This window comes from Microtus pennsylvanicus, chromosome 6 (genome assembly GCF_037038515.1).
Source record: "Microtus pennsylvanicus isolate mMicPen1 chromosome 6, mMicPen1.hap1, whole genome shotgun sequence".
In the NCBI taxonomy this organism is placed as follows: Eukaryota; Metazoa; Chordata; class Mammalia; order Rodentia; family Cricetidae; genus Microtus; species Microtus pennsylvanicus.
Genome location: NC_134584.1, coordinates 88,967,423 through 89,111,601, shown reverse-complemented (window position 1 = coordinate 89,111,601; position 144,179 = coordinate 88,967,423). Strand labels below are relative to the sequence as shown.

At 46.5% G+C, this 144,179-nt stretch overlaps 1 protein-coding gene across 2 annotated transcripts; it reads left to right on the top strand.

Annotated features, from left to right (window-relative positions):
- Positions 1–76,623: 76,623 nt before the first annotated feature.
- Positions 76,624–123,056, top strand: N4bp1 (NEDD4 binding protein 1). 2 transcript variants are annotated; one of them, XM_075976798.1, is made up of 7 exons: positions 76,624–77,080; positions 99,651–101,326; positions 110,817–110,947; positions 112,525–112,621; positions 115,480–115,587; positions 117,075–117,182; positions 118,997–123,056. In XM_075976798.1, exons 1-7 carry the CDS (start codon positions 76,883–76,885, stop codon positions 119,352–119,354), a joined length of 2,676 nt encoding a protein of 891 aa, XP_075832913.1. In that variant the 5' UTR covers positions 76,624–76,882; the 3' UTR covers positions 119,355–123,056. The 2 variants fall into 2 exon arrangements, with proteins under 2 accessions (XP_075832913.1, XP_075832914.1); XM_075976799.1 differs by lacking the exon at positions 76,624–77,080 and adding an exon at positions 77,285–77,407.
- Positions 123,057–144,179: the final 21,123 nt, after the last annotated feature.

The following is a 144,179-nucleotide window of genomic DNA, read 5'->3' as shown; positions in this document are numbered from 1 at the left end:
TGCCATTTGCACAACTGATTGTTTAGCCTGGGGTTCTCAGGTAATTTTTCTCATTCTATAAAGTGTGTGTGCGCACGTGTGTGTGTCTGTCTGTCTGTCTGTCTGAGTGAACTATGTGTGTGTGCATATACATATGTGTGCATATGTTTTTTTAATCTGTGTGTGTGTGTGTGTTCGTGTGTGTGTGTGATGGTTTGAATGAGAATGGCCCCCATAGGCTAATCTAGTTGAATGTTTGGCTCCCAGTTGGTGGACTACTTAGGAAGGATTAGGAGGTGTGGCTCTGTTGGAGGAGTTGTGCCACTGGGGAGTGGGCTTTGAAGCTTTAAAAGCTCTTGGCCGGCCCAGTCTCTCCCTGTCTGCTGCCTGTGGGTCAGGATGTGAGCTCTTAGCTCCTGTTCCAGTGCCACACTTGCCTGCTGCCTTGCTCCCTGCCATGATGATTGTGGATGTATTTGGTGTGTGTGTGTGTGTGTGTGTGTGTGTGTGTGTGTGTGTGTTAACTTGTGCTCGCGTGTGCCTATTTGTGTCAGGGAAAGGATAGAGAACTGGAGGGTAGGATGGGAAGGAGGAAAAGACCAAGAAACCCGCAAGAAATGCATGTGGGTACCCAGGACTATGGCCCTTTATGAAGCCTAACTTGCACTTGAACTTCTAATTCCAGCAGGGAGCAGAAGGAATAGATAAAAACATTTCTATTATAAAGACACACTCATACTCCATATTGCCAAGCGGAATCTGCACATACATGATCTTAATAGCTTAGCTGTATCTACTGTTTATGCTTTAATTGTTCTGAACTCTGGAGGAGCGGGTTATACAGGCCAATATTTTCAATTGTATGGCAGTCAGTTTTGAGCAACCTGGCAAGGCACAATTTGCACCTTCCACACACAAGGTGGTTGCTTAGCCTTTCATAGTGGTAGTGAGACAACCTGACGCCATCTAGAGCAAGTGGTTAGGATATGCTAATGTCACTCTGTCCATTTATTGTAATTTAGGAGGTTGCCTAGGGAAGAGGTGTTAATTTAGTCTCCGTGACAGAGCAGCCATAGCTGTGGATGTGACCTAAGTCATCCCCCGCCCCCGCTGGAAACATAATGCTAATAAACTTTCCCCTCAGTTTACCCTTTGATATAAAAGCTGTTTGGATAATAAACATGATCTTTAGGATTTGAATAAACCCTAAGCCTCCCTGTTGATATTGCCGTGTGAATTGTGTCTCAATCATTTTTACACCTCTACTCTGGTACGAGAAATAATTCAGGTCCGGGCTGGTCCTGTCCTCCCAGCCCAGATGCTCATGGAGAAGTACTGAGTTGTTACCAGCAGATAAGGACTTGACTTGGTTTTTCAACAAGTGCCTGAGCCCAGACATCCCAAGAACAGGAAAGAACATGTGGGATGACAATGAGAGAGCCACAGTCATCGCAAGTCTCAGACACGTGACTGACCACCTGCCCAGAGTGGTGGTACCGAGCTCTTGAGTGATTGGCTGATTTGCTCCCTAGTTCTTCATGCTTAGTCTGCTAGCTGGAGATGAGACAGGAGACAGATGTTGTAGATGATGAGCTGCTGCCTTCTCAGATCCCCAACTCTCTGAATTAAGCTCAATCTAGAGATGTAGTTCCAGTCTCTGTTCCATGGCCTTCACAGTGACAGGCAGCCTGAGCTCCAAGTCCTGGTCTTGCAGTTTGTGGATTGATACACACCTTACTGTTAACTCAAAGAACACTGAGTTTCTATTCCTGCTGATGCACCAGCATCCCTATATGACAGCATCTTCTCCCTCCCTTGGCCTGTTGTGGCTCCACAGGCAAGCTTTACTCTTCAGAAAATGATCTCACTGACTTTCGGAGGTTTCCATGGAGTCCTCAGTCTGTGGCGTCTGCAGACTGTCAGAATGATCGCCTGTTCCTCGGCTCTTGTCCATACATTCACTGTCACTTAATGCATCATTTTACTGGGCCTTGCAATGTGCTGCATGGACACGACCAATCCAGCCCTCAAGGGATTAGTGTGCAGAGAAAAGATCCGGTGGTTCCAAGATACTCAAGTAAGTGCTGGTTTCCTTTGTTGCTACTATGGCTTTGATGGTCTCGTTTCTCTGAAACTCATATTGAAATGTAACCCACAGCACAGTGGTGCTAAGAAGTGGGGGGTTGCCATGCACCCAGGACTGGAACATGTGTGTAACATGCATAAAGCTGTGACTCTGATCCCAAGCACCATCAAGCACAAGTCAGAACCTTTGGGTGGTTGGAACAGTGCCAATTTAATTGATCTGAGTGACTTTTCTTTTTATTTTTGCCCCACAGGGGATGACAAAGGCATCATCTTGGAAACAAAGAGTGACCCTTGGTGAGATACTGGAGTCAATGGTGTGTTGATCTTGGTGAGATACCAAATTCAATGGCATGTTGGTCTTGGTGAGATACTGCATTCAATAGTGTGTTGGTCTTGGTGAGATACTAGATTTAATGGCATGTTGATCTTGTTGAGAATCCAAATTCAATGGCATATTTATCTTGGTGAGATATCAAATTCAGTGGCATGTTGATCTTGGTAAGATACTGCATTCAATAGTGTATTGGTCTTGGTGAGATACGGGATTCAATGGTGTGTTAATCTTGGTAAAATATTGGATTCATTGGCGCATTGATCTTGGGCTCCCTAATCTCCTGAACTGTGCATAATAAAGGTGTATGCTTTTCTTAGGTTGTTTTTTTAACTATGTATATGCAAATGAGTGCAGGTACCCATGAGGTCAGAGATGCCAGAGGCCCAATGTGGGTGCTGGGACCTGAAGTCAGGACCCCTTAAAATAAGCAAGTACTCTTAACTGCTGCGTCATTTCTTCGGCCACTGAACTGCTATTCTCTATAGATAACCTATTCTAAAGTACAAAGCTGTAGCAGCCAGAGCAGACTACAGCATCTTCCAATGTCTAGAGTTTGGTTTTAGTTACAATGAACCAGACCATAAAGAACTCTCCATATTTTTTTTCAAAGACAGCAAAATGGCACATAACTAAGTTGATTTGACAATGAATATCCAAAACACATCATTCCAAATAAGTATGAAAAATGTTTCATGAAGTCACTATTATAACAAAAACAGTGGTCTTGGCCCCAGTGTCAGCTGCCAATTTCCAGTCCCACCACACTGCATGTCCTTTTGACTCAAGGTGCTACAATGCTATATTAGAGTCCACCTAATCTAGTTCTAGACTGAGAGTACCCGGCTGATGCTATCCTTCTTCTTCATCCACGGTTGTTGTGCATAAACTTGCTGACTTTTCCTGAATTCTTAAATTCTTTCCTACTTCCAATGAGAGTGCATTTGAGGAACCCTCTCTCTGGAAGCTATGACCTCTTGGCCGCCTTGGCTTGTGTTCTTTACTCTTCTTCCTCGGTTTGCCAAGCACTGTCTTTAGGTCCTGGATTCATACTCATCTCCCTTGAAATCCACCCTCCTCCTGCATCTTACACACTATGACTAAGCCCCGGGCCTGTGTTTCCATGGTTGCTTTTGATTTGTACACCGAGTCATTTCATCTCTTCTCCCCCTTCCATTTCTCTCACTCCAGCTATGACTCACCCCTGCTAGGTTTTCAAAGCGAGATAACGTAATGCCAGCAGTGGTTACTCACGTGAAGGAACTCAGGCCCACAAAGATCAACCAGCGTGCACAGCAGGAGGAGGTGGCATCACCAGGTCCTGTAAGCTGGGACTCAGGCCCACAAAAATCAATCACAGTCCACAGCAGGAGGAGGTGACATCACCAGGTCCTGTAGGCTGGAACTCAGGCCCACGAAGATCAACCACAGTACACAGCAGGAGGAGGTGACATCACCAGGTCCTGTAAGCTGAAGCTGTCCAGAAGCCCCTACAGACGAATGGGGCAGAAACTGAGTCTATGAAAAAAGAGACTGTCTGGCTAGGTGGACCTGGGGCTAATCACTGCAGACATGCTACTAGCAGCAGAGAGAGCTGGAAGGGGGACTTACTGATTTCTCCTCTGTGCTGCTGTAAGCTGTGAACATATGGTGCATTCATTGGTTGATAATAAAAGCTGCTTTGGCCTAGAGCAAGGCAGAACACAGCTAGGCAGGAAAGCCAAACTGAAGACAGGGAGAAAGAAGGGTGGAGTGGAGAGAGATGCGAGCAATCGCTCAAGAAACAAGATACCAGCAGACCGGTAAAAGCCATGGCTGCATGGCAATACTTAGATTAATAGAAAGGGGTTAATTTAGAAGTAAGAGCTAATTAGTAATAAGCCTGAACTATAGGCCAAACATTCTGTAATTAATATTCAGTCTCTGAGTGATTATTTAGAAGCGATTGTGGGACTGGGCGGGACAGAGAAACCTCTATCTATACTCTGCATTCTCCAATCTTCTGATTTTTGTCTCCTTGAATTCAAGATGAAGGGAATTTAAGGGCTATAGATTACTCTGACACATAGAACAGAAATGTATGCAAATAGCCAGCTGTTTTACTCACCCAGGCAACTCCACCTCCCAGTGGGTGTGCTCATCCTGTGATTTCCTTCCTCCCCACACCAGGCCCTGAGTCATGCCCGGGTCTTCATCCTATCTCCTGCCTTTCCAGCAGGATGCCAGCAAGCCCTACCCTTTCTTCTCTGAAACAAATGACTCATTCACAGTTCTGCAGCCAGTATTGCAGGACAAACCCCATTTTCCACCCCACCTGGTCATACTCCTGGCCATCATCAACCCCCTTCCCCTCAGCCCACCTACCACATCACGCAGCAAGAGGGGGCCTCTGTTACAGAAATCCAGGTTTGATTGTGTTTGGTCAGAACTTAGTCATATGATCCTCCCTAAACCAATCATGGTGGCTAGAAGTTTCAGAACCCCAGATTAGCCAGATGTCTTAGTCATATTGAATTCTAAGAAGTGAGATTTTGGTCACATAACCTATTGGCCATAAAGTGGGCCTGCGGCAATTCTCCAGTGAGGAGTGGGTTTTGCCATAAAAGTGAGAGAGTGGATACTAGGGATTTGCTGCTCTGCTTGGTACATCTCTTATAGATGAGATCAATGGACTCCCCGATCTGATTAAAGACTGTTTTCCTGATTAGAAACAAAAAATCAGGGGCTAGAGAGATCACTCAGTGGTTAAGAGCACTGGCTGCTCTTCCAGAGGTCCTGAGTTCAATTCCTGGCACCCACATGGCAGCTCACAACTGTCTGTAACTGCAGATCCAAGAAATCTAACACCCTCACACAGACAGACATACAGGCAAAACATTAATACGCATACAATAAGAACAAACAAATCATTAAAAACTGTTTTTTACAAAATGAGAAACCCCAAAAGTTTGTTCCAAAATCCAATGACATGGGACTTTCCCAAGACTCCTTTAGTGGAAACTGTGGTACCATCTTTTGAAAGAAAAAAGGAAGAGAGGGAGCCTGGCCCTGTGTCTTGAGTTTTAATTCTCTGAGGGACCGACTCCAGGGGGCAGCAAGGGGACTAGAGATCAAAGTAGGAATCAGTGGGCTTTTCACTGTCTATCCTTTCACGGACTAAATTCAGTGAATGTGACCCGAGACGGGAGCTCCTATGTTGTGTAGCCCCCATGGCTTCAGCCCCCTGAATGCTCAGATACAGGTGTGCATACCATGCTCAGCTTAATGAAATTAAAGAAAAAAAAACTAAGACAGACACAAAGGAAAACAACAGTAACCCCACAGACCCTGAATGCATTTGTTCACTGTGACCCTGCTACCCAAGACAAGGGGTAGGCCTCTTCTGCCACCACCACCACCCCTGCAACCTTTTCAAGAGTTTATCATGTGCTAAGTGCAGTAAGTGTCCCACACCCCACATGTCACATGCATCACCTCTTTGGATCTTTCCAGAAGCTCAAGGCTCTATCTAACATTATAAATAGTGTTCCTAAAGCCACACACTTGGTGGGAAAATAGTGAAGCTAAGATTAGGACTCCATCAATCCAATTACAGAACCAGCGTTCTCACCCGTGGTGTCCCACTATCTCTAAATAGAGAAGGAGCTCGTGGCTGAGTAGCCCAAGTCACACAGAGCTGGGTGTCCATGCTCCCAGAACAAGCCATCCATCTTAGTCCCCTTTTGAAATCCAACAGTAATTCCCGAATACCTGGACTCACTACACATGACCTCGAGCCTGTCGATGCCTGCGGGGGGCGAGAGACCCACAGTGGCAGCTAGGCAGGGGAAGATGGAAGGCTTATCTGTTTGTTTTGATGAATGTAAATGAATTCTATTGCTTGTCAAAACGTTATCAAGACCCTGGTGAAATGAGCACCCCCCCCTCAGGGTGAACAGAGAGTGAAGGCAGGGGGAGAGAAATGCTCAAGACAGATTGCTTTGATTTGAAATGAAAACAAACAACTTTCGGGGGGGAGGCAGTTTTCATTATTTTAGAGACCTTGGCATCCTTACATATACATTCATGAATTAATCATTAAAATCCTGAAATCTGGAATAAATCATGTGGGTTTTTCAATGCCAGCCCACAATAAAAGGGACCTCAAAACCATTATAAAAAATAGGACGTTTAAGCTGACACGGCCAGGAATGACTTTTCCCTAGGAATAAAGTGAATGAGGTGTGTGTGTGTGTGTGTGTGTGTGTGTGTGTGTGTGTGTGTGGCAGCGCCAGGTCCCAGGCCAGGGCTGTGTGTAAGCCAGCCCCAACCATGTCACCGCAGATTAGTGCTATTTAATATTTGCTAATGGGATGGCTCTGTCTGCCTTCGACAGCAGGATCAAAAGAGGACCGCGCAGCTTTTAAATTATTAGCGCTAATTAGGCAAATCAAAGAGGAGGAAGGCAGGGAGACTAGAGAACACATTAGCCGCAATGCAAGGGGATCACTGCCTACCTCACACTGTCAAGACCAAGCCGCCAAACAGCCAATTAGTGTTGAAGACCCTTCCAGCGCGAAGGAAGAATCATCGGACCTGCTCTGGGCGGAAGCTGAATGGCTTCATTACAGTGGCTCGCTAATTAAAATGTAAAGGTTGCTGATCATTGCATAATTAAATAAGGTAGCAGGCTACAGCCCAAGTACCCTAGTGCTTGTGGATGGGCTCCACCTCTAGAGCCTCCTCTGTGACATTCCCAGGCTGCCTGGTGCTGTCCGTTGTCCTGAAAATCATGCTGCTTTCTGAATTTCCTACGAACAAAAGTGTTCTGAAGGGCCATTTCTCCCAGCACTGCCACTACCCACCACCAATCCCAAGAACCTTCTCGTTTCCTTTAGAACCCCTTTTCAAGCTAATTAGTCAAGGCAAAGGAGGTGAGTGGTGTTCAATGGGAAGACAGACAATCAGGCCTAATTAGCTCCCAGCCACCGCAATCTAAATATAAAATCGCGGAAGCGGAGGTTGCCCCTGTTGATGTAACCTTTATCTCTCTTCTTTTTTACCTGCCAAGCAGACATTCTATTTCCCTAAGAGTTAACTGGGGATGATTCCCGTGTTTTACATGGGATTCTAACGCTCTCCTGAGCCACAGTCATTCCAGGTCCTTATGAAAGACGGTGACATGGTGGGTGTGCCAGGTTCCTCAATCCCTGACCAAGAAACAGGTATCTTTTAATATGAGGTTGGAGGAGAGGAAGCTGTGCTAGGAGAACTGAATGTTCTCCAAACTGTAGGAATGATGATTCTGTTTGTGTTTTCCCCCTTTGCGCAAGAATGCATTCTGTGTCCTTTCTTTTATGTTCTCTCTCCCTCAGCATCTTCTCGCTCACATTTCTAACTCCGCTTCTCTCCTTCCTCTCATATGCCTTCCTATTCCTCTTCTTCCCTGCCCCCCTTTTGAGACAGGATTTCATGCACTCCAGGCTGGCAACAAGCTAGTGATATGGCCGAGGATGTTCTTTAGAGACTATTGATTCCCATGCCTCCATTTCCCACGTGCTGGGACTATGTGTGTCACAACATACAGCTTACTTTTTTCATCTCCTCTTTTTCTATGTGTGGTGTTTCTCCTTAAAAAAAAAAACTGCTTTCCAAGTTACTGTAGTTATAGTAAAATGAGACCAAAAATGAAGTTTTATTTACTCTTTGCCTTTTCTCTTGAAGTCTGTGTGAGACTTTCCTAAGGAGATATGGACAAACGTCTACCACCCCAGATAGGCATGAACAACACACCAAAGTCAGGATTGCACCCAAGTCCATCTTGGTGAGCCACAGAGTTTATCAGACTTGCTTACAGGAGTATATGTGAGAGGTTCTTAATAGGAACCCGGACAGCTCAAAGTCAGCAGCCTGGCTGGAAGGCCCACCCCGCTGTGGGTGATAGCTCATACAGTGCAGTCAGGAGCTCTCTGTACTGTATTCAGGAAGCTCGGCAGGTCTGGGAGTTTCCTCTTCTCAGCTACCCATACTTTTACAGCCTTGGGGAAGGAGAGGCTTGCAAATCTGGTAAGTTTTAGGTACTTATTGAGACTTGTGTATTGTTTTCTTCCTGGGGGGTTGTTTTGTTTTGCTCTGCTCTTTATTTTCTTTTTTATTTATTCTTTGTGTTTTTCACGTCATGCATCGTGATCCCATTCATTTCCCTGTCCTTCATATTCATCCTCTGCCCTTGCAACCTCCCCCCTCAAAAAAAAAGATAAAATAAAAATTAAGAAGGGAAATTTTTGTCATGGAAGCTGTAGTGTGACAGAGTGAGTCATGCAGTAAACCCCTTTATTCATATATTTTTATGTTCGAATACTCATCGTGAAGAGTCCTTGGTCGGTTTGAGGCCCATGGTTTCTGCTACACTATAGACACTGGGTCTTCAATGGGACCCCTCTCAGATACCCTGCTGTGCCCTATGTTGTGGAGATCCTGCAGCTCTGAGTCTGCAGGACTGGCTCTTCCCAAGCTCCAGCAGTTCATAGATGTGGATGTTGGGGTAGCCCAACTCATAATCCCGGTCTGGGGACCACGTACCAGTTCTCCCCTGTCCTCACCACCAGGGTGAGCTCTCCAGCATGGCCCTGGATAGTCCACCCCTTGCAGAGATAAAGGGAGGAGACAATGCTTTCACATCCTCGGAGTCAGCTCTCCCGTACCCACCCCTTCAGGGCCAGCTCCACTCTGTTGCCCATCTGAGGTGTAGGAGGCACTCTCCCAAGTGCTGCAGCTGATGAGAGGCCGGGACAGCTCTCCCGCTCTTATGACCTCAGGACCAGTTCTCTCGCCTGCTACAGGCAGTGAAGGGGGGCATCTCTCCCCTGCCCACACCACCATATGGCCGATGAGGGGTGGGGCCAGATCTCCCATGCTTACATTCTTGGTATGGTTCACCTGCACCCCAGCCAATAGCGTCGGCTCTTCTGTGGTGCCCAGGTGAGGTGCAGGCTCCACGTTCCTGAGTGCCGCAGCTGGTAATGGAGAAGGTCAGCTTCCTCGTCTGTCAGCTCTCACAGCAGTGAGGGGTAAGGCATAACAGGGAGCATCTCTCCTCCATCACAGCCGTGGGGCCGGCTCCTCCACACCTCCACCAACCAGATGGGCTCCATTGCGCTGCCCAGGCAAGGTACAGGGCCTGCTCTCCTGAGTGCTGCAATTGGGGGGCAGAAGGGCAGGAGCCATTTTCCCACTCTTATGACCTCAGGGCCAGCTCCCCCCGCCCCCCGCGCCTCATGCATTAACAGGCAGGAAGGGCATCTCTCTCCTCCACCCATGTCACCTTTTGGCAGATAAGGGGCGGGGCCAGTACGCCTGTGCTTGTGTTCTCGGGGCCAGCTCACCTATGTCCCCATCAGCAGGGTCAGCTCTGCTATGCTGCCCAGCTGAGGTGCAGAGCCTGCTTTTCTGAGTGTTGGAGCTGGCAAAGGGGAGGGGCAGCTCCCTCGCCAGCAGAAGGCTGTAGAGGTGAGGTGGGGAAGTATTTTCCCCTCACCCCACACCACAACACTGCATATGAGGAAGGTGTATCAGCGATGCCCCTCTCCTGCCCTCAGGGCTGGCTCACCCATGCATCTGTCTACAGGGTCAGCTCTTCTGTGCTGCCCAGGCAAGGTGCACAGCCCATGCTCCCAAGCGCTGCAGCTGGCGAGGGGTCGGGTCAGGTCCCCCACCTGCTGCAAGAGTCAAGGGGTGAGGAGAGGAGGGCATTTTTCCCTCACCCATGCCACCACATGGAAGACGAGAGGGGTGCCATTTGATCTCCCATTCTCATACCCTCAGGGCCAGCTCACCCAAGCACTTGCAAACAGGGTCATCTCTACTGAGCTGCTGCAGTGAGGTGTGATGGAAACTCTCTTGCTCTGCCACAGCCTGACAGAAGGCAACACTTGGAGGCAGAGGGAGAAGAGACACCAAACTTTCTTTGCTAGCAAAACTACTCCTGAAACAAACCACTGATCTCAGAGCCCTCGGACCTCTCTCCTGAGTGCTTCAGCCATGTGGGGACAGAACCAGTTCTCCCTAGTGCTGCAGCCAATGAGGGGTGGGGTCAACTCTGTACAGTTTAATATTCTCTACCTTTGGAGGTATTGGGAGTCTCCGGCATCAACACAGACCGAGGCTGCATCAGGGCCATGAACCCAAACATGGGCCCCGGCAGCAGCACAGGTCCAGACATCACCATTGTCTGGGTCGCAATTAAGCCATCAGGCAATTAAGCAGTGATCCTCACTGCTTTTACCTTATCCAGCAGCACTGTGTGAGGTCACTTCCTTCTCAGCCACTCACTGGCTGCCTTAGTTTGTTTTCTGTTGCTGTGATACAAGCCATCACCAAAAGCAACTTGAAGAGGAAAGGGCTTGTTTGGCTTACATATCCCTGAGTCACAATCCACTGAGGGAAGTCCAGGCAGGAATCTGGAGGCCGGAACACAAGCAGAGGCCATGGAGGAGTGCTGCTTACTGGCTTGCTCCTCGTGGCTTGCTTAGCCTGCTTTCTCATATAACCTGGGGCCACAGGCCGAGGGGCAGTCCAGTGGCACTGCCCACAATGGGCTGGGCCCTCCCACATCAGTCATTAATCAAGAAAATGTCTCACAAACATACCCACAAGGTGAGGGAGAAAGGCAATTCCTCAACTGAAGTTTCCTCTCCTTAAGTGGCTCCAGACTTATGTCAAGACAACAAGACCTAATTGTAGTAAGAGGCAGCTTATTCGTTTCCAGCTGCTCAGCCCTGAAATAACCACACAGAAACTGTATTAATTAAATCACTGCTTGGTTCATTAGCTCTAGCTTCTTGTTGGCTAACTCTTACAATTTAATTTAACCCATTTCTATCCATCTGTGTATTGCCACATGGCTGTGGCTTACTGGCAAGGTTCCCGTATGTCTGTTCCCGGCCAGGGCTACATGGCATCTCCTGACTCCACCTTCTTTCTCCCAGCATTCAGTTTTCTCTCCCTTCCCTCCTCCATGTCCTAGCTCTCCTCTAGCCTATCACAGGCCAAGGCATCCGCAGCATCCAGAGGGGACTCCCACGTCACCTAACCATCACATCCGCTCTGATCATACTCATTGTCCCTTTTGTGACATTTTCCCTCTACATAAGGGCTTTATAGTGGACAGAAATGTGTTTGCATTACAGCTCCGAAGCCTGGAGACCAAGATGGAGGCCTCGTGTGATGGAAACCCTCTTGCTCTGCCACAGCCTGACAGAAGGCAACACTTGGAGGCAGTGGGAGAAGAGACACCAAACTTTGTTTGCTAGCAAAACTACTCCTGAAACAAGCCACTGGTCTCAGAGACCCTACACTCCAACACTGTAGCTTGGCAATGAAATTCTCTCTTTGTTAAACAATTCTGTCTTTATTTCTAAAGTTTATTGTTATATTTTACTCTCATGGGCATTTTGCCGGGTATATATATTTCACTTTCATGTATGTCTGTGTCCTATATGCGTGCCTTGTTGCCCACAGAGGCTAGACTAGAGCATTGGGTTTCCTGGCAGTGGGGTTACAAATGATTCTAGGCCATCGTGTGGCTTCTGGGAATTGAACCTGAGTCCTCTGGAAGAGCAACCAGTGTTAACTGCTGAGTCATCTCTCCTTCCCCAGAGATATTCAACTCGTGGCTTTGGGGAACACAATTCGACCATAGCAGCTGAGCCCCAGGACCAGCTCTGAGAGATGCCATCTGCAAGGAGCATTCAGTGCCTGCCTTGAGATTGACATTCATGAACAACAAAGGGAGGTCAGGGCAGAGGAAGGATTCAGCTGAGATTGTACCTTACAGGTGCCTAACTGCCCCACTGGGGACTCACAGCTGAGGTGACGCTGTGAAGGTCTTGGGGGGGCTACAAAAGTGTCAGGACCTAAGTTTGAATTCCAAGAACCCACATAAAAGCCAGATATAATCGTGCATAATAGTGTGTACTCTGTAATGCTGGCGCTCCTGCAGGAAGATGGCGCTCCTGCAGGAAGATGGGAGGTGGAGGCAAGAGAAGCTTTGGGGCCAACTAACGACATACGCAGCAGAAAAAAAAATCAAGAGATCCTGTCTCAAACAAGGCAGAAGACAAGGACTGACACCTGAGATTGTCCTCTGGCATTTACATGTAGACACCTGAAATCACATGCACACATATCCCACACACATGCAGAGAGAAAAAAACAATACACCCTGCTCTCCCACGTGGTACGCTTCTCAGCTTTCACGTTAGCTTGGCGTCTTTTCTCCTGTGCTGGCACTGGCTCCCCTGCCTTGCCTTCCTTTCACGGGAGCAGGAACTCATTTGGCTTGTTCACTTCCGCATCCTGGTGCCCAACATAATGCCTGCCTCGTCGTAGCTGTTCAATCAGTATTTGCTGAATGAATGCATGAGTGACATGAATAACACAGTGGTGAAGTCCTCAATGGCAGGCTCCATGGCCTGCTGTTCTTGCAGCCGGAGCAGTAACTCTGTGAATACTTTATAACCGCTGCCCTCCCCGCCACTGCCCTCCCCATTGCCCCATCCTCTCTAACCAGCCGCTAGGACTCTGAATTCAAGAGGCCTCCCCATCACAATCCTGGGCTATTTTTGGTCTGTTTTTTCCCCCACTCTGCCCTGTTATGGTGGTGAGAAGAAGCTGGCTACCTGGGGCTTGCTGTAGCTCTAAAGAAAACCAATCTTCCTCTCTCCGCAAGCCACTAGGAGGTGTTCTCTGTACCGAGCTACGGGGCGACGGTCACACAGGCTGTGTTTGCAGAGAACCGTGTGATTACATTTTTAGCTTTCTGACTGAAGGTAGCCGTGAAATTGATTATGGAGACATACACAAGACGTAGGGCGACAGGCCCCAGCCTCCTCCTCACAGATCCCTTCCTTCCTCCCGGACACACAAGCACGAGCTTCTTCCTCTCCTTTGATGGTCTGTCTCATTTCAGATGACTCCCCAGGCCTCAGATGCTCTCCTACGCAGACTCTGAGGGGCTTCTCCGAGCTAATGAGATTATGAAGCAGAAGTCTGGCAGTGGCCTGTTCTAATCATCCTCTGCTCCAGGCTTAACATGTTCATCTAATTTGAATGCTGAAGAGAAAAAATCTTTTCTTTGTAGAAGACAGGAAGCAAGAGCATGTGAGGAAGGGATTCGCTCTCTGAGACACTATAAACACAGAAGACCTGGTAATGGCGTCTTTCCATGGCTGGCCGTGTGGAAGAGAGGAGCCTTGGCTGCCGCAGCTCTCCTTCACACACAGAAGTTTCCAGAAGCTGATGCAGCCTAGTACTGACACACAGGAACTAGGAAAGCAAGTGTGTGCGTCCTATGGGAGGTACAAGGGTACATGGTGGAGAAGGCAGTTTCATTGTGGCCTTTGTCAGTTTTGAGAGGTTCCCATGGCTCCCTGGAGAAGGAAGAAGGGCAAGGAAGGATCTTCCCTTTTTTAGGAGGGGAGAAGTAGGCTGGGGTGGTGGCTGAGAGAGCAAAACAGGTAGATCCTGGTGCTTGTCCAGCCTGTCTCGTCCGTTTAAACACAGAGATTTGAGCACCCTGGCCTTAAATCCAAGTTCTACCCCCAGCTCTGTGACTTGGAGAAAAAATGGTCTTTTTCTACAAAAGCCAGTGCCCTCTTCTGCCAATGGAAGTAGCAACAATTCCCTCTAGGTGTGTTCAAAGCATTTAATAGACAAGTAAGCATAGTGTTGAGCACAGCACAGACAGACAACATCTGCCATTGTGTTTCCATACTGTAAATGGAGATAGTATTGCCAAGGCCACAGGATCTCCTAGGAGACTAGCTTCCAGGCACATCTATAAGGGGTTAACTAGATTAGGTTAGCCTCTGGAAAGGCCTGTGAGAGGCTGTATACAGTATCCAGGAGTTATTTGAGTTGAGAAACCCCACCCTAACTGTGAGGGGCCCTATTCTATGGGCTGGGGGTTCCCTGCTTCCTGATTGCAGACATAATGCAGCCAGCTGCCTCAAGGTCCTGCCTCAATGATTTTTCCATGATGGACTGCACCCTCAAACTGTGAGCCAAAATAAACCCTTCCTCTCTTAAGTTGCTTTGGTGAGATATTTTGTCATAGCAACGACAGACATAATTAAGACAGATGTGACCAGGCCTACCCTCTGGGTTGTCAGGTTTAAGTGAAGCGGTGTACACAGCGGTTGTACATTGTCTGATGTCACATCTTAGTCAGCCCAGGCTCCCATCATAGCAGAACACAGACAACTTAAGCAACAGAGATAATTGTCAAAGATTTGTTTTATTTTATATGCATAATTCTTTTGCCTGCATGTATGTAGGTACACCACATGCATGCCTGGTGCCTGGGGGTTAGAAGAAGGCCTTGGATCCTGTAAAACTGGCATTACTGGGAGTTGTAAGTCACCATGTGGGTGCTGGGAACCAAACCAAGGTTCTCTGCAAGGACTACAGTGCTCTTAACCCCTGAACCATCTCTCCAGCTCCTTTAACATAGCTTTGAAGTCTGACAAGTCCCAGATCAAGGGTCCAAAGAGTTCGGGTCCTGTTGATGCCTCCCTTCCTGGCTGGCAGATGATCACCTCCTAATCAGGTCTTCAGACAGCAGAGAGAAAGTCAGTTCTTGGCTGTCTCTGACTATAAAGTCGTTAATCCTCAGATGAAAGCCCCACCTATCTCCTGAAGAGCCTGCATCTTCAGACTTTGTCATTGCAATAAAATATGCAGCATACATAAGTTCAGAGAGAAGTGATTTATTTGGACTTATGGGTTTGGAAGGCACAATCCATAGCCCTTGGCTTCATTGATTCTGGGCCCAGGTGTAAAACAGAAAACCATGGTGACAGGAGCATGTGACAAAAGCTACCCACTTCATGACATACAGAAAGCAGAGCGGGTAGGAAGAGCCTGGAACCAGATATAGTTTCCAACCTACTTCCTCCCACTAAGTCCTACCTCCCGAAGTTCCAGAACCTTCCAAGCAGTGCCGCCCCTTGGGAATCAAGCCTGGGAGATACGCTTCACATTCAAACCATAATAAGCCCTTCTCTAGACAGTCACACTGATCGTTAAAACCTAGCGTGTATTTGTGGAGAGGAGGAGAGGTCCAGCCAAGCCTGCAGCTGTGTGCACCCATCAAGCCTCAGCCTAAACTGCAGTAATTGTTATGATCCTTGAAGAAGCACATGTTGGAGCTGGTAACTCATCTGACATTTTGATGTTCTTCTCACATCTGAATGACTACACTAGTTTCAAATACCCATCTTGGCTCAGAGCCACGCTGGCAGCGGACTGGCCAAGGACAGCACGATGGAGGCTCCTTTCCAGTCACTATTTCTGCATGCCCCACCCCCGGCTTGGGTGGGTGTCACTTTCCAGTGACCATATCTGCAGCCGCTCTTGGTCTGGGGTTTGGTCTTAGTTTTGGTTTCTTGAAACAGGATCTTGCTACATAGCCCAAGCTGGCCTCAGATTCACTGTGGGACCTTGGCATCTAGGTCGTCCTGAGTGCTAGGATTACAGGTATGTATACCTGGATCTGACTCCTTCTTACAGGGCTTCCACTGACCTACCAGGATGTTCCTCAAGCTCGGGCAAGGAAACTGTGCGTGCCTGGCAACTTCTTTTCACACACAGCCATGACAACTTGTGGTGTCATGAAATCACTCAGCCAGGTCCCAGAATCTGCTTCTGGGGGACCCAGTTGACTCCAGCTCTTTCTTCAACTCCACCCCCAAACACAGCATACCTGACCCTCAAGTGTTAACCAGTAACTCCTCATGGCAACCCTGGTAATGTCAATGGTCCTCATTCTGCAGATAGGAAAAGACAATGTAGAGAAAGTTCTGGTCACACATCTGTAAAGGACACACATCTGTAAGGGACGTGGATAGGATCTGCTTCCCACCATCCTTTTGCCTCAGTCCTGTCTTGTATTCTAGATGCCAGACTCTTCACAGAAGAGCTATTGCTTCCTCCTTCGGACACCCTAGCACTTATCTAATCGGGCAGTGATTAACTATTCATCAGGGGTGAATAAATAAATGAATGAATGAATGACCTGAATTGTTCAGCAGATACTTAGATCTTTTATATTGAGGCAGGTCATTTATCCACCTGCTCAGGAACCTGTTTTCCCCCTAGGGCTCAAAAATGATCGCTACAGATTTCATGCATTCTCATCACCAAAACCTTTAGAGGATTCTGAACCAGTGCAGCCGCAGTCTCATTTAGCTGCTCTTCCCTGGTGTCTCCAGACTATTTCTAACCACGGACCCAGGTGCCAAGCTGCCTTCGCGAGGTAAACAATAGCAGCAGCGAAAACGGAGCCCCCAGTACTAAATCCACCGACCACAGTTCCATGCCGTATGTTCTATTATTGCCTCCATCTCATGAAAGAGGGGACGAGATCAGAGTGTCAGGTCATCTATCTGACAAAGCAAAGCAGGAGAGAAAAAGCCGGGGCTTGGACCTAGTTCTGTCCAGCTCCCGGACACACGCTGTTAGCTCAGAGGCCCTAAACTCGGGGTACAGAGCAAAAAGTCCACCATTCTTTGATTCTGTATTCAGTCGCCCACATTTTAGATGTCTATCTCACTGGCAAAATCTGAGTTCTCAGGCTCTTTTGAACCTACTGATCCCTGAGAGCCATGTGCCCAGTAGATGCAATGGACAGAAGCCAGGAACTCTGCATAATGGAGCTAACACCCCCAGTATGATTAGTCTCCGCCCATTGCTCTAGTGGGGTCACCTCGGCCGTGAGTTACCAGTTTATTTCACCCCCCCCCCCGGCCACCTCCATCATCTACTGTGCCAGCTCCCCCTCTTATACCTAAGATGGCTCCTCCCGCGAGGAGGAACGATGACAGCATCTAGATGCTGTGGGCGATGCTAAGATGGTGCCATTCCACATTTAACAAAGTATGACTGTGTCCGTGAGCTTATTTGATCACCAAGACAATAGACATTTCCTGGCAACTGATCTGGGCCAAGGTCTGTCAATAAACACAAGAGAAGCAGAAGGAGAACGGAACAGAATAGTCTCTGCCACAGAAGGCCACAGCCCTGCAGTGCAGAGAAGCCACTGAAAATAGAACCAAATGTGGTTACAGAAGATGTTTAGACCCAGAACAGGGAGGCCAGAGAGGCAGCAGCCAACCAGCCAAGTGTCTGAGCTCAGGCCTCTAGAACCCAGTGTCAGAGGCTAAGCTGACCCGTTAAAACAGAGATTTGTTTATCACAGTTCTCGGGGCCAAAACTTCAAAATCTAGGTGCTTCCAGGAATCTTCTAGTGGGGTCCTTCTAGGGGGTCTCTCTCTGTGTGTATGTGTGTATGTGTGTGGGTTTCTCTCTCTCTCTTCTCTCTCTCTCTCTCTCTCTCTCTCTCTCTCTCTCTCTCTCTGTGTGTGTGTGTGTGTGTGTGTGTGTGTGTGTGTGTGTGTGTTTCTCTCTCTCTCCCTCTCTGTCTGTCTGTCTGTCTGTCTGTCTCCCCTGGGTCTGTAGCCCTGGCTAGCCTGGAACTCATTGTGTAGACCAGGATGGGCCTGAACTCACAGAAATCTGGCTGCCTCTGCCTCCTGACTGCTGGGAGTGAAAGTCTGCATCACTGTACCCAGTCTAGGGTCTCTTTCACAAGGGTACTGAGGTCTCTACCCTTCATAACATGGTTCCCTCCTAAAGTTCCACTTCCTAACTCCATCACATTAGGGGTTAACATGCCAACATACAGGAGGGACACATGCATTTGGTCCACATACGTGGGCAGCTAAGATGTTTCACAATTTTCCTGATTCACCAGGGGGATGAACAAGACTGTATAAGTATGTTCCTGGCAAAATCATAACCATGGCAAAAAGTCAACATTATTCCTTTGTAAGGCATGAACTATTCTTGTATGAGCCTCGGGGGCATAGGTGACCTTGTCCCTGCTGGGTTTCCATCTTCTCCCCCGACCTCTTGCTCAGCTCTGCATCTGGACAGCTTTCTCTTAACCTGGAATCTTCACACGTGAGCTTCCCATCCTTTGGTGTCTTTCCCTGCCCTGTGATCTTTCAAGTCTCACTCTAGACATCACTTCTTTAGGAAAAGCATCCCAAATGCCATAGTCAGGTCTCTTTTGTGTTCAGGGAACTTCCCTTCAAAGTGTCATAGCTCGCAATTGTGCATTGATGGGGTTGTTGGATGAACGGCTGTCTCGCTCTGAGACAGACTGAACTATTAGCCCCAATCCCTTGCACTTCTGTTTCTACTCATTTTGCTATATGATCTCAAGGTCTTCCCAGCTTTGAGCACAGGACATTTAGGTCATTGTAATGTGGATGGAAGTGGCAATGTACCACTTCTGAATCTAGTACTTAGACACTCTGTGCTCCTGCCATCACCGTAAGAGCATGGCTAGCTAGTCCCTGGGTCAAAAAGAATGAAAGTCACGTGGACCAGACCTATAAATCAATCTACCACTTAGAACCACCCCACAGAACCCAGCTAGTTCAGCCAGTCCAGGCTCAGATACATGAACAAAATACTTCCTCTGAGCCACTGAGATGATATAAAGGCGATGTGGTGTTGCAAGGGTTGAATGACACACTTCTGCTTGAGCTAAGCATCATGGAAGCATGCACCCACTGTCCTTACACACCGAGTTCTTACCACACACAGCTAGATGCACACCCTTCCTAGATATTTGCTGAGGAAGAATGGTGAGCGAAGTAGATGATACCAGACCTGCCAGAGACGGGCGAACCTCACCAGGCACGGTATCCTCCAGTGAGTGAGAACAGCCCCAGCTCCTAGGAGACGGAGAAGGAATGAGTGAGTTGTTTGCTCTGAGCCTGCTCTGTTAGGAGCGTTTGCTCTGAATCTCGAGGCTGACAGAAGACACCCACGACAGAATGAGTGAGTGTTTGGACCCTCGGAAATATTAGTTAGACCCTATCAGCCATCGAAGTCTGACTGGACTAGAAATTTTCTCCCATAATGCTCATTTTCATTTCAATCAACGCGGAGGCCAGAAAAGTTGATGCTATTAATTATGATAGATGCCTCTAACAAGAGGCTAATAAGACTGTGCTTGGCTAGATCACACCAGACTGTCTCCTTTGTTCCTCACAACTGCGTGGGGAAACATAAGAAACCTGAGTTTGGGGGCCTAGCATCTACTGACGCACTCAGCCATCAAGGATGCAAGGGAATTCGGTCCGGCAACTTGAATTTAGAGGCTGTGTATAATGAGTCTTTTTCTGACCTACCAGCCAGCTCCCAAATAATAACATGGAGACTTCTTATTAATTATGAAAGCCCAGCCTCTAGCTTAGGCTTGTTTCTAATCAGCTCTAATAATTTAAATTAACCCATTTATATTGATCTGTGTTTTGTCATGTGGCTCACAGAAGCAGCCCTGACCACCCCCTCCACAGTACATTCTCTTAACAGGGAAGCCACACAGTCTCCCCGAAAGTGCAAAACAGATCTGGCAATCAGCATCTATCTGTCCTTCCAGCACTCGAGAAGCAGAGGCTGGGGGATTACACATTCCAGAACAGCCTAGGTTACTGAGTGAAACTCTGTCTCAACCTCACCCCCAAAATTGGCAAGAATAGCTCATTTCTGTTTTTACTCATCACAGCATTATTCAAAAGAGCAAAATATAGAAGACAATGGTCCAGCATCAGTCAGTAGCAAACTGGTTAAATAAACCATTGGTTTTCACATCTATAACGCCAGCACTCAGGAAACTGACTTAGGACTGCCATGAATTCAAGGCCAGTGTAGGCACACAGAGAGTCCCAGGCTAGCCCAAGCTATATAATATGAATGAATTGGAACTTATGCCCGGGCAATGCTGAAGCTTGCATGGGCAGCCCGTATATGGCGGTTCTGCTGAACTTGTCTGTATTGGGTTTCATGGTCTAAGCTGATGGGCACGGCTGACCAGGTCTCTTCCTCAACTATATAACATGACCTTAACGCCAAAAAGCAAAACACACAGTGGAGATGTTCAATCAATCACAGTACAGTTATTAAAGAACCGCTCTCTGGAGGTGAAAGGAAATGAGGAAATCCTTCCTGCCCTTGCCAGGAAAAACTCTCCCAAGTATGGTGAGAAGTTAAGCTGCACCTCTCCTGTGACCCTGTGGTGTGGAATTGTCAGCCGCTGTCTAGGCGACTGGCTGGTCTCTCACTTCCTTTTTTTAGCCTGTTAGGTTTACTGTCCCTCTGCTTGGTGATGTAAATAGAACACTCTCCCTGCAGCTATGACGAGGGTTTTCTTCTTTTCTCAGTGATTCTGCTCATGCATATACAGTGTTTGCTCACTGCAGGCAGTGGGTTCTAGGAGCTGTCCGAATTATTTACGTGTTTGGGGGGCGGGGTGATCAAAACAGAGGCACCTCTCCTAATCTTTTACTTCTGGACCACTTTTTTACTTTTGAGATGGGGTCTCTCCATGTAGCCCAGGCTGGCCTTAAGCTCTCGCTCCTCCTGCCTCATCTTTCCAAGTGCTAGGACTATAGATGTGCACAGTGCCCAGCAAACTCTGAAACACTGTGTACATTACATACAAAATAACATACAAAATATGTTTACATACAAAAATATGTTTACATACAAAAATATGTTTACATACAAAAATATGTTTACATACAAAAATACGTTTACATACAAAAATAACACGATGGTGACCAGTTAATGCTTTCTCAAGATTAAGTGAATTAATGCCCGTAGGACTCAGTAGGATACCTCCCACCTTACCAGTAGTTTTAATGAATAAAAAGCTCTCTTTGCTGGGCCTGCTGACTCTGCTTAAGATCTCAGCACTCTGGAAGCTGAAGAAGAAGGTGGCAAGTTCAAGATCAGTCTGGGCCACATAGGGAAAATAGGGGCTCAAAATGAATTTAAAAAAAAATTGAAGTTGGAAAGAAGGAATCCCTTCCCTATTGTCCTTCCACCCTCTGTCTCTGGACCCAGGGTCCCTACTTGATAGCCCACAAGATTCAAGCACCAACTTGGAAGCAGTCATCTTTGTCAGACCACCTCCTGGCTCATCGATCTCAGATTCCTCAACCTTGAGAATTACAGGGAATCAAGCTCTTCTATGTATGTTTTCAGAGCCGACTACTTGGATACTGGATAACGACTTGGGGGGACTGTCCCTGGGGACTGTCCCTGGGGACTGCTGCTGTCATTGTTCCAGTGTTATTTAGGCGACCATCCTCTTGAGGTTGTGTGGCAATAACTTCATACAAGCGCTAATGGACTCGGTGGGTTGCATTTATGCGTTTAGCATTTACATACACATGTGTGTGTGTCCGTTACTTTCCTGTTGCAGTGATAGAACACTATGACCAGGCAATTTCTAGAATAAAAGTTATTTCCAGGTCCACTACCACAGAGCAAAAGTGTGGTGGCAGAGCAAGAAGCTAGGACTCAGGTCCTGAACCTCAAGTACCAAGCAGAAAGAGAACTCAAAACAGCATGAGTCTTAAAACTCTCAAAGTTAGACTCTGGGAGCAAACCACCTCCAAAAAGACCACACCCCCTGAGTCTCCCCAAACAGCACCACCAACTAGGTACCAAATATTCAAATGCCTGAGTCTATGGGGGATGCTTCACGCAAACCACCACAACCTAACAATAGTAACTCAAGAAAAATGGCCGTGAATTTGAGAGGGAGTAGGGGGCGTGGCTGGAAGGAGTAGAGGATGATGGAGAAATGATGTAATTACATTACACATAGCCAGATGTGATGAAACTTCCCATTAGTTCCAGCACTTAGGAGGCAGAGACAGGAGGATCTCTGTGAGTTCCAGGTCAGGCAGGGCTGCATAGTATGACCCTGTCTCAAAGAAAAATATAATACATTTATTATATTTAGAGAGCGGGCTGGCTCTCTAAATACAAGCCTTGAGAGTTTTGATTGAGTCACGACAGGATAAATCACAGGCATTTCTTCCCCCAGGGATGTGGGAATATGAAGGATGGTGGCCTGGGGGCGCTTACAGTCTAGATATGAGCAAGAGTTGGAGACAACAAGGAGACATCGCAAGCCGTCCCTGGAAAGGTTTGGGAGGCCTCAGTGGGTCGAACAATCCCAATGGACAGTTCTGCTTCCCAGTAGGGGTGTGACTCAGCCACATCAGAACCCTGCTTAGGGAGTCAGCAAGGTAAATTAGTGAAGCTATTCTGGCAGGGACAGGGGTAGAGGTACTGTGCTATGGGGGGCGGAATATGCAACCAGCTTCCATCATTCCTAGGCTCCCTTAATTGCATAGGTGGAATATTCAGTGTGTGCAATGATGATAAGCCCATTGACCAAGCCAGATAAGGATCTCTGTGTTTGTGTAGCTTGCATTTCAGCGGAAAGATGATCTGGTAAGTTTTAAATGTCAAATCGATACAAGCTACAATCACCTGGAAGGAGGGGACATGAGTTGAGGAGCTGCCCCAATCAGATTGGCCCGTAACAGGTCTATGAGGCATTTTCTTAACTGCTAATTGACATAGGAAGGCCCAGTCCACTGTGGGCAGCACCTTCCCTAGGCAAGTGGGCCTAGGCTGTATGAGAACGCTAGCTGAGCAATCCAGGGGGAACAGGTCAAAAAGCAATGTTTCTCTATATTTTCTGCCTCGCGCTCCTTCCCTGGGCACCTATCCTGGCTTTCCTGGATGATAAGATGTAACCTGTAAGATAAAAGAAACCCTTTCTTTCACCAAGTTGCTTGTCACAGCAACAGAAAAGCAAATGAGAAGAGGAGACCTACAATGCTACTTCAGAGTCTGAGAGGAGTTGACCAAGGATGACTTAGGACATAAAAGAATGAGGAGTGAGATTAAAAGATGGTTATTGGAACAGTGTGTGGAGGTTCTGAAGACACCCCCACCCCAAGGCTGATGTAAAGAAGGACCACCTTCCCGTGGTAGATTTTGCAGGCAGAATTGTCCGGGAGAAAGGAACACCACAAAGAGCACACACTGAGTCAACAAGACCTGAAAGTTATTAGATAGCTGTCTCCTGTGTGGTTTTGCTGTTAAGAACTGAGAATAAATGAAAGACAAGAAGCCAAGGAAGTTCCAGGTGACCCCTCACCTGGATAAGTCTGGGTAGCTGATGCTACAGTTGACAGTGATTGACGCAGTGCTGGTCCAGGCTGCTGCAGGATCACTGCCTTGGCCTTTATATTCCTCAGAAGACAGAGGGGAGTGCACAGCTCTTCTGTCACTCCCTCCTGACTGACATGACTGAGACTCCCAGAGATCCACGTCACTTCCCACAGGAGTCCTGTGGGGTTCCAGGCACAGGGAAGCCTGCAGTCTTCCAGCCTATGGAAGCAGATGGTGCTGCTGAGCCCAAGTGGATTAAATACCTGGCTCTATCCTCAACTGCGAGCATTTTGAGAGAGGACCAAGTCTGGACCATCATTTTGGTCCTAACACCTCCCTTGGCTGCTGCATGGTAGATGTTCAGTAACTATCTGCTGTCTAGAAAGATCTCGGAGTGATAGTGAGATGGACAGAAAAACACAGCCAATATTTACCCCCAGTTAGATATTGACAGGTAAATTGTAGGTTCTGAGAAAATGTATATACATTGTTGATGAAAATGTGTATACATTGTTGCCGGAAATGTGTATACATTGTTGCTGAAAATGTGTATACATTGTTGCTGAAAATGTGTATACATTGTTGCTGAAAAGTGTATACATTGTTGCTGGAAATGTATATACATTGTTGCTGAAAATGTGCATACATTGTTGCCAAAATGTGTATACATTATTGCTGAAAATGTGTATACATTGTTGCCAGAAATGTGTATACATTGTTGCTGATGGCAGTGAGGACAGCTTGACAACCGTTTCTGTAAGAAAATCATTAAAAATACCTTGCGGAGGGATAGGGGCTAGAGAGATGGTTCAGTGGCAAGAGAATTTTTTGCTTTTGCAGAGGACCTTAGTTTGATTTCTACCACCCACGTGATGCCTCACAACTGCCATGACTCAAGTTCCAGGCACTCTGGTGCCCTCTTCTGACCCCTCGGGCCCCAGGCATGCACATGGTGCACAGACGTGTGTGGAAGCGAAACATTTATACGATAAAATAAAAAATGAATAACCACCCCAACTAGAAAAGGACACGATAAGCACAAATCATTAAAAGAAGAATAGCTTGCCCAGGCAGATGCAAGCCACCCACAAGATAGCTTGAGGGCTGGGCTGCAACCCGTGGCTTTGTTGGTGTCTACAGGCCAAACCACCACCAGTGCCATCTTGATCTGAATGATCTGATCTTCCACTCAAAGACAGGATATCATCCGGGCCCAAGCTGCTGCTGAGGGCCATATCTGGGTCTACAACCTTGCTACAGCTGGTGTCTGCATTGATGTCTGTGACCCTTGACACCGCTGGAGCCCATAGGAACCATGAGAGATAGAATCAGAGGGTCATGCTGAGCTGGCCCTGCCCCTCACTGGCTTCTTCGCCTCAGCTCACTTCTGCTAAAAGCCACTGCATGGAGCCCAGGAGCCGCCTGGTCATTGCATCCATTGCTCTGCGGCTGCTGTGATAAAACGCCATGACCTTAGGCAGCTGAAGGCAGAGAGGATTTATTTTGGCATATGGTTCCAGACAGAGTCCATAACAGAAGCAGAGAGGCATGGCGGCAGGACGAGGAAGCTGAGAGCTCACATTTTCAATCATAAGCACAAAGCAGAAAAAAAATCAAACTGAAAATGACAAAAGCCTTCTCATCTCCAAGCTTTCCCCGAGTGACACACTTTCTGCACCCTCTAAACCTCCCCAGACAGCGCCACCAAGTGGAGGCCAAGGGTTCAAATACCTGAGCCCATGAGGAACATTCTCATTCAAACCACTACTCTCCACAGGACCTTCCAGTTCCCTGTTACCAGAAATGCTTCTGAGACTTGTGCCCTAAGGAACATCAGTGACTTTATCCGAGAAAGAAATGGGGAAATGGGTCTCAATTGCATCACACACTCTTTAAATTGCAGTAAATAAAGACACTGAGCAATTCTCAGTAATCAAATGGAACTGTAATATTTACAAAATTGTATAGCCTGGAGTTCCTTGAAGAAATGGCATCTTGCATTCTCCCAGGGGCTGCACTGGATACAAACTGGAGAGAGCAGACTTCAGGGAGATCCCTGGGGAGGACAGCCAGGTGGCTGCTCTCAGGGGTTAGAAAGCACTGGTCTGGAGCACTGGCAAGTCCTCTGGCCCCTTTTGATGCTATACAGAGAAGGCATCTGCCTGACCAGAGACCCAGACAATGCACACAGCTGGGTGGCCCTGCAGCAAGGCACATGCTGTCATTACATCTGTGGAGCCGGGTGCAGACTTCTGAAAACCAGGGTGGTCGAGTCAAAGCCAGGAACTAAAACAAACCACTTATCCTGGGCTGAGCCCCCTCGCCCAGGGCTCGTCACTGACCCTAGGCCTTGCCAGACCAAAGTTTGCTTTCAATAGGTAGCTTTATCATTTATGGATAAGGAAGAATGTCCCAGGGAGAGAAGACACTAAATCTCTAAAGAGTTCAAATGCCTGCTACGTCCATTTAGAAGATTAAAAATATACTCAGAACATATTGTTTCCCTCTTATGGGGCACAACCTGCTAACTAGACTTCTCTGGGCCTCCTCTGTAAATCTCAGGCCAAATTAAAGTCCACACTCACATTGGGGAATCAGAAAATTCATATATCTAGTCTCAAACTGGAAAAGGAAAAAACAATAAAAAACAGAAGCTAGAAAGACAAGATACTATGGGCTGGAGAGACAGCTCAGTAGATAAAGTTCTTGCTCTACAGCATAGGGCCCCCGAGTTTGGACCCCAGAACCCACAGAGAAGCCTGGGAAGCAGGGGGCGGAGCCTAGAACCCAGGTGGCAGGGACGGAAATTCCTGGAGTGAGTTGGCTAGCCAGACAAGCGAGGATCACTATGCTCTGGCTTCAGCACCAGGCTCTGCCTCAACGAGCAGAGTGGAGAGTGATGAGGGGGACACCCCATGACAACTTCAGGCCTTTCCATGCTCCCACACGCGTGTGCACACACAAAGCAAACCAAGCTACCCTTGAGCAGTCAGGGCTCAGAGGAGCCTTTTGTGTCTCAGAACCCGGCTTCAGATCTTGGTTCCACCCTTTGATGCGCACTGTTCTCTGTCTTCCCCAGCCTGACCTCCTTTGTTAGCAGAGCTCGTGTTTGGGGGCAGACTATAAAGACTATGGAAAAGAAGGTGTCACGAGACAGAGTATGTGACCCATAGTAGGGTTTTCATCAAACGACCGTAGACAGTGTTGCGTCACTTTCACACAAAGAAATGACTCTTACGTTTGCCATGACACATGGATAACCGTTCCGTAATGCAAGCAGCAGCTAAATTGAAGTCAGAGGAGCGACGCAGCATGCACCATGAAGAGCTCCTCGCTCTGTGCTACCATTTGGTTTCAGATTCAGCATTTTCACCTTTATTTTTATGCCCACCGCAGAAATGCCTCAAGTTTATTTACCAACTCGACAGTAATGAGCAGTTGAAGGGAAATTATCCTCACCAGGATCCGACTTGGTTGGAAAACACTAAATAACAAATCACTTCGTGAAAAAAAAAATTTTTTTTTGCTTTTAAATAAAGATGAGAAAGCTAGTGGAGTTCATAAAACACCCTAGTCGGGTCTGTGCTTTGCTCTCAACAGATCACTAGAAGCAAGGGTCAGCTCATCTCCATTTATCTCGTACTGATGGAGACTGCCTGGCCTTTGGAAATGATCGATTACGTGTTGGTGCACAATGCCAAAGGTTAAGCGTATTATTGCGCAGCACAGGCCAACCCTAACCTCAGGATGAACGTCAGAAACAAAAAGGGAAAGTATAGTGAGGGCTGTGGAGGGACTGCCTTTAGTCTCCAAAGAATTTCAAAAGGGAAATAATGCCCCCTACCGTCCGGAGCCCAGACATGCAGCCGGCCTCTGGAACTGGAAAACGGCTTTAGGAGGTAGAGTGTATTCTGGGATTTAACAGGTCCCTTTGGTTACTTCAGGCAAGCTGACCAACATAGTGTGGCTTCCCTCCTAATGGCCTCTAAACAGTGAAGTCCTCTGTGTAGTATTGGAGCTGGCAAGACAGGGGATGAAGGGGTAGGAAAGGCTTAAAGCCCATGGCGGAATCCTGGGGCATAGAGAAGCCTAACCCAGTCACCACATTACAATATCCACTCTGACAGGGACAGATCACGCCCAACCCTCTCCCTTACAGATTGTCCCACCCTGATCTTAAACCTGGTCCTGAGAACCTCGAGGTCCTGGTCCTGGTCCTGGAGATTTACAAACTCCGTTGTAAATCCTACTACATCCGTTTCTTCATGTAAAACTTCTTAAAGAGAAATGAACTAGCTGGGTCCACCCTTAGTACTCCAGCACTTAGGAAGTAGATACAAATGGAGCATTAAGGCAGGAAGGTCGTTAGTGAAGCCAGCCTGGACTACATAGCAAGACCCTATGTTTAAAAAAAAAAAAAAACCCTCCATGGCCAACGACTCAGCCTGCAGACAGCTGTGGATGTGGACACCTGAGAACACCATCACCAGAGCTGCTCAGAGGAACGTCGGCGAGAGTGAAGGATGCTTGTTTTCCAAGTGACTCTGGCTGTCTGCTGCCTGGACACTCACACTGGGATAGCGCCTTCTGTCTCCCTATCGCCCCTGTAATTGGGTGAGAGCTCTTAAATAGCTCCAATCTATACCTGAGCCAAAGTCAGCACACTGAGAGCATCAAATCATAGTGAGAGACCGTCTACATTAGGGAACCTCAAACCCCAACCCCAAGCACGGTGTGACATCCCAGGAGATAAAACATACTTGGAGGATGTTGTGATGCAACCTACCTTTGTCCCTCATGAGTGACTCCTTATTCAAGGGCACAGGGTTCGGAACCTCATACTTAAGAGAATGCAGAAACCCAAAGAGGCCATGTAAGGCTGCATTAGGTAAGCCAAAGCTTATGCTGTTTGTTTGTTTGAGACAGGGCCTTGCTGTATAGCCAGGCTGGCCTAGAACTTCCAACCTTCCTGCCTTCTCTGGACTGCCAGTAGGTCTGTGCCACCAGGTCTGACTCTTCAGTCATATTGACATTGTAAAGCTGCAGCAGCCAGGTCAGCTGCTGAATTTGACCTCTCTGTGGAGTTTATCTCCATTTTATGCAGGAAAGAGAGTTCCCTAGGCTCACCATTCTGGAGGCTTGGGAGTCCAAGAGGATGCTGCCAATGCTTGCCCAGCTGGTGAGGACCACGTTCTGCATCCCATGGGACACAGCGGAACACTGGAAAGATAGTAAATGAGCTATATGCAGCAGCTCAGGCCTGCCATCTTTGCCCTTGGGAAGCTGAGGCAGGAGACTTGTGAGTTCCAGGCCAGCCTAGGTCACAAAGAGAAACCCTATCTAAAAACCCAAAAAGAAAGGCAAGTGGCTGCGTACTCAAGAGCTAACATCAGGAGCAGCAGCCTTGCTCTGTATCACCCATTCTCGTGACAAACCCACACCTGAGTGTGAGCATTCACTCCAGCCACTGTTAACCAAGTGAGTCTGTCTTAACTGGGGTTTCTATTGCTGAACCAAAGCATCATGACTAAAACACAAGTAAAGCATCATGACTAAAACACAAGTTGGGGAGGCAAAGGTTTATTTGACTTATACTTCCACAATGCTATTCATCATTGAAGGAAGTCAGGACAGGAACTCAAGCAGGGCAGGATCCTGGAGGCAGACACTGATGCAGAGACCATACTTACTGGCTTGCTGCTCTCATGGTTCAGCCTGCTTTCTTTTTTTTTTTTTTCAGCCTGCTTTCTTATAGAACCCAGGACCACCAGCCCAGGGGTGGCACCACCCACTAAGGGCTGGGCCCTTCCACACTGATCACTAATTGAGGAAATGCCTTACAGCTGGATCTCATGAAGGCTCCTTTCTCTCTGATGACTCTAGCTTATGTCAAGTTGAGACACAAAATCAGCCGTACACAGTGTGGGAAAGACATTAATCCCTCATAGCAAACTAAGCACTTCATGAAAGACCCACTTCCAACTCTGCTGTCATGACACCACCTTTCAATGAGAGCTTCAGAGAACACGCCCTATTGCAACCATAACATTTCGTTAAAATGCCTGTGTGTCAGTTTCTGTGTGTCTGTGTGTACACCATGTACATGTGCTCACAGAGGCCAGAAGAGGACACCAAATCCCTCAGAACTGGAGCCGCTGGTGGTCGTGAGCTACCATGTGGGTGCTGGCCACCCAATCCAGGTTTTCTGCAAAAGCAGCAAGTGCTCTCCATCCCCAAAACATCTCTCCAGTTCTGCTCTTTGATTTTTAAATTGAATAATGGGAGCTCGCTTCAGCAAATATAACTTTTCATATTATCTTATACACTTGAAATGGCCACCATGACCACTTCATACCTGGCTCCCATCCTCAGGGAAGAAAAAACAAACAAAAAACTTGTATGCAAAGGTAGCAATGAAAATTTTTAATATTTATACTCCAGTTCCAAATTTTCTGAAATTAGTTATGGAATCGAAGAGGCTGGAGAGGCAGCTTAGTGGCAGATAGACCAATGTTATGGTTGACTTTAACGTCAGCTTGCCACAAACTAGAGTCAACTGAATAGAGGCCCACCCAAAGAACTGTCCTGTTTACTTTAGTGGATACCGGAAGACCCGCCTCCGTTGTGAGTGACACCTTCCTGAACCAGTTCAGATGAAAAGGGAGTGGCAGAAAGAATTGAACCCACCCTGTCTGCCAGGCCTCACGTCTTTCCACGGAGCTGAGTTACTCTGTTGTTGCTGCTGCTTCCGTCATTGTGATCAGAGCCATTGTTTCCAGGCTTCTGCCATGGACTAAGGACCAGTGGCTCTCCGGGAAATTTCCAGGTTTACAACTACAGATTGGGACTGCGGAGACACCCAGCCTTGTGGACTGAGCAAATAGTGGTTGGCGGCCTCTGCAGTGACAACCACTGGGGGACAACTCCAACCACTGAGGCACCAGCCTCCAGGACAAAGCAGTTAATATGTTCTCAGCCTCTTGGGTAAGAGTCAGCTGTTGTTGCTATTTTAATGTGATCTGACTTGATTGATTCATATATAACCCATGCCCTGGGTTCTGTTCCTCTAAAGAACCCTCATTCACCCAATGAATGCAAGTGCTGAGCCCCTGCCCCAGCACCAGAGAAAACACAGGAGAGAAAGCTTTGTTATTGAGTCTGAGTGTTGTATCATACACCGGTTATCCAGCCCTTGGAAGGCAGGATTATGACCGGAGGTTAACCTGGGCTGTATAACAGGGCACTAAAATGGAAAAGAAAAGTATCTAATATCTGTTTGATTATTGAAATTACTTGTAATTGTGGGCATATTGTTTTAATTAGATATACATTTTTCATATTAAGAATTTCAAGATAACAATCTGCAAAACCCACTACACGTTGAGGGTTACCTCATGACCAGCTGGGACACCGTGAAAAGGTCCATCGGGCACAAATAAAGATATCCAAACCTGTGATATTTCTGTTTGGGTTTTCACCTAGAGCTGTGCCCTCACAGACATCGTACTGCCACCCCCTGCTCCTAGAGTGAAGGCTGCCTCCTAAGTGCTGGGATTAAAGGCAAGTGCCACCACCACCACCCAGCCTCCGCCTTCATTGTTAACTTGAGTAGATTCAGCGTCACCCAGGAGACCGGTGAGACCCACTTCTGGGCTTGTTTGTGAAGGTGTTTTCAAAAAGAATTAGCTGATGGGGAAAGACCCACCCTGAATGTGGCACATACCACCCACGTGAAGGCCCCAGACAGAATAAAAGGGGGGAAGAAGAAAGCCAGCACTATGCTGGTATCCCCTTTCCCCTCTTCCTGCCCATTTTGACACCATGCTTTAACCTGCTCTCAGTTACCACACACCCTTGATAAACTGACACACCTGCGATCACAATCCGCATCCCAACCCTCCCTTAAGTTGTTTCTCTCAAGCGTTGTGTTGAGATGAGAAGAAAGCTAGCTAATGCAGTACCAGCATGCTATATCTTATTCAGTAATTCTGGGAGGGATGCATGGGTGGTGGGTCTGTGGATAGATGCATGGGTGTGTGGGTGGGTGGGTGATGAGTGGTTGGGTGGATGAATGGATGGGTGGGTAGAAGGATGGGTGAGTGGGTGAATGGATGGATGGGTGGGTGGATGAATGGATGGGTGGATAAATGGATGGTTGGGTGGATGAGTGGATGGGTGGGTAGATGGATGGATGGGTGGATGGACGGGTGGGTGGATGGATGGATAGGTGGGTGAGTGGGTGGATGGATGGGTGGACAGATCAGCAGATGGATGAACAGATGGATGGATGGATGGATGGATGGATATTAGGTGAATAAGAGGATGCATGTGGCCCTCCTTCCCCTGTGGACCCAGAAGCAGCCTCTCTCCTAGAAGTTCATTTACAGCCTCCACATGGCTCCAGTCTGATGGGCCTGTGACACTGGAGGCCCAGTCTAGGCAGCTTCTCCCTTACACCTAATAGCCAGCCTCGAAACGGAATGACTCCCCTCTTCAGAGGGAGTCTCTCCCTCTCTGAGCAGCCAGCGCATGCTCACCCTGCGTCTATAAATATGCCTTTCTAAATGTTAAAGGGTTAGAGCAATTTCCAAAGGTCTCTGCCTCCAAGGAGCCCTCAAATGATATTTAATTGAACTACTTTTGCCTTGAGAAGTGAGGAAACTAAAATGTAAAAGGTGGAAATGCTTCTCGGTTTTATGTCAAAATACAGGATTCTAGATAAAATAATGGTAAAAAGAATGTCCTGTTATTAAACTTGGGGAAATGAACATAAACAGCTCAACCAAGCAGAGCCGAATATAGGATTTTGTGAGGTGATTGGAAGAAAAAGGATCTCCTTTTAAACTCTATCTTCAAGCCCTTAACAACTGCTGGAGACACTTTTGTTGATTAAAAATCGCCGGTAATCGCTCTCCTTTGGCATTGAACATTAAATAAAAGCATGTCTACAAGTTTAGTATTAACTTCTTGCATAAGACCCACACCGTGCTTTCTGAGCAGAGGAGAGAGGGCTCTGTAAAGGCTTAAATGGAAGAAAGGACCAACACAGAGGGATGCAAACTCGAAAACGAGCAAATAATCAGCTCACCACTCAGCGTTTGTGAAGACACTCCAGTGAAAATTAGCGTGCTCTCCATCGAGGTCACATCAAGAAGGCACCGGCTACAACCTTTGCTGTGTCCAGAATGCTGGTGTGATTCTGCATGTGGTCCAGTAGACTCTGAGGATGCAGAACACAGGGGGCTGCCGGGTGCTGAAAAGAAAGGGCAGGTGCATGGGAGGGTTCATAACCCCAGAGGCGGCTGCTGTGCTGACAACTCCTGCGGCCCCCAGTGTGAATAACATCCCCTAGAGCTGTGCAGTGAGCAGCCTACACACCCCTTGGTACATCTGTACTGTGTTGTCTTTTGTTGAGCTGCAACAGCAGGGAGGTAGATCTTCAGTTTAAGGTGAAACCAAGCCAAAGAAAAGTCAAGAAGCCAACTCCCATCACAGAAGACAAAGGGGACGTATGTTCCTCTTCCCCACTACATGGATCTGGCGCTAAGGGACATCGAGTGAGACACAAAGGCAGTAATGATTAACAGTCATCAGTGGTTAGGTAGGGCACAGCTACTGTTTACCACTGACTCAGGGTGCCTCAGTAGAGAGAGGCAGAATCCAGTGCACACTGCTGATCACAATCATACCCCAAGCATGGCTGCAAAATGGATGCCCGTCTGGTGTGCATAACGAATAGCAGTGACCTGGGCTGGGGCTCAGGTGGGGCATTGAGGCAGCCATTAAACATCTATTTCAGGACCAGAACGCTGACCATGTCCTTGGCTACAGAGACTATAGGTCCCTAATCCCCAGCATTCCTGTCAACAGCCATGAGCGCCTCATTGCACTGTTAGCATATCAACCTTCTGTAGTTTACAGAGGTCCCTTGGCTATGTGAAAAGCTACCCAGAGAAGCCTCAACCTTGCTTTGCCACCAAATGGCCAGCAGCAAAGTTATACCTAATAGGTTGGACAGAATCATGATGTGGGATTCCCCTCTGTATGTTGTGAATATCATTGGTTAATAAAGGACTGCTTTGGACCTATAGCAGAGCTATAGGGGAACAAAGCTAGACAGGGGGGAAAACTAAACTGAATGCTGGGAGGAAGGAGGTGGAGTCATAGAGAAGTCATGTAGCACCTGCTGGAGACAAACACCAGAACTTTAGCCAGTAAGCCACAGCCATGTGGTAATACACAGATTAGTAGATATGGGTTAAATTAATATGAAAGAGTTAGCCAATAAGAAGCTAAAACTAATGGGCCAATCAGTGATTTAATTAATACAGTTTCTGTGTGATTATTTTGGTTCTGAGCGGCTGGGACAAAGAAGCAGCCTCCTCTTACAACAAATTGGCGCCCGTGTGACCAACTAAATCCATGTAAAAGCTAAGAAAACTTGGAAAGGAATTCTAGACACTACAAAACAAAGTTTAACCGCATTTTTTTTTTCAAATGAGCTTTGCTTGTTGGCGGCATGCTGCAGCTCCTTTAAGAGAGGTTTTCCTGATTCAGTGGTAGCAGAAAAAATAAGTCACCCCATTTTGAAATGTGCACACAACCTCTGGCTCTTTCAGGAAACTGAGCATTTGAATTGGGTTTTTGAGCAACATGTTACGACTTGCTTAGTGGCAACATGGACTGGCTGTGTGCCTAAAGACGGGGCATTGTGCATGGCTCTTGGAAGCAACATCAGCTCAACTCTGCCATGTCGGACTGGGCAGAGCAAGCAGGAACTGCCACATTTCCCCTAGCAATAGCATAGCATAAGTTTTTAAGAACTGTTTAGCATTTTAAGAAGTGCTCTTGGACAGTAAAGAATTACAGATACACATAGGACAGATTCAGACATAAAAGACCTCTAAATGAGTCACAGCATTGGATAAATGTACATAGGCTTGGGAGAGAAAAGATAAAGAGTATAGAGAGTCATAAAAGAAGTAAATGGTTTATAAAATAAGTCTTTAAAGAGACAGAGTACAGACAGTCATAGATTGAAGGAGTAAAGAAAATAAAATAAATATTAAACTTTAAAAAAATAATAGAGTGAAAACAAGCCATGTAAAGATGGAAAATTCACAGAGAGTCTGGATTATGTATATTATTGGGTTTTCTTTGAAATTTTTGACTACAGAGAGCCATTTGATGCTGAGAACTGCTAAGCTAAGCCAACATAAATATATATATATATATATATATATATATATATATCATAGGTATCTTGAATTCAAAATTTGAGGCTAAGGATATGTTGCTTTGGAAAAGAGGTTTTTCTTTTGTTTACACAGAAGATGAGAACCTGTGGATTGCTTCCAGACTAATATTGTTTGATGGAACAAGACCCCCCTGAAAGGTCACTTTGAACACCCCTCAAAAAAATTATTTTGCCCAATAAACGGCAGGAAGCAGTTTGGAGAATAATTATGCCCATATTCCCAAATATTGTTTATAAATGTTCTTTATATTTAAAGGGGGACATGCAATAGAGATTTGCATTGGTATGGATCTTGGTTTATTGATACAAACTTAAGGTCAATTTTGTTATATGTACATTTCTGCTCTTGATTAAGGCATTGTGTTTGTGCAGCTCACTTAAAAACGTAATATATAATTAAGAAATGCAGGTTAATCATCTATAATAGTCAAGTTTGTAGGTTTTCTAGGTATATAGAGATATATTTCAGTTAGATAAATATTCTTCAAATATTTCAGAGACCTTCAGAATATGGCACTTAAAATGTTTTAAAAACTTAGGACTTTTCTTGACCATGAGGCACATCTGCTCCTGGCAGCACCAATTACTTCAAGAGGAAGATGGGCATTGAAGAGGCTCCTTATGGAGTTGGGCAAGAAATTGCTCTTGCCTGGACTGCTTGATGAACTGGACATGCAGGACCCACAGAGAAATGACTACTGAACTTGCCTAAAGGTGAGATGGTCCTTCAGGGTTCCTGCTTCATGAAAAAGTCTGCCAGACATTCTGTAGGACACAGAAAAAAGTGACTGACAAACTACCAATATAGGTAGACCTGTCTTTAAAATTTCCTACTTCATGGAAAAGTCTGCTGAATACTATGGGCCTGTAGGCTGAAAATGGATGCCCCAATGGTACGGAAGAACTTTGGGTAACTGTCCAGGTAGTGAGATGTCTCTGTCAATTCTAGAATTTTGAAAGTTGTTTACAATGAACTTATTGCTTACTTAGGTAATATATCCTTCTGGAGTCTTTGATGGAGGTGAAGAATTTATAGCTATAGTTAATTATGACAAAAGATAAAGTAGATATAAATATTGTAACTGTAATTCTTGTTTGGTATCTGTTTTGTTACATGTAATTTTACAATGTTAAAGTTAAAACCTTCATTTTATTTAAACAGAAAATGGGAGGTGATGTGGAATTCCCCTCTGTATGCTGTGAATACCATTGGTTAATAAAGGAACTGCTTTGGGCCTATAGCAGAGCTATAGGGGAACAGAGCTAGGCAGGGAAAACTAAACTGAATGCTGGGAGGAAGGAGATGGAGTCATAGAGAAGCCATGTAGCCCCCACTGGAAACGGATGCTAAGACTTTAGCTGGTAAGTCACAGCCATGTGGCGATACACAGATTACTAGGAATGGGTTAAAATAATATGTAAGAGTTAGCCAATAAGAAGCTAGAGCTAATGGGCCAAGCAGTGATTTAATTAATACAGTTCCTGTGTAATTATTTTGGTTTTGGGCAGTCAGGACAAACAAGCAGCCTCCTTTTACAGAATCTTAAAGGAAATACTGTTCCAAGTGAAATTTTAGTTCTGCCATCCAGATAGTAAGATTTGGTCCCTACATACTGAATTTTAGGAGATAAGGATGTTAAAAATCATCTTTCCCAAGCACTGCATCTTTGCTACTTTCCCAATGATATGATAAAAATACCCTAACATAAGCTATTTAAGGCAGGGGGTAAGTATTTTGGCTTGCAATTCTATGAGAGCTATGGTCTGTTATGCTAGAGAAGGCATGGCAACAAAAGCAGGAAGCAGAGAACAGGAAGTGGGTCTAGGTTATAAAGCCCCAAAGCCCATCCCCAGGACCCACTTCCTTTAGCAAGTTTTCACCTCCCAAAGGTCCCACTCATTCAAACAGCACTGCAGCTGAGGACCACATATTCAAACACATGAGCCTAAGGAGGACATGTCTCATCCAGACAACAATATCCTCATTTGGTGATGAAGCAAAGAAGAGGCAACTGAGTTGTTCAAGATCACCTAGCTATTTAATACAACTTCTCTAAATCCACTGATAGTTAGTCTTCACTGTCAACATGGCTGGATTTAGAATTCCTAGGGATTACTGAGCACATCTCTAGGAACACCTGTAAGGGAATTTCCAGAGAGGATTCACTAGGACGTAAAGATCCACACTTCATGTGGATGGCATCCCCCAGAGCCCAAACTGTATAAAAGGGAAGAGGGAATAGAGCCAGTTGTGAGTTTTCTGGCTGCTGGTGACACGCAGAGCTCCCACAGCCAAGATGTCTACCCAAGTCCTATGGCCATGGACTCAACCTTCCGAAACTCTTGGCAGAAATAATTCCTCCTCCTTCCCTTAGGATTGTTCCTGTCAGGGACTTGATGCCAGCCACAGCTCCTCAACTGCATTACTTCTGTGGGCACCATGACGAGGCAGGAAGGAAATTGCCTACAGCACCGTAACATGAACTTTAGTTCATGCACAGGATACTTAGAGAGAATCAGTGTTGTCCTCTGTCTCAGTGTTCTATCACTGTAAACAGACACCATGACCACATCAACTATTACAAGAGAAAGCATTTAAGTGGGACTGGCTTACAGTTTGAAAGGTTTAATCCATTGTCATCACAGTGAGGAGCATAGAGACACACAGACAGACATGGTGCTATCTTCCCAATTCCCTCTGCCTTGCTAAAAAAAAAAAAACCCATTAGATTACATTTCTGAAGCTAGCCCGTAAGATCTATTCCCCTATTTGGCCACACCCTCCTCCTGAGGCTGACTACCAAGGTTCAGCTAAAAAGTATTGAAATCTAGCAATCAGAAGCCCCCTTTGGCTCATCTAATTACATGCCCAATCAAAATTAAACACTTCATCCTAACACGGGGTTTCCCCCTTTACCCTTATAAATTCATCATTTGTGTGTGTGCCAAAAGGAGACAGTCCTTTGTCCTCCAAAAAAAAAAAAAAATACCCCTGCCCATTTCTCTTGTTTGCTTCCCCTTCTTCCTCTTCCTCTATCTCCAGTCTTTGTCTCTTATTCCCTGCCCTCTGTTCTTCTGGGGCAAAGAAATCTCCTTTGTGCTGAGAACTTGGCCTTGAGGGTCCTGAGAGCCGATACTTTTCCTTCACCTACTTCTCGGTCCTCACCCTCTGACACCCGCACATCCAATTATCACAGACACTGTCACCTCGGCCTAGGACATCTCTCACATGGCAATGGTGGCACGCAAATCCAGAGGTGGTAATGACTTCGGGAAAAAGCAACAACGCCAGTTTGTCATGACCTGGTGCAGAAAGCTATGCCTTTCCCACTCATGCACGCTGTCAGGGCAATCTCCACTCGCCGAGAGACAAAACCTCACTCACTGCCCGCAGCATCCCTCTGAATAACAGCCCCAGCGGCAACAGAATTAGCATTGCCGCATCCCAGCACCTTCCCCAGCGTTTCTGCCCCCAAACAACCCAGGCAGCAGGCTCACAGTGACAACATGAGAATAACTTGTCATTCTGGTAATAGTCTAACTGCAGATAAGTGTCTGTCATAATGAAAATTGGTCTCTTCCGTTTCAATTTATTTTGTCAACAGTCTGAACGAAGCCTGGATGTCTCTTCCGACACCACGGCTTGCACACCAAACAGGAACAAAACTCTAAAAATGAGCCTCATCATCAGATGACTAAATATTTACATTAAAGAAGTCTCTTCTGGAAGCTGTCCCGGGTCCACTGTGCTCCTGCCAGAACACCTGCAGCTTCTTGTACCTAATTAAGGAACTCCAAAAAAGCACATTTAAAAGGGTCTCCGCAAACAGATGCACAATCCATTAATTAAAAGCCGGAGCAATCACCCGGGCTGTAATTGGAAAATGTGCTTCTCTCCGTTTTAAGGCAATCACGGGTGTTTGCAGATGCTTTCCGATGGTTTCTCAAAAGAACAAGAAGCCTAGCAGCATGCTCTGGCTGCCTCTGGCCGGTAGGGCAGATGTTTGGGAAAGGTTGGCGATGGGGGCAAACTCATCCAGACTCCTTAATTCGTGCCTCCACCTCTCCCTCTCCCTCCAGAGCACTGCTAATGAGAAGGGGAAGTTTAAGTGCTGAGAAAAGGGAGGTGCCTGCTTTTTTGCTGCTGAAGATGTAAAGATAGACCCGTGTGGAACACTCCGGGTCTCTAATAGGGGAACACACGGCATCCTGCTATGTCCCACCATGATAATGGAATAAACCTGAAATACCAGCATAATCTTTGTTATCTTTACCCCACTGTAAGCCCCAGAGCCTCCTGCCCCTCTCTAATGTAACTTTACACCCACGGTCTGCCCTTTCCTGTCCCTATGCCGGCCCTCCTGTCTCTAGATCTGATACCCAGTGTTCTACTCTCATCTTCTGTGCAATCTTAGGGTCCTCATATGAGTGAGAGTGTGCAGCAACACTCTTTCTGTGACAACTTGTGTGCTCACTAGTTTTCTGTCAACTTGACACAGGTGAAAGTCATCTGAAAGAGGGGAAAGCTCAATGAAGACAATGCCTCCAACCAGGAAATTGGTGGCACACGCCTTTAATCCCGACACTTGGGAGGCAAAGGCAGGTGGATCTCTGTGAGTTTAGGACAACTAGGGCTACACAGAGAAACCCCGTCTCAATAAAATAAAAATCCAGCTATAGACAAGCCTGTATGGCATTTTCTTAATTAGTGATCAATGGGGGAGGGTCAACCCATTGTGGGTAGAACCACCCATGGGCTAGTAGTCCTGGGTGCTATAAGAAAGCAGACTGAGCAAGCCATGTTCAACAAGCCAGTAAGCAGCTCCCTTCCATGGTCTCTGCATCAGCTCCTATCTCCAGGTTCCTGTCCGATTTGAGTTCCTGTCCTGACTTCCTCTGATCATGAACTGTGATGTGGAAACATAAGCCTAATAAACTCTCCGCCCCACCCCAAGTTGCTTTGGTAATGGTGTTTCATCACAGCAACAGTAGCCCTGACTAAAACAGCTTAGCTCCCTTAACCTGATGATCTCTATCTCAATCCATGACACCACAAACGGCAGGACATGGTATATGCACCACAGAGCTTGCCCCATGCCAGCTGATGGACATCTGGGTTGTTTGCATTTTGGAGCCATTTCGAGGGGTGCCAAGTGAATAGGGATGAGACTTCTTCTCCTTTGGATGGGGTAACTGGCTCACACGCTAGTTCTCTTTTAGGTTTTGAGGAACTTCAGGTAGCTTCCCATAATGGCTGTACTAACTTCAGTTCCCACCAGCAATGTGAGGGTTCCCTTTGCAGCAGAACTTCCACAGTATGTCTTCTCGATGTCACCCTTTCTTACCAGGTGAGGTGATACCTTACTGTAACTTCGACCTGGTTCCCCTGATCACTAGAAGTGCTGAGGAGAGTCAAGCATTGACATTAAGGATCCACGTATGTTCCATTGACATTAAGGATCCACGTAGGATCCATGTTTGTTTGCACACTGTTCTGGAAAACTCCATGTAAGGGCACCACCCCGCCCAGCCCCAGACTGCAGCAATCACCTGCAATTGGAAATGAATGTCAGCTTTTTATTTGTGCTTCCCTTCCGTAGGAATCCTAGCATAGCTGGGTAGGCAGACTTGGGTTTACTCAGATCTTGACCAGACTTTACGTTATTGCAATCTTTCACTCAAATTTCTGACAGAATAAGCAAATAAATAACTATAAGACAGTCCCATGGGAGCTGAAGAGATGGCTCAGCAGTTAAGAGTATTTACTGCTCTTCCAGAGGACCTGAGTTCAATTCCAAGCACCCATGTTAGGCAGATCACAGCATCTGTAACACCAACTACTACAGAGGAGACAATGCCTCTGGCTTCCATGGGCACTTACACTCGTGCACACACAGACACACAATGCATGTGCATGCATGCACAATTAAAAATAATAAAAGTATACCTTTTTAAAAAGGCATAGTCCCTGCCCTGAGAAATGTACAGTTTGGTTAGAAAGATGAGCCCAGGACAGATTTCCACCAGTGCTTCCCTCTGCCTTGGGCATGGGGAGAGCCATGAGTTCCAGGATCACAGCTAGAAAATTGTGGAGACTCTGGTTCCTCATGAAGCTGTAAAGAGAAGAGCTTTTTGCTAGCCCGTTTTCTTCTCTTAACATAAGCAAAAAGATAAAGAATAATAAAGAACTCTCTTACTGTGCCAGTCCACCAATATCTTCCAGGTTGTTACTGAAGCAGAACTTAGCCCATCCTAACAGTACGTCAGGTATGCCCTTCACTGTGACTTTGACTCCAAACACGTAGTTCTTATTGACTATCAATAAAATCTCCGGAAGGCCAAATAGTGTCAAGTTATCTCTACCTAAATCTATTAAATTACATTATTCTAAGATTGTGGGAAGCTGTGCAACTTGCACAGGCCCTAGTGAGGGGCAGGGAGCTTGTGGACAACAGGCTGTTGTATAAACAAAACAAACAAAAACTGAATTATTAAAACAGGAAAAAAAAAGTGAGGCATAACTGCTTATACTGTAGTCTTGCGGCCAGAAAGTAAGGTGAAAAGAGGCGTTAAGATAAGCATGTGGGAAAAAAGACAAAAAGACACCCCTCTTCATCAAGGCCATGGAACTGCAGATGAGCAGAAAGAGTGTGCACTGTACAAATGTCCCATTTCCCAGCACAGGGCCCATTGAACTTAAGACCCGCTTCTCCAGCTCTCTGGCCCATTCCCTTGCTCATAAGTGATCTCTTGGGCGCTGGAGAGATTGCTCCGTGGTTAGATGCGCTTTCTGCTTCTGTAAAAGACCTCAGTTCAGTTCCCAGCCCACATCAAGCAACTCATAACCACTGCAACGCTAGTTCTGAGAGACCTGATGCTCTCTTTAGGCCTCCTGAGCACGTGTGCACAGACACACTCCTGTACACACTGGGGTGGGGGCTGTGGGTAACCTCAGAGGCCTAAAGAAGGTCTTAGATTCCCTGAAGCTGGAGTTATAGGCAGTTGTGAATCACCTGACGTGGGTGCTGGGAACCGAACTCTGCCTCCCTGCAAGAGCAGCAAGTGTTCTTAACTACCGAGCCAACTCTCCAGCTCAATCTTTTTCTTAATGAGCTGTCTTTGTTTCTCCCACTTTCCATGAGTCCCTGCTTTCAATCCTTGTTCTAGGACATAGTAACCTGAAAATGACCAGTCTTGGTGGTACATACCTTTAGTACCAGCATGCAGGAGGCAAAGCGAGTGATTCTCTGTGAGTGTAAGGTCAGTTTCATCTACATAGTGAATTCCAGGCCAGCCTGGGCTGTATATGGAGACCCTATCTCAAAAATGAATAAATAAGTAAAGAATTTGGAAATCCCAGAAGGGGCCCTCCAATCCAACATCCACCAGTAATAATACACAAGCTTCCGTGGGCAATGAGATGCACGACTCTAATCCCTTAAGAGCCTGAATTTTTTTTAAAGATTTATTTATTTATTATGTATACAACATTGTGCCTCCATGTATGCCTGCACCACAGAAGAGGGTGCCAGATCTCATTACAGATGGTTGTGAGCCACCATGTGGTTGCTGGGAATTGAACTCAGGACCTCTGGAAGAGCAGCCAGTGCTCTTTAAGCTCTGAGCCATCTCTCCAGCCCTAAGAACCTGAATTTTAAGGAGCTCTGACATCCTTTCCTTCTGCTTCCTCCTCAGTGAGTGTACCCATCTCACCAGTCAACTTGTTTCTTCTGTCCTTCCCCTCTGCTTCCCACCTTCCCAACTCTGGGAACTAGGCTTCGAAAGGGCTGGCAAGTCCCCTTAGCCATAACCATAGCCAGCTACAACAGAAGGTTCTATCCCCTCTAGCTTCCTTCATGGTCTATCACACACCATGGTGGGAAGGTGGAGGAAGACTCAGGTGCAAACAGGTCCCCCTGCTAGGACAACCATGGCCAAAGCATGTACCCTTGTGCCTGTTGAACAAGGCCCCCACTCAGACTGTGGAGACAACATAGATGTACAGTTGCCAAACTAACCCCATACTGAGCCTGGGGAGCTACTGGGCTCTTACAGGCAAGAAGTTGTGGTACCCCACAACATATTCAAGGAGTACCTTGAAGGACACTGTCTTAGTTAGGGTTTTTATTGCTGTGGAGAGACACTGTGACCATGGCAACTCTTACAATAAAGGCAAACATTGAGATGGGGTGGCCTGCTTACTATCAGAGGTTCAGTTCATTATTGTCTCTCTCTCCCTTCCACTCCCTCCCTCCCTCTTCCTCTTTCCCTCCTTCTCTCTGTCATGTGGACCAGATGTAAGTAAGCTCTCAGCTACTGCTCCAGCACCATGCCTTCCTGCCTGCCACCATGTTTCCCACCATGTTGGCCATGAACTAACCCCCCAAAATTTGTAAAAATTATGGGCACAGAATTCTCTGCCAAAGGAATATAAAATAATTTCAATAAAATTGTGGAAAATGTCCTAAATCTAAAGAAGAGCTGCCCATGCAGATAGAAGAGGCTCACAGAAAACTACACATCCAAGATGAGAAAAGCCTCCCATGTGGCTTTATAGTAAAGCACTACACATTTGGAAAAAGAAAATATACTGAAAACAACAAAAGAGGGGCCAAGTTACATGTTAACACGCACCCATCAGAACCACTGGATTTTTGACAAAAACTCTAAAATCCAAATAGATATGAGACATGTACTTCAAATTCTGAAAGATTACAACATAATGGAAGAGGAGGAAAAGAAAAGCTTTTCATGACAAAAGCAGGTTAAAGCAATTATGAACATGAAGCCAGCTCTAAAGAAAATACTAGAAGCAATGCTTGGAATGGAAAAGAATGATAAATCCTAGAAGCTGCAGAGAAAAATATGCTGACGTGTTTATTAAGCAAATAAAGACTAAGAAAATGCCAAACACCACAAAATCTCTGGCATCAACACACATCTTTCAGTAATAATTCTGAACACCATGGCTCCAACTCACCAGTCAAAAGGTAAGGATTAACACATTAGATCACAGGACCCCTCTCTTTCATGTTGACTCCAAGCAACATGTGTACCCATTCACAGGAGACACCACCACAGGGTAAAACGACAGGCAAAGGTTTTCAAAACAAACAAAGAAACCCAGAAACAAGCTCAAATCATCATGTTGATACCCTGAAGGCATAAATCACAAACAATCCCACACTAGTTTGGAATTATGGTTAATAGAATAGTTATTTATTTAAGGGGGAAAAACTTAGAGATCACCGTCCCAAACAACAGCCCTCTGCACAATCAGGAAGGGAGCCTAGTTGCGGAAGCGGACCCGGAAGCCAGAGAGGGAGCAGAGGGAAGTGGCCGCTTTTTTAAAGGGAGAGAGACCATGCCCCAATGGGCTGGCTATTGGCTGAAGGAACGGAAGGAGCTCCCACAACAATACCCAACTGTGCTGGTTGATTTTGCCCACAACTTGACACAAGCTAGAGTCACCTAAGAGGAGGAAACCCCAGTTGAAGAACTGCCTCCATCATCAGATTGGCCTGGGAACATGTTTGTGAAGCATTTTCTTGGTTAATGTTTGATGTGGGCAGGCCCTGCCCGGGCTCCGCCCACGGAGGGTGGTGCCACCCCTGGGCAGGGGGTCAGGGTTGTATAAGGAAGCAGGCTGAGTAGAAGCAGACAGCGGGGCAGTGTGCATCATTCCTCTGTGATCTCTGCTGCAGGTTCTGCCTTGAGATCTTGCCTTGGCTTGCCTTGATGATGGGCTATAACCTGGAAGCAAAAACAAGTCCTATCCTCCCCTGCTATTGATCTCCGGCCTCACTATGTTTTTCTCCCCTTTTTAAATGTTTCTTTCCACGCATAACTAATACATTAGTGCATACAATACTATCAGGGGCTCTTTGCTCCCTGACATTCCTAGAACTAGGAGCAATGAGGGGTGGCGGGGTGCGGGGGGCGGGGGGAGGTTGTTTTGCTTTGCTTTAGTTTAGTTTGGTTTTTCCAGACAGTATTTCTCTGTGTAGCCCTAACTGTCCCGGAACTCACTGCCTTCTGATGCCTGTGTCCAAGTCCTCTCCCCTGCCTGTCCCTTTCCTGGGATAAGTGAAGGCCTGTGTAACACAGTCTTACACTGGGATTAGCAGTTTGGAGTTACTTTTTTGAGACAGGGATTCTCTATGTTGCTTTGACTGTACTGAAACTTGCTCTATAGACCAGGCTAGCCTCGAACTCGGAGATTTGCCTGCCTCTGCCTCCCTAGTGCTAATGGTAATGATGGCTGACCATCTGGCTGTCACAATGATATGCCCCTGTATCCAACAAAAGGGCAGCCTGGGACTGGTGAGAAGGCTCAGCAGATTCAGGCTCTTGATGCCAAGTCTGGGTTTAATCCCCAGGACCCACACAGTAGGTGTAAATTTTCCTCTGACCTCCCACTGGTGCGCAAAATAAATAAACAAATAAATACAAGCCCCCCAAAACCCAGCATGAACTTGTTTTTAAAAGTTCGTCCTGGAGGAAGGGCTAAGTGAGTGGTAACAGGGAGTTGATTGCAAAGAAGGCAGAGAATGAGCCAAGACTGTTGAGTCCCCAGTGTGAGCTTGGTGAACAATCTCTTGAGTTATGTTAACCCTTTCAGCCTTCCCAGAAGATTGACAGTGCCAAACAGCATGGAGGTCTTCTTCGTTTTGAGAACTTTACTCACTCCAGAGTGACATTAGAAATGAAAGTGAACCACTGCCAGCTGTAGGGAACAGGAGATCCAAGAAGAGAACAATTTGTTCTGTGAGGACAGGAATTACCCCTGAGGCCCTTTCTGCTTAAATAGGAAACAACTTAATTCAGAGAAGGGACTGAAAGGCACTTGGGGCTGCAGGGGAACATTGAGATTTTTTCCCTTTTAAGAGGTTTGTTAGAAGAGTTTTATTGATCACAGAAAGATGGCTTGGTAGAGGCTCTGAGGAGAGTCCAGGCCCCAGCACCACAGGCAGACATTTGGTGGAGGCTCTGAGGAGAGTCCAGGCCCCAGCACCACAGGCAGACATTTGGTGGAGGCTCTGAGGAGAGTCCAGGCCCCAGCATCACAGACAGGCATTTGGTGGAGGCTCTGAGGAGAGTCCAGGCTCCAGCACCCCACACAGACATTTGGTGGAGGCTCTGAGGAGAGTCCAGGCCCCAGCATCACAGACAGGCATTTGGTGGAGGCTCTGAGGAGAGTCCAGGCCCCAGCACCACAGGCAGACATTTGGTGGAGGCTCTGAGGAGAGTCCAGGCTCCAGCACCACAGACAGACATTTGGTGGAGGCTCTGAGGAGAGTCCAGGCCCCAGCACCACAGGCAGACATTTGGTAGAGGCTCTGAGGAGAGTCCAGGCCCCTGCATCACAGGCAGACATTTGGTGGAGGTTCTGAGGAGAGTCCAGGCCCCAGCACCACAGGCAGACATTTGGTGGAGGCTCTGAGGAGAGTCCAGGCCCCAGCACCACAGGCAGACATTTGGTGGAGGCTCTGAGGAGAGTCCAGGCCCCAGCATCACAGACAGGCATTTGGTGGAGGCTCTGAGGAGAGTCCAGGCCCCCACACCACAGGCAGACATTTGGTGGAGGCTCTGAGGAGAGTCCAGGCTCCAGCATCACAGACAGACATTTGGTGGAGGCTCTGAGGAGAGTCCAGGCTCCAGCATCACAGACAGACATTTGGTGGAGGCTCTGAGGAGAGTCCAGGCTCCAGCACCACAGACAGACATTTGGTGGAGGCTCTGAGGAGAGTCCAGGCCCCCGCACCACAGGCAGACATTTGGTGGAGGCTCTGAGGAGAGTCCAGGCCCCAGCACCACAGACAGGCATTTGGTGGAGGCTCTGAGGAGAGTCCAGGCCCCAGCACCACAGGCAGACATTTGGTGGAGGCTCTGAGGAGAGTCCAGGCCCCAGCATCACAGACAGGCATTTGGTGGAGGTTCTGAGGAGAGTCCAGGCCCCCACACCCCACACAGACATTTGGTGGAGGCTCTGAGGAGAGTCCAGGCCCCAGCACCACAGGCAGACATTTGGTGGAGGCTCTGAGGAGAGTCCAGGCCCCCACAACCCACACAGGCATTTGGTGGAGGCTCTGAGGAGAGTCCAGGCTCCCGCATCACAGGCAGACATTTGGTGGAGGCTCTGAGGAGAGTCCAGGCCCCAGCACCACAGGCAGACATTTGGTGGAGGCTCTGAGGAGAGTCCAGGCCCCCGCACCCCACACAGGCATTTGGTGGAGGCTCTGAGGAGAGTCCAGGCCCCCACAACCCACACAGGCATTTGGTGGAGGCTCTGAGAAGAGTGCAGCAACGTGAGGTAGAGTGGGGGTGGTCCTCCTCTTACAAGTGAGCTAAGCCACCTCAGGATAGAAACATGGGGAATCAGGTGAAATGGAGCGTTTCTATGCAGAAGCTCTGTAAAGAGCCTGAATGGTTAGGATCTGGCAACTAGGCAGCTGTGTTAAGTCTGGCAAGGTTTCACAAGGAGCTCTGGAGTTCGTAAAGTCAGGTACTTGCTGGTTATGATACCTGAGACCCCACGGAAGACGCTCAAGTTGAGAGTCTCAGTAACCTGATAGGGCATGTAAGGCATAACCCTGTTGCAGGGTTAACTGCGATGCCTTCCTGACTAAGAGAACCACAGCTACCAGTGACCTGAGACCCCATGCCGCCAGGTCTAACGGCTTGGGAGGATGAGTGACTGGCTGCTGAAATAACTCTAAAGTCTGACTTCAAACCCGCAATGATTCACTTTTGCTCATTTACACAGAAAAAAGGGCTTCGGTGCCATCAGAGATGGACTTCTGGAACAGAGGTCTGCTCCGGTGCTATTTCAGGAGTCCCATCTAACAGCCCCCTCTCTGCCTGCCCTCGGTGCACCCGTCCTGACAAGAATGAAGACCTCTATAGAGCTACCTTGCTCTTCCCTTCAAGTCTCAGATTATTGAAGCAATAGACCTCTCAAAACTGAGATTTCCTCAGGAGTGTCCTGCCGGGAGAAGAAAAAAAAAAAAACAAATCACAGCTGCCTGTCAGTGATCAGAGTCCTTCCAGCCACGTAAATGTCACCTTTCCTGTGCTGAGATGCTTGCCTTCTGTTGAGCTGATTGAGTCTCAACTGATTGATTGCGCGATGATCCGTCAATTTGACAGGATTTAAGATCACCAAGGAGGCACGCCTTTGGGTGTATCTGTGAGGTGTTTCCAAAGAGGTTTACTGAGGAAAGAAGACCCACCCTGACCGTGGGTGGCGCCATCTCATGTCTAGATGAAGTAAAGAGGAGTGGACTTCTGACAACAGGAGAAAGCTAGCCCAGCACCAGAGGTCTCCCTTCCTCGTTGTGGCTGCGTTGTGAGGGACAAAATGCCTCACACTCTCAGAACAAACGCTCCCTATCTGGAGGACACATTCCTCTTAGCCGGTTTTGGAAACTTAATTCCCAAACGGGGCACGTTAATGATTGAAGACGGGGAGGGGTGTTAGTGTGAATGAAGTCTGGAGGGCGGGCCATAGTGGTGGCATTAGTGGCTTCTAAGAAGAGGCAGAAGAACAGGATCTCTCTAACAGGATCACTTCTCCTCCCAGGCCATACCCTCCGCCGTGTGATGAGACCCTGCTTTGTGGCTTCTCCACCCAGGCCTTGAATTCGGTGGCGGCCTCAGAAATGGACTGTTTCATGTAAATCCAATTTTGAGTTTTCCAAGCTCTTCCTTGGAGCCTAGAAGGCTACTAGGAGGCAAAGAGGTCATTACCATCTTCTCACCTGAAATCTCAGAAAAGGGAAGGGCTCAGGTCCCCGGTCTCACAAAGAGGAGCTGACACCAAGACCCGACTCTCTGCCTCCCACCTGGAGCACCTTGCCTACTGAAAACTAAAATTAGGTAAGTCTAAGAAGAATCTGAAACTGGAAGTGGTTCCCACTTGCAACAGAGGTAACATAAAGATGATTACAGTCGTGAACGCTGGGGCACGCTGCTTGTGGGTTCAATTCTGAGTTCCTCGACTGTGAGGAAATCTCTCAGCCTCGGCGCTCTCAAGAGCCCTAAAATGGGCATATTGCAGCACCTACTTTGTACTAAGAGACTTCAGTAAACTAAGCCATGCATGAAAAACGTTCAGCTAGCGTCTGGCATAAAAGAATTGGTTAATACTGTCCAGCGCCCTTCCTTCCGGGATGGTAATGTTGAGCTCTTGCCACAAGGGGGCACTGTTGCCTCTGTCCACTTTCTGATTCACTAAAGTTTCTCCTCTCAAAATTACAAGATGGGCTAGGATAGGGAGACTCGGAAAACAAAACAACAGTCCGGGTACTACGGACCCTCCTCATCACCTCAAAAGTACTGAAACCCAGACGAGCAAGATGGCTCACCTCATAAAAACACTTGTCTCATAGCTGACAGCCCGAATTCAGTCTCTGGAACCCACATAAAGGTAGGAAAGGAAGGAACCAACTCCACAGTTATTCTCTGCCTTCCACATACACGTCAGAGCAAATGCGTGTGTGCACGCACACACACACACACACACACACACACACAGCATACATACACGCAATAATATAATAAATAAACTAAGTATTTAAAGTGCTGGAACTGGAGCCTGGAGCCAGGTGTGTGGTGCATGCACTTGGGAGGATTAGGCAAGAGGATCATGAGTCAGAGGCCAGCCTAGGCTAAGCAGAGAGGCTCTGACTCAGAAATAACTGCGAACAGGGCTGGAGAGACAGCTCAGTAGTTAAGAGCACTGGCCGCTCCTGCAGAGGACCCGGATTTGCTTCCCAGCACCCACATGGCTGCTCATAGCCTTCTGTAACTATAGTCTCAGGGATTGCAGTGTTCATTCTGGCCTGCACAGACACCAAGCCTGGAGAGAGAGAGAGAGAGAGAGAGAGAGAGAGAGAGAGAGACTCATAGCCTAGCAAATACTAGTGCCCATGACTCTGTATTTACTCTATGAACCCATTATTTTGTCTTCACAGTAACCCCCAGGAAACTGCCCGTTTTTATTTTTGGTGAGAAACAAACACATTAAGTAACTGTCTTGTAACAACTACTTGTATAGGAAGCCAGATCCCAAGCACAACATAGGGTTTTATTGACCGGCAGGTTGCTGCTTTACAATGAAGGAAGCTGGATAGAGCTCTTCCCTCTCACTTTCTCCGCAAAGAAAGACCACTGGGAGACTGGCAAAGGGGAAGGCCACGTCGTTGCTGTGTGACCCAAATGAGTTATTTAATCATTCTCTTCACCTCTAAACTAAGAAGTCAGGAGTGATTCGCACCTGTAATCTCAACATGCAGAAAGCTGAGGCAAGGGAGTTGTGAGTTCAAGGCCAACCTCAACTATAGAGGAAAGACACTGTAATGGTTTAACAGAAGAAGGTAACTTTGGCAGGCTTGGAGCCAAGGGACACCACAAAGTCCCACCATGCAACAGTGTTCACTTGGGAGGTTGATTGGACAGTGGGGGTGGGGGGCAGACAAAAATCAATCAAACTAAAAATAAGTCCCGAGGAGCCTAACAGTATCCACTGCAGGATGTCAGGAGGAGGGAGTACGCTAAAGCACTTAGTAGGGCATCAGGCACTGGCTATGTTGAGAGCATGAACCAAGGGTTTGCAAACCTGACACGAACAACCTCCACTTGAGGGATTTCCTGACCCAGTGAGCAGAGAAGAAGAAAAAGCTAACAGACAGTCCCTAGCATACCCGTGGGGAGATCTCCACCTGCAGTAGAGCAGGTGCCCACTTCTCCCCGCCCCCACGCTGTTGACTCTGTCAGGACCGCCCCCCTCCCCACCTCCCATGCAAGGATCCCAGCGAGGGGATGGATGAGGGTTGGGACTCCTCCAGTCACGCGCTGACCACATGCGGACTACGGACCACTGCCATGAAGCGACTCTTGATTCTGAATGTAAGGCCTCAAGCATATCTGCTACTTCCTCAGCAGGGATACAACACTGAGGAAACAGCAATAGTTTCTGACAGAGGGTGGCCAGGCTAGGCTGTGGGGCTTGCCCGTTTTCAAGGATGAATGACATTTTCACCCCTGAGCTGCTGAGCCTCCTCCTTCCCACTGTGTGGAACATGTCTGCCCCCAACTAAAGCATCCCAAGGTCCATCCGGAAGGAAGGACTGAAGGAAGAAAGAGCTCTTTCTTTGGTTTGGTATTTACTTCTTTGTTGGGGGCGAGGAGTGTACTGAGCCATGGTGTATGTCTGGGGGTCAGGAGACAGCCTTCTAGAGCCTGTTCTCCTTCCATCACTGGGTTGAACTCACTGGATTTGGCAGCACATGCCTTTTCCCACTGAGCCATCTCGCCAGTCTTTGCATTGGTTTGTACAGAGAGTCCCCGTATCAGTCAAGGAGAGAACGTCTGGGTGCACAGAGAACTAACTCCAAGACACTGTCCAAAAGGCAGACAGCAGGATACTTTGTTACTCTGTGTGAAAAGAGAGAGGGGATGTATAATAAGAAGGGATGAAATCCTGTGTGCTTTAAGATTATGAGAAGGTCTGAGGCCAATCTGGTCTGCATGGTGAGACCCTGCCTCAAAATAAATGAAACCATTTTTTAAAAGCATCTGTGCAAATAAAGGGGGCAGAGAAATAGCTCTGTAAGTGGTTAAAGACACTGGCTGCTGTTGCTAAGAGCCTGGGTTTCGTTTCCAGCACACACGGTGACTCACAACCATCTGTAACTCCAGTTCCAGGAGATCCAGCACCCTCTTCTGATCTATGAGGGAACCAGGCCTGCACATGGTGAACGTCTATATGTACAGACAAACACTCCCACACATTCGAAGAAAAAAAACAAATAAATGGGTTTGGGGTTTTGCGGGGGGGTTGGTTTTGGCTTTTAGAGACAGGGTCAAATAAATGCTTTTTTTTTAATGTGAAAAGATTCATCAAGAAAAACAAAACTAAGAGAAATGATTAACCTTGTTGGGGTGGGTCCACTAGACATTATGGAAGATAAGAGGAGAGAATCCTGCCTCTGAATTCCCCATTATAAAAGCCATGTTCACCATTGTCAAGTGCATTTAAGTTGCAGTACAGCAACACTAAATACTTTGTAATACTCAGTTGGGGTTGAGTTTTGTTTGTTTATTTTGTGAGACGTTGCTATTTTTAAGGGTTTTTTTTCAAGCCAGGTATGGCAGTGCACTCCTTTAATCCACACTCAGGAGACAGAGGCAGGTGGGTCTCTGAGCTCCAGGTCGGCCTGATTCATAGAGCAAGTTCCAGTATACCTAGGGCTGTTACCGAGAAACCGTGTCTCGAAAAAACTTTTTTGAAATATTTTTTGAGACAGAGTTTCTCTGTAGCTTTGGAGCCTGTCCTGGAACTAGCCCTTGTAGATCAGGCTGGCCTCAAACTCACAGAGATTCGCCTGCCTCTGCCTCCTGAGTGCTGGGATAAAGGCATGTGCCACCACTGCCTGGCTAACTTATTTTTCCCCCTTCGTTTTGGGTTTTTTTTGAGACGGTGTTTCTGTGTAGCCTAGCTGTCCTGGAATTCTCTCTGTAGATCAGACTGGCCCGGAACTCAGAGCTCTACCTGCCTCTGAACACTAGGATTAAAATGTTTTTGTGTGTCCATGTATGTGAGGCTGGGTATGTATGCATGTGAATGGAGGTGCCCATGGAGTCCAGAAGAGGGCACTGGATTCCTCAGAGCTGGAGTTATAAACAGTTGTGAGCCATGAGTACTGGGAATCCAACTTTGATCGTCTGTAAGGGCAGTGTGCCCTCATCTCTTCAGCCCCATAGACGTTGCTACTGTTTTGAGACAAGGTCTTTCTGAGTAGCTCAGGCTAGCCTAAAATTGAAACTCCTTCAGCTGCAGCCTTCAGAGTGCTAGAATTATGCCTGGCTTTATATAGAACTTAAACCGCATAAGTATATTACCTTGGGAGTGTGTCTGTGTTGTTAGGAAACAAACCCAGAACCTTATGCTCCATGTACTTTGCTGCTGGGCTACAGCCCTAGCCCTTGTACGTCGCCCAGACTGCCCTTGAACTCACTACCCTCCCGCTTCAGCTTCTGCATTTCTGGAGTTCCAGACATGTGCCACCATGCCCATCTGCATTGCCTTTTTAACTTAATTTTTTGTTTGTTTATCATCGGAGAGGATAGTATATAATTGGAGGTCCGAGGTCAACTTTATGAAGTGGTTCTCTCCTTCCTTCTTTATGTAGGTTACAGGGGTTGAACTGAGGTTGTCATGCCTGAGCAGCAAGCTCTTTCCCCAAGAGCTATCTCACGGGCCTTGCATTGACTATCACCGGGGAAAGTTCTCGCTGAGCAAGCCTGGTGACCTGAGTTCGGGACCCCTGAAACCACAGCAGATAGAGAAAATCTGCTACAGAAAGTTGTCCTCTGACCTCCACGTGTGAGCTATGGCACTCACACACACTTCATACACACACACGTGCACATTAACAATAAATAAGTAAACTAGAAAGAACATTAAATTCAATGATTCGTTGATTTCTATCTCAGTTGAGTGAAAAGGGAGACACTGGGAAAGAGGATTGCGGGATAAGGGAAGGGGAAGGAAGGGTTGGTGAAGGGAGAAGAGGGAGGTGAAGGGGAGGAATACGGGGAGGGGCAGGAGGACAGGGGAGGAGGAGGAGAGGAGCAGTTTTGAAATCAGACTGGCACGGATCAAATCTTCCTCTTGTCTTTAGGAAAGTAAAAAAAACTTCTCTAAGCTTTAGCCTCCCCTTTCTTTAAAATGCGCGCGCGCGCGCGCGCACACACACACACACCCCTACCTCAAGGACCTGAAAGGAGCACTGACGAGTTTCAGACCCTAAACCAGTTCAGGCTGCTTCCCAGGAGCTTGGAAGAACTGGAGGAGAGGTGCGTCTAAGCCTGGCCCACGTCCTATGGGCTCCAGTTCAAAATCCGAACCCCTAACTCAGGGCTTCCTCAAAACAGAAATCGCCTCTGATATTTTGGTCCACAATTCCACCACGTCCTCTATCACGGACACCTAGGGATGTTCCTCTAAGTGTCATCGTCCTCACCGCCCCACTCCCTACCCCCCACCCGGCCCACAACGGGAATCGCAGTCCAACGCTGACTCAGAGGGCACTCCCTAGCCCCCACCCTGCCGTCAACGGGAAATCGCTGTTCAACACTGACTCGGAAGGCACTTCCTACCCCCCACCCCACCGTCAACGGGAAATCGCTGTTCAACACTGACGGAGGGCCTCTTCGCCTGAGGCAGCAGAGTATCTACGGCTCTACGGCAGCGGTTTTAAGGCGCCTGGTGTGAGTGCTGGGAATCGAACTCAGTTCCTCTGCAAGGACAGCAAATGCCCTTAGCCTCTGAGCCATTTCTCTAGCCCTTTACCGGGTCAGCAACTCTTTCATACCCAAGAGAGCAGTGGAGACCAGCTCAGGTGTGAAGACGCTGGCGTAGAGAAGGCATGGCCCACCGGGTTTAGAAACACCAGACTGGGTTCTCACCGGATCAGAGCTGCATTGGCGCAGCAGGTGGCGCCAAAGGCGAAGGTGATTCTAGCTCTGCAGCCACTCAGTAACTGCAACAAGCGAGCCTCGGTGTGCAAAAACCTGCAAAGGTTTTTTTGTCCTCTAGCCCCGAGTCTGAGTACCATATTGGCAGGAAGGAGAAAGAGGAAGGGGGCTGGGATAGCCTCCTTGAAGAAACTGCCAGACAAACGTAGTAGCACATGCCTATAATCCCATCACTTGAAACAGGAGAATTTCTGTAAATTCAATACCAACCTGAGCTAACTAGTGAGTTCCAGGCCAACCTGGACTACAGAAGAAAACTTGTCTAAAACACAAACACACACACACATACACACACGCACGCACGCGCGCGCGCCAAAAAAAAAAAAGGGAGGGAGTGGCTTGTCTTGATCTGGCCCAAGCAGCCACAGCACAAGACATTCAGAACCAAGCCTCTTACCATGCCAAGGCTTCCACCGTGTAGGGTACTGGGCCTAAGTGTGACTTTTTCAAAGACTGCACTATTAGCCCATGTGCTTGTAATGCACAAGGAACGGAAACACCAACTATGATGCTTGTTCCCACATTTAAGTAATTTACATCCCTCTTCTTGACTCTGGATGTATCCTCAGGCCCCCTGAACACTTAAGGGTGTTCTTAAACTTGCTTTTTAAAAAAAAGTTAAATATAATTAAAAGGGACTTTACTTACTGCTATAAAAACTCTTCTCAAAACAGAAAAGAGCAAAAACACAGTAGTTACATTGTTTTTTTTTTTTAGTCTGTTTGCCATTGAATTATCTGACATATTATCAGTGATATATTTTCCACACTGTAGGGCTAAGTAGAGTCCAGGAAGATTTCTCTCAGGAATTCTGAATAAGAAGAGGCCAGGGGTGATGAAGAGGGAGAGGAGGAGGGGAGGCAGAGAGAGAGGTGGGAACACTCAACCCTACCCATTGCGAAACAATCTCGGAGGGAACCTGGCAGCTCCTCGCTTAGCCTTCCTGTGGCTTGTGGATGCTTCCGGAAGCATTAGTTATTTTTACTAGGAAACCAGAGGAGAAGGGCGGAGTCCCAGCTTCCTGTGAGCCTCCCTGACCCTGGAATCTTATGCCAGGTGTTCCAGCATCTGCCGGAGGCGTGAACCTCACCACCACCACCATCATCCCTCCCCACCCCACCCCACCCCACCCCCTCTGAAGGCTGATGGCCTCTTCCATATCCTCCCATCTCTTGTTTGCTCTTGAGGAAGTGGCCTGTGGGTGGAGCGGAACCAGGACAACAGGAAAAACAGTGTCTGGGGAAGGGAGGAGATGCTAATGACCCTTCACTAAACCTCAGGAGACTGTGTATGCTTGGGGAGCCCTGGCCAAGCCAGGCTAGATATAGGAAAAGGGCCATCGGGTTATGGGAAGTACACTCACTCAGCTGAGGAGGGGTCAGATGAAATTCTGCAGTCAGTCCTAATGCAAGCTCCTCCACAGTCCCAGACTCGGGGCTGCTGCAGGGAGACCTACAGCCTCTTCAAGCATCAGCTGTGACCCAGGGGTGTGGAAGGGCTGTGTGGCCCCTTATCCGACAAGACAAAGGTCTTGGGGTCCTAGGGAACCAAGAAACCACTGCCTCTCCAGTTCTGCAGGGAAGTCCTGAGTCTAGCGACATGGTGAATCAGTTTAGACTATCATTTCCTAGTGGTGAAGGTTCCAGGTGAGGCTCTTGATCTCTTTAAGCATCAATTTCTTTGTCTGTAAGATGGGTACAATTCTACTTTCTGAGTTGGCGGGGCCATATGAGCTCACTCAGATAGGGTTATGACTGCTGGCATATACTCCAGCCCTTCCCCTGGACAGCACCTCCTACTCAGAAGTGTCCAGGGGGGTGGGGGGAAACAACCCTAAAGGTATGTCTGTGCTCGGAGAGCATATTTTATACACCTTCTTTTTTCCAACTTGTTTTCTATTAATGTGATAAACATCACGACTAAAGCAAGTTGGGGAGGAAAGGGTTTATTTAATCCTAAACCTCCCAGGTCACACTCCATCACTGAGGAGTCAGGGCAGGAACTTAAAGCAGGAACCTGGAGCAGGAACTGAGTCAGAGACCATGGAGGAACACTGCTTGTTATCTTGCTCCTCTGGTTTGCTCAGCCTGCTTTACATACATACATGCTAAATATCCCAGGGTCAACTGCCCAGTGGTGACACTGCCCACAGTGGTCTGGGCCCTCCCATGTCAATCACTAATCAAGAAAGTAACCCACAGACTTGCCTATAGGCCAATCTGGTGGAGGCATTTTCTCAGTTGAAGTTCCTTTCTCTGATGCCCCTGACCTGTGTTGAGTTAGAGGAAAAAACAAACAAAAAACTAGCCAGTTGCGGTCTCTCTATCTGGCATGAATGAGTAGACACATATAGTGTCTGCTCAGGAAAAGCTTTGCCACACATCAGACAAGCTCACTGCATCTTCCAATACCATATGGAGTTTTCTACCTTCTATTTTATGGACATTGTTTTCTTTCTGCTCCCCTTCCAGGAAGATAGGCTCAAACAGTGTTAGCACATGGGCCACATAAGAAGTTTAATGTTTGAAATTCCAAGGTGGCTGTGATGACTATTCTTGGTTATCAACTTGACCACACCTAGAATTAACTAAAATGTGAGTGACTGGGCACAGCTGTTGGGAATTTTTTTTTTAATTAAATCATTTTCAGTGGGAAGACTCACCGTAAATACAGATGTTTTGAGGTAGGAAGATTTACTCTAAATCTGGGCCACACCTTCTGCTGGAAGCCTATAATAAAGGCATGGAAGAAGGAAGCTTTTGCTCTCTGCCTGCTTGCCCTTACCCTGCCAGCAAGTCCATTCCTTCACTGGCATAGAGCCTACTTCTTCGGGATTCCAGTGGATACTGAAGATCACTTGAGACATCGAGCCTCATGGACTGAGCAGCTACTGGATTCTTGAACTTTCTGATCATAGACAGCCATTGTCAGATTAGCTGGACTGGTGTGGGAGTCCTTCTATATATGTGTTGCTTTTATTGGTTAATAAAGCTGTTTTTGCCAGTGGCTTAGCAGAATAGAGATAAGTGGGAAAACTAAACTGAATGCTGGGAGAAAGAAGGTGAAGTCAGAGAGACGCCATGTAGCCACCAGAGGAGAAAGACGCAAGCCACCAGCTGGAACCTTGCTGGTAGGCCACAAGCCTCATGGTAAAATATAAAGTAATAGAAATGGGCTAATTTAAGATATAAGATCTAGCTAGCAATATGCTTAAGTGATTGGCCAAGTGGTGATTTTAATAATATAGTTTCTGTATGATTATTTAGAGTCAGGGCAGTTGGGAAATGAGCCAGCAGACTCCCTCAACACTGGACCACAGCCTATAAGCCATTCTAATAAACCCTTTTTTTATATAGAGAGATCCACTCTATCACTTCTGTTCCTCTAGAGAATCCTGACTAATACAGTAGCCTAGACTAAAGTCACACATGTAGTATCTCTCAGTTGGCCATTGGGTTCTAAAAGCATCGATGACCGACCAGGTCATAGTGTGGCACTCTAGGAGTCTCTGCCAGGAAACGGCAGCCCTTCACCCTCAGCTCAGACAAGACTTCTCCTGCCAAGCAAAATTTATCGAATGGCCTTGATAGCATGTGATGCCAGTACTTAGGAGGCTAAGGCAGGATGACTGTCATGAATTTAACGCTAGCCTGAGTTATGTAGTGAGTTTCAGATCAGCCTGGGCTACAGAGTGAAACTCTGTCTCAAAAACAAATCTTTAAGCCAGGCATGGTGGTACACATCTTTAATTTTGCCACCCAAGGGCCAGAGGCAGGTGGATGTCTGTGGGTTCAAAGTCAGCCTGGTCTACATAATCAAATTCCAAGCCAACTAGAGCCACATAGTGAGATCCTGTCTCAAAAACAAACAATTCAAACAAACAAAAAAATAACAAAACAAAAAACTTAAAGGAAGCAAACAAACAAAAAAAAAACACTTTGGTTAAACAAATATTTAAATCCTGTCTCAAAAAGAAAAAAGAAAAGAAAATACAAATATTTTTAAACTACATTGTTAGAACTTTGTGTGCTGTGCTGAAAACAAATCATTCTGGTGTCACACAAAGGGCACAGGAACAGAGTGAAAGCGATTTTAACAAGGCTGTTTCTCTTTTAGAAAAAAGCATACACTAGAACTCAAACTGGGTCAGTGAACTCTCTCACCAAAATGATTGATGGGAGCCAGACATCACAATCTGAGGTGACTGGTACAAAGAGAGAGGGAAGACGCTAACTACCTTCGATAGAGAAAGAAAAAAAAAGAAAGAAACTTTTTCACTGTTAGTACCGCAAACAAGAAGCTTGTCTATAAGAACACAGGGCTCTTACAAATTCATGACTTGGAGAACTCAGGTAGTTTGAATGGAATTGGCCCCCATAATCTCAAAGGAAGCAGCACTATTAGGAGGTGTGGCTTTGTTGGAGGAAGTGTGTCACTATGGGGGTGGGCTTTGAATTTTCCTATGCTCAGGACACTGCCCACTGTGTCAGTTAACTTCCTGTGGTCTGCATATCAAGATGTAGCCAGAAACTTGTCTGTCTGCACCCTGCCATGTCCATGTCCCCCCTCCCATCACAATAATGGACTGAACCTGTGAAACTGTAAACAAGCCACTTGAATTAAATGTTTTCCTTGTAAGAGTTGCCATGGTCAAGGCGTCTCTTCACAGCAATAAAACCCCTAGCTAAGACAGTGAGTCTGCCTATCCCAGGATGGTGTCCAAGGCCCACAGCTCTGGTCTCTGCCCACCTCTCAATACCCCCTTGCTCTCCTTTCTGTCTCACCTGGTTGCAGTAACAGGTAGGTCCCCTGCCAGTCTTCAAGCTCACTTGGGCCATCATGCTCCTGCACCCTCGGCCTCACTGCTCCTCCCCAGACATCCAGCCTGTCCCCCAGCAGAGCCACAAAGGTCCCTTTCCTGAACTAGATATGCCAGAAACAGGTGAGCAGTGTGTGTCTTCCCACAAAGTCAGAAGCCAATGAACAACAATGACTTTACAAGGCACTGTGGGCTTATTAGCAATTTGCCAGATAATCCCCCTGCTTTGGTAATCTAGCTCAGTGAATGCTTAATTCCTAATATTTACTTTAATATCACACAGTACTGTAGAAGGAGCTGCGGGCTGCTTCCCGCCTCCCAGCTCCCAGCCACCGGCTAGCTTTACCCAAAATAATTACACGGAAACTGTATTCTTTTAAACACTGCTTGGCTCATTAGCTCTAGCCTCTTACTGGCTAATTCTCACATCTTGATTAACCCATTTCTAATAATCTGTGTAGCACCATGAGGTGATGGCTTACCGGGAAGGATCTTAGCCTGCGTCCATCTTGGAGAGGAGAGCTATAGCATCTGCCTCACTGCCTTCTTCCTCCCAGCATCCTGTTCTGTTTACTCTGCCTACCCAATTTTCTGTCCTATCAAAGGGCCGTTTCTTTATTAACCAATGAAAGTAACACATAGACAGATGACCCTCCTCCATCACAGTACGCAGTAAATACACTTATATGTAAATACTTTCTAGGTGTAAATGTGGCTTGCAGAAGAAATACAAATTTAAAAGCTGGCTGCAGAGTTCAAGAAGGTCCAGAAGTCGGCTGATAGAAAGGCAAATAGAGTCTGTATTGATTGGACAGCAAATCCAAACGAGCCAGCAGGAAGAAACGGTTGCTGTGGATTCAAGCTGCTGGAGAGGCTGGCTTGACAGTAAAGCTATCCTCTGCCTCAGGGACCAAAGGGCATACCTACGCTGCAGTCAGGAACCCCAGGTCTGGGTCCAGATGGTCAAGCACATAGTTGAGCCAGATGACAGCTGAGTAGGCCTCCACAACAGCAGGGACCAAGCTGAGATAAAGCCCAGGGACAGTTCTGTCCTGTCAGTCCTTGGTGCACACCCATCATCAGGTGACATCTGCTCGGCTGTTGTCTGCCCAGTGTTAGGCATTGTATGGGGTCTCCAGGCGAGAGTTATGCCCTGAAGTGTCTCATAAGTTCCAGGGCTTGGTTTCCCTGATGTGGTTTTAATATGCCCATGTGCCCCTGCAATCTTAGTTCACCCTGACATATGTACACGTGGCACCCTTTCTACTCATACGCCCTTTATTACTTTATAATGTGTGGGTGGTGCCAGATGATGTTTTTGTGTGTCCACCCTCAAAACAGAGTCAAAAGTTACTTGTGAAACTGGGCAAGGCACAGCTGGGAAACCTACTGTTTGAATACAGTATACCGTGAGTACACAGAGTACCAGGGGCGGGGCACAGCCTGGTCTCGGTGGTACTGTCCTCTGTTTGAGTCCTTAATACTGTGAGGAGTAACCTTTCTCTCCAGTCCCCACATTTGATGTGCAGAACAGCAGCTAGCATGCCTCTAGTGGCCCCTCAAGAGGAGGGTGTCTCTTGACACACACACCCTTTTGAGAAAACTGAAAAATCTAATGGGTGAGCTCCAAAAAAAGCTATGAAGTCACTTCAGATGACAGACTCAGTCTCCTCCCTCTGGGAAACCAGCCTGCCTGCACATAACAGTTTCTTCTGCATTCTGTGCAGAGAAGGGGTTTCCCATTTGTCCAGGAGGACAATGGGAAAGAAGACAGCTGAGAGAACCCAGATGTGCCAGTCATTTCTCCCATTCACAACGCCGCTTTAGCCACGTCCTCCACCTTTACCAGTTAGGTGTACCTATCTGCACTGCGCATCAGTATCAATGTGTTATAAGGTTGGGTTAAGTTTCTGTGTGTGTGCGTGTGTGTGTGTGTGTGTGTGTGTGTGTGCGTGCGTGTGTGTGTGCATGCGTGCGTGCATGTGTGTGTGTGTGTCTGTGTGTGTCTGTGTTACTTTCAAACAAAAGATCTTTAATAATGGTGGCCACAGCAAGGATCCGAATGCAGAGAGTTTCCTGGAGGGCCTGAAGAGTTCTCCAAAACAAAGGGGCAGGGGATGTGCTATACCATAAGGGGGCAGGCTTAGCTCCCGTGTGACCTGGGCTACCCGGCAATTCATAAAAAAATGCTTGGTAGGGGAGCAGGGCTGTCAATGTGTGACCACAGTCAAACTACGCTGAACCTTGGTTGACAGGATGGTTGGGCTGTTCCCTGAAAGGTCTCAGTTTGAGGCTCAAGTAGGACCATGACACAGGTTGTCCTTTGGGGTAAGAAATTTAAGAAGATGTACTAACACCAAAGGGAGGCAGCATAGCGGAGGCCCTGAGGGGGATGAGGAGAAGGCCCAAGAGGCAGAGTGGGGTCCCCTCTTACATGTCACAGAAGAGATGGGGTTTCTGTGCCCCAAAGGCAATGGGTCCTTAGTGCTGCTTTCAGTTAGACTGTCTCTGGTGCCTGGATGGCAAAGGAACAGGAGGTCTTACATAGGAGGGAGGGAGGAATCACTTTAACGGTGGCTTAGAGGCCTGACTTGATGGCACACAAGTGTCTCCTTAGAATATGCTGCTTCTGCCAGTTATACTACTAGGGAGTGTGAGCAACGCAGTTATTACCTAAAACCCCGTGAGCACCACCATTTTACTCAATTAGTTGCCATGGATACTTGGTCAAAGTACTCTCTACTTCAAGATGATGAAAGGGGTAATAAATTATACTACCATTCAAAGAGAAAGCCGAAGCAACCATGTTGAGGGGGCTCAAGACCCCCAGGTGACAGCCCCCACTGAACCCCTGTCTTAGTTAGGGTTTCTACTGCTGTGAAGAGACACCATGACCACGGCAACCCTTATAAAGGAATACATTTAACTAGGGCTGGCCTACAATTTCAGAGGTTTAGTTCTTTATTATGATGGTGGGAAGTATGGCAGTGTACAGGCAGACATGGTGCTGGAGAGGAAGCTGAGAACTCTACATATGGATCCACAGGCCAGGAAGTAACAATGACACACTGACCAGTCTTGAGTTTCTGAGACCTCAACGCCTACCCTCTAGTGACACTTCCTCCTACAAGGTCACACTCCAACAATGCCACACTTCCTAATAGTGCCAGGCCCTGTGACATATGTGGGCCATTTTCTTTCAAACCACCACATTCCACTCCCTGGCCCCCATAGGAGTGTAGCCGTATCAAAACGCAGAAATGCATTCAGTCCAACTTCAAAAGTCCCCACAGCCTCTAACAGTCTCAATGTTGTAAGTAATACAGTTTCGGTGAGATTATTCAGGTCTGGGTGGCTGGGAAACGAAGGTGCAGCCTCCGTTTACAAACTTATTTAAAAGTCTAAAGCTCAGAGTCTCTTCTGAGACTCATGCAATCTCTTCACTGTAATCCCCTGTAAAAATCAAAATGAAAAAGCAGATCACATACTTCCAACATACAATGGCGCGGGATATACATTACCATTCCTAAGGGGAGCATAGGGCGGAAATACTGGGAAAGCAAGACTAAAAACAAGCTTGGCAGACTCCAAACTCTGCATCTCCACGTCTGACGTCAGCACTCTTCAGAGCTCCAACTCCTTTCAGCTTTGTTGACTGCAGCACACTTCTTTCTCTTGGGATGGCTCTGTAAAAAGCATAGTAAAAACAAGGCCTTTTACACATGTAAGAATAGCTTAGTCAGGAACCCCATTACACCCAAATGCTGCACCTGATAACCAGAACCTGGTGACATCACTCGCTCAAGATAGCCAGACAGTCTTAGATGATGCCCACTGGACAGTCTGTAAGCAGAGACCAAGAGCAATGCTCTGCTCTGCGTATCTGGAGAGACACCGCCTAGGTGATCTGCCCTGTGGCTGGAGAGTCTCCCCGAGGATCCTGACCTTTGAATCAAGAGACTTCTGTTAGAGGCTGGATCTGCCCTTCAGCTAAGACAGGCACACAGGCAAGCAGCCCTGAAGAGATAGCTTAGGACCATAGTTAGGAATTTAGAGGGTGAACCTTGTATAATAAAAATCAAACACACTCCCTGTTAGCATCTCTCCTTGGCAGATATCCTATAGTTCTAATGTCTCTAACCTTTTTGGGTCTCTAAGGCAATCCAGGCTTCACCTTTATAGCTTCACACAATGGTCTCTCCAGGTCTTAATGCAGGGACACCCCTGACACATACCTGGCCTTAGCAGCTTTCCTTAGCCTCAGAGGAAGATTCCATAATTCCTTTCTTCTGCCCTTGACTCTAAAGCCAGAACCACATGGCTGATGCTGCCAAGTTCTGCTGCTTGCTGGGACTGGGACAGGACCACCTTGCTCAATCACATCTTCACCAGAATTCTGTTTTCAATGGCTCCTTCACTGCCTAAGCTTAGCTGTCTTGAAACTTGATCTGCAGACCAGGCTGGCCTCAAACCCAGAAATCCACCAGCCTATGCCTCCAGAGTCCTGGGATTAAAGGCCTGCACCTTTAATCACACCTGGCTCTAAGTTTCTCTCTTATCCCTTTTCACGTCTTGGAAGCTTAGTTGGGTGGGATATTGCCCTAAAAGGTCACCACTCCCTTTATTCCATTCAACATTGGGTTTTTCTTTATTCTGTTTGTCACCTTGGACACAGGATCTAGCTCCATTCCACTTCCTAGTGCCCCTTTTCTCCTTAACTGTATTTGGCCTTGCTCAGCTTGCTCCTTTTCATTGCAGATCTTCACAAGAGTGAACACTAACAACTACACGACAGAGTCAACACTAGGTTGTTTTGAAATTTCCTCTGCCAACACAACTAAGTCAAAATTCCTCAGTTTAGCCTCTTTACAAGCATAAATACTAGAAACCACGCGACAGAGTCTCTACTAGGCTGTCTTGAGAGGTCTTCTGCCGATGGAATGAGTCTTTCTGCCTCTGTCTCTTAAACTGTTAACTTACTGAATTTCTTTACTCAATGAAAGTACAGTTTCATCTTTGAAAGCGTAATTCTTTGAAACCGAGGGGGGGTTGTCTTAGTCAGTGTTCTGTCCCTCTGAAGAGACACAGTGACAAAGGCAACTCTTATAAGAGGAAGCATTTAACTGAACTGGCTTATTCTGAGACAACGTTTTTCTGTGTAGTCCTGGTTGTCCTGGAACTAGCTTTGGAGACCAGGCTGGCCTCAAACTCACAGAGATCTGCCTGCCTCTGCCTCCCGAGTGCTGGGATTAAAGGTGTGCGCCATCATAGCCCAGATATGGAGGCCAGTCTTATTCAGGTCATCACAGAAGTCCAGTTTTTTGGGGTCCATTATTTTAATCTGATAGTCAGATTGAGGGACACAGTTTCTCTTAAGCAAATATTCATTTCTGCCAGGCTGGTTACAGTTTCATTCGAGTTAATGCCAGTGTGTATGTGTGTGATGGAGGAAGGTCATTGGTTAAATAAAAAAAACTGCCTTGGCCCTCATAGGACAGGAAATTAGGTAGGCAGAGTAAACAGAACAGAATGCTGGGAGAAAGAAGCTGAGTCAGAGAGTCCCACCCGACACAGCCACAGGTTAAGATCTTCCCTAGTAAGCCACCTCGTGGGCTACACAGATTATTAGAAATGGGTTAGCTCAATATGTAAGAGCTAGCCAATAAGAGGCTGGAACTAATGGGCCAGGCAGTGTTTAAAAGAATACAGTTTCCATGTAATTATTTTGGGTATAAAGCTAGCCGTGCAGGCGGCCGGGTGGCGGGGACGCAGCCCCGCCGCTCACACTTCAACATGTGTGTGTGCATGTGTGTGTCTATGAATGCTGAAAAAAGATTCTAAATTACCGCAAGCTTAGTTCCCAGGAACATCTCTTTCTTTATATAGACCAGAAAATCTCAACTGGGGACAATTTTGACATCAGGAAACGCTGCAAAAATTCCTTTCTGGAGTAGATATAAACACACCAACCCCTCTTCCTATGGTCCCAACAACAAACTAGGAAACAATACCACCAAAGTTTACACAGGGAAACCAGAGAGTTTATTGGGCTTATTTACAAGAGTAGTGGATGGAGGCTTACAGGCAGGAGCATAGATGATCTCAACACAGCCACACTGGCAGGTCTGCCCCCAGCAGGAATGATGGCTTCCCCATAGCTCCATAGAGGGAAGCCCTCTCCTCATTTCACTCCCTATCTGAGGCCATGTCCAGTTTGGGCAGAACTGCATATTACTTACCGCAATAATAATGAGGATACAGATACTCAGGTGAGGATCCCATCAACTTCCCTGCTCACCCCTTCTAAAACGGAAGGTCTAACAGTCAGCAAGCCAAGTGGTGATGATTCTTGGTGGACATTCTTCGTTGGACTCCTGAAGATAGAAAAGGCTTAGCTTGGAGGATGACTATCCAACAGGCATTGTCTGGGGGTCCTTTCTATTGTTGTCACACCTTTCTATTGTTGGGGGCTGGCTGTGGCTTACATCTGGGGGAGTTGAGCAAGGCTGTTGTAAAACATTGGACAATTCACAGGGAGGGCACTCTCACAGCAGAGTGTCAGCGGGCTCAAATCAACAGTAGTGCTACAGTTGAGAGATTACTGGAGAGAATGCCGGAAAACTGCTGTCAGTTGGAGGCATCCAGGAACTGACAGGCAAGCCCTGTGGGACACCTGTTTCCCCTGCTTATGTTCAAAGGGTTTTATAAAGTCAATCATGAGCAGGTATAGCTTCAACAATACGGTTAATAAAAATGCCAAAGAGGGCTAGAGGTATAGAACAGAGTAGTGCCTACATAGCAAGGCCCAGAGAATCTCACCTGGGGTTCTGCAGTTATTGGGGGAAAAGGGGTCTCTTTGGGGGTATTCTTTTTTTTTTTTTGACAGGGTTTCTCTGTGTAACAGCCATGGCTGTCCTGGAACTCACTCTGTAGACCAGGCTGGCCTCAAACTCACAGCGATCCACCTGCCTCTGCCTTCCGAGTGCTGGAAAGGTGTGTGCCACCACTGCCTGACTCTTTTGGGGGTTCTTAGTCTTGTTAGTAAAAGAATTTAAGAACAGACTCAGAAGAAAGCATAGGAATGACTTTATTAGAGTTAACAAAAACAAGAACAAATCAGAAACCAAATCCAAAACATTGTGTGTGTGCGGGGGGGGGGGGGGGGGGGAGAGCGAGCTGTAAATCTTGGCCATTTCCCAGAAGAGGGAGGAGGAGAGGAGGAAGAGGGAAAGCATGGTAGTTACGGGACGAAAGGGGGCAGAAATGACTTCCTAGAAAAAGTTGAGGGCAGAGTGGCGGGAAGAGTATGGCCAAGGTTTGGCGAGTACTCAAGAGAAGGAAAGAGAAGAAAAGAGGGAAAAGTCGTGCTTTCTGGAGTCATTTAGGAGAGCAGGTGGGCTTAGCCCAGTCATCGTTTTCTGCTCTCTAAGTGACTGCGCTGGGGGCTTCTGGGGGGAAAGTAGATTATCTCATTAAAGGGACCTCTATCGCCTAAAGACGTAATTACTCTGTCCTCTTCAGCATGGCATTGGTGAATTTCTTCCTAAAGGGTGATCTCTTAGCCAGGCAATTGCCCTGCCCAGCTGGACTCTCGTGTTTTGGGTTGTTTGTAATATTAATAGTTGTTTTTTTTTCTACTTTACTCTTTTGGCTTTTTTGGGGGGGGGCACCCAGTTCCCAAATAAATCACACACACAAAAGCTAATTATTACTTACAAATGCCCGGCCTTAGCTTGCCTTGTTTCTAGCCAGTTTTTCTTAATTATCTATCTATCTTTTGCCTCTGGGCTTTTACCTTTCTCTTTCTGTATAACTTTTTTTCTTTCTTACTCCATTGCTGGTTGTGTAGCTGGGTGGCTGGCCCCTTCTTTTCTCGTTCCTTGAACCCTCTTCCCCCCCAACCCCTCTTTTGCTCCTTCTATTTATACTTTCTGCCTGCCAGCCCCGCCCATCCTTTCTCCTGCCTCGCTATTGGCCATTTAGTTCTTTATTAGACCAATCAAGTGTTTTAGACAGGCACAGTAACACAGCTTCACAGTTAGACAAATGTAACATAAAAAGAATGCAACTCATCTTTGCATCATTAAAACAACTGTTCCACAGCATGAACAAATGTAACACATCATGAAACAATGTTCTACATCATAGGACTCCACCCAGGACAGCCAGACTCTACTCTCGGTCTGAGGGGAGTATCTTTAATGGACCTCCAATGCTTTTGCAACGTTCCTTCTCCCCTTTGAAGAGAACTCTAAAATCCCTTAGGGCATGGACTGAAACTGGGCAATGGATAGAACCATTTCACAGTGAAAATAGAGAGGTCTCTTTCAAGCTGTTCTCCTGGAAGAACTAGTGTCTGGCTGGAGCTTCAGGCCTGCTGTCGCATACCCCGGGGCAGGGCTGCTCACTGAAGAGGGGTGCTCCCTGGCGTGCCTGGCTGCAGGACTGCTGATCTCAAGGGCTCTTCCCAAAGTCTGTCAGCCTAATTGGCATCTATCAAGGCCCTTTCCCAGGTCCTCCTAACTGCCTCCTAGCTCCTCCTCTCAACACATAGCGGTAAAAAGGAAAAGAGAAAATGAGACGAGAGAGAGAAGCAAACACATCAAGATTTTTCTTGAGCTAAGGAAAATGCGTCTTTGGTGTTTTAACACAGAGACACTTGTGCCTGCCCTCGTTGTCTATCAGACCCCTGAGACAATGGACACCGAGACACTGGAATTTCCCCAGGAAATTGTCAAACCTTACAGGAGAGCCTAGAGCTGAGACAGTACTAATGCGTGGGACCACACCTTAACTAGGACTGTTTATTTATGCTTGCTGTTTAAAAAAAATTTTATTCTATTTTCTCGTGTGGGGGTTTCGCTTGCATGCACGTCTGTGCACCTTGTGCGCCTAGTACACTGGGAAGCCGCGGGCAAGGGTCAGATCCTCTGAAACTGGAGTTATAGTTGGGAGCTGCCATGTGGCTTCTGGCAGTAAAACCCAGGTCCTCTGAAGAATAGAGTTCTTAATCACTGAGTAGTCTTTCCAGCCCCTTGCTTTCTTTTTAAAACCTAAATTCTGAGGAATGGGGCTGGAGAGATGGCAGTGGTTATGAGGATTTTCTGTGCTGGCAAGAGGCGTGGGTGGGCCAACTGTAACCCCAGCAGTGGGGAAGAGGGGAGGCTTGGGTGGGCGTACCCAAATGGGGCAGTAAGGAAATGAGGAAGAAAGGACAGACACGCAGACACATGTATTGAAAAGTTGGGATCATGTGACTCTGACAGAGTCTCAACAACAGCAGCCACCCAAAAACTCAACGTGTTTATTTTATACACCTGTCAAGGAGGTGGTTGGGTGGTACCTGGCTGAACAGGGAGGCGGGATGGTGGTATCCAGCTGAACAGGGAGGCGGGATGGTGGTACCGGCTGAACAGGGAGGCGGGTTGGTGGTACCGGCTGAACAGGGAGGCGGGTTGGTGGTACCCAGCTGAACAAGCAGGGAGGCTTAGCCAGTCTCCGTAGGAGGTCTCTATAAGAGACAGTCTCAGGCTGCAGTCATCCCAGAGGAGGAAGCTGTGGTTGCCAGTTCCTACACACACTGTCAACATTCTCACTCAGACCAGAGGAAGGTTTTGCCACCACGGCTCTGAGCCTCACCCTGGGGAATTTTTTGCCACTCCTATGCCCCCCATAGGAGTGGGGTCCTTGACATGGCTGTGCTGATGTCAGCAATACACATTCACTTACGGCTTCCCCCAGTCTCCACAGGCTTATAACATACAGATCAAGCAAGCAAGCAAACAACCAATCAATCAAAATTGACAAACAAAATGGACAAACAAAAACCCCACTGAAACCCCAAAGAAGGACTTGGAAGGTGTGTGTGTGTGTGTGTGTGTGTGTGTGTGTGTGTGTGTGTGTTGGGGGCCGGGAAGCCACTGTGCTCCTTCGTTCCTTTCCAAGGAGGGCCATTTTTAGTAACTCTTCTCCACTTCTGGCTCTCTTACTTGTTTCTCTGGTCTAGTGAATCCAGGGCTGAGCCTCGCTTGCTGAGGCTGCCCAGGCTTGACTCAGAGCCTTACAATTTCAGGCACAGGAGCACAGTGGGGCTGCGAGAACCTGTGGCAAGGGGACTTGGCTGACCAGAATGTTAGACAAACCCCAATTTATTTTTCACTTTGCGGTGGTGCTGGGATTTAACCCAAGGTCTGAAGTATGTTAGGCAAGAGCTCTACCCCTGAGCTGCAGTCCTTTAAAGGGTTTTGAGGCCAAGGCTTCTCTGAAATGAAAGTGTCTATCAAACCATTATAGATGCTGACCAGAAAGGGACTGAGCCCCGAGTCAAGTTCCTCAGTTAATGGTAAGAGGCAGGTGCAAGCCAGGTAAACAGTTCTGCAGGTGAGGTATATCCCTGGAGCCACATTGTCTCCTACAGCAGACAGTTTCCTGGGTAATAAAATTTGCCACAGAGCAGTCCTTGTGCAGAACAGGTAACAGTCTGTGACAAAATCCGGCACCTTTCACCTTTCCAGAGAGTTTATCTTCCCCAGCTGATGAGTTTTTTTGGGGGACAAGAAACATGACAACTGAGTCTTTCATTTGCAGTTTAACTTAAGGCAGACAAGTGCTTCTCTAAGATGGGAGGGGAATGAGACCTTGGTCTACACCAGTGGTTCTCAGCCTTCCTAATGCTGTAACCCCTTTAATACAGTTTCTCATGCTGCGGTGACCCCCAATCACACAATTATTTTGTTGCTACTTTATAACTGAGGTGGTTTGAAAGAAAATGGCCCCCAAAGGGAGTGGCACTATTGGGAAGTGTGACCTTACTGGAGAAAGTGTGTCACTATGGGGGCAGGCTTTGAGGTCTCTTTCTCTCAAGCTTCCTTCAGTGTGACAATCAGTCGACTTCCTGTTGCCTGCATGATGTAGCACTCAGCTCCAGCACCACATCTGTCCACACACCACCATGCTCCCTTCACGATCATAACTGACTGAACCTCTGAAACTGTAAGCAGCCACCCTAAGCAAATGCTTCCTTTTTAACAGTTGCCATGGTGGTGTCCCTGCACAGCAATATGAAAATCCTAACTGAGACAATGATGGTAGTTTTGCTCCTGTTGTGAATCCTATCTGTGTTTTCTGGTGGTCTGAGGTGACCCCTGTGAAAGGGCCACTCAACACCCAAAGGGATCGTGACCCACATGTTGAGAATCACTGATCTAAAGACTTCAGCATACCCTATGCTATAGCTTGGGCTACAATTGTCTGAGCACCAAGCAGGATGGTCAACACAGCGCGTAGGCGAAGCACAACTGTGTTCCTATGATTACACGGGCAACCGAGAGTCCTGGAAAACACACTGACCAAACACTGGGCAAATGCCTATTCCTACTGTCCTAATTATCCACTCTGAAGAACGCTCTAGATCTCCCTATCTGCACCTCTAAAGGATCCACTGTTGAAAGTTCTGTGGGTCAGTGAACATTCATTCTGACCCTTCCGAGTTAGAAGCTGAGAAACAAAAGCCAATAGGCAGAGATGAGAGACCGTGTGAAATACTTACCTAGTAAGGGTGAGACCGTGGGCTGAGTCCCCAGGTTTACTTACCCACACTGCTACCACCAGCAGCAGGGCTTGATAGTTTGGTAGAGATATTATCTTTGAAAGGGGTCAAGATCGTTATGGGGAAACCCACAGAATGAGCGGACCCAAACTATTAGGAGCTCGCTGACCCCCAACTAACAACAACTGTGGAACCTGCATAGGACTGAACTAGGTCCCGTAAAGACAGGTGATGTTCATGGGGTTTGGGCTGTATGTGGCAGTAGGACCAGGATCTAACCCTAGTGCCTGAACTGATTGTGTGGAGCCCATTCTCTATGGAAAGATACCTTGCTCAGCATAGGCATGGGGTGTCCCAACAAGATGATGAGACAGACTTAGGTGACTTCCCAGGGGAGGCCTTACCCTCTCTGAGGAGCAGATGGGGGGTGGGATAGGAGGAAGATAAGGGGAGCGGGAACTGGGATTGGTATGTAAAATAAATAAATAAGAAAGATATTATCTTTGACTGGGCAATGTGGCACACACCTTTAATCCCAGTGCTCAGGAGGCAGAGGCAAGTAGATCTCTGTGAGTTCGAGGCCAGCCTGGTCTACAGAGCAAGTTCTGGGATTGCCAGGGCTACAAGATGTTACCTTTGGGCCTGGAGAGATGGCTCAATAGTTAGGAGTGTGTACTGCTTAGGATCTGAGTTTGGTTTCCAACACTCATGTCTGAAAGTTCCTAACTGCCTATAATTCCAGTTCCAGGAGATCTGCCATCTCTGGCCTTCAAGGGCATCTGCACTCACACCACACATAGACACATGATTTAAAATATAGCTTTAATCTAGATGTTTTCACGTGCATGGGTGTTTTGCCTGAATGTATTTATGTGTGGCTAGTGCCCAAGGAAGACATCAATCGATCCCCTGGAACTGGAATCATGATTCAAACATGTGGGCTGCCTTGTAGATGCTAGGAGTCAAACTGTGTCATTTGCAAGAACAAAAGCTATTAACCTCTGAGCCAGCTCTTCAGGCTCAAAACAGTTATGTCTTTTAAGATTTCACATTTATTCTTGATAAAAGTGATACTGGAAGGTAGGACTGAAGTGAAAACCCTCTAACCAGTCATTGGCACGCTAAACCACTACAGGCTGCTACTAATGGTATCCTTACTCTCTTCTAGGGCTACCATGTCTGACACTGCACTGACCTTTCTTCCCCCTGTTCTGGAAGCAGAAGAAACCGAGACATCTATGTTCCTCCTGATGCTACCTGTCTGAGGGCACAGGGAAAATACTTGCCCTCTTGACAGAGAAGCTCAAGATGTGATTTTCTTCAGTACCATCACATGTGGCTGTGATAGAGGATAGAAGAAAAACGCAGTGGAGTGTGGAATGCAGACTCCTGAAAGATCTCATCCCAACCATCAAGGCCAGTCAGTCAGGCAAGGCGAGTCAACTGAGGAAGTTGTGGTTTGGAGGCTGCATGAAGCAATAAAGCAAGGGAGTTGCTTTAGTGTGACCCTCCCCTCTCTCCCTCCCTCCCCCACTTTTTCTTTACACTCAGAAAAGCAAGAGGGATCCTCTAAGGGGAATACTGAACCAATAAAAACTGCAAAGGATTTCTAATTAGGAGAAAACCACCCAAAAGTTGTATATATTCCGTGATGTACCAGCTCTGTAACTCTGAACAACGTGACTTTGAACTTTGACCTCAAGCCTCACAAAGACTGGGGTTACAGGTGTGTACCGGCATGCTCAGCTGAACTACTTTTGCTGCTTTAGAGTCCAGTAGGGTGCTGTTTTGAGCTTTGAAAGACAGTCTCTCTCTCCACCCCTTACATTTAAGCACTTACAGAGTCATTGGCAGGGAAATTACTGGAAACACACAGGAACAGTATTGGGGAAAGCCCTGCCCAATTGATGAACAATAGCAATTCCACTCAGTCCAACCAAGGAAGTAACAGGTTGTGTTGATAACACTGTGTTCTGGGTGCCATATACCAGCAAGGTCACACTTGCCACCTGGTCTGCCACAGTCAATCCCAGATAACTGCCTTGATGGAGCAAGACAGCAGGCTGTGTGGACACCAGAGGAAAAGCCCAGAGGGAAGAGGAAGCCACTGGACTGTGAGCCCAGTGTTTCTCTTCTCTGTACTGAGTCATCTTCTGGTAAGGCACCAGGAGAACACCTGCCCAAGTTTCTGAAACATGGAAAACCCCAGCAGCCTGGACCCCTGATAGATTTTATCTGGGGTAATTCCTCTCACCAACAACCCCCTGTCATTGTCATTTCTAACTTGAATATGTTGAGATCCTTTTCTTTCTCCTGCTGGGAGGAGGCACACAGATGGTACAGGCCCAACTTCAATGTAGCTGAAATAAACCTAAGCGGGGTTGCCATAAAAACAGAGGCGTTAAAAGTTCTCCAATTCCTGCGCAGCCAGGACTGTTACACAGAGAAACCCCTTTCTCAAAAATCGAACAACAACAAAAACAAAACAAGTTTCTTGATTGAGCAGTAATAGCTAGTTTGCATCCCTCCTGCCTGTCCACCAAGTGTGTTTTCATTAGTCAAAAATGGAAGCTGAGCCAGGCATGGTGGTATGTGCCTTTAATCTCAGCACTCAGACCAGCCTGGTCTACATAGGGATAAAAAGAGGAAGCTGGAGGCTCTGGGCAGCTTCCAGGAAATCAGTCTTTGAGGGTAAGGGACCAGGGAGCGTGCTTGCAAAGCTGAAACTTTAGGGAACTGACTGGAGCACAATCAGGGTACAACCTGCAGCTCGGAAATCTGAGGCAGGATTGATTACCCCCTCCATTACATGGGTGGGGGTACATGACTGTTCTTGGTAGAGTGATTTTTCTGGTTAGTTTTGATAATGAATGAGACTCTTACACAATAGCTAGTATTTAATGGGTATTTTGTGTTGGTATTAACCTCTCACAACAGGACCACTGTTTACCACATTATACCAGTGAAGAGTTTGAATACAGAGAAACTAAGCAATATTTCCATTAGTCCTATTTACTGTATGCACGATACTTAGCTCAGGACAGAAACCAACGCTTTATTTTTCACTGTTTGTTTTTGAGGACTCAGGAAAGCATATGTTCTGGGAAAAGGAGTTAGAATCAAGTGAGTGACAGCTTCACTTTACAGATGGAAAACCAGACCTAGTCCCACAGTACGATCACGAGTGAGCCTACCAATCCCTGTTATCTGTGCCTCTCGTGTAACACAAAGAACCTTGCTGAAATTGCCTTTCATCTTTCTTGTATGTGAGGGAGTACAGTAAAGAAACCACCCACCTGAACACTTCATCTGGGGGGACATTGTATTTTGTTGTTGTTGTTGTTGTTTTGGGTTGGAGAGAGAGAGAGAGAGAGAGAGAGAGAGAGAGAGAGAGAGAGAGAGATCCGAAGAGCCTAGAGTAGAGAGAAAAGAAAGCAGATTGAACAAGGCCAGGGCTAGGGAAGTGAGAGAGTGGGAAAGAATAGTGGAGGTAGCAAGTGACAGAGTGTAGGAAGAGAGCTCCAAACCTTTCTGCGGTTGGGTCTGGCTCTTGCCAAAGCTGGCCTTGTAGTCTTGATAGTCTTGATACTCTAAGGCTCAACTTCCTGAGTGCTGCCAGGATTGCAGGCTTGTGACACCATGCCCAGCTTTGACCTGCTCAATTATAAAACAAAAGTATTAATCTTTAACTGACTTGTGTACACCACATATTCCATACTTGTAATGTATGTTACCTTTAAAAGCTTGTGTATTTTCAGAATAAGGGCACCAACCACCAATGAAAATAGATGGCCCAGGTGATCCATCACCTTGGAATGCCTCTGTTACAGTTTGTGAGTTCTGCATCCAGAACAGCTTCAAGGCTGCTGTCAGAGATGATCCAGCCTCACAGAATACTCTAGCCAAGACGTAACCACTATCCTGAATTTTCTTAAGGTTCACTCAAAGATGCCAGCACCCCCAGACAACAGGAAGCAGTCTAGAGAAAATGATGCCTATATTCCCCAAAGATGGATTATGGATGTTTGTCATCATTTAATGGGGTTTGATTACAAGTTATTATCATTCATTGTAAAAAAAACAAAACAACAAGTTAAACAGAAGAGTTGAATTCAAAGTTCTCTTTATAAAGGAAAAGAGGAGGATATGATATAGGATTGGTTAAAAAAAAGGGTAAACTTTTGAATCAACTTTAATCTAGAAACAACTATTAATCACAAAATACTTTACATTGGTATGGATTTTGGTTTACTGATACAAATTTAAAGTGATTTTTGCTATACTATATGTATGTTTCTGCTCGTTTAGGATTTGGTGCTTATGCAGCTCATTTAAAATATAATGTATAAAAATACAGATTAGTAGTTAGTCAACTATAGTAATCTAATTTATAGTCATGTTAGGTATGTTTTCAAGGTCTTACAGAGATTATATATTAGACCTATAGAATATGGCATTTAATGTTTAATAACCTAAGGCTTTTCATGATAGTAAGACATGTCTGCTCTTGTCAGTACCAATTTGCTTCAAAAGAAGATGATGGGCATCAAAGAAACTCCATATGGAGTTTACTTTCTTTACGGAAAAAGCTAACTATTTTGGCAAAAAAAAAAAAAACCTGTCCTTGCCTCAACTGCTGATAGTATACTGTCCAAACTAGACCAGCAGGAAGCAAAAAAAAAAGTGCCAAACTTTCCAAAGACAAGGTAGGACAGTCCATCAAAATTCCCTGCTTCTCAAATTGTCTATCAGCTATACTAGGCCTGTAGGCCAAAGTTGGATGCCCAACATTACAGAACATCTGACTGTCCAGGCAGCCAGATATCCCTATCAGTAGGTAACATTTCACCCTTCTGGTGTCTTTGATGGAATTAAAGATTAAATAATTAAACTTACAGTTTTCCTTAATGATGATAAAATGTCAATTATGTATAAAACTTTAGATTCACAAAGATAGATATTAAAGTATTTTCTCTAATTTTGCCAAACACAAATATTATAACTGTAATGTTATATATAGTTTTACTATGTTAAAGTCAGAATCTTCTTTTTTTTAATTAAGCAAAAAAGGAGATGTGTTATATAATCTTTTTGTACACTGAAGATGTCTTTGCCAAGGCACCTTCTGAATGTTTTAAGAGCTGACCCACGGTCTAGATGGAAAACTCCACCTACATACTTATTTTAGAATGATTTTATGTATGTATTTGTGTGTGAGCGTACGGGCACAAGTGTGTGATGGTAGACATGTCTCTCCAGGCAGAAGCCAGAAGGGGCCTCGGCCGGCTCCTCTACCGCTCCTCATCTCCTCCTTTAGAGTGTCTGCCTGAACCAGCGGCTCCCCTTTGGCCCTGTCTCAGCTAAACAAGCAAGCCCTCATGTCTCCCTTAGAGTTGAGGTTATAGGTCTGTTTCTGTGCCTGGCTTGATATGCAGATGCTGTTATCCAACCTCTGTCTGAGTACCCAACAAGCACTCTTAATCACTGAGCCATCTCTCGTTTAGTTTTTGAAACAAGTTTTCTCTTGGTAGCCCAAGCTGGTCTGGTACACCTCAGGCTTGCCCTCAGCAGACTTGCCAACCTCATTTCCTGTTTCACTGGGATTACAGGTACTTGACACTATGTTAGCAATTTATTTAGCCTTTCAATTCTCCGCTAGTGGTTTCATTTTCTTTTCCTGTTACCATTTTTTTTTCCTGAAAGAAGTAAATAAGGGAAGGAAGTAAAGGGAACAAAAAGACAGGAAAAAAGGAATCATTTGCCTACAATGTAAAACCCAAAACTTCCGTCTGCTAGAAGACCAAAAGCAACAGGCCCTCATCAAATATGGCCACCCAGGCCTTGCCTGCTGACGCTTGCCCTTAACCAACATGGCGACCGCGTGTGTCGTCGACTTCCGTCGCCCTCAGCCTACCAACCCACCCCCGGCGACGGGGCGGCGAACTTCAATGACGGCGACGGGCTGAGCGCATGCGTGGCGGCTGTGGCGACGGTGGCGGCGGCGGCGGCGGCGGCAGCGGCTCTGGCGGCTCTGGCGGCGGGGCAGCAGGGAGTCACTGCCCGCAGTTGCTAAGCTGCGGCGGCCGTGTCGGGATGGTGTAGCGGGGCCTGCGGACGGGCGAGGCGGCCGGCGCGGCCCACGCCTCCCGAGCGGCTCGGTGCAGCGGCGGCACGCTGAGGGGGCGTCGCCGCCGCCGGCCCCCGGCGCCACGGGAGGCCGCGCCCGCCATGGCTGCCCGGGTGGTGCTGGACGAGTTCACGGCGCCCGCCGAGAAGGCGGCGCTGCTGGAGCGGAGCCGCGGCCGCATCGAGGCTCTGTTCGGCGTGGGCCTGGCGGTGCTCGGAGCCCTCGGGGCGGAGGAGCCGCTGCCCGCGCGCATCTGGCTGCAGCTCCGCGGCGCGCAGGAGGCTGTGCACAGCGCCAAGGTGAGTCCGGCCTGGCTCGCCGGGCCGCGCGCACGGGGCTTAAGGGTTTTATCCCGGAAGCCTCAGTTTCCCCGTTTGTGAGGGGCGCCGCGAAAGCGTCTCTTCCTATTCCCTCGCGAAAGCAGAGTGGGCGAGGTGCGCAGAACGCCCAGCCATCGGGCCCGGGGCACGCGCGCTGCGCGGTCGCGCCGCTCCTCCAGTCCCTTGGATGTGCGCAAGGCTCGACGCTCCTGGTTGCTTTGCATCGTCCAGGCCGCCACGGCATGATTTCTGAACCCTTTGGAGATCTTAGGCCCTTTTGGAAATCAGGAGGGGGAAAGCATAACCGTAAGTGATGACCAGACCCTTCGGAAGTAGGATGTTTAGTAGCTGCGTTCAGAACAGCATTATTCCTGTATTGTTGATGGTCTACGACTGTATGATGCTTGTAGCACATCTGAAAGGAATAACTCAGTGTTTAAAAATCCAGCGAGGACGGTGTGCTAGGACTCTTTCCTTCTATTAGACGAACAGCTGGAGAAACTGAAACTAAGCGGTGACTCACCTTGTGTCTAAGCAGTGTTTCAGACCTTATACCAGCTCAACACCGCCATCAGCCCCTCCCTCTCGTCAGAAAACAGTAGTAGAATGTGCCCGGGAAGCCTTAGATGCCTACAAAATCTCCTTGAGCCAGTGAAATAGGTAGTCGACAGGTTGCCTGGGGAAAGGGCATCTTAGTTATGTTTCTATGCAAGAGATCCTACAAGACCTGTGTGGGAGAAGGCCAGATAACCGAAGCTGTAGTGTATAGCATCCTAAGCTGCAGGGGAGGAGTAGGAAGTTGAGGGATAAATTGGTGCTTCCTCTCCCGTAGTATTTGGAGGGTCAGATCTGGGAACTTAGGAGAAAGCCCCTTGCTGCACCTCCCGGTGTGAAGTCACCAGCATTTCAAAGCCTGGTATCTTGAACTTTATTTCCTGGACACCTTCAGGTGCCCACTTTCTCCTCCAGACGTTCCCATCCGTAGGCCCCAGAATTTATGGGTAAGGTATTTGTTTTTTAGAACCCAAGTGGATGATGCTTGTCAAACAACTTGGCTCTGGGGACGCCCTTTTTACATCCGACATCATAAATTTCACATCACCCTTGAGTGATTGTAGCTCCTGATGTAGTTAGATTTAATTTTTTTTTTTAAAAAAGATGCGTAGATGTAACGTGAGTAGTCTATAAGGCACAGTGTGGACTGGAGCCATTGATGTGGGGTCAAGTTTGTTTTCCCATGTAGTTCCTTAAATGGGCCATCTGATTTCTGAACAAATTGCTGTTTCCCTCCTTCGTCCTCAGCACCCACTCTTTTTGCTCTTCAGGCCTAAAAACGTGCCTGAGGCCTGTCAGTTCTAAATATTCCACCATGCACCTATTCTTCTCCTTCCCCTGGCCTTTACTTCGGTTAGGACTTTTGTTCCCGGTGTCCCTTCTAGCTTCATTGCTTTGGTGGCAATGCTCCCTGCCTCCTAGTTCACTTTATATTAAACTGTTGTTCTTCAGAAAGCCCTTGTTGCGGGCTGGAACCTGGTAAGGCTTCCTGTCACTAAGAACACTGTTTGTAAGACAATCTTGCTCTGGTGACTGGCTGGGCTTGAGTTAGCTGTCCTAGCCTTGCCTCTGAGCTGAGATTACAGGCATGTACCACCACAGGGCACTTACTAATCCTGTGCCAACTTGTTTTCTACCGTATGTGGTAGTGGCGCTCTCTTAGACTTCCACAACAGGCTAGTCTCTTCTCTCTTTGCTGTGTGTTGGTCTGATCCTGTTTCTGCTCTTTTTGAGACCACCCCAGAGGTGCTTCCCTTCCACCTTGCCTATCCTGCCAAACCCTTCCTACCCCAGTTCTCTAGTGTGTCTGCTGGTGCCACACAGTTTAGCACAGCCAGCGGGAAAGGTGTGGTACACGATATTTTGGTAATGGTAATATCACCTGCCCTGTTATCTTTTCAACATGTGTTACTCATACCGTAACCTAACCTCTTACGAGAACCCTTCTTCCGCTCCCTTGAAATTCATAGGAAGAGTTGACTCGCACACTCAAGGGCAGTTTGTTTTACTTTGTAACTTTTTTGGCAGGGGGAGAGGGGAGGAAACCATTAACTTGTTACACAGAGAAATGGCGTTGAGGGGGAAACACAGCAAAGAAATGTTCAGCCAGGGTGCTGTGGTGAAACATACTGTAGTCCCTGAACTCTGGAGGCTGAGGTGTGAGGGTGGCGGTTTGCGGCCAGCCTGAGCTTCACAGAGAATCCCAGTCTCACAGACAAAAGTGTTTATTTTTGATACTGCTGGGGCTCAGACTCAGGGCCTTGTATCCACTATCTAGATAAGCACTTTTCCATGGAGCTACACCCCCAGCCCAAGAAGAGTTTTAAAAAGCTCCTGTTACCTCCATAAAATAAGGGGTCAAGGGGCTTAGCTTAGTGGTAGAGTGCTTTGTTGCTTCAATCCCTGGGGCCAGGGAAGAAAATGGGAGGCCTGGTAGGCCACCTGCTCCAGATTGGGTTTGTTACAATATAACTGTGAGAATGGCCTGTGAATTAGGCCTCCAGCAGTCAGGGAGGCAAGTGGGAGAGACTCTTTGGAGTGATAATGCCTGGAGGCTCAAGACAGGCACCGGCTACCCTAGTGGACTTTGAAAAGCCAGAAAACCACATATGAGGTGGCACTTCAAGACGACATGTCAAGGTCCTTTGTGAGCTATGCTGGGCACATGTTTGCTCAGCTCAAGACCCCGAATATTCAGGAGGGAGTTAGTGAGGGTTTTGGCAGGGAAAGAGTTTGCCTGAAATTCCTGAATGATAATTTGAAGGCCAGAGGAGAACCAATAGTGAAAAGAATACTGTTTTACGATTGAGCTGGACTTGGGTGGGATGGTAAGGGACTTGGGACCTGAGTGGAAGTAGGGATTTAGGGTATTTAAACCTTGGTAGCTGGAAGGAGTAGTTCATATTCTTTGACATCTTGGTGTTGAGGCTGCCTGGGTAGTCAATTTTTTTAATTTTTATTTACTCATTTCTTAAAGACAAAGTCTTGTTGTGTAGCTCTGGCTGACTTCTAACTGGAGATCCTCCTGCCTCTGTTCCTCAACACTGGGAGTATGGGCATGTACCACAATGACTAGCTGGTGGTAGCATTTGGGGAAAAGCTCACCCGTGAGGGAGTCAATGTGTGGTTGTCCCTTACCCTCAAGGATCCTGTAGCCCAGTAGGAGAGATATGTGGATAGAGGACAGGGTGATTCACATACACTTGCCGTGTGTTCAAAGTATTGCAGTAACAAGAGAAAGGAAAGACTTCTATGATCACTGAGGCTCCACTTAGGTGAAGGAGGGGAACATGGGCAAAGTCACAGGTATTTGAAAGGTGCAGTTTTACTCAGTTCCTTAAGTAAAGAGAGCAAGGAGGAAATTTTCCAATGTAGCAAGAATGTCTGGGGCCTGCTGACAGGTGTGGAAAGTCTTGACTGCGAATGATGTAGCTACAAAATGCCACAGCGTTTTCCTCTGGACTAGATGCTCTGTGGTGATGCAGGGACAGATGTGGTGAATCAAGTCCAGCAACTTCCATACTAATTTGGCATTACTCTGGGGACTTAAGAGGTAAGGTTTGTTCTGGCTAGTTTTATGTCAACTTGACACAAGCTAGAGTCATCGGAGAGGAGGGAATCTTATTTGAGAAAATGCGTCCATAAGATCAGGCTGTAGGCAAGCTTGTAGAGCATTTTCTTAATTAGTTATTGATGGGAGAGGGCTCAGACCATTGTGGGTTTGGGTCCTCTCTGGGCTTGTGGTCCTAGGTTCTATAAGAAAGCAGACTGAGCAAGCCTTGGGAAACAAGTCAGTAAGTAGCACTACTCTATGACTGCATCAGCTCCTGCCTCCATTTTCCCACCTTGTTTGAGTTCCTGCCCTGGCTTCCCCCGGTGCACTGTGGTCCATTCTATGTAAGCCAAATAAGCCCTGTTCTCCCCACTCTGCTTTTGGTCGTGGTGGTTCATCCCAGTAATAGTGACCCTGAAGAAGATAGTGTGAGAAGATAGAAAACCTGGAGAGGACTTACTCATTGGCTGCAGTAAGGAGGAACAAACTTATATTTTTAATTCCATGTAGAAGTATCAACACAAACTTTGTGTTATTGTATTCTTTTTTTTTTCTTTTGGTCTTAAGATTATGTAGCCCAAAATAGCTTGGAGCCCTCAGTTTTCCTGCCTCAGCCTCTCCCCTGGGATAACGACATCTGGCCACATTGATTCTCTTCTTAAAGTCCTCCACACAAAACACAGCTGCCAGTGGAAATAAGAGACTGTTTACCCTGAGCCAAATATGAGTGACAATGGCCTAGGGACACACATTCTGGTTGCCCTGAACAACTTGTCTTTTTTGTTGTTGTTTGTTTGTTTTTCGAGACAGGGTTTCTCTGTGTAGCCCTAGCCATTCTGGACTGGGCTGGCCTTGAACTTAGTGATTTGTCTGTATCTGCCTCCCAAGTACTGGGATTAAAGGGGTGTACCACCACCACTAGGCTGAAGAACACGTCTTAACATGGAAACAGTTACATAAACTTTCATCGTCAGAACAAAAGACAGTCATAAATCATCTGACTCTGGTAGCACACATTGAAATCCCAGCACTCTGAGGCAGAGGCAAGGAGGATCACCACAGATTCATAGCCAGTCTGGGCTGTCTGGTCACTGTCTAAACCAACCAAACAAACAAACAAAAGGGGGGGGGGCAATTGTCAAGGAAGTTTTCAGGTATGTTGTTGGGAACTTAAGGCAGGGAAATCTGTAGTTCTCAAGTGTTGTTTGTTTGATAGTGGTCTTAGCCTTTGGGAGTGATGGAAGCTAGTGTCCTGCTAAGTTAATACATCCCAAAAGCTTTATCAGTAATTAAAGGGATGCAGGTGGACAGTGAATGGCCACTGGAGGGACTAAAGATAGCCTTAGCTCTACAATGTCAACTTTCTAAAACCAGGCTCAAATCTTCAGCATAGCCACCTCCCAGGAGGGACGACAACTTCAGGTTACAAGATATGTATTTATTTATTTATTTATTTATTTATTTATTTATTTTTGGTTTTTCGAGACAGGGTTTCTCTGTGGTTTTGGAGCCTCTCCTGGAACTAGCTCTTGTAGACCAGGCTGGTCTCGAGCTCACAGAGATCCGCCTGCCTCTGCCTCCCAAGTGCTGGGATTAAAGGCGTGTGCCACCACCGCCCAGCATACAAGATATGTATTGTAATAAAATCCAACCCCACATATTGAAGAAAATATGTCAGTGATTCAGGTGGAGCTTTTGAACTGCCCTTCTAACCTCTGCTTTAGAAAGTCTAACACTACAGGGTTAGTAGTAAATTAACACACTCCTCCCCTTGGAGAAGAGAGCAGCAGAAGGCCTGGTGGCCTAGAGCACTGTCTCAGAGAAACATCAGGTGGTTCTTCCTGGTGTGTGTGTGTGTGTGTGTGTGTGTGTGTGTGTGTGTGTGAGAGAGAGAGAGAGAGAGAGAGAGAGAGAGAGAGAGAGAGAAGAAGGAGGAGGAGGAGGAGGAGGAGGAGAAGAAGAAGAAGAAGAAGAAGAAGAAGAAGAAGAAGAAGAAGAAGAAGAAGAAGAAGAAGAAGAAGAAAGGAGAGGAGAGGAGAGGAGAGGAGAGGAGAGGAGAGGAGAGGAGAGGAGAGGAGAGGAGAGGAGAGGAGAGAGAGCGCACTTAAGGCTGCTTTGAGGCTGCTTTCCGAAGAAACCAGAAGGGACTTACTTTTATGGGACAGAAGTAGGGACCAGATGGAGTCAGGAACAATGAACTTAGAGTATCACTGGACCTTGGAACTGGCAGGTGATGTTTCCCTGGTGGAGGAGTGAGTTCATCCAGGTATCACAGTTAAAAGGACCTAAGTACAGTTGAGCAAGGCAGAGCAGGGCCCAGGAGTTGTGTCTGAAGAGTCCCCGTGTTTGAGTGAGCACAAGGAGGTAGAAAGGCTGAATGAAAGCAGAAGGGAAAAGAGGAGGACCAGGCTAGACTGTCATGCCAGCTGGTCTCCTTGTACCAGGTCCTTGTTTGCTTAGAGAATGATACCTGGTTCATGAGTGAACAGTAGACTTGTTCATGGAGGAAGTAATTTAGAAATGTACAGTTGGGTAGTATTGTGTGGACCTTTTGTGTTGATGTTACCAGAAAGAAATGTGATAGCTTTTTTGCATTTCCTAGAACCATACTACACACACACATGCCATATAGTTGTGAAAATCATCTTAAGAAACAGTGGTTGGCTCAGTGTCTTTTATGGGTAACACTTTGGGGTTATTCCAGAATGTTGAAACGGGAGCTACTTATTACTGTCATTGTAGCTTCCCCTTCCCAGTTCTCTTCCCAGCCAGTGTTGTAGGATTTGCTTTAAAATTGCATTTACTTACTAGTTTTGTCAGAGCTCTTTATGCCGTAGCCTGCGTGGGGGTCAGGGTCAACTTGTCAAAGCTGGTTCTCTCCCTCTACCATATAGGTCCTGGGATTGAACTTGGGTCATCAGGCTTGGTGGCTGGTAAGTAAAATGCCGAGGCATTTTGCAGACTCTATTGTAGGCTTTTTTTTTAAAGATGTATTTATCTTTCAAAGATGTTATGTGTATGAGTATTTTGCCATTTGTGTATGCCAGTGTGCCATGGCATGCCTGGCACTGAGAGATGTCAGAGGTCATCAGATTCCCTGGAACTGGTGTTACTGGTAATTGTAAGCCACCATGTAGGTAAATCAAGGTTCACTATCTTGTTTTTTGCTAGCATTTTGCTAAGTTAATATTATTGCATAAAGTTAGCTTTCTTAAAATTCAGATGAAGTTATGGGGGAAATCTCTATAGTAATTAAGGAACTGCTTTGTTGTTCTTGTTAAACTCCTATAAAAATTATAAAATTGTGAGGGTGGGTATGGTGTCTGTGTGTGTGTGTGTGTGTGTGTGTGTGTGTGTGTGTGTGTGTGTGTGTACACATGCCACATGGTGCATATGGAAGTCAGAGTATAACTTTGTGAAATGGATTCTCTCCTTTACCTGAATTCTGGGGATTAATTTAGGTCATGCTTGTACTGCAAGTACCTTTACCACTAGGGCATCTCTCTAGCCCTGTTGTTATAGTTATTCATGAGACAGAGTGTCACTATGTAGACCAGGCTGGCCGAGATCTGTCTGTGCTATTCACCCCCAACACACACACCTCATGGGACATTAAAGACTCTTAACCCTGGTTTTTGTTTTTGTTTGTTTTTAATATAAAGTCTCACCATGTATCCCTGACTGGCCTGGAACTCACAAAGCTCTACCTGCCTCTGCCACCTTAGGCTGGGATTAAAGAAATATACCACTACACCCAGCATTTCTGGTGTTTTTTTTTTAATTAAGAGAATAAAATTGCTCTTGTTGCTATAGGTAGATTAATGCATATTGATGTATCTCTATTAATAAAATTCTTGCAGTAATAGATGCTTATACAGATAAGGACTTAGTAATTTTTTTCCACTTGAGAAGTCTAAAGATGGCCAAGCATTTGTGATACACACCTGTAATAACATTTATTAAGGAGGCTGAGGCAGGGGTGTGGCAAATTTGAGGTCTCCTTGGGCTGTGTAGTGACTTGGAGATCAGCTTGGGTAACTTACTAAGACCTTGTCCTCAACCAAAAAAAATTGTAAAGGAGTTTGTAGAGGGCTTGCCTAGCATGTACAAGAAGACCCTGTGTTTAATCCTGAGAGGACAAAGAGGGGAAGGAAAGTGAGGATAAGCAAGTCTCAGTAGTGGCTATGAGTTGGTCCCATCATCGCAGAGTGACTCACTGCCCCAGCTATCACGGCTTTGGCTTAAGAAAAAAAATATATAGAGGTACCTTAACATATTCTTTGCTGCCTCTATTGGCTAGAACTATGTCATGTGATCACTGCTAGTATCAAACTAGAAAATTTTCATTTATGACCCAGGTATATTGCTGCCCTGACCAGAATCTGAATTTTGTAATCAAGGAAACAGAAAATGGATATTGATAGCTTGGCTGCCATGTCTTATTACATTCTTTTTTTTTTTTTTTGGATTTATTTATTTATTTATTTATTATGTATGGTGTTCTGTCTGCATGTACATCTGCAGGCCAGAAGAGGGCACCAGATCTCATTACAGATGGTTGTGAGCCATTATGTGGTTGCTGGGAATTGAACTCAGGACCTCTGGAAGAACAGCCAGTGCTCTTAACCTCTGAGCCATCTCTCCAACCCCTTATTACATGCTTTTTAACAGGTACCCTCCTTCCTGTCAACTGTTTTAACTCATCAGGGGACCAGCTGGATAGGAAAGGTGTCTCTGAGAGTGTCCAGTATAAGTACTGAGGGAGTAAGGCTGCATATTGAAGGCTGACTGGTTCAGGTCCTATAGAGCAGTGACTTTCTCTGCCTTAATATAGATGACATGTCAAAATCATTCATCTAGATACATAGGCCTTCTTGCATGTTTTTGTTTTTACCTTCCTTCCTTCCTTGCTGGGCAGTGGTGGTACACTTCTTTAATCCCACCCCTTAGATGGTAGAGGCTAGCAGATCTCTGTGAGTTCAAGACTAACCTGGTCTACAGAGCAAGCTCCAGAACAACTAGGGCTACACAAAGAAACCCTGTCTTGAAAAATCAAGAGAGAGAAAGAAAAAAAAAAGAAGAAGAAGAAGAAGAAAAAGAAAAGGGGGGAGTGTCTCCTATAGCCCAAGCTAACCTAGAACTCCATGTAGCCAAGGCTATACCTTCAGGACCCTTGAACTTCTAACCATCCTACCTTCATCCTTAGTGCTGAGATTTCCAGCATGCACCACCATACTTGGCTCTTTTCTTCTTTGTGTGATGCTGGGTTTGGAACACAGGGCCTAATTCATATGAGCAAGAGCTATGACACTGAGCTGTCCCAGCCACAAACCAGAGTCTCTCAATCTCATCTGAAAGTAGATCCTAATATCTGCTGGACAGACAACCACATGATCGTACCTTGAAGGTCAGATTGCTGCTAGAGGTGCTGAGAACACACCCATGCACATAGAGTGCATTTGAGACTGGCAGACTGGTCCTTGGCCCTGGCAAGGGGACCAGCGGAGCTGGGGACAGTGCAGTACACCTGTAATCACCAGCACTCAGGAAGCTGCAGGAGGGTCCTTTGAGATCAGAGCCATCTCAAGGAAAGGGCCAGGAGTGACAAGAAACAAAGAAAGAAGCAGAGAAGGGAAGACTTCCTGCTGCTGAGGACTCATTCTGGGAGCAAAAATGAGACAAGCTTGTGTTTAAACAGGTAACCAGATGCCTTTTGGGGTCACAGTGGCTAGTTTCTCTAACACGTGAGTGCACTCAGGCGTCTTAATGGATCCTACAAACTCCCAAAGGGTAAAACACCTTTTGAAGTTACAAGTGGACTTTCAGACAGGCAGTGAGCTCATGACCCAGAACTAGCCAGCGGGACCGTAAATGTAGTTCAGAGAACTTTGAGGACGTGGATGAAGAAAAAATACTGGAACCAGGCATTTAATCCAGTGGCTCTGAATTTGGGGATCGAATGACCCTTTCACAGGGTCACCTAAGATCATCAGAAAACACAGATACTTATATTAAAATTCATAATGGTAGCAAAATTGCAGTTATGAAGTAGCACCGAAAATAATTTTATGGTTGGGAGTCACCACAACATGAGGAACTGTATTAAAGGGTTGCAGTGTTAAGGAAAGTTAAGAATCACTGCTTGAATATCAGCACTCAGGAAGCAGAACTCTTGTTCAAGGTCAAACCTGGTGTACATAGTGTATTCCAGGTCTACATAATGAGACCCTGTCTCAAACAAAACAACAACAAAAAGAATGCTGGAATGAAGTTGCTGAGTGGGAAAATAAATTGGGTACCTAATAACATCTTACAGAGCAAAGAAATTGTACTCAGTGGGGCTATCTCTTCTACCAACTTATAGAGTTATCATCTTGATTGGCAAAGTTACACATTTCAATTAATTGATTAATTTTCTAAACAATGTGCCATGTATCCAAGGCTGACCTGTAATTCTATGTAGCTAAGGATTTTTTATGTATATAGTATGAACATTTTGTCTGTGTGTGTGTGTGTGTGTGTGTGTGTGTGTGTGTGTGCGCGCGCGCATGCATGGTGTCTTTGGAGGACAGAAGAGGATACTGGATTTCTTATAACTGGAGTTACGGATCTTTTAGGTCTTTTGCAAGTAAGTGCTCTTTAACTGCTGAGCCATCTCTTCAGCCCCTGACCTTGATCCTCCTGCCTCCACTTTCTGAGTGCTGAGGTTACATGCATGTATTGTCATTTTTTGATACAGTACTAAGATGCATGAATACTAGGTAAAGTGTGTGTGTGTGTGTGTGTGTGTGTGTGTGTGTGTGTGTGTGTGTGTGTGTGTATTTGCTTCTAAAACTCTGGCTTCCCAGTCTAGACTATAATTAGTAGCAAGATTAGTAACAAGTGGTATGTCAGACAAAAGATATAGTTTCTAGAAAATTAAATAATTTGGGGATAGGCCAAAGAAATAGAAAAGCCATATTTTTGTCTCACTTAGAAGTATTTATTTAATATTTTGCTATGTAAACTTTGTATTTTGAGGTAGATATTGCACTCACGCATCATATTGTCCAGGATGGCTTTGAGCTCCACTCCCAGGTGTTGGGATTACAGGAATGCATCACTATACTCAGTTTTCTACTGTTGGAATGGGACACACACACATAACTTTCTGTCATTTTGGCCACTCTTTCTTAATGTTTAGCCACATCATTGTTACAAGATGTTGGTCCATATCCCAAACCATCTATATGTATTGGTTAGACATGAAGTGATTTATTTAGGGTTTCTCAGCAGTGATGCCGTGGGGCATAAAGTTTGGGTGTGTGAGGAGGAGGTACTATGTCTGTAGGATGATTAGCAGCATCTGTCTTCCATCCTCTAGGTGCCAGAGATGCCAGAAATGTCTCCTCAAGCTGTAACAGTCAGGTATATCCCTTGATGTTGTAGATGCCCCAGAGAATTATGCCTGTTTGACAGTCACTGAATTTGATGGCTAAAAGCAGTTCTCATTCCCTAGAAATGTGCAGACTACTGCACTTGTGATAAACATTACAATTTAACAAGACGCTCCTGTGTATATAAAGCAGAGATTAATATACACACTCTGCTTCCTCACATGATGGTTTTGGACAAGAGTAGAGGAAGGAAAGGTTAAAGGACATAGCGCAAATAAGTGTACATGCTAATTGAAACCAGAGGTCTTGAACAACCCCTTGGAATGTGAACATTAGTTATATGGAATTAAACTTTTCTTTGGGCCACCAGCTCACAAATAATGACACTTATTACAAATTATGAAAGCACAGCCTATAGCTTAGGCTTGTTCCTAACTAGCTCTTGTAACGTAAATGAACCCGTGTCTATTAACTTATGTCTTGCCATCTTGCACCTCTCCACCTAGATTCCACCTCTTCTTCCCTTCTCTCCCCAGGAAACCCCCCATGGGGCCTTTCCAGCTGTTGGCCATTCACCTTTTATTACAACAATCAGCAATACACCTTCACACAGTGCACAAAATAGCTCACAATGGTCTTGCCCAGTAGGAAGCTTTCTAGAGTGCTTTCAGAAACACCTCTTATATTGTAACGGGGTAGACAAGTTATTGTATTGAGGGCGTAACAAAATTGATGCGTAGAAAGAAGTTTGATTTATAGTTGATTCCAATGAAGCTTGGAGAGGCTAAGAGTGTAATTGACAGAAAGCTACCTGGAGACAATTTGAGAACTACCCTCCTCTGAGAGTCATAGAAAGTGATAGCAAAAGATTTGAGACATAGTCAGGAGAGGGAGAGGCACTCAGTAGTACCTCCTGGACAACCCAGCTTTCCTAGATGAGGAACAGCACTCAGGTCCTGGGAGACCAGAGGCAGATAGATCTTTCGCTGATGAGGGTGGGGCAACAAGACTAGTTGTATTCCTCAGTCTAGGTCAGGAAGCGGCATATTTATGGATTAAAACAGTGTGACTTCCACTTTGCTGGAGTGTACCTGGTTTACCTGAAAATGACGTCTGTGCGCCAGGCATACCCCGGAGTCAGAGTCTGACTAAAGCCCAGCATGTGACTAGTGATTTGCTCATTTATTGTTTGCTGGGAAGGTGAATGAAACTGCACCTGTGTCAGACCATATCCATCGATAGCATGTATGCACACCTGTGAAAAGAGACGTGCTTACTTACCAGAGGACAGCTTGCTGGAAAGTGTCATGTTCTTAACCCAAGCTGGAACACTTTGGTGTAGTTGTTCCTGTCTGCATTCAAGTGATACCATTGAATAGACAGAACCCAGCTTTTAAGTGGTTGGCTGTAAAATGGGGTCACAAGCTACTGTTTTCATAGACTGTGGAGGTGGAAGAAGGACCAAGATTGGGTTACCCTATACATTCACACCTGGTAGTAAGGCTAAAGGGAACTATCGCATAAAACTGGGAACCCAAGGCATGTGTGTAGACACCGTGATAGGAGGAATGAAGAGGACCTGATGTGGACTTGAGGTTAAGAGCACTTGCTTTTCTTGCAGTGGACCTAAGTTTGGTTCCCAGCATCCAGGTTAGGTGGCTCATAGCTTCCTATAACTCCAATCTTGATTCCTTGTCGGGGGCTGGGGGGATCATCAGATCATCAGCCCTTTTCTCCATAGGCACCTACATACTCACTGTGAACTTATAGAGAAGTGTGTGTGTGTGTGTGTGTGTGTGTGTGTGTGTGTGTGTGTGCGTGCGTGCTCTCACGCACACAGACACACACTTGTTTTTAGACAGTCTCTCTATCTGGCCATGGATGTCCTTGAAACTCACTGTGTAGACCTGGCTGGTCTCACATCACAGAGATATGTCTACTTCTGCCTCCTGAGTGTTGGAATTGAAGATATGTGCTACCACACACCTCGCTCTCTCTGTCTCTCTGTCTCTCTCTCTGTCTCTCTCTGTCTCTGTCTCTCTCTGTCTCTCTCTCTCTCTCTCTCTCTCTCTCTCTCTTAAATAAGAGTCTGGTCCCTGGGGAAAGGTGACATATTAGGGCATAACTTTAAAACTGGGGAGGAAGAATTTTTTGTTTTATTTTCTTTTTTAACATTTATCTATTATATTACTTTTTTGAGGCAAGATTTCATTCTGTAGCCCAGGCTAGTGTTGAATTCATGGCTGTACTCCAACCTCAACTGTGCTTATATTTAAAAGCCATCATATCTGGTGTTCCTATCTCTTTTGTGAGATGGGTTTGCTAAATTGTTCATGCTGGTCCTGAATCTAGTGCTCCTGCTTCAGGCTGTTGTGTAGCTGAGACACAGTCATGCAGGACTTCACGCACACTGGCCTGTAGTCTCTGATATCATTTGTGCATTTTCCACTAAGAGTAAAGGGGATGAGAGTAAAAATAATTGGGGTCTTGAAAACACTTTGGGGGATGATAAGAATAAAGGATAAATTGTCTTGGAAAGCTTAAAGTTTTAGAGGTTGTTGAAATACAGAGACTGACAGGTTTTCTGTACAGGAACATGTCTTGGGTAGATCCTGAGTATGACTTTGGTGTTTTGTTTTTTCCTCGGAGTATTTGTAGCCATAGGTACCATGCTTGACTTTATATTTACTAGTACTCTTAACTCTGATTTCTTTCCTTCTCCTTTTTACATCCCGATTCCTGTTTCGTGAATTTAGTATCATTTTGTATTTCTTAGAAAGTGTGAATTTTTTTTTTCTGTCCTGAGGATTTGTGATGGTTCCCTTGATAGTCAACTAGCCTCAGTATAGAATCATGTGGGAAGAAAGTCTCAGTGAGGGACTGTGTGCATCAGGTTGGCCTGTGGGGGATTGTCTTGATTTCATTTGTTGATGTAAGAAGAATCTAGCCTAAGACATGTGTTACCGTTTCATGGGTTTGGGTCCTGAATGATAGAAAGAGAGAATGTCCGCTGAGCCCCGGGGTAAGTATGCATGCATCCATTTCTGATAGACGTGATGTGACCAGCTACAAAGCCCCTGCCACCTTGACTATTCTGCTGTGATAGACTGTCACCTATAATTGTGAGCTAAAATAAAATAAGCCTTTTCTCCCAAGGGTTGCTTTCTGTAAGGTTATTTCATCATAGCTACAAAGATAAAGATAAAGCAGGATTGAACTAGGGCCTCATGCTGCCAAGGGCTCTGCCCCAGAACACTGTTTGCAGCCCTGAAGCTGTCATAAGAATTCTGTTTTATAGTCTTGGTCTCATAGCCAAGTCCTTGTTCATACACAGGTATCTTTATGTGTTTAATGAAATTTTTTTTCTTCTTTCTTTTTTTTTTGGGGGGGGGGGTTCGAGACTTGAGTTTGATTGCTAAAAACAAAAAGTATACATTATGTGCTTGGTTTTTAATGTATGTATATGGAATATGAGGCAGCTATTGCAAAAAGTGGGAGAAGACAGGATCCAAGAATAAATGAACTTAAGTCTGGGAATGTGGGTCAGTGGTAGAGTACTTGTCTAATGTATACACATCTCAGACTTTGGTTTTCAGCACAGGAAGAAAACAAAACAAAAGCCTTTATCCTGGCGTATTTAATTACACGTGTGGGGGTGGGAAGGTGGCTCAGTGGATAAAGCACTAGTTACATAAGTTTGGAAGCCATGTAAAAGGTCGGCAGGCATGGAGGCAGAGACAGGGTTTCATACGATAGCCCAGCTGTCCCCCACTGCTACCTCCTAAATGGCTTACAAGTGTGAGTTCCCATGCCTGTTTTTTTTATTGTTTTCTAATATGTGCACTTATGTCTTATAAATTTCCTTTTCAAGCCAGATATGGCTGTCCATGACCATAATCACAGTGTAGGGAAGGCAAAGGTGAAAGAACCACGGAGTTCAAGGCTCACTTGATGATCTAGTCATGGTTCTGTTGAGACTATTGGGATAGCCAATAAAATCAATAAATAAACATGCCTTTCAGCACCGCTTCAGTTGTGCCTTGATAGCTCATACTATTTTCATTTAGTTCAGTGTGTTCCCAAGAATACCCCCTTATGGGCGCCATGGCGCAGCTCAGCAGCAGAGCACTTACCCAGCATGCCTAAGGCCCCGGGTTCATCGCAGCACTCGTCTGAAGATCCCTACCTTTCCAAAGAAAGGAACAGAAAAACGAAATCCCCTGCTCGGAGTTACTTAGAAGGGTTTCTTAGTTTCTAATTCCCAACCATTTGGGAATTTTTCTGATCTGTAACTGATTTGTTTGATCATTTTGTGGTCAGATTGTGCTACATAATCTCAGTTCTTTTTACATTTGTTGAGATTTGTTTCATAGTCAGCATAAGATTTATCTTGATAGTTCTGTGGGTTCCTGAGAAGAGCATGTTTTGGCTGTTAAGTGTACTGTGTAGACCAGCATGGCTGTTTGGTGGTGGCTGTGACCACCTTCTAGGTGCTGGGTTCTCTGAAAGAGCAGCTAGTGCTTTTAAACTTGTGACTTCTGAGCCAGCTCTCCATCACCACCAGCACCAGCCCCCCCCCCTTTTGGTCTTTTTTTTTTTTTAAACCCTTTCCTCTTTCATCTAGTGTTGAGAACCAAAGTCAGGGTCCTGTGCTTGCCTTAGCAAACATGCTGTTGCTGAGCTAAAGCTTCCGCTCTTAAATATAAAACCTGTATATGATGACATAGGAGAGGTGTAACAAGTTGGAGCTTAGTGAAGGAAAAAAACAAACAGATCTTTCTTAAAATTTAAGATTTTTTTTGTTGCTACCACAAAACATCCTGCTAATTCATAGATAACTGAAAGAAGGGTCTGTTGCCATAGCTCAGTTAATAGAGTTCCTGCCTAGCGTGCCTAAATCCATAGGTTCGATTTCCAGCGCCGCATAGACCAAGTATGATAGAGACTGGCGTAGGCTACATAAGATCCTGCCTCAAAGTGGGGAAATGTGGGAAGACAGCTACTGATGTATATAAAACAGATGGAAGCCACATTCTTACAGAAGACGAGAAAAGATAAAGAAGTCTCAGAACACAGTGATAAAAAGCAGTCCAGTTAGAGACAAAGGAATAAGATGTTTCCCTGGAGAGGACAAATGGTATGTGGTCAGGGTCACTAGCCAGGAGGACAGTGGGGACCGAGATAAGGTCTGCCACACTCCTACTGAAATGTCAAGAATAGGAACTAGTGCTCTTAAAAATTGGCAGAGTTTTGGGGAAACTGGATTTCATACATTTGGGTGGTACTGTAAAATGTGTAGCCAACTGAAACATAGTTGGGTAGCTTGTTAGAAAACTAAATATGTGTTTACCCTGTGAACCAGCAGCTATGCCTCTCAGCATTGATCCTAGAGACATGAAAACTCACATAAAAACCTGAACATGGATCTTCATAGCAGCTTTGTTTTCCTTTAGGGTGTGTTGTTTTTGTTTGAGGCAGGCCTCGCTCTATAGCTAAGGCTGGCCTCAAACTCTTGCTTTGCGCTCCCTTCTTTGCAGTCTCTAGCATGAGCCACCACTTCCAACAACAGCATCTTAAGTTTTAAGGGCATCATATGACAAAAGTCAACCTCACTACACTCACATCCTTGCTTATGGCAGCACCATTCACAGTAACTGAGTCGTGGAGCCAGCCTAGATGCCCACCTGCAGGTAAATGGGCAAAGGAGACGTGGTGCATTGGCACAGTGGAGTTTTAGTCAGACTGAAGTGTAGTAATAGGAGTGGCAGGGCTGCGTCCCCGGCACCCGGCCGCCTGCACGGCTAGCTTTACCCGAAATAATCACACGGAAACTGTATTCTTTTAAACACTGCTTGGCCCTTTAGCTCTAGCCCTTACTGGCTAATTCTGATATCCCGATCAACCCATCTCTAATAATCTGTGTGCCACCGGTCTTACCAGGAAAGATTCAGCATGTCTGACCTGGCGGCTTGCTTCATCGCGTGCTTCTGCCCAGGAGAGGAGAGGATGGCGTCTCTGTCTGAGGCGTCTTACCTCACTTCCTCTTCCTCCCAGCATTCTGTTCTGTTTACTCCACCCACCTATGTTCTAAGCTGTGAGCCCAAGCAGTTTGTTTATTACTTAACCAATGAAATCAACAGATTGATATATGACACTCCCACATCACTTCCCCTTTTTCTGTTTAAACAAAAAAGGAAGGCTTTAACTTTAACATAGCAAAATTACATATAACAAAACAGTTATCAAGGAAAAATTACAATAATCTTTATCATAACTAAGGAAAACTATAACTAACTATTCTTAACTCCATCAAAGACTCCAGAAAGATACAATATTACCTAAGCAAACAAGAAAAAAGCAATTTTCAAACTCTAGAAATGACAGAGACATCTCGCTGCCTGGACAGTTACCCAAAGTTCCTCTGTACAGCTGGGGCATCCATCATCAGCCTACAGGCCCATAGTTTCCAGCAGACATTTCCATGAAGCAGGAAAATTCAAAGTCAGTTCAGTCACTATCTGTTGTGTCCTGCAGAATGTCTTGCAGACTCCTTCATGAATCAGGAACCCCGAAAGATCATCTCACCTTTAGGCAAGTTCAGTAGTCCTCTCTCTGCAGGTTCTCTGTGTCCAGTTTATGCAACAGTCCTGGCAAGAGCAGTTTCTTGCCCAAATGGCTATCAAACTCCATAAGGATCCTCTTCGATGCCCATCTTTCTCTCGAAGTAGATTGGTGCTTCCAGGAGCAGACGTGTCTCATTGTCATGAAAAACCCTAAGTTATTAAAACATTAAATAGCATATTTCATAGTCTATGAAAGATATGAAGAATACCTATCTAACTGAAATATATATCTATATATCTAGAAAATCTAACTAACATGACTACAAACTTGACTATTATTAATGATTATCCATTAACAACCTATATACATTACATTTTTAAATGAACTACACAATCACAATACCTTAATAAAGATCAAAAATACATATACATATAACAAAATTGACCTAAAATCTCTATCAATAAAGCAAAATCTATACTAATGCAAATTATTCATATCTATATCATATCCCCCTTTAAATGTAAAAGAACGTTTATGAACCATATTTGGGAACATGGGCTCAGTTTTTTCTCTCCAAACTGCTTCCTGCTGAATGGGGGTGTCGTTAATTAGGTCTTTCATGGTATAACCTGTGTGCTAGTTTCATCTCCGTTGGCAGTTGAGCGAAGCAATTTTCTGAAGGTGTTCACACCAACCCTTCAGGAAGGTGTGGTCCATCATACCAAATCAGAATAGAAGAAATGAACAGGGTCTCATCCTCTGTGAAAACAAAATAAGAAACTCCTTTCCAAAGCATCATGTCCTTAGATCCAAATTTCAAAGTCAAGGCATTTTCAAAATGTCTATGTTGGATTAGTTCAGCAGCATTTATAAACAAATATCTTTTAGCAGCTGTTGCTCCTTCCTCAGCATTCAAACAATTCAAAGAGAGCATAATATCATACAGTATCAAAAGTCTCTGTGTATTTTCCGTCTTCGTGCGGCTTTATTTTAATCTCTATTTCATTTCTTTTTACTTATATTTTATATTCTCTGTATATCTTTCACCTGGAATAACTCTGTGGACCAGGCTGTCCTTGAACTCTCAGAGATCCACTTGTCTCTGCCTCACAGGCATTGGGATTAAAGGTGTACGCTACTACACCTTGAACTCACAGAGATCTGTTTGTCTCTGCCTTCTAGGCACTGGGATTAAAGGCATGTGCTACCACACCTTGAAGTCACAGAGGTCAATCTCCCTCTGCCTTCCAAATATTGGGATTAAAGGTGTGTACTACCACACACAACAACTCTCTTCCTTTTTTTTTTTTACTTTAAGAACTTCAACTTTTAGCTTGCATATATTTTTAACACACAGTAAACCATTTAGAAATTTTCTTTGTCTTTGAATCTCTCTTTACTGTATATCTCTCTTTTTCTGACCACAAGAGCCTTTAAATTACTGAGCAATATGGGTGGGATTAAAGCCGTGGCTTTGCCAGCTAGATCCAGTCCATTCCTTAGCTTTCCAGCCTCATGGCGGATATACAGGCTGAAGCCATGTTTATAGCCACAACTCTATGGCGTTTCAAGGTCCCTGCCGGCCAGCGAGCTACAACAGACAACACTCAAGTCCTCTCTCGGTAGCCGGCCCTCCTGCCTCAAACAGTCAGAGTTTGCCTTGGCAGGATGGCCCAGAAAGCCGGCATTTTTAAACGGTGCAGCTTTTTTTCCTGCTATGGCTGAAAACCGAAAGGCATGTGTTCAGCTTTTTGTCAACAGCGTTTAAGTGTTTCGTGGCAGGACCTCTTAATGAGCTGCAGGGTTTTGCAGCTAAAGCTGAGTCAGGAAGCCTCTCTTAGATGAGAGTGCTTGCTTGCCTCTGGCAAGCAGAGTAGAACGGAGAAATGGCTGCTACCAAGAAAACATGCTTTACTCTTTCCCAAGCTTTCTCAGGCTTTCAGTGGATACCGTTGTCCACACGTCTGGTAGTAATACGAGCGGCAGCGGGGCTGCATCCCCAAAACCCCAGCGCCTGCTAGCTTATGCCCGAAATAACAACACACAAACTGTATTCATTTAAACACTGCTTGGCCCATTTCTATCTAGCCTCTTCTAGGCTAACTCTCGCACCTGGACTAGCCCATTTCTAATATTCTATGTAGCACAGCTAGGTGCGCTTACCGGGAAGATTCTAACCTAAGTCCATCCTGGGTCGGAGCTTCATCGTGTGTGTCTGCCCAGGAGCCGGGAGCATGGCGTCTCTCTGAGGCGTCTGCCCTCGAGAGGAGAGCTGTGGAGTCTGAGCTCACTTCCTCTTCCTCCCAGCATTCTGTTCTGTTTACTCCACCCAACCTATGTTCTAAGCTATGAGCCCAAGCAGTTTGTTTATTACTTAACCAATGAAATCAACAGATTGATATATGACACTCCCACATCACTGAAGGAGCTGGATAGGAGAGGAAGATGGGGTGAAGGAGAGAAAACCCCATGTATTCTCATGTAGAACCTGGATTTAAGTGTGTGTGTGTGTGAGTGAGTGAGGGGTTGGGGACCGGTAGGAGGTGGAGAGGTACAGTAAGAAAGGTGATGTGTGGGTACAAGTGAAGTGCAATGAGCCCTGTGCACTTTCTGTGTGCTAAATTGTTTAAAGTCAAATATTGTATAATTCCATTTTTATTGGTTTAATAATGTCACAGAACTATGAATTTAAAAACAAACTGAGTACCAAGAGATTGAGGGTAAAGTGGTAGATGTGGCCATAAAAAGACAAGAGCAGTCTTTGTGATAGTAGAATAATTCTAAACATTGGCACAAGATGATGGTTTTATAAAACCATGCGATGAACTAGTCTAGATCTGTGGACTCATGTGCAATGCAAATGTTCTGGTTCTTAGGGTACCACCATGCAGATGTAGTGGTTAGGGAAAATAGATGGAGTGCAGTCTGTATTGTACCTTTAAAAAGTTAGTTCTTGTGAAATATTAGCTCAAGGTAAAGCACTTTATAAAAACATTTTCTCATTCTAAAGAACTTATTTTTTAATCTATGTATATGTGGTAGAGAGGTGGGTATATGCAAATGTGTGTACAGGTATCCACAGAGGCTACAAGAAGGTGTTGCATCCTCTACAGTTGGAATTACAGGCTGTTTTGAGCTGCCTGACCTGAATGTTGTGAACCAAACTTGGGTCTTCTAGAAGGGCAAGAAATGCTCTTAACTGCTGAACCATCTCTCCAGCCCCTATAAAAATATTTTTAAAGCCGTATATAAAGATAACATAAGTTCAAACAAGTATTAATAATTGGAGAGAGAAGTGTTTGTGTTAGGGTGTCAGGTAGCCAAGGCTGGCCCTTTCCCTGTGCACCTGAGGATGATTTTGAACTTCTGGTCCTCTTTCCCCAACCTCCTAAGTACTGGAATTATAGACCTGCACTACCTTGCCTAATTTATAGGGTAACAAGTTTGAACTCAGGCCCTGGTGTGTGCTAGGCAAGCATTCTACTAGTTTAGCCACATCCTCAGATCCCACTTGGAGCTCTAAGACTGCTGGCATCAGTATTTAACACTGCTTGGATATTCAAGAAGGTAAGACAATCAGTTATTTGGTTTAAACAAATTGTCATGTTAAAAATAGTAGAAAATTACACTTATTCAAAAGACAAGACTCCTGTGCTTCATCCTCAATACAACAAAGCCCAGTGCAGTCAAGACTCATAGGAGCAGTGAAAGCCTGCTATTTCATCTTTGTGGAGATTTTGTGATTCTGAAGTATAAGTAAATGCACAAAGGTTAGGTATAAATATTTGAATGGATTCTAACTGAAGGGGCGTGGTCAACAACAAGTGCATACTAAGTTCAAGCTGGAAGAGCTCCTGACTGAAGCTGCACAGGCAGAGCTTTTAAATAGCGCTGGTTTTGGCAACACCCTGGGTTGAAAGTATAGGTCAGATCTCCCTTTACAGTGTCTATGCAGAAGTACACTGCCCGTTGAGTAACAGTCTCACCATGTACCGAGGTACCCTGTAAGGACTTTAACTCCCCTAACCCTCTATGACTGCACTCTTCTTGCCTTTGCTGTTGAAGAAACTGGACTTCGCTTGTGTAACTTGAGCAAGACTGCACCAGTAGTATTTATGGAATCTGAGACTAACATATTCCAGAGCTAAAGTTGGTGGGTATGTTTCACTGGGAGGGGTGTGTGTGTGTGTGTGTGTGTGTGTGTGTGTTGCATACACTTAATTGCTTGACTCACTTTTTTTGTTCCAATTAGCATCCCACTTGCTAAAGAAACTAATTCCCTTAACATTTTTTAGTGCATTTATTTATTGGATGTGTGGGTGTATATTGCCACAGCATGTGTGTAGAGGCCAAAGAGTTGATCTTCTCCTTCTCCCATGTAGATCCCTCGGGTCATCAGCAGGCTGGGCAGCAAGCTCTTTCACTGCTGATCATCTCACTAGCTCCCAGTGGCAGCCTGTAGAAGTCCTGTTACTAATATATATACTTGAATCTTACTGTTTCTAAATGTCTTCAAGAAACCTGGAGGTGGGGTGATCATTTTTGTTGAATCTGCAAACCAAAGGCAGTAGTGGTGCAGGCTTTGCTCTCTTGTAGCTCACTGATCTGATGATCTCATCAAATATGTCCCTTTGTGAGAAATGACTGGGTAGGAGGAGGTTTTTTTAGATGTAAATGAATCCAGCCTTGGGATTATCCACTGTGCAGCTAGGCAAGCCCCTAAGATCACGGTGGAAGACATAGTGAAAGGTTATGAATTCCCACTCTGTAGATATACAAAGTTTCGGTTCCCCTAGAGATGATTAAATAGTTTAGAATGAAACACACACACACATACACACAAAAGGTCCAAGCTGTAATTTTTTATTTTTATTGAAGTCAAGGAATTTTACTCCAAATTATAAATATGCTTAATGTTTTTTTTCTTTTTCTTTTTTTAAAAAGTCAGCCTTGCTATTGTAGGAATCTGGTAAATTGGTCTAATTTTGTATTGTCTTTACAGGAATATATCAAAGGAATTTGTGAGCCTGAACTGGAGGAGAGAGAATGCTACCCCACGGCCATGCACTGCATTTTTGTAGGGGCACAGAGTCTGTTTTTAAAGAGTCTAATTCAGGATACTTGTGCTGACCTCTGCGTTTTAGACTTCGGGCTTCTTGGCATCAGAGGAAGCGCTGAGGCTGTGGTCATGGCCAGGAGTCATATTCAGCAGTTTGTAAAGCTCTTCGAGAATAATGAGAACCTGCCCAGCAGTCAGAAGGAGTCAGAAATCAAACGGGAATTCCGACAGTTTGTTGAAGCCCATGCTGACAATTATACAATGGATTTGTTGATTTTGCCCACTTCCTTGAAAAAAGAACTACTGAGTCTCACACAAGGTGAAGAGAATCTGTTTGAAGCAGAAGATGATGATGTCATTAAAACTGGAGATATTCAGCCTCCAGAGTTGATGCAGAATGCTGCCCCAGGACCGAGTATTGCTAGAGAGGAAAGTGTTTTACAAGAAGAGTCCAGAAATAAAGCTAGGACCCCTGTTTCTGAGCTCACAAAGCAAATGGATGCAGTCTTTCCTAGCTCTGCAGATGTGCTCTTTGTCCCAGTAAATGGTCTAAATCCAGATGAAGATGCACTTTCCACGGACAAAGTTTGTCACAAGAGAAGGTCTTCTGATACAGAAGAAAGGCACACCAAGAAGCAGTTTTCCTTGGAGAATGTTGTAGAAGGGGAGCTTCTGCAAGATGGCAAGGCCTCAGATGGAAATGAAATCCTTGACCCGTGTGACACTGCTGCTTCCAACTCTCCAAATCTAAGCCCCGATGGGAAAGACACCACAGAAGAAATGGAGTACAGCATCCTTGTAAACTTCTTCAGAACCATGGGCTACTCCCAAGAGATTGTCGAGAAGGTCATCAAGGAGTACGGGCCATCTACAGAGCCCTTACTGCTCTTGGAGGAGATTGAAAAAGAGAACAAAAGGCTCCAAGGAGACAGAGTGTTTGCACCTTGCACTGTGTGTCCAGATGCTGCTCAGAGAAGTGCAGGTGTCGGGAGCAGCACAAATGAGCTCACAGCAGATTCAACTCCAAAGAACACACAGAGTCACACAGAGCAAAACATGGTGGAAAAATTTTCCCAGTTACCGTTCAAAGACTCTAAACCATGTACCTCAAATTGCAGAGTTAATTCTTTCAGAACAGGGCCAGTAGGACAGAAACATGAAATGTGGGCCTCAAACCAGAACTACAGTTGTAATGTAGACCTTGAGACCGATGGCCTCTCACCGTCTGTTGCCTCTTCTAGTCCTAAAGAAGTCAGCTTCATTTCGAGGGGAGCTACAGGTCACACCCAGAGAAGCCCAGCTGTCCCTGAAAATGGCTTTCAACAGCAAGCGGAACCCTTGCTTCCCAATAATGCGAAGGCTTCCTGTGAGAAACGTTCTGGCTGCTGTAGCTCTCCTCAGCCTAAGCCACACTATTCCCCGCCACCGCTGCCCCAGCTGTTACCTTCAGCTACCGATACACGATGGGCAGGAGCCTTTGAGCATATGGATTCCTCCGTTACGGGGGTTCAGAGATTTCGAGATACCCTGAAAACACCGTACAAGCTGGAATTAAAAAATGAACCAGGGAGAGCTGATTTGAAGCATATTGTTATAGATGGGAGTAATGTTGCAATTACGTAAGTCTACTCTGTTCTTACCTAGTTCTCAGCAGCGTCTTGAGAGCTGTGTGCGAGCATGGGTGTGTGCACGCAAGACAGTGGTGTTTCTCTGTGAATTCACTCTGTAGACCAGGCTGGTGTTGAATGTCAAGACAGTGTTTCTCTGTGAACTCGCTCTGTAGACCAGGCTGGTCTTGAATGCACAGAGATCTGCCTGCCTCTGCCTCCTGAGTGCTGGGGTTAAAGGTGTGTCTCACCACCGCCTGGCTGGTTGGAAGAGTTTTGCATTTGGTTTTCTGGAGTTCTAAGCTTTTGCTTGACCCTGTTGCTGTGGGTGGGAGATGCTAAAGACTATATTTTCACGGCATATCTCACTCTGGCACTTAGGGTGCAACTGTAAATAAACTAGACTTTGAAATCTGTGTTAGATTCCCAGTACAAGAATGGAGCTGCTGCCTGCTGCTGTCTTTTGTTTGTGAGACAGTCTCTTAGAGCCCAGGCTTGCTACTAATTTGTAGTACTTCTTGCCTCAGCTTCCCCGAAAAAATGTTTTAAAAAAAGTAATTAATTTAAAGTGTGTGTGTGTTGGATTTTCCAAGACAGGATTTCTCTGTGTATCATTGGGTGTTCTAGAACTAGCTGTGTAGACCAGGCTGGCCTTGATCTGCCTGTCTCTGCCTCTTGACCACCTGGCTTATTTTTATTTTTCATTAAGTGTATGTGTGTGTCTGAAAGTCAATTTGTAAACATGAATGTAGTACCCATGGGGGCCAGAAAACATGTCAGATCCCTGTGATTAGATGAATTTGAGCCACCTGATATGGGTGCTAGAAACTGAATTCAAGCCTTTCTTAACTGCTGAGCCATCACTCCCAGCTCCTACAGATGCTAAATTCTGAGAATAATATTCTCTGTTGAATGCCTGTATGACCACTTTCTAGGAATTTGAAAAGGTCAAATCATGTCCTGAAGTTTTAGGAATGTGTTTGGCTTTTTCTTTCTGGTCCTAACGTTTGGACAGGGTCCTTATGTGAGGAGGGCGCATGCTCCAGCACTGTGTTGTCTCCCCGTAGGCTTCTCATCTCGAGATGCTGGGGAGGCGACATTCTGACTCACGATCCTGCTACCCTAGCCTCCTAGTGCTTATGTTACGGGCATGAAAAATAAATTATGGGCACATATCTTTATTTTATGTGCATGAAAGTTTTTTTCTGCATGTTTATATGCCCACCACATGCATGTCTGCTGTCCAAGGAGGCCAGAAGAGGAAAGTGGATCTCCCGAACTAGAGTTACAGCTGTGAGCCAAGGTGAGGGTGCTGGGAACTGAACCCAAGTCCTCTACAATGTAGCAAACTCTCTTAACTGCTGAGCCATCTTTCCAGCCACCTCTATTTCTTGTCTTTCTTCTTTCTTTTAAATGTATATGCTGTGCATTTGTGTGAACGCATTCCACATGTTTGCAGGTGCCCCTTGGAAGAGGCCAGACAAATGCATTGAATCCTCTGGAGCCAGAGTTGCAGGCAGTTGTGAGCCTTCCTTGTTAATGTGGAAACTGGAGTCAGCTTTACTTAATGATTTATTTATTTTGCTAGTTTTTCTTTTTATTAAAAGTTACAAAGAAATATAACAAGAAGGTATGGCAACTCTCCATGGGTTTTCTCACTCAGTCCCAACAATTACTAGTTCATGACCAATCTTGTTCCATCTGCAACTTTAAACCCACTTTTATGGGGTTTTATTTTTCTTTACTTTATTCTGTTTATTGTCCCTGTGGTGCTGGGGGTGGAGACCAGGCTCTTCTGACTTTAGGCAAATGCCCTGCTGCTGAGTTCCCTCACTAGCCTTTGTGTACTTCAAAGGAGTTCTCAGGTGTCATCCAGAAATACTTCAGGATGTATCAAAGATACATGTTATGTTTTCTGAAGTATTTCCTACTCAGAGGAAGAAGGGACTTTATATCTTTGGCAGTTGCCTTCCTCATGGTGGCGAGAACTCTTGCTCAGTTCCTCTCCCCCCTTTGCTTTTGGTGTGGCTGTATGTTCATCTGTCCTTTTCTTGATGAATTCTGGGACCTGCTTGTCCTTGGCTACACTGAGCAGCTCCAGAGCTCACTGCTGATGAGGAGCAAAGCCACACACCTCCCATATGAACTTGGTGTGTTTGATGAGGTGCCTCCAGCAGCCACTGTGCCTGGCTTGCCCTTGTTAAAGTCCACAGCCATAGGGTAGCACGGAACCATGGCTGCTGACAGCAGTAAGCTGCAGGACTGGAAGCCAGGCTGTTTGGTCTTCTCTGGAATCTTCAGCTTGTTTGCCATCCTCCAACCCACCTTTGAAGTCTGCCCTGACAGTTTTGTGTGTTATCTTTTGTTTTGGAACAGGGTCTTGCCATGTAGCCCTAGTCTGGTACTTGCTGTGAAGACCAGGCTGCCCTTAAACTCAAAAAAGATCCAATCTGCCTCCTAAGTACTGGGATTATAGGCATGGGCCTCTGCACCTGCCATGTTTGTTTTGAGGCAAAGTCTTACTATGGAGCCCTTGCTGGCCTGCTATTTCAACCCAGGGGGGCCCCCAAGTCAAGAAGATCCTCCCTTGCCTTCCCAGTGCTAGGCTTTAAAGGTGTGTGCTACTGTGCCTGGCAGTGTGGATTTTGTGAGCATTGTTTTGGTTTTCTTTTCTCTTCTTTTTAATACATTGTATGTTTACATTTTGCTGTCAATTTTTTTTTAAGAGTGCCACCATTTTAGATATTAGAAGTTTGGCAGTTTGCACTGGGGCTGCCTGTAGCTCTGTTGGTAGAATGCTCACCTAGCATTCATGAAGCCCTGGGTTTTATCCCATGCACCATATAAACTGGACTTGGTGGCCCCTTCCTGAATCTCAGCCCTGGGAAGGTCAAGGCTAGGGGATCAGAGGTTGAAAAATGTCAAAGCAGGGAATAAGACTATTATTGTACCTGTATCCTCTTTTCCAAGCAGTACTGCCTCTTGTCATCTACTTTGGGTTTTGGCAGCTCTGTTGGGGGAAACCCAGCAAATGTCCCACAGCTACATAGATTGATCTAAGTAAAACTGTAAGATCCATTTGGGTACCTGTAGTACAAGACCGGCTCCAAGTCCTCCTTGTTAGTTCTTAAGCTGAGTGAGGACACAAGAGTTTAAGTCGTGATTTTGAGGAATGCTAATGTGCAAAGATTTCTCAGTGATGTTCAAGCAGTAAGAGTACAGATGAGCTAAGGCTGAGCATGTTAATGATGTTTGTGTGTGCATGCTGTATGTTCATGAGTATGTGTGCACATATGTTAATGTTTGTGTGTGCATGCTGTATGTTCATGAGTATGTATGTGTGCGCTGTTAACGATGTTTGTGTGTGCATGTTCATGAGTATGTGTGCGCTATGTTAACAATGTTTGTGTGTACATGCTGTATGTTCATGAGTATGTGTGCGCTATGTTAACAATGTTTGTGTGTACATGCTGTATGTTCATGAGTATGTGTGCGCGTATGGATAGCAGAGGTTAATATTGGCCGTCGTCCTCGATTGTTTTCCACCTTTGTTTTTTGTTTCATTTTTGTTGTTGTCTTTGAGTTAGGTTCTTTCCCTGAAACTGGAGCTTACCAGTTTGGCTAGATTGGCTGGCTAGGGACCTCCAAGATTCCTCCTGTCTATTTCTCTTCTTGAGCAGTACTAGAATTACAAGTGTGTGCCACCACCTTCACTTTTTACATGGGTGCTGGGGATCTGAACTCAAGTCCTCATGCTTGTTCAACACACACTTTGCTAGCTGATCCATCAACTTTTTAGAGTAGTAACTAGTATTGACTATTGGAATGTATAGTACTGTTTGATCATGCCAGCTTGTGTTACATATCTGATCCCTTCCAATCTGCCCATAGTGTACTTCCCAGACACATGACAACCCAAAACACTACCACATATTTCCCAACATCCTTGGATATAGTGCTGTTGCTTTTGAAAAGCAATGATTATCACTTAAAACGAGCATGCAAGCTTTTATTAGTATATATATATATATATATATATATATATATATATATATTGTTTTTTATTTATTGATTGTGGGGGTGTGTTTGTGTCTGTGTATATATGCTACCTGGAATTACAGCTGTGAACCACCTGACATGGGTGCTAAGACCTGAACTCAGTTAAGAACAGCAAGTACTCTTAACTGCTGAGACTAATTATGATCCTTATTACTTTAGGCATTAGTTTTATTAATGTATGTGGGGTAGGGGTACAGGGAGGTTGTGCACATGCATTCTGTTGCCCGTGGAGGTCAGAAGAAGGTGTTGGATCCCTGGCACTGGGGTTGCAGGTGGCTGTGAATTGCTTGGCCATGGTGCAACTGCAGCTTCTGGAAGCTCGTGCTGGCAGCCGCTGAGCCAGCTCTCCAGCCCCTCACTAGGTTTGAAAACTGATTCTTTCTAGAGGATTTAACATTCCTTTGAATTTACTGATGTTTGGGTTTAAGAACAACACTTTGAAAAGGGATGTTACCCTAAGACACAGTTGCACTTAATTGGATGTAGGTCCACCTGTCTTACGGTTTCTGTTGCTCTGATCACGCTGACTCTTCTAAAGGAAAACATTTCATTGGGGCTGGCATAGAGTTCAGAGGTTCAGTCCATTATCATGGTGACATGCAGGCAGACATGCTAGAGGAGCTGAGAGTTGTACATCTTGATCTACAGGAAACAGGCAGAGAAACTAGCTGGAGCTTCTGATACCTCGAATCCCATCCCCTGGTCACACACCTCCTCCAACAAGGCCACACCTACTCCCAGGCCACTCCTCCTAAGTGGTGCTCCTCCCTATAGACCCTTGGGGGTCATTTATATTCAAACCACCACAGTTAGCAATCAGAGTTAACCCTTTTTCTGAGAGAAGAAATTGCCAGTATGGGTAGGCCTTGACTCTGAGTTGGGACATCTTCAGATCAGCTGCCTGTGTGCTGCATGATGCTGGGGACTGCGTGCTCAGAGGACTCCCCTCAAAGAGAGTTCCAAAAGTGGAGATGGTTGACTCTTGCACAGCCCATCAGTGAGTGCAGGTAGACTGTTTCTCTAAACCCCTCAGCCGCAGGCTCTGGACATGGCGGGCTTCCAGGAAGATGACTAGGACTTTCTTACCGGCTTCTTGTCACCATTTGTGACTTCATAGCCTGCTTGCCGTTCGCGTCACCAATGTAGACTGCGTTTTAACCGAGACCAAGGATTTCCTAAGTTTTTTGGCAGTAAGAATTGAACTTTGGTTCTTAGACACCCTAGGCAAATGCTCTGCTTGAGCTTCATTCTCAGCCTGGCATGTTATTATTATTAGCATTGTTGTTGTTGTTGTTATTATTATTATTATTATTGAATGCAATCTTCATACTCGTTTCTTGGAGCAAGAATTAGGTGTAGCTTGAAATGATATGAGCCTTGTCCAGGATCACACCTAGACCTGGGGCCATGTCTTCCTCCTCAGCACCGGGACTGCCTGCGTCTCCCACAGGAGTTGAGGTTGGACTACTCAGACCTTTTTGTTACTGGACACATTAGAGCTGCTGAGTAACCCTCACCAATTTGGCACAGCTAACAGCAGTTTAGAAGAAAATGCAAGGCCTGCAAGAATTGGGTCTATTGGTGTGAACTACCCTGAAGCAGCACCCCCTCTCCCCCAGATTGCTGTTTATTTGGTCCATCATGAGGTCTGAAGCTCATATATACCACGAACAGTTCTGAAACACCTGCCTTCTGCTGGGGATGTGTTTTCTGTCGTTTCCGTCGTCACTGTGATGAGTCAGGTGATGAGTCAGTGGAAATGTTTGCAGTGTCTGGCCGACATCACAGTGGCGGCTGAAACCCCAGCATGAGAGCACCTGACCAGTCTCCTTTGATGACTGTCTGTGTCAATGGGGTTTGCCCATTCGCTTGTCAGAACTGCGCATGTGTCCACTGTGCTTGCTCGTCTCTCTGGAGCAGCTTCCATGGCTATTTTATGAGCTGGAAGCTAGAAGGAAATTGTGCTTTTCTGGTTAACTCAGAAAGGGCTTCCCACAGTATTTCCCTGCACTGCCCTGTCTGGCTTGACAGCCACTGCTAGCTAGCTGTTATCACCCAGCTCTCCTCTGTTTGAAGCGTGTGGGCTGACTGCTAGAATGTGAAAAATAGCCAGGTAATTTAACTTGTCTCCAGAGGCCTGGGGCAGGAGTTCAGATCTCCCTGAAGAGCTGACACACCTACCCTCCAGGCTCAGTGTTTTCCTACATGTGAGGCTGGGGTCTATTTGGAGTCCCTAAAGTAGAAGGTATTAGTCTGTGCACTGTGAATATATGTTCTCTAGGTCAGGGTAGACCACTAGTTGGCACTTCCCTGTCCACCACCCTGTCTCGATTATAGAGACCAGAAGCAGCAAGGATAAACACACTTCATCAGGTTTAAAAGAAGAGTTCTTACTGCACTGTCTAACATTATACAGCAGTTTGGTTCTTCTTTTCCCCCACTTCCTGGGGCTGAGACTTCAACTCAGATCACACACATATGCTATATTGGTCACACCCCAGCCCTCATTTCCTTTTTCTGTAGTTTTATTTTCTAGATAAATCTACATATTCTCTAGGCCGAACCTGGAAGCACTGTTTAACTGTGGAGTCTTCAGAGTGAAAATGCTGTGATCTTCTGTAGAGAGCACTGAAAACTGGTGCAGCCTTGGTGCTTCTGACAGCAAACTACTTGTTCTACTGTTGCTTTAAACTTAGATACCCAGGGTAGCAGAATTCCTGCCATCTGCTTTGGCTTCCTTTTCTTCATTGACCGCAAGTGGAGCTCTGTCCCCATCCATTCCTGCTGTGTGGTCAGCTGAAGATTTAAGGAGAAGAGGACAAGCAGGTTCGCTGGATCCTGTGTGCGTGTGTGCTCTTCATTTAGGATCTTCATGTTAGAACTGGCAGGGGATCTCTGTGAGTTCAAAGGCCAGCCTGGTCTACAGAGTGAGTTCCAGGACAGGCTCCAAAGCTCCACAGAGAAACCCTATCTTGAGAGGCGGGGGCAAAAACCAAACAAACAAACAAAAACCGGCTGCCTTAACTCCAGGCCTGTCCTTAGTATTAAACAATTAGAGTACTTATTCTTTAAGAACAAGAAGCCAGTTACTCCCTCTTTTTCACCAGTAACAAGTCATACTGGTATGGTTCATCCTTACTATATCAGCCATGGGTTTGTTTGCTTGCATGTGTTTTCTGGAATAAGATCTCATAGTTTCTTTTTTTCTTTTTGGTTTGTCAACACAGGGTTTCTTTGTGTAGCCCTGGCTATCCTGGAACTTGCTCTGTAAGACCAGGCGGGACTCGAATTCACAGAGACCTAGGCCTGCCTCTGCCTCTTGAGTGCTGGGATTAAAGCATGTGCCACCACTGCCCAGCTGATAGTTTCTTCTTTATTGGTCTCTGAAAAAGCATTGGCTTTATCCTCTAGCAAAGAGAACTTGTGGGCTACTCTTTGCAACCTCCTGGCAGCTTACCTGTGTGTATCCAAGCCTTCCTGTGCTCAAGGGTCAGGAATGCAAAGAGGGTTGGCATAATATTATGGGATAGTGGAAGGGCCTTGGCCAGGTGTGGGCAATGAGTCTACCCCAGCACACCCACTCTCAACAGTCCACTCTGATACACTGCACAGTAGAAGGTAGGAGGTGAGAAGACAGGAAGGGCTGGCTTCACAGGAGACCAGACTGAGCCCTCAGAGGGGCTGGTAGGGAAGATACACAAGGAGACTTAGCAACCAGGATGGGTAGGGACAAGACTACCCAAGAGCAAGAGCTGGCTGGCATGTGTATTATGGGAAGTTTGCCTTGGCCTGCTCTCTCTGATCTGTCAAATGTGGAAGGGACCTGGAAGCCAGTCCTGGCAGGCAGAGGATGTGTATGGGAAGGACATCTCTCCCCCACCTCTATTTAACTGCCTGAGGCAAAATAAAGGGTTATTTGTTTTTTTAATCATATTTGCTTACTTACTTGTTTATGTGTGTTTGTGTTGGGGGAGTGCACACGCCATGGTCCACATGTGGCACTTTTGCCTGTGGAGCGGTATAGCCAGCTGATTTTTTTTTTATGTGTATGAGTGTTTTGCCTGTTTGTGTATTGTGTGCCATATACATGCCTGGTCAGAAAAGGGCTTCTGATCCCCTGGAGTTACGGATGGTGTGAGCTGCCACATGCGTGCTAAGAATCAAACCCACATCCGCCCGTTTGCAAGAGCAGCAAGTGCTCTTAAGTATGCGCCATCTCGGGTTAGGGTTAGGGTTTAGGATTAGGGTTTAGGGGGAAAAAAGTATGCACCATCTCTCCATCCAGTCTCTGGTTTTGTGTTTTGAAATGTACTACCAGACTTAGGAGCTACATTTTTTGTGTGCCTTCTGAGCAAGAAGTCACACACTGGGCTAAATACAGCCCCATTTCTGTCTCAAGTGCTTAGGAACTCAGCCATATTTGCCATCTACAGCTGTGTGTGGCTGTTGTCACATTGCTGTGGCAGAAACCGAGTGGTGGGTCAGTGACCATGGTGACCTTTGCAGATTGACCCGTCCTGGCCCGTTTCTTACATGTTTTCCTTTTCCCTGCTTTCTGATTCATTCGGTACGGTCCCCGTGGTTCTAGTTAGTTTCGTTTGAATCTTGTTTTCTAAGTGTTCTTTTTAAGTTATAAACCTGGGAGCTTTTCAGTTCCTTGGAAGGTGGGTGATGCACTCACCCATCCTCCAGAGGTAGCAGTGACATTGGGCACTGTGGTAGTACAGCAGGGTCACATATTTAATTCCTGTCCTCAGCCATAGGCAGGCACATAGCACAGGCACTGTCACAGCTACTGAGCCACAAATTCTGTGACAAAATTCCCAAGTTCTTAGACATCCGCTGGCAGTGAAGCACAGCGGTGGAGTGCTAGCCTGGCTCGTGTGAGGACCTGGGTCTCATCCCTAACACAGTAAACAAGCAGCACCCCACACAGCTGCAGAGCCCCCCAGGACATGACTCCAGAGTCACAGTAGGCTAGATGTGCAGTGTACCCCAGTGTGTCAGACTTCAGGGGGCTGAGGCGGGAGGATCACATGCTTTAAGTCAGTTCATTGACTTACAGAGACCACATCTCACAAAAAGAAGATAAGGTTCTTAGAGGCCAATGATTAGACAGACGTTAGAAACAGTAGTAGTTTTCCCAGTAGACTATACTGGAAACCACTGTGATAATAAACATATATTACAGCAAGCCTGCAGCCCTCAACCAAAACAGCGCACTCAGTTCGTCGGATACAAGGAAAAGACCCAAGACTCTAAGATACAGGAAGGACTCAGTCAGCAGGTCTAACTTGGCTCTGCAAAGCAGCAAAGTACACACAACACATTGGAAAAGTAATAGCATGTCTGTCTTGTTTCTGTTGTATGATTGTTCTTCTCCGTGGTAAACGTAGGCTTTACATATGCCTTGACCTAATGAAATCGTCTTGCTTTCTTCCAGCCATGGTCTGAAAAAGTTCTTTAGTTGCCGTGGGATAGCAATTGCAGTTGAATATTTTTGGAAGCTTGGCAACAGAAACATCACTGTGTTTGTCCCACAGTGGAGAACAAGGCGCGATCCTAATGTCACAGGTGAGGCCCAGTGACTTTTCCATATTTCTGGTTAGGTATTCAATGAACTGGCTTCAAATTGCAACACAAGGTACTTAGAATAGAATCACACATGTGGGCAACAGATTGAATGACGAAATTCTGAATAGTTTCTGTCTGGTAAAATACCAGTTGAAAACTCGGTGTGGTGCATACCTGTAATGCATTCGGGAAGGAGTGGAGGGCCAGAGCATTCGGGAAGGAGTGGAGGGCCAGAGCACTCGGGAAGGAGTGGAGGACCAGAGCACTCGGGAAGGAGTGGAGGGCCAGAGCACTCGGGAAGGAGTGGAGGGCCAGAGCACTCGGGAAGGAGTGGAGGGCCAGAGCTGTGCTTGGCTACACAGTAGTTTCTGAGGCTGGCCTGGGATAGACATGCCTCTCAGTTGACGAGTGTTGTATTATAAAAGGGAGTGGTTAGGAAGGGTAGAAGGTTAGCATTGCTGTTAGAAGTTAAGTGTCTCCACTAGGTTGGGCTTTGGAATATTTAAATAATGTTTCTTTAAAATAGTTACTTGGCCAGTTTTCTGTCCTTAGATAACGTCTTTCCAGTAGTCTGAGGGCTTATTAGGAATCATTTCTGTTTGCCATTGGGTACTTTGTGCATAACCTACAGCTCCCACACAGGAAGTTTGGACTTACTGTGTTGTAAAATACTCCAGAGAACGTAAGGTTGTTTTGTCCTGGGCCATCATAGACAAACGGGGGAGGCTGTGGCAGGCACAGCACACGAGGGCTCCTAGAAAGGAGAGGTAGCAGGGGGCAGAGAAACAGGAAGTGAAGTCTAATGCTGAAGCCAGTCCCAGCTTTCTTTATCTGGGAGATGTCAGAACAGAAGGTCCTGGAGGAGCTAGGTGGATTCACTCATTGCCTAGCAGAGTCTTATTGCATGCACACTGGGCAGCTGCAAAATAGGGAACCCCAGTGTGGGCAGATCAGCTCAGGTCACTGGCAGCTGCTTTGGTTGGAAATGCAAACCCAGGAATCTTAGGTCTCAGCTTCTCTTGCCTGTGACTGCTTTCCCACAGAAGAGCATCAGCCCTCCCTCTTGTCACTAGTGTGCCTGGGACAATCGGGCTTGTACAGACAACTGAGACTAATTGGGAGAGAAGGCTAGCCTTTCTTGACTGGAGCAAAGAGGTTTGTTCCTGCTGCTGCCTCTGCATCTAAAGGGCTCTTCTCCTCCGCACTCCCACTTTTGGGGGACTCTTGTCACTTCTCTTTCTGTATTCTACCTGTCATATATACCTTTGGAAGAGTTCTTGAGGGCAGCATTGATAAATTACAGGCTTATGGTTTAGTCTCAAGAGGAAATGAATTTAATATTTGTTTGTTTGTTTGTTTAAAAACTACCCAGTCAGTTCCTATGCAGGGTTTGTCTTAGTATGAGTCTTAATTGATTTTCTTTTTTCTACTTGATCTGGTAGTTAGTAAAATTGAGTCAGTAGGAAAAGGAGGTTTTCTGCAAGCCCCAAGTGAAGTATTTGGGTTTGCGTCCATTTGTTTACACATCTGGGAAAGATGGCCTTTACTGAACCCACATCAACTTCTTCCACAAACAGAACAGCACTTCTTAACCCAGCTCCAGGAGCTTGGAATATTATCTTTAACTCCTGCCCGGATGGTCTTTGGAGAACGGATCGCTTCTCATGATGACAGGTATGGAGGGCTGTTTTCCTTCCCAAGGTGGGAGTGGGGTGGTGAGGAGCCAGCTGCCTGCCACCAGGCTGGTGTGCACTCTGAAGGGACCTGCTTGCTCAGTTTTAAAACTCGTGATCAAAGTCACTATTAAGCTTATATACTCTATGAGGTTAAGAATGGCACAGAAGACACCATTGTGTTAAGTTTGATTTTATTTAATTTAGTAAAGTATGTCTGAAGTGAGAAAAGGCAGATATATGTAGTTGGCTTTCCTTTTTTTTCCTCCTTGAGACAGAGTTTCACCATGCCGCCCTGACCTATATAACTCACTATGTAAATCACAGATCTGAGTGAATCTCTGCATTTCAGGCCAGCCAGGGTTACCTGGTGAGATTCCCACCTCCCAAAAGGAGGAATTTGGATTCCAAGCTTCCCCGGTGATATGTAGTTTTTGCAACTCTATTCTGGTGTTGTCGTGTAAGTAGTGACAAGCGTGGTGTCTGTTGCCCTTGGGCTGTCTGCCCCTTCTCTGCATTGTTCTGTATGTTCCCACCCCTTCCAGTGAAGACAGTGCTTCATGTGTTACCCACACTGCTATGTGATGGAATGGGAAAGAGGTGATCTAGGAGCACTGCAGACATTCCCTCACCCATAGGAAAGAGATGAGCTTAGATGGGGTGCATTCAAGGTACTGTCAAAGAGCGGTGTGAGGAAAGCTGAGGGAGGGCAGCACACGGGTTGGGAGCTTTCCTGGGAATCTGTCCTGGAAGGGCAGTTCTTGTCCGCATCGTCACAGGCTCAGGAACCCCGAAGTGCTTGGGTGGAAAAGCAAGTAGGTCAGTAGGCACAGGAAAAGCCTTCAGGCCTCTACCACCACAGCTTTTTTCTCACAGCCAAGGGATTTGAACCCAGGAACAGGCGTGCAGATGAAACTTCCTCTTGGTTTACGTTGCTCTCTGGGTTTCAGAGAGTATAGTTGTGTGTCCTGGTGGGAAGCCTCACTATCTGCTTTTATTGACAGTGCATAGCACCGTTGACAAGTCATGCCCTTTAGAAGTGAACTGTAATGTTTATTAACAAGGACCTTAGCCAAATGTGGTGGCTCCAACCTGTAATTCCAGCATTTTAGAGGTAGAAGCAGGAGGATCAGGGATTCAAAGTCATGCTCAGTTACATAGTGAATTCTAAGCTAGCCTGGAATTTGTGAGCTCCTGTTGGGGGGTGAGGGTGGTGGTGAAAATAAAACCAAATCTAACTTCCCCGAGTTCCTAAGAGTTAGGAATCTGTTGTTTTCAGTCCTGCCTAGGAGTCGCTGCCACCGTGAAGATGAGCGGCTGCCTGCACCTTAGAGTCCAGTGATTGGGGCTTTTGTTTCACTGTCTTTGTTCGTGCTCAAGAAATAACACTTCCATTCCTTTCACAGTGTTTGTTGTTTTGTCTTGTATTTTAGATAGTTTCTCAGTAGGTAGCCCTGACTGTTCTTGGAACTCACTATGTAGACCAGGCTGTGCTGAAGCTCACAGATAGCTGCCAGCCTCTTCCTCCCAAGTGCCGCGATTAAAGATGTGCACCGCTGTGCCTGGCTACTCACAGATATTTTAAGAGAGTTTAGACAGAGGTTATCTTCAGCAATAAAACAAAATACTTTATTCTTACTCTATTTCATCACTGTGTGTACATGAGACCCTGTGTGCTGGAACACACCTGAAATCCCAGCACCAAAAGGTCAGGGTCATCTTTAATTCAAGGCTGACCTAGGACAGTTAAGACCCTCTCACACATAGGGTTAGGGGTTTAGTGATAGAGTCCAAAGGGATCCCCATTTCTCCAGAAGGTTGTGGGTGACCCCAAAATGACAGTCATGGTCATACAGTCTGCTTAAGCTGGACTGTAGAAGGAGTGCTGTCAGAGATGAAGGCTCCCATGTGCAGCATTCCTGCCTAGCAGAAAGAGCCGCTTCCTTTGGCTATGTCTGTGGTTACATAGCAAGCCCAAAACTTACCTCCAGGCTCCTCCAGTCCCTAGTGACTTGCATGTGTTATGAATATCCGAGCCCCCTGCTAATCTCACTATTCCCTCTCCCCTGCACTATGCTTCCAGACTGGGGACCACTCTCTTCGGAATGGCAAACAAGGCCCTCTCGATATTCATTCTTTTCAGCTTCTCTTTATCATCATGTCTCCACTGACCCTGCCCTCCAACACACCTGAGAAGTATCCACAGCCAGTCTGCTTTCTCTCTCTGCTCTGGACCCTTCCAGATGCTTCTGGCTGTTCTCTCTCCTATCCAACAATGTAAAACCTTCCCCCAGCCATCCAACCACGGAGCAGCCATCTTGGTTTCTTTACTGTGCCCCCACCTGTGCTTGCCTCACCTGTCAGGCCCTTAGTTTGATCCCAGCAGCACTACCACTTGTTTAAAATCACAAAAGGCACCCCATCACCACGCGTTCTTTTGTAATTGAGCGAATCTATCTATCTTTAGGCCAAAATGATGATGTCTTCTTGATGCAAAGCAGAAAATTGATTGTTCTTTAAAAATTTGCAGAGCTGATGTATCTCACAGGCCTCTTACCTTTAGCTTGTCCTCGGCTCAGGTCTTCATGCATTGTCACCACGGTTTATGGTGGATCTGTTCTAGAAAATGTAGGAATCAGTTGAAATTACTTTTTTGTAGAACTAGACTGCATGAAAAAAGTTGTTTTATAATCCCACTGCTAATTCCAGAGATGCTTATTGTTTTATCCATCTTCAGTTGACGGGACCTAACTCTGTGTATCCAACCTTGTTTAAAGCGGCTATTTTCTTATTTCATTATAGCCCAGCTTCTCTCAGCAGGGCGTGCTGTTTGCTCATGTTGAACTCTTGTAACCATAGGTTCCTGCTACACTTAGCGGACAAAACTGGGGGCATAATTGTAACAAATGATAACTTCAGAGAGTTCGTGACTGAGTCGGTGTCCTGGAGAGAAATTATTACAAAAAGGTAATCTTGTTTTACTTTGCTGTGATCTGCATTTTGTCTGATGTGCTGCTTACAAGGTGGTAGGCCCAGGAGAGGGTGAAGGGGGCTCCTAGGAGCACCTGTAAGACAGGACCTCAGCCATCTCAAGTGTCAGCTCTGGGTGCTGTGACTCCAGCAGGAGCGTAGCACAAAAACAATATGCCGAGGGAGGGGGCACCTAACTGCGGGCTCGGGCAAGTCTAGTTTCGATGGCTGGTGTTTTCCATGAGTTTAGCGTGCAGCTTTCCTTGTTGCTGCCACTGTGAACGTGTCAGTCATGAACTGCTGACGAGCGGTGAATGCTGGCTTCCATGAGCCCACCGAAGACTTGACACTCGAGCGGCTGCTACCCACAAGAAGCAAATAGGGAATGTGCAGGGCAGTGCGGGTAAGCAACACATCTAGACACGCATGTCTCTCGTATTTCACAGTCGGCTCTTGTCTCAGACTTAGAGCTTGCTACGTCCGAACAGGGTTTCTGAAAGCTTGGGCTGATGAGATGTGCCAAGCCTGAGGACCTGGAAGTCTCCAGAACCACACAGGAAAGAGAGAACCAAAGTTGTGGGCACACAAATAAGGAAACAATGTAACTTTAAAATTTTAGAAGAAAGACAAACCTTGGCTGCAGACTCTTGGACGAAAGTGAATTACTTGAGATATTTGAGCTCTGTGTTGCTAAGAAGGTCTTGGTAATGGGTGGAGGAAAGTTTGACCTGGTGGGCACAGTTGATCAGTTGTTGAACTTCTCAGGCACTGTTGTGCTAGACACCAGTCTGCACACAAGGAGGCTCCCACCAACCCACTGCTTTTAGACCTCACCTCACAGAAGCAGCTTGGATACCAAAATGTACATCATGGACATAGATGCTAGGATTTTTTAAGTTTAATTTAATTTTGTTTATTCATTTATTCGAGAGAGGAGCTTACTACATAGCTGTCACAGGATTAAAAGCATATACCACCATGCCCAGTCAGTTCTTTATTTCTAGACCCCACGGTGTTCCGTGTTCCCGGCAAGACTTTACTGCTGAGCAGGCCCAGGTCCCTATCCTGGATGAGTAATACTAGATCAACCTTGCATTTCTCTGCTGAGGACAATGTTTTCTCTTCCAAATCAGAGGTGTGCCTATGAACATGTTCTTTTTTTTCAGTTTCACTTTGGCACACCTGCTGAGTCCCAAGCTGAATGTCTCTAATCGTGTTTTCTCATCTGGTAGAAAACAGAATACCTGGCTGGCGTCTGGATGAGACTTGCGGGCAGCTGAGAGGAGCTTCTCGCAGAACTCTGTCCACAACAGAAGTTAGAACGCTTTCTCTTGTGTGTGGGGTTGCTTCCTCTCCAAGCAGATAGCACTGGGAATGTTCAGGCTGACCATTGTCCCAACACGGGGTGTCTCCTGTGAGGAGTGTTCCATTTCCTCAGCAGTGAAGGGGACTGATGGTCAGCACTGTGACTTTCTGTGTTGTAGGCTGCTTCAGTACACGTTCGTGGGGGACATATTTATGGTTCCTGATGACCCTCTGGGAAGAAACGGACCTCGGCTAGATGAATTTCTTCGAAAGGAGGGCTTTCTTAGGTATTTCTTTGTATGTCCCTTGTATGTCAAAGGTTTTTTTTTTTTATTTTAACCAAATGTTGTGCTTTGCAACAAATGCTGTCCTTGAGAACTAGAAATGGCATTTGAATGTCTTCTGGGCCGTAATTAGACCTAGATATGTGACGGTATAGAAGCCAGTCACGGAAGCAGCCCAAGGCCAGTCTTCACTGTGGTCTTTTTCAGTGTTGCCTGCCTGCCTGCCTGCCTTAGACTGTTTCCTCTGAGTCAGCAGGCTAAGCTCAAACTCTGATCCTCTGCCTCTGCCTCATGCGCCAGGGTCTAGGTCTGCCCTGTGTGGGGATCCTTTTCATTTTACTCTGAGAGCACACAGACATTCATGAGGGTCTCAGCAGAAGCAGGTTTTCAAGCTGGTGCTAACTTGTAGGTCACTGCTCGCCGGGATCTCTGTGTGGGATGCTTTGCCATGCACTTTGTGCAGCCGTTTCTTTGGAGTGTCCAGTGCTGCCGTGAACTTGTGTCCTGCTCAGGAACCGCTGTGGGGGTGGGGTGAGGGCCCACAGCTACTGTTTACCATCTCTGCATGAGAAAGCCTGCTTGCTTTATTCTCTGCCACTGAGAAGTAGAGGTTATGTCTACGCTAAGAATTCTCAGGTGACCTTGTTAACCACAGCCTCCTTCATGCTAACCTAGTGGCAGACCTTTGTTTTAAAACAAAAGTGAGCTATATTTCTGTGCATCTCCTGGCAGGTTTTTGCATGGGGTTGGTCTAGGTACCTAAAAGGAGAACATAGACTCTGTCCCATCTTTCAAGGCTGCTAGTTGGTCTTTTGTAGCCTGAGCCTTTGGGATCATCAATTTGAACTTGGTGGTGTACCGCAGTGGGTTGATTTTCACCCAGGGATCTTCTTCAGTGGAGACTGACACACTGGGAAAGTCGTGGCCTTGTTATCATTTCTCTGGGAGCCATTGGGTTTTATCACACTGTTAAGGCGTTGACTTGGGCCAAGGACATGGCAACCTGCTGTAGGCTTTTCCGGTCTAACCCCTCAACCCCACATCTTCTATGGGAAATCCTCATAGGGTTTTAGGCCTCAAGGCCTGTGTTTGAGGCTGTGTGTGGGCCCCATGCTAAGCTGAGGTCCAGGTCAAACTAGAAGTGAATTCTTTGCTGCCTGTTCCACTCCTTCAGTAGTCTGGTGGCAGGACCAGTCCTGCTGGTCCTTTTCCCTCTCACCTAGTATCATCTTCAAAGTGAGTGGTGGCTACTGGTTGTCACTCCTTCCAGAGGGATGCCGCTAATGTTAATGGAGCTTTTGCAGGCTGTCAAGCTTCTGGCGTTGATGGCACTATTAGCCCCAGGTCTCAGCTACAGATGAAATTGGTGGGAGTTTTTAAGCAGGACAGGTGTCCCTGGATGCCTAGACAACACCATGTGTACAGGCATTCAGAGCACATTGCCCCACCCAGACCTCACTGGAGACAGGGATTCCAGGAGCCTCTTGGAGTTGCCTCTGCCCAGAGGGATTCCTCTCCCCAGTCAGCTGACACTGCCTAGAATAAAACCCTCCAGATGAGCAGGAACCTTGCAGAAGCAACAACTGTGGCCCACCCTCAGACAGCAGACTGGGAGAGGCTGTCCATCCCAGAGGTGCTTGTTCCCTCATTGGTCTGGAAATGGTGCCGGGTGCCATCTGTTGGGGCTGATTTCACATCCCCTTGGCTCTGTGGCCTTCAGAAAACATGGAACTACCTAGCATCTAGATCCTCAGTGTCAGCCGTACATGCTTTACAGGATTTCTCACTGCCGCTCTCTCCATGGTCACTATCCACAGAGACATGCAGCCGCTACTCAATGCCCTGCCAGATGTGGGCACGTTCGATCCTGGCTTCCGGAGCCCCAACACCCAAGTAGCCAACACCAGCCACCAGCCTCCATCCCGGAACCAGGGAGCCTCTTCAGGCCCTTGGCTTCCTCAGCAGCCCCACTTCACACCCCTGGCCACCGTTCCCAGTATGCAGCAGAACCTTCTCATACCAGCACAGAGATCTTCCGCAGAGACCAGCGAGCTGAGGGCGGCCCTGCTAAAGATCTTCCCTGACTCTGAGCAAAAACTGAAGATCGACCAGATCCTGGTAGCTCATCCATACATGAAAGACCTGAATGCCCTTTCTGCCCTGGTACTGGACTGAAGGCTGGGCTGAGAGCCCACTGCTGATGGGGACCAGAGGGAGCTGCCAACTGTGGAGTCCCGTACTGGGGAGAAGCTTTCCAGAGTGCACAGTGCTGCTCTCGGTAGGAGAAGAAAGGGATGTGTTTGATATATACAAAAGTCTGGATTTTCAAAGCCAGCTTTTTTCTATATATAAATTATGCTGCTATTACAGATTGAACATTTTCTGTAAAAGAAAAGTACATTTTCTGCCTGTTCAGAACTGTTTAATAGCAGTTTCTCTTGAGTGTATTTACAACTTTATGTTTTTTAAACTATTTTCCTTAAAGCTGAAGAAAAATTGACAAATGAATATGGTTAGCCTTTCTAAATAAAATTAAAAAATAAAAAAAAAAGGAATTGCTTCCTTAAGGAAAGCAAGCCCTCTTAAAGTATATTTTCTTGAGGTGATCTGTCTGTCCACTCACATGGTATGTGCTCCCCTGCCTTCCTCCTTGGAGCTGGCCTGCTCCACTCTTCCGGGTCTTCTCAGCAGGCTGTCGTGAGAGTGGAGACATGGAGCCACTAGATGGCACTTGGTGCCTGGCTGTCGTCAGCGACAAGACAAAGTCAGACTCAGAAGAGCAGGGCAAGAATTCAGTCCATTCAGCCCCATCCTCCTTCCTCTCCGCTGGACAGAGAAGGGAAACGAGTCCCAGCATACTCCCTGATTGGCCCAGCTCCCTAATGCCCTCTCCAGCTGAGGCCGCCAGGTTCCTGATCTGATTCCACAGCTACTGTCACCTCAGAAGGTGAGGTAGGATTGGAGAGTCTGCTGAGGAACTCCCTTCTGTGGCCAGCATGAATCCACAGCCTACAAGTATGGGAAAGAATCCCATGTGGAGTTTGTACAGCTTTGCCAAAAAGTTTTCTATTCTCAAGGATGACCCAAGCCAATAAATAGCATTAGTAGTTTCAGAAGGGGTCTCAAAGCCCTGCTGTTCCCCTCTTCTGTCTTTTAGTGGTCTCTTAGGCGCTCTTCCTGAGTCTTTCAGGACCAGTTATCTCAGTATCGCCTCTTCTGAGTGTAGCCTGAATTCTGTGTCTGTGAAACATGTCCTGGTCATTCTTAGCATCTTGACTCTCACCTAGACCTTTTAAGGGCTCTGTGTTTTCCATCCATGCTGTGTCCCAGCCCTCACAGTCAATTCCACTGCTCTGTGGATTGTGTCTTTCTCCTGGTCTCACAGTTAGTGACTGAGGATGTAGTGCTGGTTGGTTCTCTGTGGTGCAGGGACTATGTAGATCCCAGGATGCTGTCACCATGCATATACTTGGTTTCATTTGATCCCTGCATCCCTCAGGAGATGAATACAGAGCTTTCTAGGTGGTCACGGTTGTACTTCAGTCATGTTCTCCTGAATTCATTGACGATGTAACCTGCTGGGGAGTCGTTTGTCATCTGTCACTTGGGCTTTTGAGACCTGCAGGCAGTGAAAGTAGAAAACAGACTTTGCAAGGTCCAGGAGTAGACTCACTACAGCCTTGTGCCCCAGCTTCTGAGCACAGTAAAGGTGCCAAGGTGGAGCCGGGAACCAGGAGAGTCAGGGTGCTCTGTAGAGCACAGGGGCCACATCCTGATGCTGGCAGGGAGCAAGGAGCACGAGCTTTCCCAGACTCTCCAGGCAGATTGACTTTGTTGTGTAGCCTCTGTGTTCTTAGTATTGTTTCTGAGATACCTGCCCATGCCCCCTTCCCCATATAGGAGGGAAGAAAAGTTGGAGGAAATCGAGAGGCATTAATTACTGTGTAGATTACAATGTGAAATATAATTCTAGACTCTCTGTGAAATTCATCACCTTTAGGGGTAGCGTCCAAATCCCACTTATCCAGCCACCAAAGGAAGCTCACGACCTGCTTCTCTGCCTCACCCAAGCTCTGTTGCTGTTAGGTACTTGTAGATGCTCAGCCTCCACCCCTCAGTACCTCCACAGTGAACTGTGGAGTGTCTTGGCATTCCTCCGTATGTGGAGTGCCTCTGCCTCCTGCGTATCCTGACATTTGGGTGAGGTGGTCAATGTGGCCGAGGCTGATCATTTTGGTCATTGGTCAAGTATCTGATGCTTACAGAGGTTGAAAGGATAAGTAACTAGTGTAGCTGATGGACTTCCAGCCGCTGTGCGCATGCGTGCATGTGTCGCAGGAGCTGTCCTGGTCCAGTGTGGTGGCACCATGGTTGGCAGACTCAGCTTTGAGACAGGATGGAGTTGTGTTTACACAGGCTTGCGAATGTGTAAAGCAAGAAAGAAGACTCCACCCTTTCTTGCCACTGCCAAGTACTGAGTCCCTCCCCCTGGTAGGGGCAATGGCTGCAGACCCTGTGGCCTCTGCACCATGCTCACCCTGGTCCTAGCCTGCCTCTCGCATCTCTTCCAATGCTTCCCCATCCTCAGCACTCTGAGCCATCTCAGCTGGGTCCATTAGTTGCACTGTTCGCTGGCGTTACCACCTTCCTGTTACCTTTGATCCCTGAGGTTAAAACGCCCTGCATTTGTTGCTGATGCTTTACTCTACCTTCCCACGTTTTCACTCCCCAGTCTGCAAACTTGGCTTCTGCTCACCTCATGGGAGGAGCCTGGGCATTCACTGGTTGCCGTTTCATTGTTAATGTAACAGCTACAGACAGGGAGGCTATTGGCCTTATTTCTTCCATCTTCCTTCTGGATGCTCTGCATTCCTTTCTTCTCCTTGAAGGCAATCCTTAATGCAGTTTCTCCACAGGCGGCTCTAAAACTGGGCCACCCTTAGGACGCCAGTGAAAAGGGCAGCCCTTGCTAAAATGCAGGTTACACACACCCTGAGGTGTGGGCTCTGCGGTAGAGGAAAGCCTGGAGGCTTGTCCTTTCCACACACCCTGAGTGGCTCCCAGTTGGTGGCCTGGAACTGCACTTTGAGAAGCTGCACTTATTGTAGGAGGTCACCACTCCTTCCTAATGTCACCTTCAGTAGTGGTGACACTAATCCTGTCACTAAGCCTATGGGATCGTGACTCCCAGAACCTCAGGAGCTCGGCCTCCGTTCTGTCATCTTCTATCACGTATTCCCTTGTATCCTTCTTGGCCCTTGGCTTGCTACTGCCCTCCACTTCCCACAATCCCCCGTGACACTGTTCTCTCACGGGTCCCTCAACACTAGGCCACTTTACAACTCCCCTCTCCCAGACTCCAGGGAGCTCATTCAGGTTCATCTAGACGACCGTTTTTGTGTCCTCCTCCTCCTCTTCAGTGACCTACAGCTGCCACCAGAGCATCGAGTTCCTGTCCTCTGAGCCGAGCGCCCATGGCTGTTGCTCCATGGCCGTACTTCACTATCACTGTCTATCCCTGCCACGATGCTCACCCGCCACCCAGATCTGGGTTCCCAGGGGCCCTATCCGTGCTTATTTCTCTTCTAGAAATGGCCCTCTGCCCTACAGCCCTCCTCCTCAAAGGCCCAGCCCTGAGTCTTGTGCCCTGAACAGAAGCAGCCCTGTGGTATTCTGTGACCCCCACAGCACTTGGTGTCTCGCTTCTGGCTCTTGCCTCTCCAGCAGGTGTAGCTGCAGCCAACTGTGTACTGTGTTGCCTCCCTCTAGACTGTGAGCTCCTCGCGGGCAGGGACCCTATGGTCACTCTGTATCTCTTGTGGCACCTAACAGTGCCTTGCACTTGGTAGGTGCTCAATAAATGTCTGTTCAAGTGAACTGGAGGATGGTGCCTTCTTGATTGGGGGAACTTTGGTGATCGTGTTCCAGAAATGGGACCCACCTCTGTCAGGTGTAGGGTAGGCTTAGCTTGCCTGCTTCACTCTGCCCCCCTTCCCTAGGGCCTTCAGCACATGCCATCCTGGTCAACTTGCCCAGACCTGGAATCCTGACCAGATGGATCCGTCCAAAGCAGACAGTTGGCTTAGATAGACCTCACCTGCCAGTCTTCCTCGGAGATTTTGCCCATTGTGTTGGGAGCCATGTGGGATGCACCCACAACCATTAGTGCCATTTTCTGCCATGGGGAAGAAACATGAGCAAGAGGCCGGCCCTGAGTTCTGAGCTCACTTTGTCAAGGAGACCTTCCTCAGGTGTCAGGAGGCCCAGGATTCGCGAAGTGCACCCTGATGCTGAAGCAGTTTCATGTTAGTTCATCCCATGAGATCAGGTGTCTACACAGAGTGAAGCGCCTCCCTGTCCTTAGTAGAGCCTGGCAGATTGGCGAGCAGGCGTCCAGCTTGATGTTCAGGAATGTCCCAAAGACTTGTGCTAATAGCCCACCAGGATGAGCACCTAGTCTGGGTGTCAATGCCACTCTGTCCTGCAGTCCAGGCTGTCCTTGAATTCACAGCAGTCCTCCTGCCTCAGCCTTCCAAGTGTTGGGAGTTACAGGTGAGACCCATCGTGCTTTGCTCCACTGGTTTTGAGAACCAAAAGCAATTCAGCTTTCCATTGTCCAGACACGTGGTGCTATCAGGACCAGGGGTGACTTCTGGGGAAGCAGCTGAGCCAGAGTCCTTCATCCAGTGCGGAGATGCATCCCAGGGGCTGGACTTGCTCCTCCTGACTCCTCCTGTTTGGTGGCTTTTGCTTGCCATCTCTCTCCAGATCCCCAGCTAGTCCTGCTCAACCGCACAGTCTGGTACCCAGACCTGGGTCAGACCCCTCCTCTGTCACTGCTCCCAGCAGAGGAACCAGACCTGTACTGCTCTGCCACATGTCTGGCTCCTGGATCAGGCTCAAGTTGCAACCTCCCAAACAGGCAGCAGGAAGAAGGGTTCTTCTGAGTGGCCCGCAGGAGCTGAAAAGGTTCTGTGTTCCCAGCTTCCCCATCTATAGGGGCTATACCAGCAAGTCACTTGGACCCTTTGAAAAGGGTTGGACACCCACGGAAAACAACCCCAATACCACCCCTACCCCCCATGGATACTTATGCTTTATCTGTCCCCTGAGACCCTTCTACCCAAAAGAAAACACAAGGACGGTCCTGGAGGAAGGAAGGAGGCGGTTAGAATGACGCTCAGGTGAGTATGTGGGCCCTGCACTGACACACCCAGTGCTGTGTGTCCTGGAGAAAGAAACCCAGGCTCTGGAAGACTTGATGCTGATGTCTGTAGGGGGTCGCATGATGCTGCTGTGTGTGGAAGGCTCGCTGCCCTCCCCAGGCTCAGCCAGCACTGCCTGTCTACCATGGTGACCCTGTTCTGCAGAAGAGTAAGCTGAGCAGAAAGTTCTCAAGGCAGGTGAGTATCAACTTTTTACTGGAGTCTGAGGAGAGGAGACTACCGCCTTCCTGTAGGCCTTTCCCCTTTCACAGAGAAGCAGAAATAGCATCTTGGGACAGAGCTGAGAAGAAATGGATCCCTCTGCTGAGATACTCCCTTAGGGGAGCAGAACAGAAGAAATGGATACCTCTCTGTAGTGATACTTAGTTTCTGTTTGGACCAATAAAGCTGGCCTGAAAATCAGAGTGCAGAGCTAAACTACTAGAGGTCAGGCAGTGGTGGCACACACCTTTAATCCCAGAACTAGTTGAGGCAAGGTAGAGGGATCTCTGTTAGTTCAAGGCCACTCCGGGCTAGAGGAGATTGAATCTGTCTAAAAGAGAAACAGCTCACACAAATGTGATCCTGGTTCTTATGATCCCATGCCTTTAATCCCTGCACAGGGAGGTGGAGGCAGTAGGGATGTGGCTGGGAGGAGAGGAATATAAGATAGGAAGAGACAGTCTGAGGACAGGATCGCCCCTTCGGTTTGAACAGTGGTCAAGGTAAAGGGTCTCTTTAGTGGCTGGCACACTGCTCTGATCCTTCAGCCTTCACCCCCTAGTATCTGACTCTGGGTTGTTTTGTTTTGTTTTTTTAAGAATAATTGGAATTTGTGCTATATACCTCTACTGGGAAGCTCCCTTGGGAGGGTGGAGCAGAGCTCAGCTGCACCAGTGCTGAGAGAGCCCCTCCCCATACCCCAGCTTCAGGTAGAGCCTGACTTCCCAACAAGTCAGGATACCTTTCCCTAGTTGCCCGTGTCTTCCTTTCTGGGTGTACTTCTTGGATCCAGAATTCAACTTGATGATTCTCTTCTTGTTGGCCTTCCAGTGCGAATTTAGAGAAACAGTCTCCCATGAGTTCTGGAGCTCATTGGTTCTCCTAGACTCCATCCTGAGACTCTCAAGAGTAGGGATTACCACTGTGTGCTAGTGCTGCCGATATTATATGCGGGTGCTGGGACACAAACGTAGGTCCCACTGTTGTCTGACAAGTACTCTGCCAACTGAGGAATCCCCCCCAACACAATCCCTAGTTCTGGTTTCTTAGTCCCTATGTTCGCCATGATTGTCACTCTGTGTGGCTTTCATGAACTGGGTGTTCCTCAGAATGTGGAAGTCCATATCCCATTCCCCGTGGTGTCTGTCTATCCATGTTGACGTGACTTTGGTCTGTGCTCTGAAAACGATGATGACCCAACATGAAGAACAAAGTAGTTTTCTGCCTGTTGGTCAGAACTGTCACCAAAATGCTAGAGGTTTGGTTGCATGGAGTCATCCCGTCTCCTAGCCTTCTCATTTCTGCCAGGGACTGTCTCTTCTGAGGCCCTCAGGGCCTCTGTCGCTAGTCTGTCTGAGCTTTGGGAATTGAAAGTGACCATGTGTGCATTGACACTTCTCCTCCTGTGATACTGTTTCTCCAGTTTCTGACGCCTCTCTCAGTGTGAATATCTAAGAGGGACCCAAGCTACACAACATAAGTGGCGAGCATCCACAGTAATTTTCAGTCCAGAGGAGATCCTTCTTTCACTTCCTGACACCAGGTCTTGCTGTGGGATAACCCTTCTGTATGCTATTGGCCGATGAAAAAGCTGATTTGGCCTTTAACAAGGCAGAATAAGTCTAGGTGGGAAGGCCAAACAGGGAGAAAGAAGGGCAGAATCATGTGAGACAGGAGTCAGAAACCAAGACACAAGACACAAGCAGACAGGTAGAGCCACGGCCACAGGGCAACACATAGATCAAACGAAATGGGTTAATTTAACTGTAAGAGATATTTAGTAATAAGCCTTAGCAATAGGACAAAATTTGTAATCAATATAACCTGAGTGATTATTATTATTATCGATTGTATTTCAAGACAAGGATTCTCTGTGTAACAGTCCATCTTAACTGTCCTGGAAGTAACTCTTGTAGAACAGGCTGGCCTCTAACTCACAGAGATCTGCCTCCTGAGTGCTGGGATTAAAGTCTTGCACCCCCACCTCCCAGCCTAGGGATTATTTCAAAGCTGCTACTGCACGGTGCAGTTCAGAGAAACCTCCGTTTCCAACCCCTCCATGAAATTTGTAAAATGGTTTCAGGATCACCTTAGTCAGGGAGTGTTGCTCCAGCATGCTTTAGTATCTGATACAGATTTGTAGCACTGGACAGATGAAGAGGGAGGTCAATACCTGTCATGTCAGCCCTTGGCAGCAGAGCGGAACGGGATGTTTGAGGTCACCATTAGACACGTAGGGCCCTCATTGAGCTTCAGAATGGGTCACTAGCCCTGTCTCGAAGAATCAAAAATCAAAATACTTTGAGACATACCAGTCCACAAAAGTTGAATTCATTATGATTCTCCATTCTCTGTCCTGTCTTCCTCTCTCTCCCCACCCCCACCCCGTACTGTGCCTGTGTGTATCTGTGGCTCTTCTTACATGTACATGGATACGCTTGTGTCTCTGTGTACATACATTCCTTTAGTGTATATGTATGCGGAAGCCACAGGAAAACCTCAGCGTTTGTTCCTAAGACACACTCACCTTGTTTATTGACACAGGTCACTCATTTATATCGGGTCTTGGTGATTCTGCTAGGCTGGTGGCATTGACAGTGAGAGCCGGTAATCAGCAGATGGCTGCCTTGCCAGTGGTGGGATTCCAAGCATATGTCACCATTCCTGTTTGCCAACAGAGAGGAGGAAGACAGGAAGTCAGAAATCATGCTTGCCTAGAAAGCAGTGAATGGACATGTCTTTCTCAAGCTTCCTTTGCTTTTTCAGGGGAGGGTTTCTCTGTAAACAGCCCTTTCTATCCTGGAACTCCCTTTGTGAACATGGCCGATCTTGAACTCACAAAGATCCTTCTGCCTCTGTCTCCTGAGTGTGCTTCCTTTGCTTTGGTTTTTATGTTTTCCCCAGTTGCTCTGATGTCCTTTTGTGTCTCTGAATTTCCCGAGGCAGGTCTGTGATGATGGCTGGACAGCTGAAGGGGGGACATCTAAACTGAAGCGGGGACATCTAAGCTGAAGGGGGGACATCTAAGCTGAAGCGGGGACATCTAAGCTGAAGGCACCTTCCCAGGCCTCTTTGTTTGTTGCTGCTGCTGTTTTTTGTTTTCTTGAGCTATAAAGGTTTTTCAATATGGTTGGGCTTTACATCCCTTTAGGCTTCCTTTTCATTTGGCCATCCCAGAAACTGGTTTCTTCCCTCCAGTGAGAGCCCTGAGACCATGTGATCTTGAGCACAGAACACCTTCCTAGCTCACGTCAAGGCAGTCAAGAAGCATCGGGTGCGGCCATGCTGCAGACGTGACATGTCTGTGTGCTTCAGACACAGCTACCAATGAGACATAGGTGCCCTGAAGCACGGGCTGCTACCAGAGTCAATGCCAAAGCCTTGTGGGAAATAGTTCTGAAAACTACCAGCCACAGTGAAATCAAACAGGATTAGAAAATCCTGGCTGAGAAATTGAGCTGCAATATTTCAATTCACTTGGGATTGGATATCACAGGTTTATATCAACGTGAAGAGGTGGGTCAGTGTCGGGGTCCAGCCCCAACATAAATTATCTCCCTGGGCCAGTGAGGAGGGGTAGGAATAGTTGAGACACAGTTCACAGGGCAATATCAGGAGGGAGTCCCAGGATTCATTCAAATCCTAAAGATCACCCATGTTTATTTTCCAAACAGCTTTTATATCAAAAGGTAAACTGAGGGGGAAGTTCATTCGCATTCTGTTTTGGGGTAGGGGGACTAAAGTCACTTCCACAAGTATGGTTGCTCAGTCAGGCAGCCTGGATTAACACTTCCCAGGTGATCTCCATAATGGCAAAGAAAGAATCAGAACAATATTAGCATATCCTAATCTTTTTTTTTATATTTGCAAAGGAATTGTTGTTTTTAGCACCTCAGAGTCCCTTTACATTGTATCTAAGACAAGAAAAGGAAACCGCATGTCATTATTGTGCTTAATCAGAATGGAAAAAATAGTTTTCTTAAAACTCTGGCCCCTTAAAATGATTATTTTAATTATTCTTTTTTTTTTTTAGGATGGCGACATCCTGTCTGGAAGTCATGTGACCACCTTCTGTGTGGCCAGGTATGAGCTGGCCTGTAAGTTTGGCTGCCATACAATGTAGGGCCTGTATAATATTGCTCCATGGGTCAGGATAAAAATCAAGTCAACATTTAATAAAGTAAATAATAAACAGAGGAATTTATTTATTGAATAATGAAATAATAAAGAGAAATTTCTCTTTCTGGCCTGGGGTTAGTTCTTTCGAGAGTAGAACATAGTCCTGATGTGCCAACAACAAATAAAAAGTAGCGGTGGGTTCCATACGACCGTGGCGCCGTCGGAAATGCTGCCACGGCTGTTCTTCATAGGTTCAAGCAACTTGTGATTTTCAGCAGAGTCATCCGAGGAGACAAAAATGAAGTTGAAACCACAGTTATGTAGGAGCTTTTCGCTAGAATGCTGTGGACAAAATCACAGTTATCACAGGTTGAGAAATAGATCCCGCACATAAGAACAATCATTTATGAAAGATGAAGCCTTCACCCATGTTCTTTCTATTCCCTTTTCTTCATGCCTCCCAACTTGTGCATGTGTCTGGGTTCATATGTGTCTTCTGGAGCACTTACCTTGCTTCCTGAGACACTCTCCTTAAACCCGTGACTTGTCAGTAACTCTAGACCACCTGTACAAGGATGAAAAGGGGACTTCTCTCTTCCACCTCCATAGAGGTAGGATGATATGCTCACACTGGCCTTCAAGGCTTTTATGTGGCAGCTGGTTCTGAGCTCACGCCCTCACGTTTGAAGACCGAGCACTTGGAGTGAGTTACTCCTGTCACTAGGAGAGCAATTTCATGGCTACATTCTCATCTTATGATATCTCTCAGAAGCCAAGTGTTGTCAACAGAACAAATGAATAATTGACCCTGTGTGGTGGTCAATCCCCTGTTGGAGCTCTGGATGGGAAGCAAGAAAAGCTTGTGGCTGAATGTGTTCATGAGTACCTGCAAGCTAAGAACAACAAAAGTTGTCCATTTCCTGCCATGGTGAGCAGCCTGGGGATCAGGAAGTTTGGCAAAAAAAAAAAAACAAACAAAACAGATCACATGGTTTCTTGACTTGTGTGAAGATGAGCAGTGTGGATTTGCTGTCTGAAAGGGGCAGAGAGGCGACCACACGCTTTCCTGAGGTAAGACCGAAGGGCACATGAGGCTGGTGCCTTCAAGTCTTTGAAAGGAAGTGGCCTGGCTTTACTGGATAGTGTCCCTAATGGATTCTGTAACCTTGTCTGTCAGGGACAGATTTCTTTCACCTTGGCCCTGGCTAGACAGCCTTTGCTTGGGGAGAGCTGACCAGATATGTGTATCTCATTCTAACCGTCCATGGTGCTCAGCCTGAATTCTCTGGCCACCTGCCCACCTGCCTCCCATTCAGCTTCTCCATGACAGGAGACAGATCATGATGTCAGAGTCACACAGAGTTTACTAATCCCCCTGCTTTCCAAAGTCTCATGAGAAAACCGAGAAAATCGCCCTTTGCTTGCTTAGATGGCTTTCCCAACACAAGGAGCTGATTGGCAGGGCACTCCCTAAACTCCATGGTGCCGTGTGCTGGTCCAGGACTTATGTTCACGTTGACTACTGTGTCTGATAGTCAGGGGCAGGAAGACACTAACACTGAATGCCCCACCTCTTTCAGCAAGTTGGCAGAGAGGCTGTGGCATGGGTTAGTTGACGGGCTGCCACTGTGGTCAGGCTTCCATTGTCACATAAGGCAGACCACTGATGGTTTTGTATGTTGTGTCTTCCAATGAGGATTGAGGGGTGTGCCTGTTATTTGTTCTTTTTCTGAGGCTATCTAGCCCATTCTGAGGTGGTCACAAACATCCAATTGGGTGCAGAGAGGCAAAAAGGGCTCCTCTAGGTGAGGAGTTCCACAAAAGAAACTTTGTTATGGATAAAACTGAGTGTAAGGGTCTCTTCTGTCTTCCAGACATCTTAATGGAAGTGCAGGTTTGCAAGTTTCAAGAGAGACAGTGGTGTCATCTGCTCTCTGAGAGTGCAAGGAGAACGGAAGGGTGGGGACAGCAGCAGTCAGAGCTCAGGGCACTGCTACCCAAGAGTTTCCTCTCCCCATCCTGGTTAGTATGTGGCTTAGTTTGAATGAAAATGGCCCCCGTGGATGAACAGTTTGGATATGAAACAGGAGGTGTGGCCTGGAAGGAGGAAGTGTCAGTAGGGGGTCACAGAGCTTTAAGGATTCTAGAGCCAATCCCATTCCAAATAACTCTCTCTCTTTCTCCCTCCCTTTCTTTCCATGTATGTGTGTGTGTGTGTGTGTGTGTGTGTGTGTGTGTGTGTGTATATATATATATATATATATATATATATATATATATATATATGTCTGTGTTTATGTGTATATACATATATATCCCTCTCTCTAATCTCTCCCTCTACTCCATATATATTCTCTCTAATCTCTCTCTCTCTCTCTCTCTCTCTCTGTCTCTCTCTCTCTCTCCCTGTTGTTTGAGAATCAGTGTCAGCTATCACCGCCAGCTCCAATGCCATGACTGTCTGCCTATTGCTAGATTCCCATCAGGATGTTTGTGTGCTGTCCCCCTCTGCAACTGTGGACCCCTAAGTAACATGCTTTCTCACTTAAGTGGCCTTGGCCACAGTGTTTTGTCAGCAGAATGGGCAAATTCAGTAAGTGAATGCTAGAATAGGAGGTATCTGTCTGCACCAAGTTCCTATCTCAAAGGCCCTAGGGTATCTGGCAAATGATTCATGACACAGGGAGACACGTGTCAAGCCCTCCTCAGGATGACCTGCTGACCCATTGCGCCATCAATACCAGTAGAGTTCGGCACTGAAGGCTGCCACAGAGACGTGTGTGTGCAAGCTGTGCTCAGCGGTGGCCGAGGGAGTAGACTGCTATTTGCTAAGCTGACACAACACCCATATTCAGAAAGACCAATGCCAGCATTCTCAGCAGTCATAAGAAAGCCCAATTCATTGGTGGATTCCATCAAGACCAGGCTTCAGAAACTCATCTTTCATACAGAGACACTCAGAGGACTCAAACTAATTCATCACTTCAGTGCTTCTCAACCTGTGGGTCTCAACCTCTTTGGGGATCGAATGAGCCTTTCACAGGCTCACCTAAGATCAGAAACAGAAGCAAAGGTAACTGTTTCTTTTTGGGGGGGGGCTCCACAACATGAGGAACCGTATTAAAAGGTTGCAGCATTAGGAATATTGAGAACCACTGATCCAAATAATCCCCTCAGACAAGAACCCTGGATTCCCTGACAGCTGGGAAGCTCTCGCTGACACAGAGAGCTGTTCACAACCTGCATGGTGACCATGAGGATTCTGCAGACACCTCACTCAGCAAGAATGTACACAATAACACTGGCTGACACCTTGTAGCTCCATGACATTGACTGTTCCCCCAATCTAGACCCCGGATGTCACCACTGGACACAAAGCCGTCCAAGGATGCCAGCACCTTGTCCAGCGGTGATGTTCCACAGCCCCCTCAAGTCCTAGTTACCTTTTCACAGTAGCCAGAAAAGTCCTGTAATTTTAGTCAAAGTGAAAGAATCATTCACTGGGATAAAAATACTACCACAGTTTCTGAACTGCTGGAACATGGGAAGGGCAGCGTGGACCCTGGTGGCAGGAGGCTGTGAAGAAAAGGACGCAGATTCTTCCAGATCAGCCTGAGGTTGGTTAGAGCAGAAAGAGGAGGAGGATCCTGGGGAGGGGTTGGTTTGAACCCCCTAGGGAGGCATGGTCTTCTGTTCCCGGGAACCCATGCCCTGAACCCTATATATCTCTTCTCCAGGGAGTTTCTCCCGATCAGCCCGCCCAAGGCCCCTGTCCCTGCCCTACATGCGCATCTCTTTCTTCTCAGCTGCCTGGCTGGAACTGTAATTTCCTATGGGCAGACTCCTCCCCTTCCCTAGTGTCTTACTGATTTTCTTCTCTCTTGCCTTGTTCCACACACCCCTCTCCTCCCCTCTGCCCTGTACATGGACTTCTTTACAGCTGGTCATCGATAAGGATCTTCAAAAATTAGGGGACGACTTGGTGAAGACCCCATGTTGTGTGGAACATGAAGTTGCATAACGTGGGTTGCAGAAGTTGGAAGGCTTCTTTAAAATGGGGTGGCCATGTGTCCGACTTTTCTGTCCAGCCATAGTGCTGGGACAAGTATCAGCTTACCTTGCGGGAGCTAACAGCTCCCACTGCAGGGAGAGGAGGGGTACAGAGCTTGTCCTCATGTGTCACAGCGTGTCACAGGGCGTGATGATTTCAGGTACATAGCTCTAAAATGTTCTGGCCTGGCCCCCTCTTGTGGCTGGTAGGCCACACCAGGCCGAACGAGACCCATGGTTTAATAACCATGGCCCCAGGCCTGTTCTTCAGACCTTGAAAGGAGACACAAGCAAAGGACTCTGTTAGTGACTCTGACATAGGCAGGACTCACCACTGGGCTAGCCTGTTGTCCCACAGCGCTCTACGTGATTCCTCTTGCCTAACCTGATCTCCCTTCCCCAAGCCCAAACCCCTCTCCTTTCCTCCACTGCCCCTGGTTGCATCCTCTGCTTGTCTGCTTCAGGCTCAACTTTCCCAGAATCCATATAAACGGGCAGAATGGGAAAGCCCCTTCTAGGGTTACAGACATTAGGGTTCGTGTCCTCTAAATGGTGCCGCGTATCCATGGCAAAATCAAATATGAAATACATAAAAAGTCACTGGGCTTGTCTACCTGGTCTCACTCCATTTCCCACCTCTCCCTGTCCCTCACCTGGGGGTTGGGGCTTCTTCCATTGGGGGGAGGAGGCAACAGAAGAAACAACAGGAGAGACGATGGATTTGCCTCCTCAGCCCTTTAAGGCGCCATCTCTTCTTCCTCCTGTCAGGGTTCTGGTTATTCTCAGTATGCAAGTTGTCTTCATTTGGGCAGAGCAGAACGCCCTCGGATTCTTCACGTTCTTCCCTCCAGCTCGGGAGAACGTTCAGGGACTCCTCACTCTCCCAGGGGGGGCCAGGAATAATGATGACTTCAGGGTACAGACAAGGAGGCACAGGACCACCAAAGCTTACATCACATTCTGTGTCCTGGCTTGGGCCATCACCTATGGTGCCCTCACTCTCCCTGCTGGGGCCAGTGCCCGTGCAGATATCAGCGACTATATTCTGGCTCTCGGGAGCACAAGAGGGTTCATCAATTTCTATGTCGTGGCCTGGGCCATGGCCTATGGTGGACTCAGTCACCCTGCTGGAGCCAGTGCCCGGGCTGACCTCAGCGATTGTATTCTGGCTCACGGGAGCACAATAGGTTTTATCAATTTCTATGTCGTGGCCTGGGCCATGGCCTATGGTGGACTCACTCTCCCTGCTGGTGCCAGTGCCCGTGCTGACATCAGCGATTGTATTCTGGCTCTCGGGAGCACAATAGGTTTTATCAATTTCTATGTCGTGGCCTGGGCCATGGCCTATGGTGGACTCACTCTCCCTGCTGGGGCCAGTGCCAGTGCTGACATCAGCGACTCTATTCTGGCTCTCGGGAGCACAATAGGTTTTATCAATTTCTATGTCGTGGCCTGGGCCATGGCCTATGGTGGACTCACTCTCCCTGCTGGGGCCAGTGCCCATGCTGACATGAGCGACTGTATTCTGGCTCTCGGGAGCACAATAGGTTTTATCAATTTCTATGTCGTGGCCTGGGCCATGGCCTATGGTGGACTCACTCTCCCTTCTGTGGCCAGTGCCCGTGCTGACATCAGCGATTTTATTCTGGCTCTCGGGAGCACAATAGGTTTTATCAATTTCTATGTCGTGGCCTGGGCCATGGCCTATGGTGGACTCACTCTCCCTGCTGGGGCCAGTGTCCATGCAGACATCAGCGACTTTATTCTGGCTCTCGGGAGCATGATAGGTTTTATCAATTTCTATGTCGTGGCCTGGGCCATGGCCTATGGTGGACTCACTCTCCCTGCTGGGGCCAGTGCCCGTGCTGACATGAGCGACTGTATTCTGGCTCTCGGGAGCACAATAGGTTTTATCAATTTGTATGTCGTGGCCTGGGCCATGGCCTATGGTAGACTCACTCTCCCTTCTGTGGCCAGTGCCCGTGCTGACATCAGCGACTCTATTCTGGCTCTCGGGAGCACAAGAGGGTTCATCAATTTCTATGTCGTGGCCTGGGCCATGGCTTATGGTGGACTCACTCTCCCTGCTGGGGCGAGTGTCTGTGCTGACATCAGCGACTTTATTCTGGCTCTCAGGAGCACAATAGGTTTTATCAATTTCTATGTCGTGGCCTGGGCCATGGCCTACGGTGGAGTCAGTATTTTTGATGGGGCCAGTGCCCGAGCTGACATCAGCGACTCTATTCTGGCTCTCGGGAGCACAATAGGTTTTATCAATTTCTATGTCGTGGCCTGGGCCATGGCCTATGGTGGACTCACTCTCCCTGCTGGTGCCAGTGCCCGTGCTGACATCAGCGATTGTATTCTGGCTCTCGGGAGCACAATAGGTTTTATCAATTTCTATGTCGTGGCCTGGGCCATGGCCTATGGTGGACTCACTCTCCCTGCTGGGGCCAGTGCCAGTGCTGACATCAGCGACTGTATTCTGGCTCTCGGGAGCACAATAGGTTTTATCAATTTCTATGTCGTGGCCTGGGCCATGGCCTATGGTGGACTCACTCTCCCTACTGGGGCCAGTGCCCATGCTGACATGAGCGACTGTATTCTGGCTCTCGGGAGCACAATAGGTTTTATCAATTTCTATGTCGTGGCCTGGGCCATGGCCTATGGTGGACTCACTCTCCCTGCTGGGGCCAGTGCCCGCGCAGACCTCATCGATTGTATTCTGGCTCTCGGGAGCACAATAGGTTTTATCAATTTCTATGTCGTGGCCTGGGCCATGGCCTATGGTGGACTCACTCTCCCTGCTGGGGCCAGTGCCCGTGCAGACCTCATCGATTGTATTCTGGCTCTCGGGAGCACAATAGGTTTTATCAATTTCTATGTCGTGGCATGAGCCATGGCCGACGGTGGACTCAGTATTCCTGATGGGGCCATTGCCCGAGCTGACATCAGCGACTGTAGTCTGGCTGAGGGGAGCACCAATGGTGTCGTCAAAGCCTGTGCTTTGGCTTGGGCTCAGGGCACACAGTAGATGGAGGCCTGACTGGATGGTGATGTTGCCCTTCTCCTGGATCTCAGCCTCTCCGCTGTCATCCTCCATATCTAAATCCTCTATGCAGGAGAAATAGTCCTCAGAATCACTGTCAAGGACAGTTTCATAGGATGAAGTACTCTCCATCTCCTCAGAATAAATCTGTGGGGCTGAAAAACCTGGCCAGCTCTTATGCCACAGGTTTTCCGTTTTCTCCTCCATGGCCCCCACCCTGACAGGTGGGGGATGGGACCACCACAAGTATCTAGAACGTAAAAGACAAAACCAGGTCTATAAAAGAAGTTTGTGGCTCTCAATGTCTACATCATGAAAACCATCAAAAAAAATTAGCTATCTCAAACCTCCTTATGATACATATTGGGGTCAGAGGTTAAAAAGAAAATAAATTCCAACCCAAACCCCAAAGCAGTTATGAGAAAGCATAAGAAATATTAGAGATGAAATAAGTGGTTCCTTAGAGTTTGAATCAAAGACCAAAGAAACCAAGATCTGGTGATTTGAAAGGATGAAGTCTGACAAACCCTTGACCTGCGTCACCCAGAGAGAAGATTCAAATTCTTGAAATGTGAGACAAGACATGAAGTATGAAAGGACAAGTAGGACCTAGGGAGCCCTGAGTGTGTGTGGTGTGAACTGACTCTACAGAGTTGATACCCCTGTAAGCAAGAGATTTCTTGAGTCATAAAAGAGACACTCACATTGATAAGATGTTATTAAACCTACATAGCACTTGCTGCCTTCTAGATACTCCACCCTGGGCATGAGGATCAATTCTGGATGTTACAAAACATACAATGTGATCAATTGAGGGATGATATGGAAAGAGAAACACAACTTCTGCTAGCAAGGACATCCCAGGACCAACAGAGTGCATGATGGGTCTTTCTGTATAGCGGAGACCAGTGTTCCTCAGGAAGCTTCAAAAAGATACTAGGAAAGATCATTGCAAACACAGTCTTGAAAACCAGTATAACCCTGAGGCTTAAGCCATAACAACAACAACAACAACCACAAGACACACACACACACACACACACACACAGGCTTGAGTATACTCCGACGTTCTTGAGGAATATCCACTTGTACATCTGTTATCAGATTCCTTACTTCTTCACACAAGTTCAAACAATACATGACAGCTAGGATGTTTCCTGTTCACAGAGAGTTCAACAGGGAATCCTAGGACAATTCTATGGGGAAACTAACAAGCATGTAAGGAGATCAAGTGAAGAGGTCCACACTTGGCCACAAAAACATCAACTTTTGTCATTCTCTGAAGAAGAAATAGACATGAGCTTCGTACTGCAATGCCCTCCCCCCTCCTAGTTCCAGAGAAATGGTGACTAGAGCTATGGATCAGTAGCTCAGGCTTTAATTGAAATGGGGGAGTTTGGGGCACACACAAGGGGCAGCTGTGATGTCACAGAGCAGATGAAAATGATCCCAGGTCACTGTTTACATCTATAGAAGTGTTACAAAGGATTTTTTATTTCATACAGATATGGTTTAAAATAAGAAAAATGAAACCAAAGTAAAACATGGCAAAAAATTTAAATGGAACAATTAAATAAAATGAACACATAAGCAGAAATCTGTGCCTCAACAAAAAGCATTGAGTGTGTGTATTAAAAAGAACAACTGAACACAAAATCCAGCCAACAAAGAGGAAATCTCCCAATGTCAAGGTCCAAGAGATTAGGAGATTCCAGTTTATCAGGTCAAGTGTAGAAGTCCGGTGCTCTCTATTCAACAAGAGTTTCTCTGCAGCATCAAGACAAACCGCAGTCAGCTGCGGGGCCTTATAGGAAGAGATTTCAATAACTTCTCACAAAGGCTTTTTGTGATGTCACAGTAAGGAATGGACCAGTAACAGCAAAGAGCCCAAAAGATGATTCTCTACCCTGCTCCAGGGACTGCATAACTTTTGTCAAGGCTGTGAGCAAATCCCCAACAAGATATAGCTTAAACAGCAAAGGGTAACCCTCCTCTCAGGCTCTCAGGGGACAGGGAGGGATGGCAGATGAGGAGCTGGGGACTTGGGAAGATAAGTCTGAAGCAGTTGGGTGCATGCCTTTGGCAGGTCCATGGTGCATCCAGTCACTCAATTTCTCCTGAGCCCCTGAGCTTTTATGATTTCCCCAAAATGCACCTCCTGCTAGACAAGGCATTCAGACATATGAGAAGGTGTGAGACCATTCCTATTGAACATGAGCAGGACACTTTGACTTTAAGAACATAGTAAGCAGGTAACATGGTAACAAGGTAACAAGTGCCATAGTAACAAGGTGGACAGACTCAGCAACTCTGTGCTGACCTTTGCTAGGGACACAGGTATGGACTAGTTAGAGAATGAACCCATGGTCTGTCCCAACGCCCTTTGCACTAGGATGCTAAAGTTCTCTAAGTATTCTGACGACTACAGACATTGTCTCCACACTTCGCATATTCCATTCCTTTATCTAAAACTCATATAGATGGTCATCTAAAGGATGCTAGCCTTCCCCAACACTGGGATGCTGTAATGAAATGGACTGTACCTCATGGTACACATGACAGTTTTTGGTCTTTTTTGCAGGGCATTGGGGTGCAACATAGCAAGTGTGGAAGATAGTTACCAGGGTGGATGAACATTTAAGTGCTTCAAAGGATTTATGAGATAACAGAGGGCACAGGTAGATGTGATAAACATTCACATGGTGATGAAATAGATGGCTTTTTACAGCTTGTCCATACTAATAAACTTTGAAAACCAGAAAAATTAAATTTAAAACTATCAAGGAACCATGTTTAAGAATAGAAATATGGGACTAGTCAGAAGAAACTGAATGAAAAGCACAAATTAAGTCAAGAACCACCTCAGAGACAAAAATCAAAACCAACAACCTGGGAAGCAAATGTCAAAGCAAATGAACAGCGTCTGTTTTCGTACATCAGTAATATCAAAGTTTATGTTAATCAAAGTCTGAGCTCAACAACTCTGCAAACAACCAAGCTACAGCTTCTCTGCAGAGAAGCCCCAGCCAGGGCCTCATGTGGGCGGAGTCTGCAACTCCTCACAATGGCTCCAGTGAGGTCATAGGAGGAAATGAACCAATCACAGCTATTCACAACCAAGAAATAAAAACCCTTCACCTTCTGTCTCCTAAAACTGCATTGGTTTTCTCACTGTCATGACCAATTCCCTGAGAAACAGCAACATTTGTTCCATGGGTTGTGCTATGTCTCAGACTCTCAGAGGACAGGGAATCCATGTCTGGGGACTTGAGAAGATGGGTCTGAAGCAGCTGCTTACATGGCTTTGTCATGTCCTGTTGCCTCTAATGACTCAATTCCCCCTGCTGGGTTCCACCACCACAGGGCATTACAATGTCCTGAACAGCACCCCCAGTTAGAGACCGGAAATCTAGAGAATTGAGATGCTGTGAAACCTCTCTCTCACAACCTTGAGGACATTTGGACTTTAATAACAACAAGAGTGGACTCAGCCAGCTTTGGGCTAGCCTGGGTTAGAGACAGGCTATGGACTAGACAGTGAACACACAGGTTTCTTCAAAGTCCTTTTCACTCAGACCCTCAGATTCTGTGATGACTCCAACTACTGCAGCCCTCTTCCTCTCCACCCTCAGGACACTCAGCTCCTTTCCCTTAAACTCGTAGTTATGGGCACCAAAAGGATGATGGCCTGTCTGTGACACTGCGAGGTCACGAGGAAACTGTCGTCCCTCAAGACTTTCCAGAGCGTGTTCTGTTTAGTGAGTGGCATGGTGGCCAGGAGAAGAGTCTCTACGTGGTCAGGGGATTTATAACCACAGGGAAATGCCAGGGGAAGTAACAAGGGTATGCTCCAAGTGCACAACCAAATCAAATCCCTTATCTTTTACAGGTAACTTAACAAAAGTTAAGGTAAAGAAATAAACCAATGTATGAAATGTCAAAGATGAATGTGTAGAGAATAACAGAAAATGGTTGATGATAAAATAAACTGAAGCAAGGCACAAACTAACCTAATCTAAGCCAAATCAGTCAAAATTCAGGCACAAACCCGACCCCACTGGGAAGCACACTCACGATATTCAGGTCAGTTGCAATCACAGATGTTAAGACGCACACTAAAAATCAAAATCTATAAAAATCACAGTCTACAGCAAGTTCTTCGCAGTTAACGGATCACCGCAGGCTAAGAACAAGGTCTAGGCCCAGCTGGTGCCTAATATAGGCGGGCCTCTCTCATTCATCACAATGGTTCCTTGTGAGGTCATGGAGCCATGCACCAATCACAGTTGACCAGAAGCCAGCATAGCTTTAGAGTTCTTTGCTCATGGCTCCTCCCACATTGCTACCAAGACTCAGTGTAAGGGAGACAGAGGTTATTTGGCTCAGGCTTGCAGAGGATCAGACCAACACGGTGGTGGGCTCAGCTGGTGGCACTGGCAGCAGGGCCTCGGGCAAGGGCTTTCACTGCATAGACATCTCCTCACCCTCAAGCCTAGTGAAATATCCTTGCCATCTAGGCCACTCCTGAAATTCTTTTCAGTGTCAAAACCACAAATCCCGGTTTCTCCTGAGTCAAGATCCCTAAAAGCTCAAACTGCTGAGGGTGACAGTTCAAAGTTTGTTTTCTGTCACATCAATGACTGACATTTCTGGGGGTTTATGCCAAATCAGCAGGGCAGAGAGCTGACTGTGTTGCCTGGTGGCCTAGGTTTACCTTCTGCATCATTCCTATATAGAATGAGAAATATATAATAAGCAGATCATGTGACTGCTTGGTACTTATCTTTTCTACAATCTGGGAGCTCTGCTCTCTGACTTTTATCACACTCCAGGATTCCCGGATTCTGACCATACAGCCTCATCCCATCAGCTCAGCAGGGCTGGGCCCAGTTAGCACTTGGATGGGACGCCAGGCATGTTGGCACACATGGTAATCTTACGATATGGGGGTGAAGGCAGGAGGATCAGAAGTTCAAGGTCATCTCTAGACTATTAAGAACAACACGAGCTACATGAGACCCTTTCTAAAAAAGGAAATGAAAACATTTCAATACATTTTCACAGCTTTGGATTCAGCAATGCTTTCTTATCCCAGCAGCATAAGCACACACCAGGTGAGAGAAGGCTGTTAAGGGAGAACCCGGAACAGACAGACCTGGGCGCTCCCAGGGGAAGAAGAGCAGCTTATGTCCAAAAACTCAGAAGGTGGAAGATAGACCCCTTGTTGCAATCTGAGCCATGGAAAAAGGTCAACATCGACTCTGCTCCCCACAAAATGGGAGGGTTCTGGGTTTTATGTAGCCCAGGCTGGTGTCAGATTTACTATGTAGACAAAAGTAGCCTGGAACCTTTGATCCTCCTGCCTTTGTCTCCCAACTCCTTGAACAGTAGGCACGATTCCATGCCTGGCACTGCCTTCAAAATTCTCTTAATTATTATTTTTAGTTCTTTTTGCGTATGTTCCTAGTGTATGTATGTTCCTATGTGTATGTGTGTTCCTATGTGCATGGGTGTTTGTTCCTATGTGTATGTGTGTGTGAGTTCCTATGTGTGTATGTATTCGCAGCATGTGGCTATCAGAAGTACTTGCTATATATCATATCCAAAGCAGGCACTAAACTCATAGGAATCCTCCTGCATCTACCTCCTGTGTGCTGTTGGTATTCCAGGTGTACTCCCCCATACCTGGTTTAATTTACTTTGCATTATGAAAAAAATAGTTTACTTAGTTTGTGTGAACAAAACTGTCTGAAAAGACGCTGTCTGGCTGTGAACAACAATAACAAAGCTCCTGGAAGGAGTCTGTGTTGTGTCTAGAGAGACAGACAGACTAGGCAGGATTTCAATACTGTGCAGAGGTTTGAATTTGATAGGTCCAGCGGCTAATTACTTTACCTTGTGCTAGTTCTAGCTCCTTGCCGCACTCAGTATCTGAGTTTCTTCCTGTCTTCCTTCCCTCTTTTTTTTTTTGACATTTCAACACACACAGGGTTTGGTTGTCTAGTTTGGGCTGTCATGGAATTCACTCTGTAGACCAGGCTGGACTGGAACTCTGTAGATCCACCTTCCTCTGCTTCCCGGATGCTCGGATTAAAGGTGTGTGCCACCACCCAGCTGTCACTCTATCGAAACTAGCACCTCATGAGAATAAATAAAAACCTCCTGAAGCTATTAACTTAGCAGAACGTTAGCTTCTGCAAACCGAGAGCTCTAAGAATGTCATCAGATGGCCTGTTCGCCTGTAGAATAGCACTCCCCGCTTCTCGATGTACCTGCTGCTCTGGTGTGCCCACAAATGTGTGGTAAAGCTGCCTTGACTTATGATTGTCTTTGTTGTGTAAAACTGTGCAAATCCTGTGAAAGGCTTCCACATTGGAACATGGAATTTTGGGGTAACCTAAATTTGTGTTCCTGGGCCGTGCTCACTCTAAATGACTCCAGAATAAACCATCTCTTATTCCCTTTAGGATGAGAGCTGAGGTGCTAATGTTGGCATTTCTTTATACCTGGGAGATCGATAACACAAGGCATTGTCCTCAGCCACCAAATCTTCAGAAACATCGGAAACCCCGTGTTCAACACAGTAATGTGGTGTGTTGGTTTTTTTCCTGTTGCTGAGACAACAGTGACTTGAGGAGGCTGGAGGGTAGAGTCTGCTGTGGCCATGGAAGCTGAAGGCGGCCTCTCACATGGCATCCACAGTCAGGAAGCAGAGGTCCTCTCCAGATGGAGCTTTAGCCCCAGCTCCTATATTTTGGTTTGGAAACAAGGTCTCATGTAGCTTCACTGGCTTCACACTGTTAGTAGCCACGCAGAGCTGCACCTTCAAGGGTAGTCACTGTGTCAATGACAGGTGATCTTTTATTTCCAGATAAAGCTTTGCAGCACACACTGGGCATGTGCAGGAATGCGCCCTCCCCACAGGAACAAGTGTGTCCTTCCTATAAATTCACACTTGTTCTTTGGTTTGGGAGAGCCCGGCTGTAGAGACAATGCCCCGCTTCTCCTTCCTGCTGCAGCTGATAGGTCCTTCTTCCCTCGCTTCCCTCTAGGTGTTTTCATTTTGGCTTTGCACTGGCCAAGAGGAGAATCCACTGAGATCCATCAGCCACTGGCCTGTAACCTCTCACAGAAGAATATGCTCACATCTTTCCTCCATGTCAGAATGTATTGACACTAAAGCTGTAAGGCTGAGCAGTTTTTATGATGGCTGTTAGTATAAGTCTGCCTACCTTAGCAGTTTGGCCAAGGCAAATTTTGGTTCTTGATTCCAAACCTTTTTGTTTCTTTTTATTTATTTACTTTGAGACAGAGTCTCTCTATGCAGCCCTGGCTATTGTGGAACTAGCTATGTGGACCAGGCTGGACTCAAACTCACAGAGCTCTGCCTGCCACTGGCACCCAAGTGCTGGGATTAAAGGTGTGCACCCCACTACCTGGCTTTATTTCCCATTTGAAATGCTAATATTAATTCACATCAGACATCACACTGTAAATGTGGCTGCATATCTCTCCACATACAGGCAGGTTAAGGAAAGAAAGCCACTGACTGCGGAGTGCACGGGTTTCAACAGTGTGCTGGGAACGTGATCCACAGAGATAAGGAACGAGGCCCATGTCAGGAAGGAATACGGTGTTACTGCTCCTGGAATCAGGTTTCAGAATGAAGATGCAGAATTCATCTGTGAGATGAAAAGTCTGAACCAAGTCCACAGCAAGAAATGGGTCAGGAGCATGGAACAGTAGTGGGTCAGGCCCAGGTCCATCAAGTAAGCTCTCTCAGTAGTGAGGGAAAGAGCAGAACAGGGGTCCTCAGTCCTTGCACACACAGCATCAGATGGTAGGGTGGTGTGCAGTCATGCCATGGCAGCATTTTTGTTTGCTGTCAAAGGGTTTTACTGTTTTGGATCATGAGGAATCGAACCCAAGTTCTCACACATGCCAGGTGAGGGCTCCCCCACTAAGCTGTGCCCCCTCCTGCCACTGCAGTGTGAGGGGACAGCATTTTATGAAGCCCATGCGAGGGAGTTGTGCTCTTTCCACAACCTGGAGTGTCTGGTATGTCTTTGGGCCTGATCTACCTGATATGATTTAAATGCAGCCATGTTGTGTGGGTCTCTGCAAACACCACGGGCAGCAGGGTAACAGTCCAATGGTGGTTCAAACTTCAAGTCTGATGCCAAGTAGTTTATTTGAGACATTTTTAAGCACAGCACAATTTGGTGAAGTTTCCTGATAATTCACTCAATCTCATGTGCACAGCAAAGCTAAAGACATGACCACATCAAAACTCTGTGTTAAGTACAAATGCCATCTTCTATAAAGACGGATTCTATAGATTAACTGAGAAAACAA

Bases quoted from the DNA above. Each gene is read 5' to 3' on its own strand.
- N4bp1 (XM_075976798.1), top strand. From the start codon at position 76,883: ATGGCTGCCCGGGTGGTGCTGGACGAGTTCACGGCGCCCGCCGAGAAG. The intron at 101,327-110,816 runs GTAAGTCTACTC...GCTTTCTTCCAG, and splicing joins GGGAGTAATGTTGCAATTAC to CCATGGTCTGAAAAAGTTCT. The intron at 112,622-115,479 runs GTATGGAGGGCT...TTGTAACCATAG, and splicing joins ATCGCTTCTCATGATGACAG to GTTCCTGCTACACTTAGCGG.